We start from the raw sequence: 144,179 nt of genomic DNA on the forward strand, positions 1-144,179 counted from the left end.
AAAACCCTAAGAGGTCTGTATGCTATTCCTCTTCCCATCTTCCCTTCAGATTCTGTCATTAGACAAGCTGAAACCTTTGCTTCCTGAAAACCTCAATGCAAAATGAGAAAGTGCAAAGCCCTCTTTCCATCCTGGTCCAGATACTGCAGTGTAGAAGGTCTGGGAAGTCATTTACAATGAAAAAGGAACAATGATCCCATACAAAGTTAATGACCTTGTACCTAGTCAGAGAAATGGGCTTGGCAAATTCCAGGGAAATATCTGACTGGAACCTTTGCATACCTGGTCAAAGCTAAACGTTATTTACACACTGGAAATGTGCAGATATACATGAACAAATAGGAAATAGTTTGACAATATTCTAAGTGTCCTGCACGTGGTGTATAATCCAGGTAACCTAAAGATCGTTTTTAAAGTGCTGCTCCTGATCTTACCAGGTTAAGAGGAAGTGGACGGGGTTGGAAAGGAGATATGTAGATCCAGGAGGGACGTTTTCAAAACAGTAGCTGAAAGCTTGATTAATCTGCAGTGCAGAAACATTTTGTGGACCAGTGAATGTACAAACTGGGAAGGGGGAGCCATTTGCATGAACAACACCCTTTCTCAGATCTGTCAGCTGGCAGAATCAAATTCTGCTATTGCTATGGATGCTGCAAAAGCTAATATTCTAATACTTAAGGTTGCAAGGAACTCTTAAAAGGATAAAAAACCCATTTGGCGCTCTGATTTTGGTCCAACTGCCTGAGGGGCAGAAGGAGGGAGGAAAGAAATGAAGTCCCTGAAAACCTTTAGGGATGATACTACACCATCTAAACAAGGGATTAGCTATGAAAAGCCATCCTTTCTTCTGGAGAACACATTTTCCTTCTAAGCTGCTGGATACTTCAGTGGCTGGCATGTTTACTTCTGGAATCTTGAAAACCATTTTTGTCTTAAATCTTTTTGTTTCTTAGAATGTGACATGTTAACTGATTAAGTATGACCCTTAATTAACTGTTCCTTGGGTGCAGGGAGTATCATAGAGTGCTTCTGGTATGATGTTGCAACAAGTATTGTAACTCCAGACAAGCAACTCTTGTAATTATTTTGTTTGTCACCACACGTGGATTCTTGCCATGGAATTTCATTTGTGACACAGCAGCTTCCGTGACTACATAAGAGCTTTCTTCTGAAAATACCTCTTTCTCTTTCCAAGGAAGTTATGTAAATAGTTCCTGACACGATTAGGCTTCAAATCTGAAGGCTGCTGGATGCCCTTGTGTTTCTTGTTAGTGTTCCATGTAGTTCTAAACAAGCAACTACAGAGCAACATAGAAACAGTAGGTCAACACATTCAGTTTCTCTGTGCTAGATTGCAAATGAGTTACAGCTCAATGTTTGCTCTTTGAGGAGGGGTGAGATTTTTCAACTGCTTGGCATTGTGCAGGCTGTGGATATGCCCTAGGATAGGCCATAGAAAGCTTTATAGCTCCATATTAACCTAAGCATAACTAACTCAATGTATGACCAAGCAATTAAGAAAATAAAAAGCAGAACTGTGGGAAAGCAAGAGGTATGAAGGGCATCCTCGGTTAAGTCAGTTTGAAGTAGCTTGCAAAATAACATGTATAGGACCTACTATATAAATATTTAAGGTACCTTTATTCAAGAAGTAAGAAAATGAAAGAAGGAATTAAGAATATCTAACTTACAAGAATTAGCATTTCTCTTAAGTTTACGACAGTTCAAATTTTATGTTATGCCTCACAATTTTCTTTGTTACTTGTGCTTAATTATTATTTATCTACTGTGCTATTTGGTTAAGGTTACCACCAAAATGTGTTTTTTATTTAATGTATTACTTCAGAATACATTATTTTACTTGAGGTATATTCCTCAGATGTTTTGATCCCCAACAATTAATCCGACTGGTTCAGTTGAAATGAATGCTAAAACTATCAAAGCATTTTTCTTAAAAGAATTAGGCCAATAAAAATGGAACCCAGCTGTCCCCATGCATTTCTTTCCATATTTTTTGCTATTTTGTAAATAGCAACTCAAGTATGTGCAGGGACTTAAGAATGCAAACCAAAAGTGATGAGGTTACCTTAACACTAGGAAACAAAACATTACAGTTGTGTACATGAAATAATTAAAACTGTAATGAAGCAGATAAAACAGAAACCCTGCAAATTATAGTAGCAACTGGGAAAGAATGATGAAACTTACCTCTAAGACTTCCAAAAGTCCTGTGCTGGCATGGTACAAGCAACTCTTAGCTCAAAGGGGGAATCAAAAACCCCCACCCCCTGAAAAAAAGAGAAAAGAAAACAACCTCTATGTTTGAGGCTTGTTCAGTGACTGGTGCCAAGTTTAAGTCCTTTATTCTACCTTTAAACCTCCTAGTTGTGTTAATTGAAATGTATTTTATGTATCTCAAACAGTAAATATGTTCATGTACATGCCAGTGTGCTTCTGTGATTAGAATCAAGTGCATTTTATGCAGTAGGACTGAAAACATGGATCTTGTCCACTTTCACATTTCCTTACAAACCCAATGTTCCCTCAGGAAGAGGAAAGTACTCACTGAGATCCCACACATCTGGGTTGTAAGATTTTACAATGAAACAGTAATATTTTTCACTCTTTCAATATAAGTTTGTACTGTCACTTCAACAGTGGGTTTTTAATATTCTGGGTTAATTCCAGTTTGCACCACAAGTTAAAAGCTGTGTGTGTTTTCATATTCAGAATCTGCTCCACACTGGATCCTCTTTACAGTCCATTTTCTAGGACTCTGGCTAAAGAGAAAATGGATATTTGAAATCTTGCAGGACCCTATTGAGTATGTCTATTCTTAATTATAGAAGCTAATAACTTTATCTTGTGTATGTATCAAAGCTACTTTCCTCCTATTTTTGGAACAACATCTCCTGCTGTTTAGCCTGGTTGTGGTAAATCAAATCTGTTGAATAATGAGTGTTGTCATTAATCTGGTCTAAGGACTCTCAGATAAGTCATTTGTGTTTTCTCTGGGTGACTGTGGTTTCTGCATGTGATCTTTTGTTCAAGTTGTGTGTACAACTCAGTTTCTCAGACCTTGTTCTAGAGCATGAGTGCCACCCGTCAGTTTGGTTAAGCCACCTAGACAGCATTTTGGCAGTGAAGTTGGCTGTTTCTGTGAGCACAAACATTCCTGGACTGATTGTCACCCTCCCCTCAATTGCACCTGTTTTAGTGCAAGTGCCAAGAAAAGAATACTTGAAAACAGAGCAAAGAAAGTTACCTGAGCAGGTGTTTCTGTTGCTTAGGAGTGGGGAACTTGAAGAAAGCAAGCCAGTAAGTGTGGGGAAGGGTGGTGATTTAACCGTACAGGATAGATACTACCTGCTGAAATACTTAGTGCAAATATACCTTTTGTTTGGCAGTGACATTCTGAGAAGAAATTGATGTGTCAATGTGGGTCATGATACAGAGACTAAAAACCTGTTGATAAGAGTGCTTTTGGAAGGTGCACACCAAGGCATACCATTTCCCAGTCTCTGGGAAAATGGACTGGAAATGGGCTTGCAAAAGTTTTTCTCATACTTCTTTCAACAGAGCCTCTACTAAGAAAGTAGAAAGCTATTCACTTGTTCTATGCTATCTGGTGGCTGCTTGTGTGTGTGGAGGGAGCCCTGGAAGTGCTTCTTTGTGCCTGGGTACTAGGGGTTAATGGTTCACGAGTCTGAGACTTGGTCAGCACTGGGAAGTTCTGTCAGTGTAGATGTGTCACACAGTTGACTTCTTCACACTCCTAAGTTGCTGCCAGCTATGCCAGCAAACCCTGGCTTATCTGCAATGATTGTTAACAGAAGTAGGTATTCACTGGTTCAGTTGTTCACTTTAGAGATGACAGCTATGTCAGCAAGAAAATTCCTTTCACTGGTGTATGCTGCATCCTCAGTAGAAGGCGATGCTGGCATAGGTCTGTTCTGCAATCAATTTTCCTCATGACAAACAGAGGACTACAGGAGGCTATACGCACTTATGCTATGTATATACCAAATACAAACCAGCGTTATGTTGAAACTTACTGGGCTCCACTCTTGCCATTGACTAGTGATCAACATACGTTCAGCATGATGTGATGTCTTTCATCTTTGTTCTGTCCAATTTGATTGATTTGGACCTTTCAGACCTCACTCTCCTTGCAAGTGCAGCTAGGACAAAATAGAACAGAGCTGTAACACACGTGTCTGCTCGAGTAGCAGTTGTCAGCTTTATGCTCAACAAGGCTGACTTTATTCCCCCCAGTGGCCCTTGTATGAACCAGAAAGGACAAATACCAACACTAACAGTGCATGAAGCCCATTTTATAAGACCTTATGGTCAATGGCTGATTAATTTAAATTAAAAAAAAAATATGCTGGTACAGGTGGCAAGGCAGTTGTGAATATCCGATTAATGTCACAACGCCCATTACACTACAAAAGGAGAGACTGGCGTCTGTTTTGTCCAATGCTATAGCATCTTTCCTATTTTGCTTAAACTGAATGAGATACAGGTAACTGCATTTCATGTTGGAATAATAATGGATGAAGTTTATAAATGAAAAAATGTCTTGCATACTTCAAGAGCTTAAAAACAAAACATGTAAATGCATTGCAAGTTATGCTGTACTATTTATTTTATGTGAAGTTAAATGTAATCTTTTAAGGTTCAAGATGAAGCACCCCCAAGTTCTTTTTTTTTTTTAAGAGAAAAATACTGAGACCTTCATAAAGTAGAAAATTATTTTAAAATATTCATAGTGCTTGGAAAAGGTCAGAGACAGGGAAAATGATGCTAACATTTTAATCTGATATGTATTAATACAGATTGGCCTCCATTCAATAAACTATTCTAGTCTACAAAAATATTGAGGATGTTCAATTGTGCATATGGAAGCTTTGGAGCTGGATCTTAATTAAAATAATAGTTAAATTTTGCTCTTACTCTTAACTCAAACAGTTGGCCCAGGCAATTTAATTTCTCTGTTTAATGTATTTGTTTTTGAGGTGTTAGAATTCTTACTTATATAGATCTAGATATTCCATTTTAGTTCTTTTTATTTTTTTTTACTAAATTAACAGTCAGGATCTAGGCTATCAACCTAGGTGTAAAACCTATGTGTCTGTTTTCATTCCCAGAGTCATTCTTCCAACCATGTTGTTGAATTCTCTCTTCCTTGTTTTTCTTGTCAAAGTCAGGGCCTCATCTAATTTACCGGAGCAGTTGTTCATATATTGAATGATATCATGCAGCACTATACACATATTTGTGTATATAAGCATGTGTTGGCAAGAATATACATTACCTTTGTTAAGATCTTTTTTAAAAGCTTTGATATCTACCAATGACTCTCTAGATACTAAACACAAAATGGCATCATTGTGCGCTAGAAAGAGCACTAGAAAGTAGTCAAAGTGAGTCTCATGTACAGCTAGCCCTGTTTTTATTTATTTTTCTCTAGATGTCTGCCTATGGACTGCCTATATGATCCAAAACAATACACACTTTTATGATGATCCATTCACTGTTATGTTGTAACTAAAATTCTGAACATCTTTTCATTCCTTCCAACTGACACAAATACAAATTTTTTTCTAATACTTTGGTGGGAACTAGCAGCTTTTCATACTTCTATTTATACATCTGTTAATGTCTCTGGAAAAATACTAAGAGAAAATGGTTGTTACACTCCAGTGGTCTATCTAATATTTGTAGCTCAATTTAAAAATATGTCTATAATGTCCTTGTCCCTCTGCTTGCCTCACACGTCTTTGTACTTGCTTTTAACTGCATAATCAGATGTAACCAAATCCCTTTTCCAACTACAATGGTCATTACTTCAATTTAGAGAGCAACAATATGTATGATGTGGGCTGAAATCCCAACTGAAATGAATCGGCTTTCTAGAAGAAGTTCTGAATTGGATATTGCGGTTTTATGAAAAAGAAGAGTACTGGTGTGATGTTAGCAACCTGCTAAAGTGTAACTTCTTTCTCCCTGTTCAAACTAGATTGTGTGTGGTATTAGTCAGAATACAATGCCCCTGCTGGGTATGCTGTAAGAATATATAGGATGTTACTCCAGACAAAAACAGTGTTATGTTTGGGTTCCTTTAGGGCTGCTAAATTTCTGACATTCCATCTGAGTTACCCCAAAAACAGTCCCCAAAAGTGAAGGATTATGTGGTTTCAAAAGTGAAACTAAATCTGGATTCACCCCTTCCTGCAATACAAAAATAATGAGGATAAATCTGAGCGATGTCTGAGAAAACATAGTGCTCATGGAAAGTGTTATGTAGCATTGAAGTGTGTTTGGGCATTGTTTTGGGTGAGAATACCCCTGTTCTCTTCAGGCAGCCATATCTGTAAATAGCAGCAGATATCTATTTCAGTGTGTATGTGAGAGGTTCCAGTTCTTAAAAAAACTCTGGATTTTTTGTGACAGGGTAAAGCCTTCTGCCTCCTTTACAAGCAACTCCCTCTCTCAAAGTTGAGTCCTAGCGCTGCCTCCTCGCCTCCCTCCTCTCACACCTGCCTTGAGGCTACACTGCTGCAGAAACCTGAGTGAAAAGCCAACCCGCTGACGAAGGCTGAGTGTCAGAACAGTGCTGGACCACAAGGCCGTGCCTGGCTGATGAAGAGCCATTTGCTCTGGAAGCAAAAGCCAACCTACGGGTGAGGAACGTGCTCTTACGCCTCTTGTGCGTTAGTCCTGCGCCGTGTTAGGAGGCTGCCAGCGCTGTGTCCTGCGCCGGAGCATGTCGTTGGGACCAGGCCTCAGCAGCGGGAGCGTCGGAAACGCAAAGGCCTCGTATTTCCTGTCACGACATTGACACAACGCGATTTAACAAACCCGCACGCAGCGGCCGGGCGCCCCTCGACGGCGCGAAGCCCCCGAGCGCGGGCAGCCGGGCCCTGCCTCGCCCCCGCCGACGGCCGCTGCCCCGCCCCGGCCCGCCGCGGCCCCGCTGCCCGGCCGCGGCGGGGGCCTCGCCGGCCGCCTGGCTCCTCCCCTCTTCCTCAGGAGCCGGGAAAGCCCCGCAACCAGCCCCTCTTCCTGCCCCCTCCCCCGGTCTCCCTCCCTCCCTCCCGGTGGGATGGAAGTCCCCGGTAATCCTCCTCCCCGGTAGCCGGCGGCGGCCCGAGTCGGTGCAAAATGCTGGGCATGTACGTGCCGGATAGGTTTGCCCTGAAGTCGTCAAAAGTGCAGGACGGGATGGGGCTCTACACGGCCCGCAGAGTCAAAAAGGTGGGTGATGGCCGGGCGAGGGGGGTAACGGCCCGGCCCGGCCCGGCCCGGCCCGGCGGGAGGCGGCTGCCACGTATCACAGGAGAGCGGGGCGGCTCCTCCGCCCCTCGCCGCCGCCGGCCGGGCCGCCGCCCTCAAACTTCACCTCAGCCCCGCTTTGTCGGCGCTGCCTCCACTTCCGTCCGCGCGGGCTCCCTCTCCTCAGGGGAGGCACCGCCCGCCCCCCCCCCCCCCCCCCGATAAAAGGGAGCCTCCCGGTGCCCGGGGCGCTGCCGCCGGGGGTGGGGAAGGGGCGCGGGGGCCTGCTGGGCCGGGCCGCCGACTAGCCTGCGGGGTCGGCGGAGGGTTTTCTCTGTGCATTTTTGTTTTCCCCGTTTCTTTTAACTTTGTGTCTCTGGCACTGTTCTGAGGGCAGAGCTCCTCCGGACAGGAGGCTGCCTCCGTGGTGATCGCCTGGCTTCAGAGCGCGGTGCGCCTCTGAGGCAGAGGTACCGCCTGTCGGTCGCAGGCTCCTGTCGCCTCCCGCTCTTAGAGCTCGCTGGGATGGATGATTTGATTCATCTTTTCGGGATGATAAAGCCGGGCCTGTGAAAGATGTGATTCAGCTGTACTGCAGGTCTCATACCCCAACCAGGTCATGTCCCTTGACACCTCGTAATTGAATTGAAAGTCTCTTGATTATCTGAAATCCCAGTTGTAACTGTCCAGGTGGCTCGTTTAAGCAGATAAAGGCATACCTAAAGTTACGAACCCTGCATTAGTATACGCTTCTATGTATCTTGTATGTTTTGCTTTCCATCTTTGTCTTGCTTCTGGCTCTGAGTGGGTTGGCAGCCCTACCTAATTTTTCAGTGGTTTCATCAACAAGGCTTAGACACCATGGGGTAGGGGTCTCTCATTTTTATGGTGTCCCTGACTGTTAATGGGGGATGGAAGGGGAACAGTTTTATAACACTTGGCTTAAATTTTTTCCACTGAGGTTCTGAACTTTCATTTGAAAACTGTGGGAGTTCACACAGCAAGGAAGGTTGTATGCTGCTAGCATATATTAACCCCTGGACTCTGAAATAGAGCGAGCTCTAGAGTGAAGCTCATGGAAATCATCCTCCACATGTCAATATCAATTCTTAATGTCAGTTCAGAGTTCAGGGTCTGAATCCCCTTCCTTTACACCGTTGTCAATTGAACCATTAGAGCTGCATGCTAGGAAAAATAGAGCATTTTCTTGCCTCAATTACTCCATGTTGCTTTTGAACTCTCTCTATACAGGCAAAGTATACTCTGTCAGAGCTCTACTTGCACAGCTCTGCCAGTGTGAGCGCATCATACAGGACATCCTAGCAAAACTGAAATGTTGCAGGTGTGACGTATTGCATGTGGAATGCAAAAGGTAAAGGCAGAGGCAGTTGTAGTAAGATCTATTTGTATTTGGAGTGTCTGACAGGCTTCTCCTTTGTATGGCAGTGAATCCTCTGTGCTGGTAGCACAGACAATTGTGGTATGCAAAGCCCTGATCAGAAGTATGTGTCTGAGAGGCAGACTTTGCTCTTTGATAGGCTGAGCAACCAGCTCTTGAGTTGCTCTGTGGGCAGTGGTTGAAACAGGTATTCCTAAAAAATGGTTGGAGACCTAAGCACTGTGTGTTGCCACAGCTGTTCAGAGAAGGGTGGATGTGTAAATAACACAGGTGATATGTTGGATATAGCCAGACTGTGGGTTACTCTTTTCCACGGAAAGAAAAATCACATCTGAAGGGCTCTCAATATGTTTTCCTGTCCAGTAATGAGGCAGCAGTACTACACTTCATGGCTATGATACAGAGTAGCTAATAGCTGTTAAATTGAATTCCTTTAAGCTTTGGGATTGGGAGGAGATGTTGAGCATGACACTTAATTGTGAAGTAAGATCTTATGTTCCTGAGTAGCAAATACTGCACTGTTTTCTCTCTTATTGCTATCGCACAACTGCAGTTGTCTTAACTGAAAGTAAAACACATTTCAGATGATCTTATAATCAGAAATTGCAGTACCAACTCTCCAAGTGCTAAGTAATCATGAAGCAGGCCTCTGAAAATTCTGCTATTAGCAGAGGTTTGGTAGTAATACATTTTGAACTGCTCTTGTCTGCCATCTGCTTTTGCGCCTTCAGGCTATGCTTTCAAGCTTTTGTCTGTAGTCATAAAAGGTGGAAACGTTTTGTTTTGTTACCTTAACAAAAGCTGTGATTCTCTTGTAATTTCTTTTCTCCAACAGCTGGCCTTTGGTTGCAGCACCAGTATCATAAGGCCCTTGGTATCATCATCAGACAGCCACTACATTTCTCAGTGTTTTGCTGCGATTGGAAGAAGATTGGGCACTTCTGTTTTCTTGAAAGCAACTGTTGAAAATAGGTTTTTTTAACATTTGAATGATGCGCCTTTCATATCTTCAGTCATTTCTGTGGTTGACTTTAGACTGTGTTGTATGCCTCACTTCTGTTGATCAGAGAGGAAGTTGAAGTCTTAGTATGTTTTTGATGAATATATGCTGGCATATGATAGCATGTTTATCAGCTAGGACTAATAAATTTTTTTATATATATATATATATGAAGAAAATGCTCTGAAAGGCTAGATGAATAAGCACACTTATCCCCATGGACCTTTGTGTTCCAAGGCATCAGGTTTTGTTGTCTCTAATTTCTGCTTTCTCTCCAAATTTGAGAAGCTATAAAAAGTGCTTAGAAGTCTGAATCACCTACTGTTCATGTTACGTTTACTTTACATTTAGAGGTGGACATCTTGCCTTTTGCTTTTGCTATTGTTTTGAGCATCAAGAAGGTCTTAAACATTGCAGTAGAGGTTTATTGGTTTGGAGTAGCTGAGGTAGGAATGATGTATGGTGTTTCTTGTTTTGAGTCAGTGTGCAGTATTAAGCTGTAGCTGTGCTTCATCCCAGAGGTGGTGTGCTTCAGTGATGGGCAAAATTAACCCTGTTGGTGCTTTATAAGATATCTAGGGATCCTTTGGATTGCAAGGATGAAAGTATTACTGAGGTGAGGGTTGTGGAAGCCTCCAAAGTAGTTAAGGAAGAAATTAATTTCTTTATGTCCTCTTCAAGAGTGTTATTCTGCCACTGAAGTGAGTATGGGAAACTAGCTTTTTCAGGTTCCTTATTCATTATGTCTTCAAGTAATTTCCGTTTCAAGTTTATGGAAGTTTTTTTTTCTTTTTATAGAACTAATCTAGATTATAGTCCAATAAGCATCTTTTCATCTTGATAATTGCTATGAGTAATGAGGGATTCTGCAGATATAATTATGCGCTCTCTTAGAGCTCAGCGATTGTAGTGAGCTGCTTCCCTTGTTGCACCAAAGCTACTTGTTGCTTTCTAAGTGAATGGGAAAAGCCAGCTCAGCCTGGCAGGGGGTGTCTGCTCCAGAAAGGGCCTACCTTATCTTTACTGAGCTAGGTAGGACCATACATTTCCAGAGCAGATTTCCTCTCCACCATCTTGACTCTTCTTCCTCCTTAATCTAAGCAAACAGCGCAATCTAAGAAAATTGCCTCCCATGTAATACCTGCATGGCCCCTATTAGACAGCAGTATGTTTGCTGGGGTGGCACTCAGCATAAGCTGAGAAACGTTGATGGCTGCACACATATAGCTGTATTGACCTATTTTCACCTTCATTGCTGATGAAGGTAAAAGAAGGAGGAAATTTCAGTTGGAGTATTAAATCCCAGGATTTGTAAAGCTGGCAGGGGAGGAACCCTGACCTCATTTGATTAGCAAAACGATGAAGGGTGGTGTGGAGATCAGTGAGAAGTGAAGGAGATGAAGCCCCATGGTTTTTGTTATCACTTCCCGTATTTGTGTTTCGATTACTGCTCTGGGCTCCAGTTGTTTTCTGCTGTTCTTGTCTTTTTACTTTCTGCTTTGCTGTTCTTTCTAATGAAATCTTAGTTGTGCACATTTTAAAATATTGCTCCTCAATTCTGTTGCCTTGTTACGCAATGCCAATTTTATTTTCCTTTGTTTATTACCTCTTCAGATTTAATTTTAAATACCAGGATTTTTTTTATTTGGTTGGTTATTTCTAAGAGCAATGATCCTGGAAGTTTTCCATTCCACTTCTTCCTCTGCACTCTACCTGTAGACAGTCTGTAAAAACTAAGCAAGAGGGGAAAACATGTAGCAGGCTGTTTCTGGGATCACGGAATGTGCCTGGGGGAAGGGATGTGTGGACAAGATTGATACTTTTATTAGCCAAAATACTGTTATTTTTAAAGAAACACCAAAGTTGCTTTTCATTATATAGTTATAATATCTAATGCATAAAAGTATATAGAGCTTTTTGATCTGAATACTGCCTAAAGGAACATAGCAGTCTGCATTCCGATAGGGCTTGTCACTGCAAATAAGGACAAGGGGGTGGGAGGGAAGTTAGGCCTGTGCAAGAAAAAAGTCCTATTTAAATAATTTACCCCACTGCTAGTGTGACGTCTGTGAAGGAAGAAAACCACTGATACCCAAAACTATTAGAAGAACATATCCGTGGATGCTTTCACAGCATGTGTTATGACTAGCAGGTGGTATAACATTTTAATTTTATTTATGAAGGCTTGAATTAATTCACAGACATGGGCATACTCCCTGTGTTTTAAATGAATCTCTCTGTATGATCAAAACCTCAGTTATTCAGTGTTTTGATTTGTGGCACTTCAAAAAGTAGTGTTGCAAATAATCTTGCAAATAAATCTAATGTAAACTTTGTGCTTGCCAAATACTTTGTCTTAGGTGGATGTCTATTGCAAGGTGCTTCCTGAAAATCTTATAAGAAATGTAAGAAATTTCACCTGTAAATTTCAGCCTTATTTAAAATAAAGAAAAATGGTGTTTCCCAAAGGGGCAATAAGCATGTAGAGGAAAGGTATGTTTTAAGAGATTCTCCAAGCTATGAAAAGAATGGGAATGAGCTTGAAGTTGAACCATCAAGGATGTGCACCTTCTTGGCCTGTAGTAGGATGACAAAGAAAAGCTCTCCTTTTCCATTTGAAGCTAACAATGATACCTCTGCTGGAGTTTGGTAATTCACTTGCTTTTTTTTTTTTTCTTTCTTTCCCCCACTGATTCTTTTTCTTTTATAATTATTCCTTAGGGTGAAAAATTTGGCCCCTTTGCAGGGGAGAAGCGAATGCCGCAGGAACTGGATGAGAACACAGACTGCAGGCTCATGTGGGAAGTGAGTAGTCTACAGTGACATCATCACACCTAGCAAAAAGTGGTCTCAGAATTAAGTTTTGACTGTAACAAATACTTTTTTTTTGTCCCCTGCCCCCCCCCCAAGATGCTGTAGTGAGATGTTGTACTTATTGATGCTTTTAAAATATGCTTTTTGGGCGGAGGGGGATTGATTTCTTTAAAATGATAAAGAAATAGCAAATGATAGTTTCTAATCAATGAGGTGTGAGAAACAGCAAGTCAAGCAAAACATAAAAATATAACAACATTGTGAAAAAATATTGAAAAATGTGAAAATAAAAAAAAAAATAAAATCATTTGAATATTGGAAGATGATTGTAAGTTACTGGGATACTGATTTATGCTGATCAACAGGTGTCAGCTCATAGCTTCCTCCAACTAATATAAAACATTTCCTGCTGTGACACTTGTGCTAGGATTTGGTAATTGTATGATAAGTGAAGTTTTTAAATTTTAGCAACTTCGTAATGCAATGTGTAGTTGTGAGATCTTTAGCAGAATAAAAACCTGGTGCTGTGGGCAGATGAAGGCATAATGAGTTTCAGGGCTCTTTTAAACATTTTTATATGTATTAGGCAGCAACAGTAGTTTATACACTAGATCTTGTAATTAGGTCCTTAACCCATCCAAGTTCCTGTCATAGCTGTGTTTGCCTGTAGCAAAAATCTGTCTGAGTTTATCAGTTGAGGAGATTACACTAACTGAAAAATACTTGCAATAACAAATTTCCAACTTGTTATAAACACCTGCTTTTCAGTGTCTCTGTTCTGTCTTTGTAATCTTTTCTGCTGTAGGTCTTTGAGCAGAATTCCTTTCCTTCTTTTTCTCCTCCCCGCCCCAGCCAAGCAGTTTCTATTGAATGCATATTTAGTCCTGTTTTACACTGAGAAGGGGGCTCATTTCCTACTCTTTCACCTTTCTATGGTTAGAGGTGGAAGGATGACTGTTATGTGGCACTGTACAAAAAAAGCTTATATTTGACATCTGGCTTAAAGCACTATCTGTGTATTTGTTACAAAATAAATGTTTGATTGAAAAAAAGAAGTCTAGCATTAACATCGCTGAGCGACTTAAAAAGAGAGCATAGTGTTGATATGGTCTTAGCAGAGCTATAAATAGTTTCTACACACTGGAAGAATGAGTGGGAGAATGCTAAAAGCCCATCTCATTAAACCCAAACTCAACATAAATACAGTGAGTGGCAAAATATTCCTAGATGAGTGTTAACTCAAGTCTATGAATCCCTGTGCCTTTGTTTGCCCCCTTCCCTTTTCTTTCTTTTTATAATCTAGAGGTGTGCCCAAAATACCCTTTCCCAGAGAGGAGGTGTGGACAATTTGTTCCCCTCTCTACTTTGGTTATGTACTCAGAGCAGCTGGTTTCATCTTCTTTGTTCTCAGCTGAAAACAAAACAATACAATGTGCTTTTATTACAAATGTTTGCTGAATACACTACGTGTTAACGTGCCCTGGCTCACTTGCCTTTTCACAATGTTTCTGCAGGTTATTTTAAATCAATAAAATACTTGAGCTAGAACAAGGTTTTCGGAAGGGATGGTGGGTGGATTATGGCAACGAGAAAGTCTTTAAGTTTGTTGGAAAGCCATATGATTTTCCAGATGCCTCATTGCTGATGATTAAATGAGATTTATCTGTTTCTGTAAGACAGAAAATAAAAGGCAAATACATGTATTTACTGATGACACTAATATGACCCCATCGACAGCAAATCAGAAAATGAGTTTTTTTATGAGCTGTTCTAAAACCATTTCATAGTATCTTATTGTAACCTAGTTTTGAGAGCCTTGAAAAGATTCCTGCATACCAAATTTTATGACTTCCTGAATGTTTGAACCCAAGTTGTTCATGTTTACTGAAGTTGATCTGAATGTGAGCTTTATAATATAATTTAAATCATGCTGAGAGTCATCTTAAGTTGAAAATAGAGACCAGGAATGCAGAAAGTAAAAAGTTGAACAGTCCAAGTAGACGGTTATTCCAGAGACTGTGGGAGGCAGTCACAGTAACTAGCCAAGTTTGTGCGTAGTCAGCTGTACCAAAGATATTAAAAATAATTAATTTGAAGACTATTGGATGAAGGCACACTAAAGCCTGATCTCACAGGCTGACGGCAGTCAAAAAAAAAATGTTTTCAGAGAGGTCACCTTTAGAAAGCAGGCTAAGTAGTAGAGGCTTTTTATATAAGTCAAGTAAAAATGAACATGAGTGGAACATTTCTTTTCTTGGTATGTGATGCCTGGGATCTGAGCTTGAATTTTGTGGAATAGTTTTCTGTGAGGAAGTTTACCACATGCATTTCTAGTCGTGTAGAGAGCTGTGGTCTGTGATGTGGTCTGTTTTGATCAAGCTATTTCTTTTTCTCCGAGACCAACATTGTGAGTTGGCATCTTTAAGATGTCACATTGAGACAGAACTGTACACATTATGTTTTCTTTTGGTCTTTGGGAAAACATGGAACCCAAAAGAATTTACTGGGTCCAGTGATTTTGTTAAATAAAGTTCTGAGGATGTTAGAGTTTGTGTTTAAATTAAATATAGCAGAATGCTATTAGTCTGCCTGTAACTTGCATAGTTTTGAAGAAAGCAAAGGTTTACACTTGCACGTTCAACAGATTCCAGAGGATTGGGGTGGGGAAGCATCCTTGATCTTGCTGTAAGGATCTTTGTAAAGAGCTACATGCTGAAGCGTTTTATTTACAAGTGATGTGAAAGGGAAAAAACCCCAAACCTGTGGTAACCATATGTTAGGAGTAATAAGATGTGCTAGTTAAGTATGCAGCTAGTTGCTGGTGATGAATTGGGAGATTTGTTCTTATTGTTAGCATCCCACTAACACCTTGATTAAATACTGCTTTATTGGTCCGTATTAGTATACTTGGCACAGCAATTTGAAGTTATGTGTATTTGCTGGAAGAGCAAGTGCTTTAGGGCAAGAACAGAATAATCTTTAGTTATTAAAGTTCACAGAAGTTTTTGGCTCTGGAGGCTCAGATGTCCATTTGCAAAGGGAAGATATCCGTTCAGTTTATTATTTTCTTTATTGTCCCTAACCAAGAAAGTAGCATTCATTTCACTACTATTGGATTGTGGCAAGCATATACTTTTGGTGATGACTTTGGCAAATGTTAAAACAGGGAGGGCTGGAAAGACTTAGTCGTTCTTCAAATACTCTGACATACCATGAAGAAATGTTGGTCAGGATTGGATGGCACATAATACGCTGTGTAATGCTGAATGTTACATATTTCAGGTTTGGTTTCTGTCTGTCTGCCAACATTATGTTTTCTTCATTGTTATATTAAAACAGAGAAGAACAGAAACATGCTGGAAATCAGTCTTTCAATGGAAGCTAATGTTCATGTTTATTTGTATGAGAAAATGAAATGAACTTATGTTTCTACTGCTTAACTCTCATTGCTTTTGCAGTGGCAATTGTTTTCAGTTAAATAACCCTGCCTGAAAACTAGTGAAGGCAGTAGAAAATCTGCTGTTGGCTACGACCAGCTTTAGATCAGAACTTTAATGTTTAGGATTGAGGTATTAGAAGTCAAGCACTTTAAGCTAATGGTGGTGGGTTTTTTGTTGGTTGGTTTTTTTTTTTTTTTTATATCTTGCCTATAAAATGTGGTTCTGGCATAGGAAGGCTTTTACATACAAGCATTAAGTTGAATTATGTCCTGAGTTTCATGATAAAATAAATCTTAATTTGAAGAATTCTGTGTTTGCTCTCAAGATGAATGTAATATTAGAAATCTAGTTCTTAGCAATGTAGTCTTTATTTTTTCTGTGTGAAGACTACCTTCCCAGTCATTACTCCTCAGATAGTATTTACATTTAAAATTATTTGCTATTAATGTTTTTGTATGAATCTTTGTTTAATTTTCAGAAACATTTTTGTTTCTCATTTCTTAGACAAATGCATTTGGATGCATTTTTACGCAAGTTGCATTTAAAATAACTTTTGCCACACATAACAGTCAGACATTGATGCCCTATCTCAGTTGCAAGTTTGCATTCTAGATTTTCAGTTTTGTTAAATTAATCCCCACTGGGGTGTCTAAAGTAGTTACTAATATTCTTACCAGTTTGTTTATTTAGCTAAATTTCATTAATCAGCTCTTTTAAAGCTTGATTTAGTCATCTTTATTCATGTTAAGTGTATGACTTTGTTTTAATTTTAGTGACTTTTGGAACAGGCACCTTAATGATCTGGTTTTGGTAATGAGAAGAATCTGCTCCTGAAAGTGACTGAGAATGTTAGCCTCACGTCTTCAGTTACATGATTTATTTAAGATGTTAGAAAGTACACGCTGATAGGTTGAGATGCTAGTATTCTAATCTGAACTTGTTATAGAAGATCACGCACGATTTGGTTAAGGAGATTTGGGTATCCTTCCAGTGAACGTGAAGTTCAGCCCTTCTTGTGAAAGCTCCGCAAAATGTTAGCAGAAGTCTAGGAATGATCTTTCTGAACGATTCTGTCTCTGACAAGGTCAAGTAACGTCATGCGGCAGCAGGAGCTTCATGAACGTGAAAAACTGTTGTTCTATATTTTGGCTGAAGAAAAATGTAGCATGCTGTCTATGTCCCAATACTTCTTAGTGAGTAAGTAAATCAACAATTGCTGGCCTCAGGTTTGCAAGTGTTATTTTAATACTTTCTACAGCAATGTTAAAATGTGAGTTTCTACTGTGCAGCGAACTCTGTGACAGAGGTCTGAAACTGAGGATGCAGAAGTATCGCATCTAGCTGTTTTATACTATTAACAATAAAAATCATGTTTTCAGCTATTCAAAAAAAATGCAATGCAGGAAACAGTACTTTTCTTTACATGATTCTTTGAATGAACATAGATTTTTAGATTTATAAATGTTTAGAAAATGGTTTCCAGAAAGCAGACAGTGTGTTTACTGCCTTCAGCAAAGATAACCATCTGCTTATTTTCAGTGAAGCTTTTTTTTCTTCTTCTCTTACCAGGTGTGCATGGTAGAGTGTTTGCAATTACACTCATGAGCATTTTGAAGTAGCATACATGACAATTTTCGATGTATTTTGAAAATCTGGAGATAATCTCATTGCAGCATAAAAGGCTAGCAGATGGAGTACTGCATGTTGTTGATGGGCATTACAAGCAGCTTAGACATTTATTTAGGCCTGTGTAGGGTTTCATATGGTAGCTTATACAATGACTAGGAGTGCATTTTTTTCCGAATACTTGTATAGTGACATGGTGTTTGTTAATGTGGCATAATTCAAGGATGTCCTGATTGATCTTGAGGTAAAATCCCCTGTGTCATAACAGTGAATGTCAGGTACTTCATCTTACTGTGAAGTCATTTGACTAAATTAGTTCAGCAACACCTTTTGTGTTGATTCTCAGGAAGATAATTCTTAGACACCTCAGTCTGAGGTGCTTTTGTGTCTGGTGCATGCTTTGGATATGTGTATGCATATCACTTGCTGTAGTGAGTGACCAAATATTGAGGATGTTTTAGTAAAATGGAAAGATACCTTGTCATGGGTTATCAGGCATGAATTTGAATCAGCCTTGTTCTAGGCTCATGCCAAAGAGCCTGTACTTAATTAAGTAGCAATTCGTTTCATATTTATTTAGCCTGGGAAATCAAAGGTGACTGCATGTCTGGTCACATCACTTACTGGTAATAGAAACTCCAAGTTATCTCCATTGCTTACAGAAACTACAGGAACATCTTGGTCTCAGTGGCCGAAAGAGCCTCAGCAATAAATGGGTCCTAGACCAAAACGGTTTATTGAACTACAGCAAGCAGCCTCAACTTTTGTGGATTTACCCCTTTATTTAGAGGAAATAGGGATAAGGTCCTGTTTCCTGTTTTTAAACAAAACATTATAGTATGACATCATCTACTGGTGGCTAGGCTTTTGAGGTCTCTTTCTAGCTCTTTCACTGATTCTCCGTGTTAACCATAGGCATATCATACAATCCTTCAAGGTCTCTGTTAATCTATGAAGATGACTGAATCCTTTATTATTTAGCAATGGTCTCATGACTTAAGAGCATTTTTAGTTTGGTGGCCTTAGAAAATCAATCAGAAATACTTTTGTACTTGAGTTCAGGCCCTGTTAAAATAGTTTTTAAGGTCTTTTCTGGATTAACACTGTAACTTGACGATCTTAAGGAACACACCTCAAGCTAACTGGATGATTTTCCTTAATTCAGGTAATACCTGTAAACTGTATAGAAATTGGGAATATAACATTCAAACATGAAATTATTCATGTAGACAGGTGACAGGTTCAAATGTCACAGTTTTTAAGTACAAATATGTTCACTAGCATTGTGAAGTTGATACTACTTCATAAAATTATCAGGGAACCTCAGTCCTGTAAAAATCTTTTGCCTCTATTTTAAGTACCTTATAACTATAAAAGATTGTAACAGATCAGATGTATAGGGGAAATGCAGTAATTTACTTGCAGATACATTAAGAAAATATTCCTTAAAGAATTTTCTACTTTAGTTTGTGATATACAAAAGTATTTTTCATTTCTTCTCCCTGAAAGACATCCTCAGTTTTCCAACAATTTCCTGCCAGCAATAGTTGTGATAGGCAGGTCGTCCTGAAGATTCTTGGAGTGGTTGGGTGGTTGGAAGGGAGTCCCCTGGGAGCAGACTGGAAGCTTTGTTGCAGAATGAATCCTGTTTAGTTCTCCAGGTCTTGTATGGAGTAAGTGGTAAGGATATGTGTGGGAATATTTGTAAAAGAGGGCTCTCGGAGATGAAGAAAGCCAATAAACCTTATTCAATATGGGGAGTTTTTTTTTGTCGTGCTCCAGAAATTGCTGAGTCCTAGTTCTGTGGTGTAGAGAGGTGAATTGCAGTATCTTTAAGTTTCTTGAGGAGCATGTAAGCAGTGATACTGTCATCCCATTTTCTTCCCTTGCTGTTACAGCTGGTGCAGCTGCCAGGGCTGGGGGGAGATACTGAAGCTATACAGTACATTTCTCATGCTTTCCAGTGTCACTGATGGAGGAGTGCAGGAGGGGAAAATTCCTTGTTGCTGTGGCTAGCAGAATTGTGTGGGCCTATGGTGCAACATCTGTCTTAGTGACGTTCATCTCTGATCCTGTCTCCTTGGATATCAGAACAGATTTACAGGCAGACCCACGTGTAAGCATTGTAACTTGTATTTGTTGATGTATCTTCTAATTAAACTGCTTTTCTTGTTTGGTGATCGTGCCACAAAGCAGAAGGATGACTGAGGACTTTAGTGGCCTGTTATTGGAGGGAGTACCCTTTGGGACATATTCCAAACTGCATTTCGATTAATAATTCAATATGGATATTTAGGTGCACTTATTTTAAACTGAAAATGTAGGGTCTGGCTGTTTATTTCATTTAATTACCATGATTATCTTGTACTGGCTTTGAGTTTGAGAAATACATTTGCAAAGCAAGAGCTGGTCTCTTTGATTGTTTTAAATATTGATTAAGTTTGGGATTCACTGCCAAAGATCGGTTGTTCATTTAGGAAACTCACCTATCCATGCAACCAGTGAGAAAAGGAATGGTAAATATCACCAGTCTAGTCTGTGTTAAGTACAGTGTTTTGACTGTTTTTCTTGACTTTTCTTCCTCACATCTGTGTATTTGATGCAGCATTACTTCTTTACGAGGTGAAAAAAGCAATAGAAAATATAGCAAGTCTTTAAGAGGTTTATTGTGTTCTTTTATCAATAGTTTCCTTGTGTGTTAAGTCTTTGCTTTGTGTTTGATATCTCTTTATGGGTTGGCAGAGACTGAGAAAGCACAACTTGACATGATCGTGTATCATTTAAGTGAATATAAATTATTTTTATATAATTTAAGGATCAAGCAAATGAAGAAGAATGGATGAAAAGGTAGATAGTGTAACATATGTTTTTTATAATAGGATCTTGATTGCTTCTCTTTCCAACTCAAGTCAAGATCTGATGGAAACCTTTATAGGACCTACATGGTGGGCTTCTGTAACCCATACTTTGGTAGCTAAATCACAAAGCTATTAGCTTGACTTCAGTTACTCAAAGATGCTAATCTGCAATGTTAACCATTTACACTCAAAGTGAGGTTCTGCTCTGTGGATTTTTCTATTTAGAACTGGAAGATTATTACAGTATAACCAATGCAGCGCTTCTGCTTGGCAGGTGGCTTTTCAGGAGGTGAATACACTGTTAGTATGTATTTTTGTGTAAATTTGGAGCTTGCTTCTATGGTTTGATTGCACTCATTCTGCCCACGTTCCTAATGAAAACAACGGTTCCAATAATGAGCAGGCATAACTTCCCAGGGTGATAGTCACAGAATGGCTGAGCTTGGAAGGGACCTCTGGAGGTCATCTGGTCTGACCCCCCCTGCCACCTAGTAGGGCCAAGTAGGGCCACCTGGTACCAGCTGCCCAGGACAGCTTTTGAGTATCTACCTCTTTGAGGATGGAGACTACACAACCTCTCTGGGAAACCCATTGTAGTGCTTAGCGTTAGATAATGTTGTTTCCAGGTGCATTTAAATATGTAGGTTTGACATTTTTCACTGTGGTTAATCTGTGTGTTTGAAAGTAAAACAACTTTTAAAGTTTGAAATATTAGCACTTTTTCATAATATGTCCTTCCTTTGGAAGAACAACAATAAATTTTGAAGACTTTTATTTGTTTGCAGAACTACAGTAGGTTTTTTTGTTTTAATCTGAGAACAACATGCTGTCACCAGCTATTATTGTAATGGAATACAGTTTTTTCTTTCGAATGATATCCTAAATGTTTAGGTAATTTAAGCAGTCATACTGAAGAAATATGATATTGCATCTATTAGAAACAAATATAGCAAGAATGTGAGCAATTTAAATACAAAGCCGTGAAGACAATCTGATTTTGATCTTGCATAGCTGAAATCCCTAGCTCTTAGGAAATACCTGCTCTGGATACTTCTTGTTGACAGATGAAAAAGAAAATATGTTCATTATATAAATAAATCACATGAAATGATAGTGTGGCTGTATGACCTTTTTGCATGGCTATCTTCTGTATTTGTGGAGATTTGGGTGATCCATTATTTAAAACAAAACAAAAGCCATTTTTTATATGGCAGTGGCAGCTGTATTTTTTCAGCAGTATGTCTTTGTTTTGAGGAGGAAGAATGACTTGGTTAATATTAAGTTTCTATTTCTATTGTTTTTATTTTTTCAATGTAAGCTGGAATTTTGTCACAGTCGTAGAAATTCTATGGATCTGTAATGGTAGCCAAAAGCTCGTGATGTGGAGATGACTTATCTTGTACGTGCAATTCTTTTTTTAAAGTGGCTTCTTCACTTAGTGGATAAAACCTGAACATGTTTGTTTTCTCTACTAAATAATTTACAGCCCTTCACCTACATAGTATACTAATTTGTTTACTGAAATAATCTCCTATTCTGCTAAAATTTCAGCCAAGCATAGTTTAAGCCTGACTGCTATTCATTGAGACTACATATTTAAATTTCCTTTAGAGAGGCGTATATAAAAGATGTTCAAGTGAACTGTTAAATAGGATATGTGGAATGAATAAATGCAATTATATTGGTCCTTGATCTGAAGATAGATCTCCATCCAAGGGCAAGATGGATTTTGCCCCTGCTAAAGGGAAAAAAACAAAAACCCAACAACCAAAACCAAACCCAAACCAAAAACCAAACCCATAGAAGACTTGAAAGGGAAATAGGGAATACGGTTTTCAATAAGTATTTTATAAGTTTCTGGGATGTTTGGGATTGGTGTGGGGCAGTAAGAAGTAACAATAATGAAAGCATATCTACTGAATTTGGGATTTGAATGAAGAAGAAAAGTTATATTTAGTGATAAAGAAGCAAAAAGAGGATTTAGTGATGGAGTAGTGGGGTGGGAGTGGAGACAGAACTGATAATTCAGGTTGGAAGTTGGTTGAGTAACTGGTAAGATTACAGAAGAGGGAAGCGGCAAAGATAGTGGAAAAGTAGAATTCAGATACAGGGGTATTCTGTTTGTAATGGCTGCCACTTAAGGTTGAGATGCTTCTGGAAATGTGAAAGTAGGCAGAAATAGATGGATTTAGGAATTGGCTGTAGAGGGTGAATAGGATCTGCTAGAACATAATGAGCAAAGGACGAGTGAGTCTAGAAGAATATCAAGTATGAAAAAAGAAAGTGAAGGCTGAAGAACTATCAAGGCAAAGATCACTGAATGAACATGGGTGAGTGCAGGAATACAGAAACTCATGAACAAGAGCCTGAACTCAGTGGTGTTGGAACCAAATGGTGGTTGGAATAGCACAAGATTAGGGAATGTCCTATCCCTTTTGTCCAGAAGAAAGTTACTGTTGGCCTTGTCTGTAGTGTCAGCAGAAGAGAAACGCTGCACAGTGAGTTGAGGAGCGGGTTAGAGGACATGTATAGGTCACAGAAGAAAATGGGCCACTCTTGGACAGTGTGTTGGATAAGGAAGGTAGGACAATAATAGTGAGTTGTGAGGAAAGGAAAAGGAGTTGGAGACAGGAGAGCTGACAACCTTAATTTGGAGAAAGTGATGAGAGACAGACTGACAAAAGACAGGAAGATATAAGAAGAATTAGGTAGACTGTAGGAGTAAAATGCTGGTATCAGAACACGTGAAGGAGGAGAACTCAGAAAGGAAAACTGGAAAAGGGTTGATAGGGTTGGAATGGGAAAGGACCTCTAGGGTTGTACCGGTTTCTGGCAAGATCATAAAGAAAAAGAGGACTTGAAGGAACAAAGAAAAAGGAAAGAACATGAGCACCAGTGACCATACTGTCAGATTAGGGAGATCCAGGAGTCAGTCATAATACTTGTTTACTAAAGGAAAGGCTAAGAAGAGAGAGGGGGAGCTCAATAAAGGAAGCTGACACCAGTTGCTAGGTTTGAGTTGCCCCCCTATTCTGAGGTGAATAAATATGCTTATAGAAGAAGGTGAATGTGCACCACAGCTGTGAGTACCCGTTGAATGCAAGAGTCACTTGCTAAGCACAAGCATGCCTTAGTATTTTACATGTTTGTGTGTGTTTGGTAAACAATTTTAATTTTGCTTGGTGTTTTTTTTTAATGTTTCAGGTTCGTGGGAATAAAGGTGAGGTCCTTTATATCCTGGATGCAAGCAATCCACGCCATTCTAATTGGCTGCGTTTTGTCCATGAGGCTCCATCACAGGAACAGAAGAACCTGGCAGCCATTCAGGTAGATTTGGTGTATTCCTACCATTTGCTTCCTGTTATGGATTTACTAATTCGATCTCCTCTTTGGTCTTTATCTCTTGCAGTAAAATTGCAAGACCTGAGAAAAGTAGCAAACTGCTTTCCTTTTCCTACCTTTCTTTTTAGAAGTGAACTTTTGTGCTTAAATACAATACCATAAATAAGACTGACAGGATGAAAGACCAAAGAGGTCCTTAGTTAGAATCTGATATTCTTTGAAAGGTTTATATTAATCCACTGTGATGGAATTGCAGTGAATCACTCACATGAACTATTTCTTCTGGCTTAAAGTGAACAGTTTACATAAAAAAAAAAATATTTCCAAAGTAGTTAACTCACTACTGTAACAACAGTTGAATTTTCTCACTACAGCCTTATTCAGTGAATTTAAGCTTTTGCCTGAATGTAGTTGTTTTCTTGTAATTGTGGAAATTAAAAAGATAACTAGGTACCTATATACTGGGCTGAATCAGGACTAATGATTTAGAGGCCCAGTTGTGTTTCATGCTGAACTTGGGTATGGACTTAGGTGTGTGGAAAGCAGAATCATGTATTTGCTTTATGGTTTAAAATTTAATATAAAAGTGACAAGTTTGAAAGCAAGCATGGTGCTTAAAATATTCTAGTAGAAAACAGAGAATTGAAGGATTTAACTATCTGATAGGATGATCAGGCACTGCTTGAGGATAAGTTAATAAAAAAAGATCATTTTCTTTTTCTAGTCTTGGCCGTGGATCTGAATTTATCCAGCTTATTTTTACATTTTTACATTTGTCATTTGCAGCATTCTGTAGTAATGAGTTCCACTGTTTTAATTACACATTATGTTGAAACATGCTTCTGTTTTTCTTCTAGAAACTTATTAATTTCACTTGATTCCCTAGTCCTTGTATAACAGTGAATCGTTACTTTATGTTCATCTTTCTATGCCATCCTTGATTTTATAGAACCCTATTATATCCTTTCCCTCTTATTTGTCAGCTCTTTTCTCAAGATGAAGAGTCTTAGTCTGTTTAATCTCTCATTTTTGGAAGCATTCTGTGACTTTGCAGAATGTAACAGACAGCAATGTTTTTCTAGTTACAGCTATTGTCCTTTTGGAGATTATGAAAGATATGAACTATCTGCATATTTTTTTTTTTTCAACAACTCAGTTTTAGAGTAAAATAATTTCCAATCCCACATAAGTAAGAATTACATAGCTGTGTTAAATTTTTGCTTGAAATGTATACCTTCCAAAATGTTGTTTCAGGCTAATCCAAGCTATTTGCTGATGTAATCCAAATTTGCAAAATAATAGGAAAAGGAGAATTATTTATCACCATTTCTTAAAATTATTATTCTGCTTTTTCATCATGAGATGACTTTTTTTTCTAGGATTTGCCTGCAGATCCTTGACAAAAGAATTTAACAACATAGTTTATTTTGAGGCCAAACGAAAAAATTTGTATTTTTCCTTGCCAAGAAAACAAAGTTTGTTTCTGATGGAATAAAACAGGAAAAAAATATTTTAAAGCTACTAAGTAGAAAAAGAATACTAGTAAAGCCCTAGCATGTCGTTCTGTGAAAGATGCATTACTGCTGTTCTCCCCTCTGCCCCTTCCCCTCTATTTGTACTCAGTGGCACTTAACACTAGCAATTTCAATTTCTGTGTTGATGACCTGTCCACCTCCTTAAATCTCCTACTCACCAGAGGAACCGTTTGCTTATTTGGATCTTAAGCAAGCACTGCCCAGTGACATTGCTGCTGCCAGTTCCCCTGCAGACCTGGTATCAGCCTCCCTCTTCCTGTCCCAGTTGTGAGCTTTTCTGAGATTTCCATTCTGCTGTTGTATCTTCTACCACGCCTCTTCTGCCTGGCTTTTCTTCCATTATCACTGTAGTTGAATGCTACTATTAGCAGTGTACTGTGCTGGGAAACCTAACTGGTTATCTGCCAGCCTTCACTTGCTTTTGTGCCTCCTACTTTCCAAAGCTCTAGTTTTACTGAATGTCAGTCTGTGACATGCCATCACATATTGCTGGCTGAACGTGACTGCAGTTTTGCTGCTGATACTGTTTCTTTGGACTTGGTTACTATTCCTGTTTTAGGTCACTGTGGACAGCTTCATCATCTGCTTTTCCTCTGAGCCTGTACTCTATGTTGTCGTCTTTGGTTCAGACCTCTTTAGGTTCTAACATCCAGGCTACAATTGAATTTTGAGGAACGGATAAGAAAGAGCGTTCACTATTCATCCATTCAGCAAAAACTCTTGTCAGCACTGACTGAATGACTGCTTTATTATGCTCTTCCTGATGTCTATGACAAGTCAGTGATTAATTTAGTATGACCACTGCCTATGCAGTTATTTCTGTATGTTTTCCTTCTGTCTTTGTTTCTCGGTTACACCAAGATCTATCAAAAGATTTGTTGTCTTGCTTATAGCAGCAAATATGAAAGGTGCTCATACACGAGGAGTCCTAGGCATTAGTCAGTGATTAGCATGTCATCAGTGCATAGGCAGTGTGATAGCAAATTACAGTCAATGTTAGCAAATGCAAAGTAAGGTTCACAAGAGGGAACAGTGTGAGCAATTAATGTTCGGTTTTATATTTTAAATAAAACACTTGGTAAAATTACCTGAAATTCTGAATAGAAGTTTTAATGGAATATCCAGTGTGTACCAGTGGGTTTTTTGATAATGAAAATGATTATTTAAATAAAGAAATGGAAAGAAACTGTTACACTGTATTGCATAATTGCTTAGAGTGTGCTTAGTGCTTTTTGCATGCCTTTTTAGAGGATCATACTGGAGGAAAAGGATGGTTTAAAAAGAAAAAAGAGTGGCAAGAATGTTAGTTCTGTGGAAGCTTCCACAGAAAAACATTTGGAAAAATTACAGGGAAAAATAGAATAAACACCATCAGCATATACAAAATGATGAAAAGTATAGGGAAGGCAAACTTATGAAAACAAACAAAAATGTACTAAATTATCTCATAGTTTTTTTTATAAATGAAAATCAATAATCAGCTGCCAAAGTAACTTGCATATTCTATGTGAGTGACCTTGAAGCTGTGTAGATATGTATATATGTATAAGTATTTAATTGCATATAACATGAATAGATACTACTCATGTTGAAAAAAGCTGAATATTCACGTATTTCTTTGCAGGGTTTGATCTCACTTTAGTAGTTGGAGATGCAAATCCCAAAGCTCTGCTGTTCCTTTAGGGGGGAAAAAAAAACCCCAACACAGCCCACAAATCCTTCAGTATTTTAATTCCACAATCTTTGCCTTTAATGATAAGCAGATTTAAGGCCACTTGGTGCAGTAGCACTTTGGTTTATGAAATCAGTGGGCAAAACACTGGTGGAATGTTTCCACTAACCTTTAATTTGAATTGAGAGTTGCCTGCTTGCCACCAGGATGATAAAATGATGTTTTACAAAGAGGAGGAAGTTATGTATTACATCAGTAAAGTTGTTACTTCAAAACAGTTGTTTTGTTTAAAGTTAAACAGTTTGTTTAAAGTTGTTAGCTTCATTATCATTACTCAAGTTAACATGGCTGCAAAAAAAAGCTGTTGCATTGCTGAACAAGTGCCTAAAATAATTAAAAAAATAGAAGAATTTGTAATAAGATTATGACATAAAAAAAAAATTCCTAATCTTAAACCAACTGAATGATTACATATTATATAATAAAGTAGAATATGTCTGTATAGTTATAGAAAGGGCTAATTCGCTAACTAAGAGGAGAAAATAGAATATTTAGAGGTGGTCAGAGACTTTGTGTTCTAACCAGCATGTTATAATTACCCTTATGAAATGTACATTTTCTCCAGACATTTGTATTTTATGAAGATTTTTGTGGGGTTGGCTGAATTTTTAAACAAGTATTTTATTTTTCTCTCTCAGTTCTACTAATTACTCTTTGAAGTGAATCTTTAGCAGTGAATCTCACAGGCTAAAATTGATTAATTGAGAATATTTGACCAAGATTAATGATACTAGCCTATAAAATGTGAAAATAGAGTAAACCACAGTGGTAGAACAGGGGCTTCTCTTGCTTGTCCTGTCTCTTCTATGAATGCTTACGAACTTAACACTGGTTGTGTGCTTCACAGCTGCCCCTCTGCAATTTTCTAGGAAACTTCGTATGAACTAATGAAAATGTGAACAGAAAATAATAATTTCCTTGTTTATACCCACTAATGCTAATTTCCACTAATTATCTTTCCCACTAGTTTTCTTTCCAGTCTCCAAATACTCCAACAGGAGCTTTTTGGTCTAGCCTGAGAACATTTCCATTCCTGATGGCGTCATTCTAGTAGTGAGAAACGTTATCATCTCAAAGCCGAAATAAAGTGATTGATAATCAGTTTGCTGCCTAGTGCTCAGTATTCAGTTTAAAAGAAGATGAAGTGAATGCGTATGTCCCTGTATACAAATAAAGTAAACCACATCCTGGGTTGACTGCAAAATATGATTAGTTCATCATAGCTTAATTGTACCCAATGATCATGTTTAGACTGTGCAAAATGCTTCCTGCGGTGAAAAAGCAATTTAGAGGGCATGAGATTTTTTTAAGTAAGTTTGGTGAGGTTTTTTTGTTTGTTAGTTTGGATTTTTTTTGGCTTTTTTTTTTTTGGGGGGGGGTATGTTTTGATGTTTTTTTGGTTTTTTTTTTTGTTCTTCTCCCTGTAATGCTATGTATTTTGTAAAACCCTGGTTCTGGTGGGAGCTCTTGGTGGTGTTGTGGGGAGCGTTCTGGGCACTGCGTTCTGCCTCTGCTCCCGGGGGGGGGCAGCTGTGGTGTTCGGGTTGTCTTTGGCTGGGAAGGCACAGGAAGTATTTTTAACAGCTGTGCGGTGAGTAATACCACTGTGTGGCTGCTAGAGAAGGACGGAAAGGTTGGAGGGTACCTGCGTGTGTACCAATTGCTTTTCTGAGCATTTTGCGCAGCTGAATTGCTGGAGGCTTCTCTACCTTATTTCAAGTAGTAATTGAATGAGTTAATCCTCTACTATATTTAAAGTAGCTTTAGAATTACAACTTTCGCATTAACAGAAATGGTATGAATTGTAATCTCTTTTGCCCTGGGCTATTCCTAGCTACTTACTTATAAATATGACTTCTGATATGTAGCAAAAATGCATTGTAATTATCATAAACAAAAGGAAATGGCTTCTATCAAAAATACCACAGTTTTGTTTTTTCAATTTTTAGACTGGTAGAGTATTATATTTTCAGTACTCCTTTATCCAGAATGGATAAGTTTATCTGTTTGTCAGTTGTAATTTTATTAAAGACTCTGCTGGAGATTACTATGCAAAACAGATCCTGTTGTTAACATCGGAACTGTTTTATAAACAGAATTGCAGCCAGCTAGAGCTTTAAATTCAAATATTTTTTCATTAGCAAGCAGACATTGAGATGGTCTGCTGTAGCTTAGGAAACAGCAAGTTAGAATAATGAATAGCAAAAACTAATGTGTAGGAGGATATTTACTGTGAGGTGGTAGAGTGGTTTAAAGTCGTATTTCACAATTGTGTGTTTGTTAGTCTGGCATAATTCAGTGATGTCCTGGTTGATCTTGAGGTAAAAAACCCCCATGCAGTAACAGTAAATGTCTTCAGAGGAAGATTAGTATTTGAGAGACAGCGCTATGAGAAGTGTAGTAAAACTGGACTATCTAAAAAGCAAGACTGAGAGGAGAAGACACAAGGAAAGCAAGCACAAACTGTGTTAGTCTGCTTAAGAAATTTACATATTACAGGACAGTTTTCAGGGCTACCTGAAACTTACTGGTGGCTTGAGTGCTACAAAGGAAAGATTAATTTGTTATGCAATTTAAGAAGTAACGTGAACATAGGTGTTGACTTCCTGCATGCTCAGAGGGGAGAATTAGAAATCTGCTCGATTCTTGAAGAACTTTTTTAATTCCAGGGTCATATGCATTTATCTGTTGTTGAATACATACTAGTGCTGTTCAGGTATTCTGTTATTGAAGAATTCAAAATAAGAAGTTTCTGAAGAGTGAAGTAAGTGTTTTTCTCTGTGAGATCCTTGAACTTATACCTATTATATTTTTGATTTTTGCAATAGGAACCTCAGCAATACCAAGCAACTGTGAGTGTGAAAATCATTTAGACCCTTTTCAGCACTGAGGTTACAGAATCTTTTTTTTCATTTTTTTTTTCATTTAAATGTAACTCATTCCTGATTTTAGACTCTCTTAATACTGAGCTGGTGCATAAAGTGATGATATTAAGGTGCGAAAAGATCTACCATTCTTATCTCTCCGTGGATTTCTAAGGGCCTCTCTTCTCAAGTTTTGCTATCACTAAGTGCTTTTTCTTGCTGAGATACTGTGTTATGAGGTAAAAATTTGGAATATGGCATATTGGAATATGAGCACTACAATTTTTTCTTAAATGTTTGGGAAGGAAAAAATAAGTGTTTTAACATTATATGTTAAATAGTAACTTTTAAAGTAAATGTAGTTGTTGTCATCTACTTGTATTATTTTAGATGGGGATCAGGGTGGGAGAGAGGCACGTGAAGGGAGGAAAGAAATCCCTGCAGGAATCAAATTCCTGTTACTTCAGAGCATTGAACTTGCAGGTGTGTCTGGGAACGTAGGCAATTGTAAGAAAGACAGCAATAAGGAAGATGAACATGTTCGAATATGTGTGGGAAGATGTGTGCTCATGTTATCTGCCAAGTCAAAAGGGTCTTTACTTTTTTTCCAAAGAGGTCAAGACCTTTAAGAGGCTGAGTTATTGGTCACCTAAAGCATCCTGGTGATTAGAGCCTCCTCATGCTTGCTAATTACTCTGGCCCTGCTACTTCCATTTGTAGCTTCAAATATTCCTGTTTGCTGTTGGGAGTGATCTCCTTACATTTGATATCGATGCAAGTCTTTTCATTGCATTTGGAAGGCTTTAAGTCTAAGTTGCTTGGTCAAAAACATGCTGAACAGCTTCTGGAGGTGTTGAGTAGCGTCAGGTGCCTGCATTTTGCAAGTTAACAGAGAATGCTTGACATCTCTTACAGCGTATGGTGCCATGCAGGATGGTTCACTGCTGTTGAAAGCTTGTTCAGTTGCTGAGCTCAGTGGTTACTTGTGGCAGTGAAGGTCACATATGTGAACTTCTGTATATGTTTTACATGGTTTTAAGTTTTACTAAGCCAGCATTTCTTAAAAGAGTGAAATGCCACTTTAGTTAAAGATTGATTTGGAGTGGAACACTAAATTTGAACATCTGTAAACTTTGGGGAAAATTGGGATTTAGATTCAAAGTGGAAGCTAATGCCTATGGCTTTGGCTTCCTCCTCTTTTTGAGTTGAAAAAGGGAAAGAAATTAAAAACTAAGCTTTCTCAATAAGCATAAAAAATGCAGGATCACTTCTGAGATGCTTTGGAAATAAAGAATGGAATGAGAGTCGGTATTACTGCTAGAATGGTTAACATTCTCTGCAACAAATGCATGCTGAAAGCAGTATTCTCTAGTTAGATTTATACAAGGATGAAAGCATTGAAGAGAGCATATATCAAAAGAGAAATGTTCTGGATGATGGGGCAGGGTGTACCCTCAGCAAGTTTGCTGATGACACAAAACTGGGAGGAGTGGCTGATACACCAGAGGGCCGTGCTGCCATCCAGAGGGACCCCAACAAGGAATGGGGAGAAATGGTCTGACAGGAACCTCATGCAGCTCATCAAAGGGAATTGCAAAGTCTTGCACCTGGGGAGGCGTAACGCCATGCACCTTTACATGCTGGAGCCCAAGGAGCTGGAAAGCAGCTTTGCAGAAAGGGATCTGGGGGTTTTGGTGCCCAGTGCCAGGACCAGAGGCAATGGGCACAAACTGAAACTCAGGATGTTCTCTCTGAACATCAAGAAATACTTTTTACTGTGAGGGCAGCTGAGTACTGGCATATGTTCCCCGTAGAGGTTGTGGAGTCGCCCTCCTTAGAGATATTCAAAATACATCCGGACGATGGTCCTGGCCAGTCTGCTCTAGATGACCCTGCTTGAGCAGGGGGTTGGATGAGATAACCTCCAGAGGTGCCTTCATTCTGTGATTCTGAGAGAAGGTGTAACTAAAGTTGGGAAACGTGTAGATTTTCTCTATAAAACCTCTATAATAAGAAGGATGTAAACACATCACTCAAGTCTTAGCAAATGGATTATTTTTTTTGTAGTTGATGGTTTGTATTTTCCACAGAGCCTCTAAAGGAGACTTCCAAGAGTAAGTTGCAGTGTCTCTGTTCAGGAGCTGTAGAGGTTCATTAATACCTGCCAGTGCTGGAAGATATTATGTGCCATACTGGGCAGGTGCAGAGCACATGCCAATAAAATGCTGCTGACATCAACCTTCCCAAGGCAGGGGGGGGAAAAAAAAGTGGTTTACTTTTCACAACAAAAGCTTTCAGTGAGAAGAATAATCAAAAGTTTCAGTGCTTCTCTGAGCCACCAGAATTGTGATGTTGCCGGAATTAGCTTTTTGAACTCCCACTTTAGTTTTTTGTTCTCCCCACAGAGAAACAAGAATATTTTATTTTTAAGTTGGAAGATTGGAAAATGTGTACTGAATTGAAACGTACAGTGAAGGGTGGGAGGAATCCTTTTGGCGGGGGGGTGGGGTGGGGTATTTTCCAGCTCTCATTTGTATTGCTATTGTACACATCATTCAAATTCCTGAGGAGTTTAACTGCAAGATTTGGGTTTGTAGTGTCATTACTGCAGTAAAACATGTTCTTCTGCAGATGGGAAACTAAAAGCAATGGCTTCTAATTTAATGCAAGTTAATAACTGTAAGCAAGGAACAACGAAGAAAACAGTTTATCGTAATACAGAATATTCAGCTGGAAAAATATTCTAACCTTCCCCAGGAGCTATCACTGAAAACTGCAGTATGGTATAAGAATGCAGGGAAAATGAGGGCATTGCCGTACTAGTCTAACCTTGTGCTCTGTTTAATCTCACGTTCATGTCTCAAAGGTTGTCTACCTTATCATGCAATACAGCACAATAGGAATAGATCAGTAGGTAGAGCTGAGGCTTCTGTGTCTCCTTTGCATGTGGTGTGTGGTTCTGGTGCTGTACCTCAGATTAGATACCCTCTTGGTCCCTGGGCTGAATGTCTCCATTACATGTGTGAGATATAGGTGTGGTGTGGTTTGTTTGTTTGGGTTTTGTGGTGTGTTTTTTTTGTTTCCCCCCCCCCCTCCCCCCGAGAAGTCTCTCTGGGATTCATCTGCTTCCTGGCTGTTGAGAGCCACAAACATGCTGAGTGGAACAGGGATACCTGCCTAAAACAGTAAGGCATTTTCCAATGTATGAACTAGTGTGAAAACAAGAAAAGCTTCCCCCACTCTCTTTGTGTCATCCATTTCCCCTTCCTTGCTTGAGCGGGGCAAGGGTCTGTTGGTCCCCAGCAGCACCTCTGGAAGGCTGCCTTGCTTCACCCGCTCTCCCCCACGGGTACGTGATCTGCTCTCCCTCTTGGGAAGGAATCGTTATTCTGATTGTGTCTTTCCTGGCACTGCATGCCCTTTTTGACCTTTCCTGTGCCTGAGATTGTGGCTTTATCTTCTCCTGCCACAGCCCCCGAGAAATCACCTCCACACATTTCTTGGATTGGGGTTTCTGCCCTCACAGGCCTTGCCAAGATTGCTTTTACTCTGGCAAGCATGATACCCTGGAGCTGTAGGCAAAGATCAGGAAAGGGAGTGTGCTTGTTTGGACAGGTAGCAAAGGAGAACTGGCAGAACAGGTAGGCTGAAGAGCTGGGTTGCTGCCAGGAAATTGGGTGTAGAGGGAAGCCAGGCAGTGCTGTAAGAGGAGTGGTTGTGGGCACAGGGGGAAACTTGGTAAGGATTAGGAAGGCTGGGTTGGAGCCAGCTGATCAAGCTCTGGAGGATGGAAAAGCCCTATGCTCCCTCAGGTAACACAAGACTATCTGCTTCCTCTTCCTCTTGTGTTTTCAGCATTCAGGAGTGATGACATATATGTCTTACACTTGTGGATGAATACGTGATGGGCCATCAATGGTTCTTGGCCCGTGTTCCCTGTTAGCTTCCCCTCTTACAAAGCACACACGAAGGTGTGTAGCTGGATGGAAAAGCCAAGAATCTGAATGGGGGAGGTGCCTGTAGTGGGGCAAAAATGGGACAGCAGGAGCTGTTGGAACCAGAAAACTGTATTTGCTGGGCAGGTCAGTGTGGCCCACAGCCTAAAAGATGACAGTTGAGGCAGGGGGTGAGAGAAGCAAAGTGGAATAATAAACCAGGAATAGGGTGAAGGGAGGTTGTGATGCCACCGTGACCAGCACTTGGGTTTTCTCCCAAGGAGTGCTGTGGCCCGCTGCAGGTGAACATTGTTAACAAAACAATCAGCATGGCCTAAGCAGATGGGCAGGTGGAACAACAACTGCAGGTATGTTCTTAGTAAATGGGAGGATTATTAAAATTATTTGAAAGATTTCTTACTATGTTCTCTGTGTCTATGTCTGCATGCATGTAGATAAATGTGCTTCATGCAGGTGCTGCTGGTGGAGGGAGAGACTTAAATTTCTTTGTGGTTCTGGAGAACTTCCATTGGTTTCACTGAAAATGCTGCCTGAGGAGCTACTACAGTGTGGGTGTATCTGGATTAATTAGCGCTCCGAATACCTGACTATTAGCATTTGTGGCTGGAAAAGCCAAACAAATTAGCCTTGGAGGAGGAATGAGTTTGAGCTGTGTTTTAGTTTGGGTTGGCACCGAAGCTAATTTCAATGCAAATGCAACCAAGATCACTCAAGCACTGAGAGTCCTTAGTACTTCTTCCATTAATCTTTTTACTAACTTGCAAAAGTACAGAAATGGGAAAGAATCAGGATGTTTTTAGACACAAAGAGCTATAAAATAAGGCCCAGACACACATGAGGGAAGCGCGGAGATGGTGAGGATAGAGCAGCATTGATAAGACCTTGGTTGCTGGGATTGATGCACTTGGTCTAGGTTAACCTGAATAACTAGTTCTGGTTGCTGTTCTCCCAGATTTACTGTGTGGTGTAAAATGTGTCACGTATGATCTAATTGAAAGGTGTGCTATTTGGTTCTTTAATGAGTAGGTTTGGGACTTTATTTTTGCCTGGGATACATGGCTTTTGTTGTTTTTTTTTTAAGCCAGTAATAGGTATGTGCTTCCATTTATAAGGTTGTCTTGCTTTTAGAATAAGGTTGTCCTAAACAGTGATATATTGGAGGTTTACCCCAGTGGTTTTATCCTGTCTAAGTGGAGACTGAGTGTAGAAAGACCTTTTACTTTTCCTCATGTCAAGAATTTCAGTACATGATTTGTTTGGAGTTTAGACTGTAGTAAATGAAAGGTCTCTGCAACTTGACAGAGGCATATGAAAACCAGCAATTTCTAGATGTATGCAAAAGTTAGGGTGGCATGCTGATAGATATCTGGACTGCAGAATATATCTTGGGAAAAAAATGCATAATTTGTTTTGTTTTCAGATGCTGCTGTTGAGATAAGGACAGAAAAGTGGTGTGTCCTTGAAAGCAGCAGCTGTATCAAGTCTATTGAATTAAATCGGTTTCACTCTTGTGTGACAATATCTTGTGTAATATATAACAGACCTTCTAAAGCTCGAGGAATACTACATCCCTGCTGACAGTTTAAATTAATCTTAGTATATTAAAAAATTTAAAAATTATCATCTTGTCCTTGTGCTGTGAAGCTTGTTACAAAATATATGGTGAGATGTAGTGTAAAGAAGCTTCAGTTAACTTTTCTGGATGTTAATCAGATAAGCTTTAAGATTTATGATAGGACTTAGAAGTCTTCATTGCGTAGAAATGAGTCTCCTTTGGCGCTTTGGGTAGTACCTTAAAGCAGCTGGTTCACAAGTCGCCAAAAAAAAAGCAGCTCTGTATATCAGCTTAGGAGACAGCTGGTTTTGCTATAGCTCCACCCTCCCCAGCCAACCTTGGTGACTTCAAATAAACGTCAAAGACCAAAGTTGTTAGCTTATGTATCTATTTGGAAGCTTGTTTATTCATTGTGGAGAAGGTTTTGGAGCTTATTATTATTAGGTAGTTTGTCCTCTCATGCAGAATCTGGGCTGGATCTTTGCCCTTCAGTGGATCTGTGTATCTACACTGATTTAAACCAGCAGAAGGTTTTGATCTAGTGGTTCAAACTGCATTTTAGAGATGTGCCTGCTAACTTTATAGTGAAGATAACTGACCAGGGTTGAAAGCCTGTTCATGAGGAAGGCTAGGAATCTTAAAGAGAGAGAGAGAAAATAACACTACATAAACATGCTGCTGAAAGCTGGATTATAATTCATGCAGCCAGCAGGGAACAGAGCAAAAGCTGTATTGGTTATTTAAATTTTGTTATTTTTCTAATACTCGAATGTTTCATTTTCAAACTGTGAAGCTCTTGTCAGGCAGAGTGTGGCACAAGAGGAGGACTTGAACACCACCTTCACCTTGGTCTAGGCTACAGTGCAAATTGGAAAAGCCGTACAGGTGAGGCAGAGGTGTGTTTCCAGAATACCAGAATATGAGGGCACTTTATCCATGCAGCCCCACTAGGAAAGAAGTCTCAGAAAGGCTGTTCAAGCATTGTGCTCCCTGAGGAATGGAACCAGCCCTTCCATAGTTGAGGGCTAATATTAGTTCAGGGTCCCATACTTGTCTCTAGATTTTACTTTTTCATAATTAGTCATTGCTTCTACTTACTGTTTGCAACAGGAAGGGGAAAATATTTTCTATCTGGCTGTGGAAGATATTGAAACAGACACAGAACTTCTGATTGGGTACTTGGACAGTGACATGGAAGAAGAGGAGGAGGAGGAAGAAGAAGTAACTGTTATCCAGGAAGATGAAGACAGTGGCAACAATAAAGAAGTGCAACCAGCTAGTGAAAAAATTACAGGTGAGCAATATGTAAAAACTAGGATAACTTGAGAGCTTAAAAGTAGTTACAAAGAAGAAAGAGAACAGTAACTGCAAAGGACTGGGGAACTGGAAGGCTCCCCAGGTTTAGTCTGAGCTCTTGTATGACTTTTGTCTCTTTGTTTTGGTTTGAGTTGAGGTTCTCTTCTTTGCCTAATAAGAAGCAGCCAGTCCTGTGAATTACTGAGTGAATGAGTGAGCCTAGATTTCATGAGAAGATACTGTTAATTTTTGAACTAAAGATGGAGTTCATTTCACCTGACATATAGTCCTATGAAAGCTAAGTTTTTCCTCTAAGAGGGGTAGTTTCCCTCTTACTTGGATGGGAGGGAAATAAACCTTTTCATAAAGCTGTTCAGCCAATCCTAAGGCAAGATGTCTAAGAAAAGGTAGGTGACCTGAGCTGTGTGGTGAATTCTCAGCATCTTTATCAAAGTAGAGACAACCTGGATGACTAATTGAGGCTAACAGCCTAAGTCACACCCAACTTAATACTTTGCATCCATTTTCAATAATGCTGATGGTAGTCCACTCAAGATAGGCTGTCTATAATCCATTGAGAGATCAATGTCTTCTGTGAATTTAGTGATGCCATTTTGCATAATCTGTTTCTGGCAGAGAGTCTCTTCTAATGTAACCAAAATATTCCCTGAAAACTATTCCTTTGCTGTTTTTGCCTCCAATCATGCAGATCCCCTCACCTGTAAAGAGGACCATGCATGCCCACACTGTGAATCCAGTTTTGCCAGCCAGGAGATTCTTGCTGAACATCTTCAGACTTTGCACCAAAAACCCAGTGAGGAAAAGGAATTTAAGTGCCGAAACTGTGGAAAGAAATTCCCTGTTAAACAAGCTCTACAAAGACAGTGAGTAGAAACGGGAGTGTGTTTTCAGGGATCATTTAAATCAATTTCATTCAATCATTTATTTCTCTTGGCTTAATAACAATTTAAGCTTTAATATTTATGCATATGTATTTGTACCCTTACCCTTTACATTAGTCTTTTAATATGTTAATTTCTTGTACTTGTGGGAGATTTCAATTTGAATCGTAAAAAAGTTGCTAATTTTTTATGTTTTAAAATCATACACTAGAGACCAGATCAGAGCTGCTGTTTGGTGCAAAACCCTTGGTCTCCATCAGTGGACTATTTAGTAGTTTAGGAGATGTAATTTGTAAGCTGTGGATGTTGTTACAGAATTAAAGTAAGATTTAGAAGAAAGTAAGTGGTGATCTAGAAGGACAAAAAAAAAGGAAAAACTATGCTTCATATTTGCTTAATTAAATATTTGGGTGATGGGGAAAAAAAAAAATAGAAACATGAAAGATGTGAGATTTAAGAGCACATCTTTACTGTCCTTGATAGTGTAAATATGCAGTTTTGTCACTAAAGTTTACAATTATGCTTTTGTACAGACATAACTGTTTTTGTCTGTTGTTGTTTATATATTTTTTTGCTTGCAATTAAATAGATATATTACTCTTTTAATACATTTCATTATAGATAGTACATTAGATGCGTAAGTGATTATAGACAGTACATTCAACCTAACTCTCTCTATTGGAAAGAAACAGACTCATATTGCATGGAATGCACTTAAGGCTGCTCTTGTAATAAATTGATCTTTCTTACATCTAAATGATGTGAACATTCCTAGAACTGGCAGCTCTATATGAGTTCTGTATTCTTTCATGGAAATAAATATTTGGTGGAGGCAATTAAATATTTTCTCTTAGACTTGTTCCTTCTAGTCTATAGTGGAAGTTGGATTTGTGCTGTATAGCTAGTTAAGTAAATTTTTACATCATGCAAAGTAAGATTAATCTGTGTGAGGATGCAGCAGTATGATGCTGACTCTTGCTGTATATGCATTTGATCAGTCCCACTAAATTCCAGGAGACTTCACATATGAAATAGGTTCCTCACCTACTTAAAGATTTGTAGAGCTGTATATATATTTTTAGCTACTGCAAGCCTGTGTAAGTTGTAGAATGTTCCCCTTATTTTTTTTATTTTTTTATTTTTCTTCAGCGTACTTCAGTGCACAGAGAATATCAGCCCAGGAGACTCTTCAAGAAGTTTTCAGTGCTCTGTTTGCAACACTTCCTTCAGCTCAGAATCGAGGTTTTGTGTCTGAGTTAGTGGACTGCTGTCATACCATTGCTGGCCTCCCTTTGCATGTTAGCTTTCAAGCTTGTTAGTTTGTGTGAATCCTAACAGTGAAAGAAGTCAAATGCTTTCATTCCTATTTGCTGTAAGTAATGCATGAGGTGGCCTTGGAACTCTGCAGTGCAGCATGCGTTAAGCTCAGAGTACTTGCTATGTGTCTGGTTTCTGTAGATACTGCTTTATGTTTGGTGTTTTTTTGTTTGTTTGTTTTTACTGGTTATCCCATATAGTTATGAACAGCACAAGGAGGCGTGTAGAGGGGATGCCAGATTCATATGCAAGGCAGATAGCTGCGGCAAGAGGTTCAAGAGTAAGGATGCCCTGAAAAAACATAAAGAAAACGTTCACAGCGGTAAGAAAGAGTTTAATGTTTCTTTGGGAAAAAAACCTCTAACATGTTCCTAGCCTTAAATTTGCAAATCAGAGTAAACATTGTCTTTGGTTTCTTTTTTAATGGATTCATTTGTATCAAAAAGAAAATCAAGAAGTAACTAATTGCAAGAGTAACTATTCCTCCTCCCCCAGGGAGAAATTACTGTATACCAGATGAATCATTAGTCTACTGCAGAAAATGTAATAGGAATCTGGGGAAGTTTAAACTAGGCAAATAATAGATAAAGCAAAACATTTCAGTAGTGAGGAAAATCAACCACTGGCACAAACTGCTACAGGAAGTGGTGAGTTCTTGATCTTTTGGTATTTTCAGGACACAATGGGATGTCTTTCTGGAAGACATGCTTCACAAACGATTAGGCTTGACGAGGGTATTGCATAAAATTCTATAGCCTCTGTTGTGTAGGAAGCCAGACCAGACAATCCACTAGTCCTGTTAGGCCCTAGTGTTTTTATATCTGTGCACTGTGAATCAATAGTTTTCAATCAAACTTCACTCTGTTTTCATGAAAGGGCAAAATACTGCTCTCAGGTCCACAATGCAGATCTTGGGTCTGGCATTCTGCTCTCTCTGCATGTCCCCTCTCAACGTCAATGGAAGATCAGTATGTGTGGGGAGAGCAGAATACTAGAGTGCAAAGAAAACAGTCTTTAGTTGATGATGACAGCACTGAGATGCTTTGTAAGATTTTCATTACATGAAATCTCTTTCTTCTGCCAAACTCTTACAGCGTACAGAAACCCTTCCATCACCATTCTTATAAAAGATTATCTCATTTTTTCAGTATCAGTAAGAATTTTTTTCATCCAGGAGCATTGTTATGTTTAGGCTTAGCTTTGGTCAGTTATGTAGTGGTATACAAATTCCACAATTCTCTTGAATGATCGTTCCAGACATGACTGAGAGCAGACGCCTGGAGAATATTTTTGCTCTGCCTGCACAATGAGCAGAGCTTTTATTTTACCACTTGGGAGTCATAGAAATCACAACTGGTGTCAGTGCAGGAAGAAAAATATACTACTACTGTTGAGGGATGCTTCTAGAATTCCTTCCTGCCTTGTGTTACCTGGAGGCAAGGGAAAGTAGAAAAGATTGTTATATGTGTTGCCCGTTATGCAAAGCTATGAACAGATATTCACTATCACCTTTCTCTCCTCCGAAAAGGTCTCATTAATGTTCTTGTAAGTTGAAGTACTAAGTGTATTCCTGTGTTTATGTGTACATCAGTGTATATATAAATACTTACCGTAAGTTTTATAACAGCAAATGTGTATGTGAGATTAAGTACTTTTTTTATACTGCAAATTTAAGTATTGAACCAATCGATTGACAGGGTACATTGTAGTAAGAGGAACCAACATATTATGAATTCTTTAGGACAGCAAGAGCAGGAAAGATATAGGATGCTGAGAGTCTGAAAAATTGAGCTGGAACCCATCTAATGAGTTTGTTCATGATCTATACTTCCTCTGTGCTTGACTAAGCAGTACTCACCTCCTCTTTCATTCTGTGACCGTTCTTTTTAGTGTTCAATGTAATATGAACATTTTTTTACATAAGCTAGGAAATATCTTGCATGGGCATGTAATTATAAACAAAGAATTAGGTTTGTGGTGGCTTTGTCTTGTAATAAAATAGCTTTGTAGGTTACTAAAATGAATTTCAAAAGGTAAATAATGGATAAACCAAATTAAATGCTCTGTCACTTTTTAAAGCAACTGTGAAAAGGGAAGGAAAATACATCTGGTAGCTGACCTGTAGCTTGTTTTGTAATTTACATTTTAGATGAGATTTGAATTCATGATCAGGTGCTGATACAATTTCCCTGACTTGTTCAGTTATCAACCATTAAATATAGTATTTTATACAGTAGAATGCTTAATGCTTTCTGAATAAAGAAAAATGGGAAATGGTGGTTTTGACTTCAGTTTGGGATCTTTTTTGTCATTGCTGCGCTAACTCCTGTATTGACTTCTGGAAGAAATCAATTGTTCAGTTATAAAGTGAATTGTTCTTAGTTGTGAATTGTGCTCTTCATATTGGATTGGTGATGAGTGATAACATCTACTTGAAGGGGTTTTTTCTTTATTGTTCTAGTTTTTCTTGATTTACATTCCATCGGTAACTGGTTTGTTGGACACCCACAGAGAACTCCTGATACAGAACACTTTGAAGATGGGATACAAATGTAAAAATCTTATGTCAGTCAAATGACCTGTGAAAAGTCACAGACTCAGTGGAAATATTTAGGTTCTTTCTTAGCACTTCCTTTTCAAGATGTTGGTGGTATTTTGTTTCTGTTTCAGGAAATTCTAGGAAGAAGTTGATGTGTTCAGTGTGCAATAAGAAATGTTCCTCGGCAACAAATCTCCAAGAGCATCGAAAGGTCAGTAAGATGAAGGCTAACCCACAGCAGGCTTTGACTTCACTAAGATGTGAGACTGTGGTGCTTAGGTCACTTGAAAGCTGCTGTAATGCAAACCTTTGGGTAATCTCTTTCATGGTTACAAAACCAATGTATTTTATTTTTGTAATCACAATTGGTTAAACCAAAAAGCTTCCTGAAGTTTTAATGCATCTTTTACCAAATACAAAGATGTTTGTGTTTGTATCGTTCATGCATTCCAACATCAAGTCAAAGTCGCCTGCTGTTCTTCAGCATTCTTAAACACTAAGCTAAATGTAAAAGTATGTTATGTAACGATAGGATACATACAGACCATAAAATAGGTTCATGAGCCTTCAGTTTTTGTACAAAATACAATAAATCTTTCTTATTACTTTGTGACATACCAGTAAGGATGTTATTTGTAATTTAGTTATGCAGTAGTAAAAAAATTTCTTCCTCAAACCCAAATTTTTAATGTCTTTTTGTTTATGCACATAATCTTTTATAACCAGAACAGGAGGGGTTAACAGTTTGAAAAGCATCTATTGGAAATAATGGGGTTCATATAGAAATACAGATGGACTATGAATATGAGATTCTGAATCCATTATACCCAAAGGAAGTCCCTGCAAGATTAATTTGATAAATCACTAAAACCCAGGAGATTCTGTTTTTACAAAAAGCTATGTTGTACTGTTTATCAGATTAACTGTAAGTCTTTAATAATGCCCTGGTTATAGCCTGAATCCATTGAGGATATAGATGATATCAATTAAAATATGTTGTTGCAAAGGAAATGGTGGGACCCCTCCTTTTTAATTTGTTTTTCTCCTTGCTTGTATTACTAAGCCCTGCATTTCTTGTCTAACAGGGCTATACTTTTTTACTTCTCAGACCAAATCGTGGTATGCCTTGCCCCATCTAATTACAATTTTTACACATCAGTGCACCTTATGGTGGCCCTGAAAATGTAAAATATCATGGTTAGTGTGTCTATTTTAATAAAATGTTTGTTTTGTTTCAGTAGTTGTAATTCTGTGCAGACACTGAGGCACAAACTAACAAGTAGCATTCATGGTAGGTCAGCTGAGCACTTATTCATCTTAAGAATCACCATGAAGATTTTGTGCATAAGACTTCTTTATTCCCTCTTCTTGATTGGCTCCTCTTTTAAGACAACCAGAAAATAGATATTTCAGATTCACACACCTACATCAGATAGTGAAGGAGATAGCATGTAGGGCTCGTGCCTTCTGTTTGTTTGAATTACTTTGCTTTTGAATTACTTTGCTTTTGAATTACATTGCCAAAAGTACTTAAGACAGGCAGTAAAAACAGTAAGAAAATAAGAGGTGAAACAGGGAGGAAAAGAAATTTTTTTCACCCATTTCCTGTCAATGTAAAGAAATAAAAGTAGAGAATAGAAAGGTAAAGTATAAGAGATAACAGAAAATAAGCCCAAACAACAGAAAGAAAGAAATCTGACAAACACAGAGAAAGAATGTAAAGAGGGTGGCTATAGGGGAGATCGAGAGATTTATTTACTCTCTGAAGACACGGTCATTCAGATCTGCAGCTTTCATGTCATCTTTGATTTAAACCCATTTTTAGCTTTGTGCTTCTTGCGGATTGCTTGTGCCCGAAATGTCTAAAGATAAGCCCTTTCTTAGCCATGCACAACTAAACTTTGCTGTCATCGTATCATCTTCTGTCCCTTAGTCTTACCCTCGTTTTCCAGACTGTTGCTTGTATCATGCTAATTTTCAGTGGCGTGGCTTTTTTTTTTTTAAGTTTATCTCAATAAATTCAAGGAAATGTAGGGCTGGAAGAGACCTCAGGAGGTTTTCTAGCCTGTTCTATTTTGCAGAGGGGAGTAACTATGTACCTAAATCACCTAGATAGGCACCATCTCATCTCCTGAAAAGTTCCACTGAAGAAAATTCTACCACATCTGTAGATGTCTCTTTGTGAAAGATGACTTTCAGCTTTAGTGCCATCAACTTTTTTGAATGTCTTCATTAGTCCGGTGTTTGTTTTTTCTGATGTCCTACTTAAATCTTCTTCTCTACTGCAAATTGAGTTAAATATCTTTGTCTTATCTGAGAGAATGCGAAGAAAAAATCACGTCCGTTGTCTTTGTAACAATTAGCATATTGCAAAGTTATGAACTCCATTTGCAATTTCTAGGCTGTACAAACACAGTTATCTCAACCTTTCTTCATGCATCTGTTTTTCCAAACTACTTTTTTTTTTTTTTAGTGAGCTCTTTCTCCCTGTGGATTCTCTCTCTTTCACCTATATGCTTCTTGAAGTCAGCTGCCCAAACAAGAAAAGCAGTGATGCTTAGCTGAGCCCTTGGTAGTGCCAAGTATAGTGGAATGATTTTCCCGAGTTTATTAATACAGAGGATATGTCTATTAATACATCTCAGAATGATAGTGCTTTCTAACAGCAGCATCAATCTCGTTATTTATATTTTGTTTGGAATTCATTAATGTTTTCTGTAGTGGTGCTATGTAAACTGTTGGTCATCATGTAGCATTTGTGCTTTCTGTAGCTTTCATGTAGCATTTGTTTGATTTCTCCTTCCTAAATACTGAGTGTTTTGGAGCTTCATTCGGAGTGTGGAAATAATTTTGGATTCTGATCTTGTCTGTCTTAGTGATTACAGTCCTACCCAGAATAGTCTCATGTACATTTTTTAATTTTATATTTGATTTCCAAAACTACTTACCATAATACAACCCTCCTCCTGCATGATGCCTACAAAACTTTAACAACAGTTATGACGTTGATCCACTGATATTATTGCTTGTTGTGATGATCAGTATCTTTTTGTTTTCCATTCTGTCTATATCCACCTGTTCTCTTTTGTCTTATCCTCCAATTGTAAAGTGCCATCCTTCTATCTGATATTTATAGTAGTCCATGATTTGGGCTGCTAAGTGGTATGGTAGTATAAAAAAATAAATTCCCAGCAAACACAACTTAGGAAATGCTGTACAGGAGCTTGCAGAAGACTGGGTAATAGAATGAAAAAGTTTGTTGTAAAATCTCCTTTCTGCAGTCTTGTGGTGTCTACTGCCAGAGCAAATGAAACACCATCTGAATTATATTCTGATACTATGCTCTGAAGTTTAAGTAAAATGCAAAATTTCAATCATTCAACGATGATAATAGTGAGCAAGCAAGCGAGGGGAGTGTTGTCTTCATTGATGCAGATTCTTGCTAAAAGGTTCCTTTTGTACCTTTGAATATAGGTGTTTCATGGTTTGGATTTGAATTGCTCACAGGAACCTAAACTTAAAAGTGAGCACATACATGTGAATAGCACAGGCTGCCAGGCCTCTCCACTGAGGCTCTACTGTTCTGTAAGTGGAAAGGGAAGAAAAATTCGAACAAACCCAGAGTTGCTTGTTTCTTTCCCCAGGATGATGCAGTCAGAATTGATAGGGCTACACTTTCAGTACTTGTAGGTAGGCTGGGGGCGGGTATGTCTCTTTCTGGCTGTACAGCTGTGGGGTGAGTTTCTGACTCTTGTTGTAGGCAGGTGTTTTCAATGGTAAAGTAGCTAATTCTCCTGTTAAGAAAGAAGATTAAGGACACCTTTGAGTGTAAGGCAGTAAAGCTTTTTTGACTTTGGAAAAGGTCATAAAACAAATCTCTGTATGGAAGGCAGGATTGTGGTTCACTGGTAAGACTAGGTTGTGCTGTTGTCCTCCTGCATTTCTTAGCGGATTTCTTATATGAATCTGTAAGATTCCATTAAGAGGCATACTGTAGCACAGTCTGCTGGAGAGAAAGTGACAGAACCAAGAAGGATCCTACTCATCGTTTGCTCAAAGAGATTGAGAGTGTTTTATTTTTTATGAAAAATCCTTGCTTCTTTCTTAACTTTCTTTGTTGTAGAGCTGGACTTCCTGCAAAATTCTGGTGAGGAGAGTCACTCTTAAACATAATCTGTGATTCCCCCGGGCCTTTTTTAACCTGCCAGTTCCAAGTGTCTCTGTGTTGGGTTTTTTTCTTCCCTTTTTATTAAATGCTGGGCAGTGTTTTGTTCTACTGTGCAAACTTTTTTTTCACGATCCCTATGAAAGCCATAGAAAGGCAGAGGAAACCAAATTTTGAACACTACTTTAAAATTGTCAATAACATTTAATAATTTCAATTGGATGCAATATTCTCATATCCTTGATCTCTCAAAGCACTGCCTTCCAACAGAGAGAGTCTCACCCAGTTCTTGGAGTGGTGGATTGAAATTCAAATTAGTCTTTGGAAAAACTGATCACGGATTACTTGTATCTTCAAAGTTTTAGCTCAGTTTCACCCCCAAACTCTTTTGAATGACCTTTTGCTTTTCAATAGACCTCATGAAAAGTTTAAGATCATCAGTCCTGTAAGTTGAAGGAGTGTATTTATTGGAGCATATATTAATCTTGTTCAGATGCTTGCTGTTTTGTATAGCACTTAGCAAGTTGTTATCTGAAGGTGTAGCTCTTCAAATGCCTATGAAGCAATTGTAAGTATGCTCTGACTTTAATGTAACAGAGGTTTATGTTGATAGCTGTTACAGCCCCTTAATAAGACTAATTTTGTTATATGAATAAATCATTGCACGAGCACTTGTCTATGGTATTACAGCCTGTATACTCATAGAGCATGTTACTTGACAAGTTTCCTTAAAATGAAAATCTGTTCGAATATTATTCTTCGTAAAAATATTTGCTATATTTTATTACTGTTGTTTTACCATGTAATTGTGCACTTTTCTAAAGAACTGATTAAAACCTACCAGCTATAGAATATATACTTGATAGCTACAGCTATTTAATGCACATGCACACAAGTCTGTCTGATTCTTTTCTAAAGAATTGATTAAAGAGTATCAGCTATAGAATATATATTTGATAGCTGTAGCTTTTTAATGCACATGCATGGAGGTCTCTGCTTTGACGCAAATGTATTCAATGAGGCTTTTTATTAAACAATGCTCATAAGTTGAAATCAGACATTTGTATAGTGTTAAAGCACAATCTGGGTTGTGATGTATTAAATATTATGTTTAAGAATACCTTACAAGTTATTTCAGGTAATTGTGTCAGGAGGGATTCTGATAGCACTTGATTGCAGAATTATGTAAACTTCAGTCAACAATCTAAGTAAAAATGTATATCTTTTGGGAAAGGGTAGAGTAGTAGATTGTGTGTACATATAAGAGAAATTAATCTGAAATGTAGCTGGGTAAACAGAATATTTAGGATGAATGATCTTAATTTGAGCTTTACCACCTGATTCTGTCTCAGCATTTCATTAAGTATCACTGTCCAAAGTGTGCAAGTTTGCAGAGATTGTAGGAAATGGCATAACCACTTTTTAGTTTATTAAAACATTTAATTTGTGCTAAAGTTAGCTTGTTAGTAGCAGCATAAAAACATGGTGAGGCAGAATACTTCTGGAGAATCTTTTTGTTTGTTTGTTTGTTTTAAGTGGAAGTCTTGGCTGAGCTGCTTTATGGTGCTGTCCGCAAATGTTTTTCGGTAGAGTGTGGTGTTGAACCTTTGATATTTGTTATTTTTAGCTGCTAGATTCTCCTACAGAAAGTCTATAGAGTTCTCCAAAAAAGCTTTATGAAATGTGATCTCTGCCTGGAAGTTTTGCTGTCTAAGGCTGCAGTTCCAAAAAGCTGAATTGTATGTTGAGTTGCACTGTAGCTAGGTTGAGGGGAGGCTGCCGATGGCAAATGTAATACAGAGCGGAAGGTGAATGGTAATCTTGACAGGTGGAGAACTATGTATGTGTTGTGATTTTAGGGAACAATAAATAACACAGGATTTTTTTTTTAATTGAGTATCAAAAGTTGCAGCTCTCAACTGCCTCTTCTATTTTTCCAACATTTAGTCCTTGATGACATTATGTGCTGTGATGTTGAAAATCCTGCCAATGCTTACTGCATTTACAGTTTAAGAGACGCTACTGCCCCTCCACTGTCTTGCCTCTAAAAGCTTTTAGGAGAAACAATCCTGAAAGAGTTTGATAGTACTTGCTTTTTAAAATTCTAACAGCAGTTACGAAGTAGTTACTGTGTTATTTTTACTTCTATCTTACCAACTAGAAGGAAATATTCTGCATCTGGTTTTTTAATGCTTTCATAATAATGGTATTTTAAATGGATCTGATTTTGCAAATTTGCATAACCTGTGTTTCTAAATACAGGTTTAGTGATAATTTTTTGTTTGCAATTATGAATATTTATTTTTGAGAGATACTGTTGTTCACCAAGGGACTAGCAAGGGGGAAACCACAGAATATTCATGAGTATTAGTATAGCTACTGGCTAAGAAATAGTTACGGTCTGTTAGAGAATTTCTGTATATGTAAGATGTGTGATCTTGTTTGAGACACGTATTTAATTATCATTAAACACTCATTTTGCAGGTCCATGAGATCTTTGAGTGTCAGGAATGTGACAAGAAATTTATTTCTGCTAACCAGCTAAAACGCCATATGATAACTCATTCAGGTAACGTACAAAAATAACACAAACCTATATACGTGTGTATATGTATTTAATGTATATTGAATTTTACCTGAATTAGTTTCTTATAGAAGGCTTGATGAATTCTGTGTTGTCCTGAGCTGTTCAAGCAAATTTCAGGTTCCGGGGAAACCATCTAAGCTATCCTTTCTAAGCCTTTCAAAAATCGAAGTGTAATGCTATAGTCTTCTTCCTATTGCTGCTTTGTCAAGCTATTTTTTCATGCTGGCTGGGGTAGATGATGTCAGTTAGCTGGGATGGGGCGAAAGATTGCTACTTGGCTTATAGAGGAGGTGAAGAACTGGTGGTTGAAATTTCATGTTGAAGAGAAGAGGGTGGGAGCTGGGTTATGCTGTCAGACAGAGATCTGTGATAAAAAGGGAAACATTCATTCGTCTATATATACATATATATAGATTAGTGGACTCATGTGGACATAGTTTCGAGTCAGAGGAAAGCAACTCATACTCCATACCGTTTCACAGACCACACAGAAATACTTCGTTGTGCCTGTCCTCTGCCAGAACAGGTCACTGTGAGTGGGGAGTGGCCTGTCTGTAGGTTTGGCAGTATGACACAAATTGGCTCTGCCAGGATTTCTGATCACTGCAATCTAGCGTTTCTGTGTCTTTCACCAGTGATTAGAAACATCAGCCAACACAATGGAAACACACACATTGTTCTGTCAATTAGCATTTTAAAAATGCAGGTTTATACAGCTGCACAAGCTTATAATTGAACTATTTTCTTGGTATCGGTCCGCACCAAAAGCTCATTTCTTGTAACGTAATCTATATCTCAGAGGCTCCTAGCTTTCTTTTGACACTTTTGGATGAGCATTAATGTAGTTAAGTTGCAGTCACCAGTTGAAGCATAAAGGCTTTTTGCATAGGAACTTTTGGTTTTGGAAGCTAATATGTATATTGTTAATTAAGTTTTAAAACATTTAAACTGTCATGCCCTCTTTCACATTTGTAATCTGGAAACAGAGTTTTCCTCTTTGAAGTCATTCTCTTTTGATTTAAGCTAATTAATCAGAATTTAGTTTTAGCAATGATTATTGCAAAGAATGTGCCAATTTCTTGAGACACACCATGGCTCATCTTTTGTGAAGTGACTTAACTGTCTAACATAAAGGGCATTAGATGTCTTTCTAATTGGTTTAATCTTAATTGGGTTGACTTAATTGCAAAAATCTCTCTGAGGAGATGACTGTCTCTGCCTTTCATCTTCTCCCCCTGTATAAACAGGAGATTAAATGTCCCCCACTCATTTTCTGCAGAAAAACGCCCCTACACCTGCGAGGTTTGCAATAAGTCCTTCAAACGACTTGATCAAGTGACTGCACACAAAATAATACACAGTGAAGATAAACCTTATAAATGCAAGCTTTGTGGAAAGGGATTTGCCCACAGAAATGTTTACAAGAATCACAAGAAGGTAAAGCACTCTGCTGTTGTTGTTTACAGGTCTGCCAGCCTCAGATTTGCAGATTTTTTTTTTCTTTTAAGTGATTCATTATTAAGCTCTGGCATGCTTATAAACATGGGATTAAAGTATTGGAGAATGTATTTTTTAGTGTTCTTTGTTATATCCAAAATCTCAAAATACTAAATGAATTTAGTTTTAAAAAAAAAAAGTGAAATAAGCAGAAGGAAATCACAGTTGCTTGGTTAAAAGCATCAAATAGATCCCCATTTTGACTTTTCTGGGTTTTTTGTTGTGGGTTGTTTTTTTTTTAAATATTAGATTATCAAGTTAAAAATGTAACTGATCTAAAATGTCTTCAAATTTTTTGTTTTTTAAAAGATACCATATTTGAATAAAACTAAGTGTAGTCCTGTTGCAGTCATTGTTGGACTTTGCAGCAGATGCTTTCAAACTATTCTGGATTTGCACTTGGGTAGCGTCCACACACTAAAACAACATTAGAAGAAACTTTACCTGAAAAATAGGCTCATGAAGGGATGCTCCACTTCTGTTGATTTAAGCTCAAATCTACTTGGCCTAATTTCTATAATGCTTATCATTGTTTTTAACCTAGGGTTACATTTTTAATGGCAAGGCTATATCCATGACGGCTGTTTCAGAATTACAAGACTGTAAAAAAGAAAGAAAGAAAAAAATTACCTGTCTGGTTTTGTGCCCAGTATTTGGAACCCTTTGCTCTTTTTTCTTTTTTTTTCTTTACATTTTTTAAATACTACCCCTTTCTTTCCCCCTTTTGATGAAACTGATATACCCATACTTGCAAGTCTTTCGCAGTTTGGCTCATGTTATATGCCATCTGGGAATTTGGCACAGGATCTTTGCACCATCTCTTGCACTTTCAGCCATAAATCATGTAAGAGTAATAATAATGCCTCTAGTAGGATGAAATGGTGATGACTGTCTAAAACAGAAAGCATGCAGAAGCCTGCTGAAGGACAAGATTAGCTCCCATATATACTGTGATTGTATCTTATGTTTTAGACTTTATTAAGAAAATGGGGCAGAATCTCACAAATTGGATATAGTCTAAGGAAAACGTATAAAATACTCTCTGGAAAGATACTTCTGTATCGTAAATCAATGCTTTTTTACATGTTTCCTTATGTTAATTTGCAGTTGATAACTGGTAGGGAGTTTGGGCTGAAAACGGACTTCAGGATTAAGTATGAATGAGTAAACACTTTGACCTAATTCTGTGTTTAAAGCAGCAGCACCACTAGCATAAGCAAGGATTAGAGGCTCCACTTAATGGGAAAAATATTAAAATTTAGACAGATTTACCTAATTTTGACAGAATTCCTTAAGGCATGTTGGACTACTTATTTCCCGAACCTGTTTACACATAGTACTGGCTGTAAATCAACCCTGTCCTAGAATGAAAGAAACGTATTCCTGTGTTTACATAAAGTTTACCCAAACAGCTGTGAATATTCACCCATCCACATCTAGGTGTCTAATTTCCCTTGCTAAATGAAGAGATGAGCATGAGAGACAGGAGACTGACATAGATGTCCTGAATTGCTTTTTTAGACACGCCTCTCTCCATTGAGTAAACGATGTAAACAAGGAGAGGTAGTAGATAAGAGAGGGGAGTATGTATGTGTATACACAAAACCAATAGTAAGGTGTAAGTCAAGGATGTGGTAGTTCAGGATGTCAAAATAGTTTTAAGTGCCATGATTTTGGGAGAGCTGCACTACTACTAGGGGAAGGGGACGATAGCTCTTTTGCTTGTTCACAGGAATGTCAATCCAGTAACAGTGGAAATTTAAACCTTTATTGTGTATCATACTTCTATGTATTTCTTCAGCTTGGGTTTTTAATGATTCTTTAGATGTGTATTCCTTTAAGACGTCCTCCTAGGTTTCATTTTCTTTTGGAGAAAGAAAAGTTGGACTCTCAATAATTTCTCAGTGCTTTTTTGAGTTCCAGGATGCAGTTACTGTGCTAGTAGCAGGGATCTTAGAAACCTGCAGTAGGAATGATGGATACAGTAGTTAAAAACACTTAAATGAACAGCATTTAACAGAAAACACGCTTTCAATTTTGATAGCAACACGCTTGAAAAAACTCTTTGGGTTTTACAGCAGAGCTACATGCTTTTTATTTATAATAAGAAACAGGATACATATACATTTTGTGCCTTTGAATTCTTGTTTTGTGTTTTAGATGGAAACTTGTTGTTGCTGTTGTTTCTGTGATTCCTTTATGGGTGTTATTTAATCTGATTTTGTGTTGGAAGTATCAGAATAAAAATGGCTCCCACAACATGTGCTTTTAACCATCTTTCAGATGTGGGTGAATGTTGGGTCATTTCAAAGGTGCAGAAGGAGGTTAGTTCCTCACATTTCACAGGATTTCACTGGGAGATAGACAGTGGAGTTGCTAAGAGTATGTCTGCTCTGTTCAGTGGAGCATTGTGATGTGAACCCTAACTTAGCACTCATTACGCCCTTATAGCTACAGATCTGAGAGGCAGGAGCTGTAGTCTTCCTGTGGTACCTCTCTGATGCGCTGCTTCTGCATACAAGTACTGCACTGCTCTGTGTAGGTGCATGTGCAAGCTTTCTTTGCCACTTGCTTGGAGATGTCAGCACTGGGAAGTGTTATGCGATGTAGAACTAGCTCAGATGTCTTTTGAAAAAGCTCAGGCTATATGACTAAGTGATCATAAGAAGAATACGGTTCCATTTTTGTGGTGAGGGAAGGGAATAGTATCTGAAATTGAGGCAAACGTAGCATTGGATTGTGCTACAGATAAAAGTAGTCACCTTTCATCCACGTTAGATTGGATGAAGGTGCATGTTCTGTGCCGTATAATGCAAATTAATTCCATACAGGAGAAAGCGAAGTTTTTGTTCCATCTGCTCCTTTGTTGCTATATATAGAGGATGAGGTCAGAGAATAAAATATGAGGATATGACAGTGAGCAGAAATAGGTCAGCAGACACAGGATTTTAAAGGGTTTATGGTTAATCCAGGGTTATTTGGTTCTGGGGAGCATAATGAATTGAAACAACTATATTCCCTCAGTTTCTCTATTGGGAATAAGTAGCCTTGGGCTGGGTTTAAGCCTGCACAAGTGCTATTGTAGGAAAGGCTGCTATAAAATATTCCTTAAAAGCCCCATCCTCAGTTGCTTTCATCGTATGGCTGTCCCCTGCTCTGACTGAATGGAAGCCATCGCTGATCTGGAACCTATTAGTAGGACAAAAAAGGACAGTATTAGAACTAATATGCTTGCTTGGGTGGGGGGGGATACCTCTCCTCATTAAGATTTGCATGGCTTTTTGTAATAAACCTAGCTTGTTTCTGGACCATTCAGAAAAGAGGCAGATGATCTGTGTACCCTTGCATGTGGTTATGCCTAGTTAGGTGTTTTTCTTTGTAGTGAAGTTAAGATCTGCAGATGAATACTTGTATTTTGATCAAAACACTAGGAGAACTGTCAAGGAGATGCTAAGAAGGAACTCTGTACAAATCACTGTGCTCTTCAGAGCTATCACTCCAGTGATAAGTGTTCTAAAACAGGGCATTTTTAAAATAAACAACATGAATTTTGCGCTCGTGAAAGGTGCCAGATTGACAGCCCTAGAGACTGAACCCTTCTATTTATCCACAGAACAGGTACAGCACAGACAGCAGCACTGCGAGCTTCCCCACAGTGTCTCGTCAATATGTCTCAACCCTGTTCTGGAGGAACCACCTATTGAGGTGAGAAGGTAGTTCAGTCTCTTCATGTCCTGTCAATCCTTGGCCTGACTGCCGAGATTGTCAAGCAGGGTGCCAACTAATGCAAACTGTGATGTAAACCTGTAGAAGCTGGACTGAAAACATTCAGCAGATTTTATGTAACGTGTGATGTATTCCACACATTTGATGGTGCTCCAGTTGCCTTTTTGCTTTAAGTGACATAGGCTGAGGTCAAGGTATTGACTTTGAATCCAAAGCCTCTGTATACAATTGCAAGTACTCTAATGTTTTGGTACTGTTGTGTATGTACAAGGACACTTGTGTTAAAATCAATCTAGGTTCAAGGCCCTCAGTCTCCATCTAAATAATTATGCTGACACCCCACAGTCCATTTTTTCTCTCTAGTTTGAGGGATAGCTATAAATGTCGTACGGTGTTATGAATAGCAGAAATAGATTATATAATCTATGTACTGTTCTAATATTTATCTTTAGTCTACAAAATTAACTCATTTACCTAATTTTGTGCATATTATAAAACACTTACTGTCCAACCCCTTTTCCTCTTGGCACTGCAGCTTCTACTTAAGGTTCTTGTGAGCTAATACAATGTTTAGACACTGATGCTTTAAAAACTTGCTTTCCTTTGCAAAAATAGTAGAAAATTGGGTAGATAGTAAATTGTACAGATTAATTTACTATCTACGGTGGGACAGCACTTAATAACACTAGGAAACAGGGAAGTGCTTTGAAATTTACAAAAGTAGAATGAAGCTGGATGTTTCCTAAGCTCCAGAAAAGAAACCTGCTTCAGCAACTCTGTGGTTTGAGAGATTTATCCAAGCTTAGCCTTTTATTTTATTTATGGCTTTGAGGCTGTTTCGCAGCTGGAAGGAAATTTTGTACAGCAAACAAAAATCTTGGTACTGATGCTTCTATGTTTGTTTTTTTTGCCCCCCCCCCCCTCCCCTTAATGCAAGAAGCTGAAACAAGGATATGTAAGGCTAGTCTCATGATTTGAGAAATTTTCTTTGCCAAATTTTAGATACTATCTTGAAGTAATCAGATCAGTTTTACCTTCAAAGTTAACTGAGAAAAAGGGTTTTGTGTACATGTGTTTAATTTTAAAGCATTTATTCATATTAGTAAGTGCTTAAGGCCAGTGTTAGTACTGATGAAGCAATGCAACTGAGCTTGTAGGTTTTTTTCCTGGTTATTCTGTATTTTTGTTTTAGTTTACATGCACACCTCATGTAACACTTCTGAGGACTGGGAAGGTACATTTATTAGGTAGCTGCTATGCTGACTTTCAGGATTCTGGATAATGGCAGAATGATTGGTTTAATTCTTCATCCCCTGATGTTTTGAATTGCTATGATATCCCCTCCTGAATCCAGTCTAGAAAATTAGCTATAATTACTGTAATGACAGCTAATTGATTTCCCTGAGCCTTTCCTCTGACATGTTGTCTTTCATCTGCAGACCCATTCTGAAGAGAGACCGTTCCAGTGTGAGGAATGCAAAGCTTTGTTCCGAACCCCATTCTCTCTACAAAGACATCTGTTAATCCATAACAGTAAGTGCTAAGTCAGAGAGGAAAAAGAACTTCCTCAGTTCTCACATTTGACTGAGAAAAACAGACATATGGCACCTTGCTCCAATATGCAACTTGCTATGTTAAATTAGTATTAAGATTCAACTCTAACCCCAGGGAGTTAGAAAATTCAGAGCCAAATTCAAACCTTGTCTTTAAATGCACTTAAATGCAAATCCAAATATGCTGTAGAAAATCTAGCAATTATTTGAGGTCTAATGACAAGAGATTTCTTTCTGCATTGTGTGATAGTGTTACTTCCATTTTAAGAAAGGAGAAATGGAAGCAGAGATAACTTGGTGGCTTACTCAGCTTTTGTAGGTAATCCGGTTTAGAGCTTGACACTGAGATTCTCTCTCCTGTGCCAGTCCAGGCTAATGTTTCCTGCCTCTGGCATAGAACTAGCAGCCCAGAGGAATGCTGTGGCCATTTTCCCTCATGAGTAACTTGTTCTTGGCATTCTGTACTGTTTTTTAACTGACTGTGTAAAGATTTATTTTTGGTGGAATTTTCTCCACCTTTAATATTTACAGAGCCCTAGACTACCATTCAACCATGTGAATGTCAGCAATTTAGACTTCAGAAAATATTCATGGTCTAAAATCCTTGTAGCTTAGAAGACACTGCTTTGATTTGGGGAATATTTACATTGATACAATAAAAAAAAATTGCAAACCTTTCTTTTTTTAATCCAGTATAACAGTGTTTCTGTGAGATGAATTATTAGACTGATGTGTTTAGTTTGTTCTTTTACAATTATCTTTCAAAGCTTCTGCAATTTCACAAAGCATTGAATTTTGCAAAATCTTTTTCCAATGTTAAATGTTAAAAATGATGGGGGGGAGGGAGAAGTTAAAAACCCATGTATTCTAATGAACCAAGCATTTGCAGGATATCCAAAAGCAGTAATTCACAGTACGTGGAATTGTAGGCCTTGGTAAAGGTTTCTCCAAAAACGTATACTTTGACTTTTTTTCAAGAGGATGAGAGCTCAGGAATTTGAGGTCTTTGAGTTAAGCTTGTGATTTGTGGCAGGTTTAGCTGTTCCTGAACCACCACTGTTTATGCAAATATTAAAAATACCAGGCTGTGAACTGCAGTGGCACAGACATTGTCTAGTCAGTCTTCCTTGGTGCAAAAGGAGACGTGTCTTGCTGAGGGACAGAGTAGGTATTTGAAGGTGGTAACTTCTGCCATCTTAGTTAAAACTGTCTCCAAAATGAGTCAAAGCCTTAAACCAATAATATTGGGTGTTTTTACTAATCACAGGGAAGATTTTTAAACTTCTTTTTTCTTACTTTGGAGGAAAAAACCCAATAACTGACCAACTTAACAAGGAGGCCTTAAATACAGCAGAAACTAAGCAAAGCTTTAATAGTCATACTGCATCTCTCTTGTCTGTAGTCCTATAAAAGAAGCGTTGACAGACCAATAGCAAAGTGAAAAGTGAAAGTCATTACTAGGATGAGCTGAAGAATAAACAGTTTTCAGTTCAAGGCTGTGATTAAAACAAGGGGCTCTGCTGTTGTCTGAGAAGAGCTTGTATTCCCAGTGAAGAAATGTAGAACTCTTCCCCTCACGACCTAACTCTGAGACTGACAAGTTGTGCTGCCATCATAATGAGTTTCTCATATTTGAAATAACTCAGAATTATAGGCATTGTCCTGCTACAGCTGGATGATAGTCCCTCTCATAGCACTGAAATATACCTGTTCTATAAAGAAGGGAGAAAAACAAACCAGAATCTCTAGATGTATTGAGCTGGCTTTACTGTTCTGTGCTGTAGGAAAGAAAAAGTTGTTTGTGAAGCTTGAAACTTCTAGGAAAAATTGAAGTTCAGCCTGCTTCAGTTGTTTTAGAAGCAGGCACTCTGCAGAATGATGCAGAATGACTTAAATTTTAGTTTACAAACTTAATTTACTGGGAAAAAATTATATTTCATAGACTTACTTTTCAGGTGTTCCTGTCTGAAAATTGGAAAAGGCGTCATGGATATAACTCAAAATTCAAGATCAAATATGTCTGTCTAACAAATAATAATAATAAAAAAATCCAACACCTCCCCCCCCTCCCCCCCTTAGGTTCTAGCTGTGTAAATGTAAGTTGTCTTCTGAGAGTCAGACAAGCTTTTTCTTAGGCATGCTGCTGATAATACTTTTAGTAACTGTGTTCTCGTTATGTTATTGGCAACGCTGGGGCTTATTCTCAGCTGTAGTGTTTAGGAAAGATATAGGATACGTGCATACTTGGCTAATACTAGCTCATGAGGCTGTAAGAGACCTGGCTAACAAGAATGAGTAACCCTGAGCGTTTTCTCTTGGATCATTCAGTTGTCTAGGATTGTGGAGACATGCATGAACAGGATTGCATTTGTTGAGAAGGACATCATCCTCTCTATATGTTTGCTTTCCAGAGTAAAAATTCTACATGCAGAATGTTAGTAAGAGAAATACTAACTAGCTCCTTCTACAGGGGTCAGCAGAAGTGAGCACTGAAGATTGTTCATTTCAAGTAAAGCACAAGTAGCCCTGATTTTCATTATCTTGTTTTGTCGTAAGGAGAGTGCACCAGTGGAGTAGATAAAGCCAGTCCCAGGAAAGACACTCACATTACGTTGTGTATTTCTGGGGGGAAAGCACCAAGGATATATTACGTCAGTGCTCTGTTTCCATCTTTAGAGGCATTTATGGATATTGATATTGTAGTTTCATGTCAAGTACTCTGAAAAAGTTTCCCTTCTTCAGTGGTTTCGAGAGCTGAAGTCAATGATATACTTTCTTGTTTACTTCCATTCTCTAGAGTGCCTAGGCTTGAAGAGAATCTATGCGTCTCTTTTGCTATTTTGTTTTGTAAGAAACCTCTTGATCTAGCACAGTGCAAACCTGTTGACTGAAAACACATAATGGAAGTTCTTTCTTTATTTCTTATACATTAATATTTGAAATTTTTTTGGTAACTTTAATGTTACTCTTCCCTGCCAAAGGCAGTGGACAGAGTTTGTTTTTTGGCAGTGATAGCTCTTAAGCAACAGACATGTTCTTACATTTACCATATGAAAACTGTTTGTTCTTTATCACAACAATAAGGTATCATGAAATAGGTTGTGTAGCTCTGTTTTTTCCTGCAGTCTTTTACAAGTGGATTTCCAGAGCTGCTCAGGGAGTTTTAGTATTCACATCTTGTTGCAAGTGATTTAGACTTTTGCTTTATGCTGTTGAGGAACCTTCTGAAACTCCTTCCATAGCTGTGTATTAATGGTATTTTAAGTTTTCATGTACCTTTGTCTATGGCTTAAAAAAAAAAAAAGACAAGACATAAAGACTGTTCAGTGAGCCAGCTGTGAGTGGAGACAGTGTTCTGATGGTTCTTCTATAATGAGATATAGGGTTTCTGCTAAATAAGGAAGCTGAGGGGAAACACTGATTATTTGCCTTCATCCAGGATAACATTTGAAAAAATAATCCAACTCTAGGCTTCCCACTACTTTGCATGTTGAAAATTTTGCTAAACTGAAGCCAGGACTTGACTAAATATGTACTTGGCGTTGCAACTACATATAGTTGAAGAGTATTATAATGTGTACACACAGAGGCGATACAGTTGCTGAACAGTATGTTAGTTCTGAAATTCCCTGACTTGGGAGGTTTTTTATTTGAGAACTGGTTGATCTTTTACTACCTTATTATTTTTTGTTGTTGTTTGAGAGTCATTTATCTTCTCAAATCATAATAGAAGTGTGGTACTGAAAATGGTAGGAATGACTGCAAACAAAACTTCAGGATAAAAAGGGCAAATCCTCCTGAAACTCAACAAATGTCGAATCGTGTCTTAAACCATAATTATACCATGTAAATTTATGGAAATCATACAAATATTTCTTACTTCAGAAGACATGGCAATTTGTTCAATTATGTCTGGTATTGCTTCATTTTTTATTTTTTTTTTCCAATTTATTTTCAGACTTGGAGCTAAGTTATTAAGAAACAGAAAGAAAAAAATGACTACCAAAAAAAAAAAAATCCGTGAAGCCTAGAAGTTCTTATAAGACGTAACTTTTAAAAGAAATTACTTGAATATTTTTCTTCTGTTGAAGCAGTAGAAAATTGCATGTTACTTTAGTAAAAGTAGTAACGGCTTCACTTTCTTAGCAGGGTAGTCTCGTGTTCCCAAGATGAGGACTGAAGTGGTTCACTGCGCAGTTAGAAGCAGTATCAGTGTTAAACCTCCACATAACAGCGTATTAAATTACATCCCTGTTGATCTTGAAAATTTTTCTGAATAGCTACACTGAAAGTATTTTAGGATAAGACAACTTATACTCTAATACCTTTTAGCATATTCTTGTTGTGTCATCCAAGACAAAACCACTCTTGTTTCCAAACCAACAGAGAATGAGAGTTTTGGAGGGGGACAGTTATGGTTGATTTATGGGGGAGAGAAACAGGTTATCTAGGCTTTGGAATGTCTGTGGGTACTTGAGGCACCACTGTATCAATAAGCTTCACTTACATGTATTACAAGTATAATATATAATAAAGAAAAAAGTTTTTTGGTGCTTCAACATGTAGCATCAAATGGGCTTTAATATACAGTGTACTGAAATCAATTTCCTTTCGTATTGGCCTTTGCTCTGGGACCAAGGCTGGGATGACTTTATCCTTTAATGAGCTGTAGCAAGGAAATAAGTGGGCTTCTGCATGTGCATCATTGCTACTGGAAAAAGTAGCTTGTGCTTATACAAGTCTGTATCTTATTCGTATGGATCAGGAGGCTGCAGATCAGACCTCTGTCCTGAAAGATAAGTGGAGTATAGTCCTTAGATTATGGTGATCTTTCTTTGTGATGTGACTGCTTGGAAAGTTTTTTGGGATATGGGAACCTGATTTCCAGTTTAGACTGTGGATTTCTGAATGAATGCCATGTTGCAGATGTTTAACTTGTAATTTTAAACAAGAAGTTAACAAATAGAAGAGAATATTCTCTTCTGCATTCACAGTAGTGATAAAGAGGAGGTTCATTGTTATGATTTCTGTGAAGAATCACGTGTGTCTCTTTTTCTCTCAAAAGATGTAAGCAGATTTTCAGTATACAATGTCTCTCCCCCTCTCTTAGGTAATTCACTGAATTTTAAAACTATTAGCAATATTAACCTGGCCTCTGCCATAACCTTCAACCACATCACAACAGTTTGAATAGTAATACTGCTATAACACTTACAAGTTACTTCATCTTTGTCATATGAGTTTGCCTCTATTGATGTGAATGTGATAGGTTACTCAAAGCAAGTATTTCTTGTTTTGAGAGTTCTTTTAAATTCAGGAAGATGCCTCTTACCATTAAAGTTTCAAAAGATGAAGCCTATTTCATCTTTTTGCTTGTTACCATAAAGAGAGCCTGTTACTGGAAGTGCTGATAAAACCTGTGCTCCGTTGCACTGGAAGCCATTTCCACTGGTTGCCATTTCACCTTTGGCTATAGAGTTTAATCTCACATTTCTGGCTATGTTGTTGTGATGACTACTTTCTACTTTCTTAATTTCCCAATTAAATTATTACCTGATGTGATATTTCTTTTCTTTCTGTTCTCAGGACCCAGCTTTTCATTTATCTTTATTGCTTTTATTCATTTTTCTGAAACAGTAAACATCAGTGTATTTCCACAAAAATCTGGTATCTTTAAACCTCTTTTTTTTGTCTTTATAAGGTGAGAGGACCTTCAAGTGTGATCACTGTGATGCTACTTTCAAAAGAAAGGACACATTAAATGTTCATATTCAAGTTGTACACGATGGACATAAGAAATACAAGTGTGATCTCTGTGACAAAGCTTTTGTGACACCCTCAGTCCTGAAGAGTCACAAAAAAGTGAGTAGAATCAGTTCTATCATATTAATTCCTTCTGTGCCCTTAAGGTTGTGACTGAACATAAAATCCCCAGATGCTTCTGCATTTCTGGCTTTTCAGTAGAAAGCTGTGACGGTGCTGAACATTCTAAAATGCTTATTGCAATAGCAGGGTTACTGGTGGCATGCAGAATCTGCAGCGGGTGTATATGTATAAATCCAGTGTAGGTACTCCAGCATCAGGTGTGTAGCAGGATGGGACTTGCTGCACTGCTCTTACCATGCTCCTTTCCGCATATCTCTCCGATGGAATTGGGGTAAACTTTAGGAGAAAGCTTGCTCACTAGTTTGCCTGAGGTAAGACTTATGTTACAGGGAAGAAATAGGAAGAAAATAATTGAATCAAGAACAAATCAGCTCAGGTGTTGCCACCAAATGCAGATTGTGAGAGTTTGTTGAAAAACGTCATGCATCTTATTTGCCATATAATATGCACTTCATATATGCATGTAAAATTGTAATAACAAAACTTGAGTGTCACTGAGTTACTTGGTACAATATTTTCAGCACATGATTATCGTGAGCGCTGTGCATTGCCACACAAATCTGTATTTAAAATTGAGGGAAAAATGTAAGGGAGTCTTTCAACATCTCTCCAACCCTACTGTGTCTTACAGGTGTGGGAACTAGCATGTGTCTTTGGAGCCTAAATCAATAGCAGATAGCAGACTATTGAATTCTCTAATGTAATGGACAGCACTGCGTCCTTAATGTGTGTTTGATTTTTAACGTGTTTACAGATTGCAAAAAGTAATGGAACCAACTAGGAACAAAGTCTCTTTGGTTTCTTTTGTGGCTTTTAAAAGGTCTTGATCTTCCATTAAATGTATGTTAATGCATTTGCTGTCTGTCTTTGTTTTCAGTCTGTTTTAAATGCTGCTTGTCTCATATTTAATATGCATTAAGTTATTTAGTAATTATAGTTGCTGGAAAATAAAGTTTCTTGTGATTGAGTGACATAACTGTATAACCAAGATGTATTTCTCCCAGATACGCTTAGTGGAAGATTTTCACCCGTACTTTAGAAGAACTAGAATGACATGGGGTTGCCTTGTTTGTAGATTTCAGTGCAGGTACTATAAGATGATTGAGATTCAAATGACTTGGTTCATCAGTGGTTGTTCAGCCTGTGAAATCAGTTGAGTTTTGCTGTAATAGAGAGAGAACTTTATATCATTCTCTATCCTATCGTTATAGGATATTCTTCCTCTCTTCTCTTATATTACTTTTAGAATAAGGAGTACTGAAGCATGTTTGTTTTTCAAGCCCCAATATATTGGTCTAAGGAGCTAAAAAATAAAGGGTATACAAAATAAACTTGCGATTTGTTTCTGATTATGTTCTTGGGGAGCAAGACTTTAGGAAGGCGTATTATCTTTCATTAGACAAACTGATTGGTTTGGAAAAAGCAGACTGCTTTTCAGACACACAATCCTTTTCACCCTTATCTACTTGTTTTAATCACTTGAGTAACAGACCTAGCCTAGAATACTGGTACATTGATTTGAGATGAACTTTTTATGAAGGATCTTGCCAAGAGGGATCATAAGATCCCCAAATCAAAAAATATTACCTGGAATCATTGATGAGCTCTGCATAAATTTTTAAACTTCTATTCCTCAGATTCCTTTCTAAAAAATTCGGTATGACTTATTATTTCATGTTAAAAATGGCCATATGCATATATGTATTTGTATTTTAGTGGAAGGCAGCTACTGTTTATCATTTATCCCTATTATTTCTTTGACATTCCTTCTTAATTGTAATTGCTATTGCTTTGTGCTGCTGTCAGCCTAGGACTAGCTGTATGTTTGTGAGCCTTGTAGTTGTAACGCATTGCTCCAGGAAATCCTTTTTTGTTGTTGTTGTTTGGAATTAATTAATAGCTGGCTGTCTGGTATCCTCCCATGTTGCTGTTAGAGATATAAGTGATTTCTAAAGAACTCTATCCTGATCAAGAGGGATTTAACATTCATATGCCTAATGTCAGGGAATGAAAACTATGCAAGTCTGTCCAGTATTGAAATATCTCATTTACTCTTCCTTCAGCTGCAGCATAATATGTACTATGTGAGATAAGGTTTTTATGATGTAATGAAGACTTTTATATCACTTCAACGTCTTTCATAAAAGTAAGAATTAATTTCCCTGTCTGAAGAGTCATGTGCAAAGCTTGAAACCCAAATGGTCAGCTGTACATATAATTTAATGTGTTATCTTTCCTATCCCATTTAAATTAAGTTAACACTTATAAATGAAGTAATCCAAAATTCTTCACTAAAAGAGCAGTCACAGTTATAAGGAAAAGTTATTCAATAGGCCAATAAACCTTCAGTTCAGAATTGGGCGTTGAAAGTACAGTGTGAAAAATTATGAGAACCCATGTGATTAGAAGTCTTGCTGTTGACCACACAGGCAGTCTTGCTGTTGACCACACAGGTTGTATGGAAGAGTTTGTGATTATTTTTTTTCCATTTTGAAATAATTCTTCTTGTATCAGCAGGCATTCTAGCCTTGAAAGCTTGATTTCAAAAGACAAGCTGAGTGTATGATTTAGTGTTAGTGACAATTACAATACACTTCTCGTGATCAATTCTCTAAATGCAATCTTGATTCTAGCATTCATTACAAACTAGATAGGATCCAGTATGCAATTTGTGTTGACTGAAATCACTGAGAACTTCCACTTTGAAGGGTTATTGTCTGTCATACTTCAGATGAACTGGTGGCTGGGTTCCAGTCATATGAGGCAGTCAGAAATCATATGCACAAGTATGTCCATACAGACCTTCTAAAGCTCCAGTTCAAGTTTGCAACTTGATAAGTTATACTAGGTTAGGTAAACTAGTTTCACGACATTTCATAATGTAATAAAATTCTGTGAAATTATAAGCTTTTAAAAATAGACCCATTTATGAAGATTAATTTTATTAGGTAACCAAATTATTGTTTGCTGGTTTAGAAACCGCTATCACAGATATCAAACTGAAAAATAGGTGTCTTATTCTTGCAATCATGAAAATACACAAAGGTGAATTGAGCATTTTTAATAGTAACTATTTAGGAAATAGTAAACTTAGGAACTGAAAAGCCAATTTATTTTGCCATTAATAATGAGGTTTGTTTAGAAATTTTAGAAGAAAATTGGAAGAACACCTGTAGCTAATTCTTTAGAATCTCTGCCTGATGTGATAGTATAAAATACGTAATGGAGACAATAGTGGTCAATGTCAATACAGTTAAAATATTCCATATTTCACTTCTTTTAAAGCTATGCTGAAGCTTTCATTCTTGTTTTTCCCCACCCCATGTAGACTCACACAGGAGAAAAAGAGAAGATTTGCCCATATTGCGGACAGAAGTTTGCAAGCAATGGAACACTGAGAGTTCATATTCGAAGCCACACAGGTACAGTGTTGTTTATTGTAATGAACAGAGAAGACTTTCTAAATATATAACAGGGTGTCTGTAAGTATGTCCACAATTGGTCTATCTACAAACAGAAATGCACATTGACAGGTAGGCCTAACACAGCATCTTTTTCAGACATTTTACCTGCTTAGTGTGTAAAACTAGATTCTATTCTCAGCTGTAATTATGTATGAATGTGTGTATATATATGAATAGTTATATGTATATACAATATGAGTTCATTAATCTCCGTGGCTGCTAAGGTGTTTTGAAACTCTGATTTCATATTAATGTAACTTCTGACCTTACCACGACCTGCATGTTACGCAAATTAGAATGTTCTACCTTGAGTATGCTTTAACTCAAAATTTATTTTCTCTTGCAACATCTGACTCATTCTGCTGATCTCCTAATATTCCTGGGTCTGAGTTATGTAACTTATTTTATATTGCCACCCAGATTGCATTACTGTTTCCCTACCATGTTATATATGTGCCTCTGCAAACACACTGAAAATAAATTAGTTATGTTGTCATGCTGATAGGTTTCATTTTGTGAGCTTACGCTTTCATTCAAATAAGTGGCAGGCAACTGAAAGGGGTTTCTTTGTGATAATTTGTTTCCAACATATAATGGTATAGTTTTGCCTTTGGCAGTCAAAGCATCAGTTAACAAATAGCCTTCCTATGACATTCCATTCGCTTTGCATAAGCAAATTTGGTTTGCAGGGAGATGACAGAATTGGTGTGTTTAATCATTTGGCTTTCTACTATGTTTGGAAAAGTCTTAATCACTTCAGTCTATCAAGACCACCTGTTAAGATTACAGGTTTTACTAGTTTTTGATATATTGTGATTTTTGGATTTGACTGCTATAGGCACTAGCAAATTTTTATCCTGGTTCTGCAGTCAGGATAAAAGGCTGAAATTGACTTTTATGTTTAGCTCTTAGTCTTTACTAAATTCCATGTTTGGAACACTTATCCCTCATAGCAGCTGTATAAAAGCATATACATATAAGCCTGTGTGTATGCATTCTGCTCAGGTGGTTCACATACACTGTATAATCATAGACACAAAAGACGATGAAGGTCAAAGCTGGCAAGTCCCAGAATCGCAGTGCAGCAGTTGTGTCCATTCCTCCTCTTTATTCTTGTTCTTTCTTCCACAACTCCACCTTATCAACTGCTTTCAAAGTCCTTCCTACACAGTCTCACCTGTTCTGTCTTTCTCTTCAGTCTTCTGTCCTGTAAACTGTGGCTTTCTCTTCTTTTTCTGACTTCCTGAAGATGCAGGGAAGAGGAAGGAAAAAACCCCCAACACTCGTGCAACATGGTGGTATGAGGATTTAGAGAACCCTTGGGGACTGTGCCTTTTGGAAGGACCAACCACTTACCCACCTGGGCTGTACTTTAACAAATCAGGCAGACAGGAGTAAAGGGAAGCAATTCAATAGTATTGTTAGTTAGTCACTGAGCACATCAGGAATCCAGGCTTCTAGGAATATGACTGCCTCAATTTCTAATCTGTGTTAACTTTTTTCATGAAATTATTTTGCTGTTTTAATTATGGATATTTCTTTACCTTCACCTTGCCATCCCATGAGGAACTGCATTACCCTTTAATTTTCTGACATTTTGTCATACTAGACTTTCATGAAAATTAGGACCTTCATAGATTTCCCCCCCCCACCCTCCCAATGCTTAAAGGAATGTCAAAATGTTACTCTAATTCTTCATTAAAATCTCTGGGTTCACATTCCAATGTTTTTTGCAGGCAAGTCTGCTTTACTGCCTTTACTAGTGCGGTGCTTTTGTGTTTTCTTATTTCACAGGCCCTTTCCTTAAAATTTAGGTATGTCTTCTGTGTACTATCGATGTTACACATCAGTTTGCTCAGATTAGAAGGGCCCTAGTTTTTCAAGTTGATAGTGCAGATGGCTCTTCGGAAAATGCTTTATAGCTGTCTGAGTGAAAATGCTTTTCATTGCTACCAGTTACATTTAATGTTTCAGCTCTCTCAAGCAGGCTTTCCTAAACTTAGGAGTTTAGGCTAAGGTGAGTTTGAAACCACATACCAGAGACCTCTAACCTTGACTATGGAGCCTTGCGAAATTTGTAGCCACTATTATACAACAAACAGTGAACTATGACATTTTGAACTTATTTGAAGTAGAAAGGCACTGAAGATTTCCAGTACATTTGTAAATTAAATAAGGTGGGAGAAACTACCTTGCCAGGAGATGATACAGGTTGGAATTATGGGAATATGCAGTATGAAAACAAGTTATGAAAGAATAACACTGCAGAAGGAGGGAAACTTTCAAGGCTTCTTTCTTTACCTAAAAAGCCAGAAACACTCATTTTAAAGAGAGTTACTAATTCAGGAAAAATGCCTTGCTAAATTCATCTATAATGACCTGTGATAAATAAACTCTGATGCTTTCCTCTTCCAGTCTAGCTGCTATTGTGATGTCAATCACTTTATGATTTATGATTCACATCTTTCACTGTGAGAATCAACTGAAATACATTTTCGTGGTTGTTTTTGATGTCATTCTATTATGATTCCTGACCATTTCTTGATTTATCTGGATGAAATGTGAAGGAAAAAAAAAAAGGCAGGGGGAGGAGCTGCTGCTAGGTTGTGACTTGTGGTTTAAAAAACAAATCTGTAAGTTATATGGCAAAATGCCTTATGTGAGGTTTAGTGAGCAAATGTCATAGTTAGGTTCATGTTGTGCTTCTGGAGAGGTGGTTTTGACTTGTGCTGTACCTGAAGACTTCATCTGAGTTGTTCACGATCATAATACATGCAGACTAATCACAAGAGGAGATTGTTGTCCGATGTTCAGTGGGCCTGAGGAAGCATAGCTTTCTGAGGAATAGCTTGCATCATTTCCAGAGAAAGTAAGGGTAGTTGGTGAAGGAGTCCGTGTCATCTGCAAACAGTACAAAAAATGCTGAGTACTCATTTGATGGCTTTTAGTAATAAAGTTCACTGCATCGTGAAAATCCTTGACAACTTTTCAGGGATTTTCTGAGCAGTAAGAAATTTTCAGTTCATCAAACAGTGGAGCCACAAACTTATTTTATTCAGTGATGGATGTTTGGTTTCTAAATGTTGCAGTGTTGAATACTTCATGCTCTAGGTATCTATTAAATTCTGTGGTTTTGAATTAATCAGTTCAAAACTGTGCCCTCCTTTTTTTTTTGGTCAGACTTCAAAGTATCACTTTTCATTCTGAGCTAGAAGTGAAACAAGCAGCCACTGTCCGTTTTCAAGAGATGATTCATCTTTGTGAATAAGCCTTCAGCTGGGGCTAAGCTTTTGGTGCAACTAAGCAGTACACCGTAAGTGTAAATATTGTGAAGACCTTGATGTCTTAGTGATTACAGCTGATTGGGTTTGAGATCCTGTTGCAGACACTTGTGTTATCCCATTTTCTGTGCACGTGGTCAGCTAGACTTTGTTTTATTAGCTACTTTGTATAAGAGGCTTTGTTCTGTATTTACAAAATAAAGCCAGGCAGAGCTCTTTAAAAGAGAGTTGTGTATCAGTTTTTATCCTTTTTTTATTTATAAAGCTGTTCTTTATAAAAGTCGAGGTTCTTGGGTACCCTCCTGGTTCTGCTTTGGAATTGTGTTTTTGATAGGCTTAATAATCCGTATACAAAAAGAGAAGCTCAGTGGGTTTTTGGCTTTTATTTAATACGCAGCATGTGTTCTTAAACATTGTTACTCACAGATGTATGCATGCTTCCTCGATAAGCAATTTTCTTCCCTCTTTTTCTTAGAGTAAGACTCTGTAAATGAGCCCTAACAGTACTTGGCCTTTTGCAGAAACTGAGCTGGTTTGGGGTGAGTGAATATGTCTGCATGTGCATGTATAGAGGGAAGGGGTTGATGTTTGCATCTGAACCTAGCATATTGCTCTGTAATTCATCATCTGGGTTTCCAGCCTTGGCATGACAGAGACAGCGCTCTGTAGGTCAGCTGAAACACTATAGCACATTCTCCCTCTGCTGTATCCTGTTGGTTTATGACTTCTTAGGGTCAGAGGGAGCTGGGGTTAATTCAGCAAAAGAATCCTCTGACTGTGATATAAATTCCTTGGCTTGTTCATAAATTGTAAAAGAAATTCTATGGTCTGCTCCTTGGGGTTGAAAACTGCAGGCCGGCCAGGAGGTTAATTACTTTCCTAAAGTTTCAAGCAACTTTCAGTGTTAAGAGTTACTGGCTGCGGTTTGTGCAACTTCACAGTTGCCTAATACAAAGGTATTTAAAGATGTTAATTGCTGTCTCTTGTGTGCGTGTGTCTGTATTTGTGTGTGCCTATGTAATATATATACACACACATGCATTTTATCTGTCTGATGTTTATACTGTTGTTTTCCTAATTACTTGTATCCTAATCCCTTCCATCTTTGGGATGTAGCACATCAAGTTGTGGAACAATGAAAGTTGTTGTGAGGTAGTTTATATTTGCAGGTTAATTTATTTTTGAGTTAGGAGAATCGAGTGTTTTAACTGTAATTCTGTCCTTTCTATGCTGTCTTTTACCTACTCTGTTACATAGGGACCGGTGAGGGACAACTGATGACCATACATGTCTTCCAGAAAATGCTTACACATGCAAATATAGTTTAAAATGTAACCTTATTTTGCTTCTCCATCACATTTAGTCAAAGTCCTGATAAAAAGCCAGTAAGATATCTATGACTTTACATCTGCCCTAAATGTTTTCTGAAAAGATTAATGTTTCTATTCTATACCATTTAAAAGCCATGACTTAATGTGGCATTCTTACATGTTACATTCTCTGGTATGTGGAAAAACACGAGTTGAGAAGTTTCTTTGTAAATTTGCTTCCATATATGTGAATAAAAGATAATACCAAGAGATTATATTAAAACAGCAAAAAGGATTCAGACCGTGGACTTCCATATCCTTTATGTCAACACAGTTAAGCTTACCTTTTCAATTTCCATTTCCATAATTAAAGGCTGTTTTATAAGCTTATGAAAACATTTCATCATACTTGTCCCCTATAACTTTAGGTGCTGACTGCCTTCTTGAGTTGTGTCTCATCCTCTGCATTGAGAGCCTGATGTTATGGTCCTAACTTGGCCGTAGTAGTCGCATTTCTACAATTTGATTAACTAGGCATTTAAGCATATTTAAAATCATATTTAAGGTCCAACTGTGTAAAAAATCTAGGTCCAAATTTTGCACTTTTGTGTAAAAATTCCTGATTAACCAAACAAAAAATATTAGTTGTGGAGTTATAATAAAAATCTTTGGTTATTAACAGTAGTTTAATCATCTATGAACATAAGAGACTTCATAGTAGTTGCAGGAAGTAATGAATTGAATTACAGTATAACTCTTGTTTATTACTGTGTAAAATATGTCTCCAAAGCTTTTATAGCTAAACAGGCAACTGTTTCTTCATGTACATAAGAAATAATGTACAGCCAGGATCCTCATTCTAGCAAATCTTCTGGCAAATTACCTTATAAGTAATTAATATTTTCTTACATTAAAAAAAAAAGATAAAAGGGAAGCTTGCAGGAACTTCCCCTCATATCACAATGAAGTATGTGAAAAAATGTATCTGTATCTAGTCAGTGAACAGCTTGCAAATGTCTACAGATAGGTGGTTTCTATTCAATAACTTATAAATGATCTCTCTTTTATCTACCGAATTTAAAAAGGAGCTTGCAGAAGGCCTCAAAGGTAAGGATTCTGCATTTCTAAACCTTTCAGTTTATACATCATTGTCCTATTTATCTCCAGACAACAGTTAAATCTTTAAAAGTACCTGTATAGTTTCATGCAGCTGTCAGCTTCTTGTTGTCTGCTTCCATGAATGAAGAAATGTTCTTATAAGAGATGGATTATTTGAATGCTAGTGACATCTTTAGATCAAATGAATTACTGATTGATTAATGCATATACTTTAAAAGATTTGGTTGACCATGGGGTTCACTGAAGTCACAGTTGTTAATGCTCCATTCATAGGGAAACCAAATTGCTTAATTCCACTGATAGATGCAAAGAATGAAACTGTTTTATTCTTTAAGTGTGTCGGGGTGTTTTTGGTGACTAAAATCTTAATATCACTGTAGAACTGATGAGAGTCTGTAAGTATGTAATAATGGTAGTTATTTCATGCTTTACTGTACAGATTTAGATAGCCTTCTTATTTTGTAGGGTCCTTTACTATTCTTTATAATTAATTTAGTTACAAATAGCTAAAATCTCAATTATATCATGACAGTTTGTATAGACCAGATAAGACAAACATTTGACTATTGGTCTCTAACTACAGGTAATCTGAATTCTCTGAATAAACCCAAAACTTTGCAGAAAACAAACCTTCTCAGCTGTGAAAATACTGCTTCCATGCTTCAAAGAATAAGACATGGCTAAGTACTTACAAGAAAGAGTATTAATAGAAAAAAAAATGGTTAAAGCAATCTGGTTTTCTCTTGGAAAAGAATAGCATTTGAGGTTTTTTTCTTATTAAATATGTGACTATATTTAGTGAATGGGAAATGCATTTGGTTGACTTACATAAAAGCAATTCTAGTTCTCCCTTGTGCCTGGAAAATACACAAGTATTGGAGCTTGGTTAGAAAGCATTCACAAATACACAGGCTTAGTGTTGTTAATCATCAGTGAAGGAAAAAAAAGGCAGAAATACTTAAGCTCGTCTTCAGAGTCTGCCAAGTTTGAATGTTGGTTAAAATGAAAAATGCATAAGAAATGTCTCTAACTGACCCATACCCGAGTACTGTTTTGCCGTTTCTCTCAGGCAACAGGACTGTTCTCTTCAGAGCAGTGAAATAGCTATCCCTTTCTATATCTGGCTGACAATGAGTGTAGAATTGCATGTATATTTGGTGTTTCTGGGTCTTGTCTCAGCTGACATCCACAAGTATTTCATCTTTCAAATCATGAAGTTGTGTGGTTCTTGGCATGAGAAAGCTACTCCTGTGTGGGTACTTCTGTACCTGCTAAAGTGCTAAATTTTGAGTGTTTAATGGTTGAAAATCAGGCAGACCAGAATTTTGTATAGGCCAGATCACTGTTTTTATTGTCTAGTCCAGATTAAGACTAGTCCAGGTGTTGTAAAGAGAGCAGCTAGCTGTTGCAGTCGGCCAAGATTCTTGATTACCCTCCTGTTATTTTCCCTTCCTAGAATCCCTGGTCAAAATTATAAAAATGCTTAAGAGACCTAGGGTGTGAAACACTTTTCAAAATGCTACTTGGTATCTAGAAAACTGCCACCTCTACACAAGAGGAAATTTATTATTTTGAAGAAGTGTTTGTCTTCTCGAGGACCATTTGACATGCTGTGCAACACCAAGGTGGTGAAATTTACTGAATGTTTTCTTAAAGTGTGACTATTTAATCGTCATTCAGTGATTGGTTTTCTGGCATTTTCTAATTTAAGTTCTGTTGAAATCACTTGGTTCCTTGAGTTCCTATTTAACTTAATTTTAATTCCTAATGAAGTGCCTTTCATGTGGGAGAAATTCAGTTCTGTATATCTTAGGTTTCTTTGTCTGTGTGTATAATTGTATATTTGTATATTATAATATTTATATAATACATTAACTGATTTCCGTACGTTAAGGACACAAACTTCCTCTTTAATTTGATGGGAACACCATATACAGAGGAACAGCAGCTGAGGATAAATGTGTAAAGCTGTCAAGTGCTCTATATGAACAGATAATGTTCTAAAGCATATGTCACAAATTATAATTTTGTTATATCCGTTAACCTTTTGCCCATCCTTACTTGCTGTTGAATGCTGTCATCACCCCAGATTATCTCTGACTAAAAAAGCCCTCTTGCAATTCCCATTCTGGGCTGCTCTGTTGATCACCTGGTATGGAGTGTTGCATGTGTGATCCAGATGGCCCCCTTGCCTCCAAATTCCTCCCCAGGTGAACTGCCTTCTTTCCACCACAGTTGGGCGATCGTGGAGTCTCCCTTCTTCCCCTCTCCCCTATCCCAATCTTAAGTCAGGCCTTTAAAAAGGATTATACTTTACCATAACTGTTCTGAAAATTGACATTTTGAAATAATACACTCATATATATATTTTTATATATATATATATATATTTAAGAAATAATCTTCTAATCCTTATAATATGTGGTTCAACATCTGAAAAGGAGCTATGTTTAGAAGATGGTAAATGGTCTATGGAAGATTCTGAGGGACCACATTGCCGTAATTAGTTGTTAATTTTTTAAAGACCATTGAAGAAAACAATTCCTTTTAAGTAACATACACTGTACATGATCTGATGTTCAGTGCAATCTGTCATAAGTCTTTCTGATGTTAGTGAGTGTTGATCTAGACCAGTGGTGGTGAATACCCTGACTGACCAAGCATAGACATATTAAAAAGTATAAAAAACCCCCTTGATAATTTAACGGTATAATTCCAATTCTTCATTCCTTAATAGAGCAGTTTAGTTCCCATTAAGACAGAAAGCCAGGAAATTCATACATGAAGGCTGACATACACACCTGAGAATTGCGTACAAGCAAGCCGCATGGGAATGGGGATGGTAAATATGACTAAATTTAACAGAATTAAATAAAGTAATGCCCCTGTCTGGTTTGAAAGAGCTCTGTGAGGCTGCTTCCAAAACTGAATGTAACAGTTCATCAAATGCATACTTTTTCATGCTGTTGACCATCTTCTCTGTGCCTCTGTTTCTCTTTTTTGTTTTGCTGGTCTCTTCAGCCACTTTCGTTACGGTCTCTTCACATTAGGACTGTTTCCTTGTTGCATGTTTCATTTGTCTCATTTGATGGGAATATATTTGTCACCTGTAAAGTACATATTTGTTTGATCTTACTTGAGGTCATTGTTTCAAAGTAATCACTAACATTGGTTTTATGTCAGGTTTCTGCCCAATTTTGCAATTAGCTTTTTTGTGGCTAAATTGACTACAGGGAATGCGAAATACAGTGTGAAAATAGAAACACATATGACTAATTTGAATTATTGTGTCTCAAAGTCTTTATTAAGTGTCTAGCTGTAGCCACTGAAATCTTGAACTAGTGTGTATTTGGTTTTGTTTCTTAATTGTTTTGCTCCCAGGGGTATCTGAGTTTGGGAAATCTGGGTGCTAAACTCACTGTAAATACTGCCTTACGGTACCTTTGATTGCAAATGTCTCATAGGAAACTGTCCACCCTGAGTTGAACTGGAACCGAAGAATCTGGTGTTTAACTTTTTATGCTACATAAGGTCCAGTAGGTATCACAATCTCAAGCTAGAGATGTACACACTTGAGAAAAAAAGATATCAATTCTATCATGACATGTTTTCAGATCAAAATCCCATATGGTTTTCAATCATGGAATTGTTTTTCATAATCCTTGTATTAGGGTTAAATTTATTTTTATTATGTTAAAAGCTTTGTTTTTATTCATACAAAATCTGGAAGTAGAATGTCTAGACTTTGAATTATATTAAATCCACTGCAATTTATCCAAGGATTATTTATTTGGGGTTATTTGTACAGAAGTGCCATTAACATGTTGAGCAGTTTGTTCTTGAACAGCAGGGACATGACAGTCAGCTGTAACTCGAGGGTAAACATAGCATTTATTACGTCTGTCTTACTTGAATGTTTTGCTGTTTTAATGATAGCTATTGTTCTTACTTATTGTTGCATTCACAACATTACTTCTGGGCACGTTGACTGGACAAGCTGTCAAATTAAGATGTATTTAATATGCCTACTGGATTTTGATACTGTACTAAAGTAGAAAGCCTGGTGAAATGTTTTAGTGAAAAGTGCAGATCATAGTCTCAGTTGTGGTTTAATGGCAGAGTTGCAAACAGTAACATAGAAGGTCAGGCCTTTTTTCAGATATTTTCCAAATGTGAAGTGTTAGGATTAAGGCTTGGTAGTGTAGTAGTGTATTTGGAAGTTAAAAGATCCCCCCCCCGCATTATCCATCTTTTTAAATATAAATCAAATTTAAAAAAACTCTAACCAACTACCCTCACTTTGTGAAATAATACCTTTGAAAACTTACTCTACTATTGACTGCAATGAAAAGGCATTATAGTAAAAAAGGGTGCACTGATTTACTTCAGTATGATATCCCTGGTAAGAGTTTATCATTACCTCCAAACATAAAGATATTTCTATATTTTATATATAAGTATATATAAAAATATATTTATATAAAAATGCAGAGTGCAAACGGCATAATTGTTAATCAGCATCAACAACTTTACCTAAGGTGCACCCTCTCTTAGTATGATGTTATCACACATTGACACCATATCTCGTAAGCATGCTTCTAGCAGTAAATCCAAGAAGAAATTGTAGTTTGTCATAGGGGAAATAAATTTCTTTCATTTTGATGCTTAGTAACTCCTTTTTGTGAGGACAAGAGAAATAGAGATACATGACTTGCAACACCATTTCATTTGCTTGTTTTAGTCATTCTTACTTTTAATCTCCTTGTAACAGATCCATTCCTTTTCTCATCAGAGAAGTTTTACGTCGGGAAACCTCCAAGTATTTATGGGGCGTGAGTTGATCTGAAGCTTGGTTTAATATTCCAATGCTTATAGTTGATTTTTGGTGGTCTTTACTTGATTGCAGACAAATGTGAAAGCATTGATGGATAGTGTCACCTTCCCAGGAGCTTTTATCACATTGCACCTGCTCTCCAGTTTTTCCTAGTGACAATTCTAAACTTTGTCGAAGCACAAAACCCTGTCATTTGTGGACACTTGCAATAGTTCTGTATGAAACATTGCACTTCAGCAAACGTTCATGTGTGGGAGGAATATATTTAGCATTCATTATTTCAAATCTGTTTTTGCTCTGTTGTCATCTTACGCCATTTGCATCTCACAGTATCAGAGAAAGGATCCACTGCTCCTGTTTATCTTACAGGACTTAAAGTGGGATAGGCTATGTAAGACTTCTCTTGGGGAACACCTGCTTCCCCATTAGTCTCATTGATGAATCTGTTATTGGGACCATTCTTACGAGCAGCTGACTGGTAGCATGAATAATGTTTGCCTAGTCTAGTTCTGAGGCAAGGAGGGAAGTTAATTTTTACCAGAGATAGAGAAGTTAGTAAGTAGGATTGTAATAATCTTGCAAAAATCTGCTGTCCATAAATTCAGACATCTAATCTGAATTAGTTGCCTAGGCTCCTGATACAGTAAATAAAGAAAAAGATGCATTGACTGAGGGCAGTTCATTCAGTTCTCAGACAGGCAACAAAGTTAGGCCCTTTCCAGAGAGCAATTCATCCTTTCTTTTATCCTTAATTTCACTGGGATTCAGAACAACTAGTTAAAATTAGACATTACATTTTCACATGGCTGATGTCAAATGAGGGGAATCTTACTGTTGTTCACAGATCAAATAATTTTAAAATACAAGTTATTTTTTTATTAAAACCTTTTAATAAATATCCTTATACATTAGAATATAAACATCCTAATTTAAAATAATAATTATATAAATATCCTTATTAATAATTATTTATTAATAATATATATTTAATAAAACTATTTATAAATATCCATATATTTCTTACACAGTGGCACAACATCGTCTTTGGACGGGTTACAGAGAGACTAAGAAATTTATTCTAAGAAACTTGGCTGTTGCAAGCACAGATTTGTTTTAAGTTGCCCACAGTTACGTTTGTAAAATCCTAAAACTCTTTGAGGTAGAAGATAAGTTACACATTTAAAAGATGTGTATGCACAGGGGAAACAGTTGCTTATGTAAGTGCAAGGGCACTTGTATACATTTTGGGCATACAGGCTACAAAGATTAGGCGAAAGACAGTAACATAAAAAATAAAAGCAACATTAAAATTACTTGATGTCATCTTTTAAGTTGTTTTACCGACACTTATTAATGACACAAGTGCGTGAGAAGTTGTTTATATAATTTCTAAAAATAGGATGTCACCAAGCATCAATGTCAAGTCAGAGCTTGCAGTCTGTTTTACATAGTAAACTCGATTTTTGGAACAGTGGAGATTTTTGAAAACCTACAGTACGTAACAGCTGCTCGAAGCCAGTCCTTTTCAGGTGTAACGTGTTGATATGAAGTCATACTGTTGCCCTCTACTGGCATCTGCTGAAAGCTCTTAAGGCCTTACTCATCAAGTACTGTGGTCTTCATGGTTAATTTCTGAAGGACGCTGTTAATCCATTTCAGACAAACTCAAACCCATCCTTTGAAAGCAAAAGTCTTTCTCTTTAAAGAGACTGAGGGATGGGGGAGAGAGGGAGGAGGGGTACAACTCCTACCTGTCAACACTCATCTGCTTACAAACTGCTGAAAGCTTTAACTTCTACATTCAAAAGCCCTAAAACATAAAAATGTCGGCTGAATTAATTAAATACTTGAGTACTGACAACTGTTGGAGTGTTTGAATTTCGGAGGCATGGATTAAAGACATCAAGGGTCATGAGAGAGAGTATCATATTTCAAACTGTTCAATAAAAACACAGCTATAACACAGCAATTGTTGTCATCATCCTCAAAAAAAAAAAAAAGCCTAATTCACACAATTGTGCTTTCTGAGAGGTGGCAGAATACAAGAGAAGAAAATATTTCTATTTCACAAGTACTTTGCTACACAGTTTTTTGCTGCTGTCATTAACAGTTATCTAAACAGCAATAAAAGACAGAAAAGAACAGAATAGTCTATCTACTAAATAGGCTGGGTTTTTATCCCCTTACTTAAATAATCATCTAATCTCAGCTGCCCTCAAATCTCTACACAACCTGTGACTATATGGAGATTTTATGTACAACAGCGACTATCAGTTGGTCAGCTGTACTGTCTTCACAATCGGTCCTTCTGAAGAGCTGTTTCTGTAAGCTGTCTGCATTACATACTTTTTGTGATCTTTTGACATCTTGTTCCCAAGAAAGAAAACATCCAGTATCTTCCCTCTGAGTAATCATGGAAGAGCACCTCATGTGGAGAAAAGAGAAGAGGGATGAGGCTTCCTTTCTCCAAGTCAAGATGAATATCCCTGTTATTAGGGACTGTGGAGCTTTAAATGCTTATCTCTGTTACTGCCACTCTCTTACACTCTGATCTTTGGCATATCAGTGAAATAAGTCTGATTTTTTTTTTTTTAACTGTAAAATGTAGTTAATCTTACTTACCTATTTTCCAGGTTCGAGTATGAGTGTTAATAAGTGTTTGATATTTGGACTATGTTAAATCTCTCTATACATGCAAAGATTCTTTCATGAGCAGAAAGCTGTGCATTGACTTAGAATAGGCTTTGCTTAACTTTTATTTTCAAATAAAGGCTTGTTACACCTTCAGCATTATGATTGTGTAGAAACAATTCCATTTTGTTAATACAAAAATAGTTATTGTATCTTAAGTTGTTGAACTGTGTTTTTGCACTAGGAACAACCTGACATTTGCTCTTAAAGTGTTGTGTATAGAAAGAGGAGGCAATTGACTCAGATTCCAGTGCATTGCCTAAAGAATTAAAAATTAAAATGCCCTTGGGGAATTATAAAGCTTTATCACTTCTTCCAAATTATGGAGCTAGCTTAGAAACTCTTCACTCTTTGATTCTGAATAGCTCAGTATCCACATTACGCTAATGTGACTTTGGGAAAATTGTTGCTAAATGATACCAGTTTAATGGAGCATTAAACGAAATACCTTTAAGATAAGGGATGCTGCAAGGGAGATGCTAAGATGCTTCTGCTTTCATTTCAATCATAAATTGCAACAGAAAAATTGCAGAAACTTTTGATTAACTAGCTTCTAACAGTTAGTTCAGATACAGCATTAAAAAAGAGTAGATTTTATATTTCATTGGGATTCTGACACCCAGGGGGCTTTAAAAACAACCAGATGTGAAACAGAAGAAATACTTGGGAGCAGTTAATGCCTAACCATAAAAGTGACCATGTGTAAGTCACCGTAGAATGTGGTTTGGGCAAGGGCAGTAGGTGTTTTCTTTCTTTTTGTCTCTTTTTTTTTTTTCCTTTCTTTTTTTTCCCCCAAGGCTCTCTATGTGATATATTGCTAGGACAAAACCAGGCAGCAATGAGTAATATTTTGATCTAGCCCTGCATCCTGCTCAGGTGGACCTTTATTTGTAATTTTTCTAATGCTTAGATCTCTTCTTGTTTGAACTGAGTGAAGAAAAGGCCGGAAAAAAAAAAGTACTTCTGTTTGACACATAACTGTGCTGCAAGGCCTTCATATACTGAGGCCGTATTTATGGATTCTGATGCTTTTCTTGTTTTCAGGTGAGCGTCCTTACCAGTGTCCTTACTGTGACAAAGCTTTCAGCAAGAATGATGGATTAAAGATGCATATTCGCACCCACACAAGGGTAAGTCCCACACAAAGGTAAGTGTAGTTTAGTTTTTATGGCTACTTGAGGATCATCTATGAATCGTGTGGTGAAAAGTAAATAATTACTGTTTGTGTAGAGATTAGGCTATACCAACCAGGATCTTTTATACTTATCAAAATAAGAGGCAAAGATTTAAGTCATTAACTGTTAAATTCTAATTATGACTTCCTTACTGACCTTCTATTTTTTTCTGTGTTCGATTTCTTATATGTTGAAATAATAGCAGTACTAACTTCTTCCTTTAACCTGTGGTTATTTATAGATATAAATGAATGTTTGTGATTGTTTACTAAGTAAACCATTCTGTAAAAGCTTCACTATTCTTGAAACTTCAATATCCAGTGCTTTGATTCATACTGTCTCCTTAAAGTTCAGTCATTGTGAGCTTTTGTAGAGCCTGTACTTTACTGATGACAAATATTAAGCTGCAAAATGACTTTATTTAACTTTTATTTAACTGAAGGCAAAATAAAAGGCAAATTGCAGATGTCTCCGAGATTATTTTTGAACCTTGAGTCTCAGTTAGCAGAAAGGTTCCCTGTTTTGGGGAAAAGTCTTGTCATGTATGTATATTTACTAGAGGACAAAGGTGAGATCTTGGCCCCACTCAGCCAGCAAAGAGATGGAGAGCTGTCTTCAAACAGCCAGATGTGAATTCCCTTAGTAAAGGGAGATCTCTAGGTGAAGTTAAGCTGGTCTAGCATTCCATAAACTACCTGCCTCTGGCCTCCCCATCCGCCATAAGAAAACAAACAAAAGGTTAGAAGTAAACTGTAGCTTTTAGTGGTAATCCCTTGGGAGCTGTTACTGTTTACAGAAGTCAAGGCAGCCTTGAGGCCAAACTGAGAAAGTTCTTTATCTATTAGGAAATAGGGAGGGTGATAGTTAAGTTAGTAGTCTCCATATGCAAATCTGTGCACAGAATAGCTTTCTAAATAAGTAAAGATGAGATCAAAACTGTTTGCTTAATTTTCTACTATTCTACCGAGGTCTTGAGGGTATTAACTGGAGGTCCTGGATAAAGTTTTAGCTCATGTACCCCAAATTCTAGTTTAGAAGTTAGCAGTAGTTTCTACAATGCTTCTTGGTGGCTCACTGGGAGCAGGCTAGTCCCATGTTGTTAGTTGTTTCTCCTTCTTTCCAGCTGTTAAATCACTTTAAGAAGTGCTATAAAATCTTTTCTGTTGTTACTGTCCCATATTACTGTTTTTGCACCAGGAGAAATTTCATTACCATATATGTTCTCTATGGCTGTGAGTGGAGGAGTGGTAAACAAGACCAGCTCTGAAATAGTGCCAATTTTAATTTTTTCCTGATTTGTCATACAGTTTCAGTAAAAACAACAAACCCTCTAGCCTCTGTAGGAAAAAAAAAAGGGAGAAAAAAAGAATAAGCCTTTAGAGCCTGTAATGATGTATCTCAGTTGACTATAGTGATTTATTCCAAGTGATGATTTCTTCCAAAATGCATGCTCAAGAGTGAGGTTAGAGAACTTTACAAACATTGTTTGCATTGCTTAAAAGCTGTAAATTAACTGATAGTAGTTATTTAGTTATTTACAATAGGACTGCATATCCTACAGTCTTAGAAAATGCAGTACTTCAGTGGAGAAAACCTGTGCATTTTTTCTTGATAGTTGTGTATTTTTCTTGATAGTTGTATACATCAGTCCTAATTACCCACACAGTGCAGATAATAAAGCAGTCGGCTGTATTATGTTAACAATTTAAAAAACAAAAGTCATTTTGAAGTATTTTCTTTTTCATTTTTAATTGCACTGAATGGAAAACTTATAGTTGCTCTTTACCTGAGCGTAGTTTCTTGGGATGTTTCTTGCTCCTAGCTATGCTCTGGAACATAGTTAAGCACCTTAGTAGAGCTATTTTATTGTTGTTTGGCTGCTTGCTCCTACTTCTTCTATGTAGCTTGGTGCTTACATATATTCCCATACATCGTCATATTTTTCCTCTGTTATATGTAAGCAAAAAAAAAAAAATCTTTGAAATTTGCAGGCTGGCTCCAAAATGCTTCTATAAAATTGGACTGAAAGACAGACTGAGTACTTTACATTAATGTTGAAACAGGAGGAAAAAGAAAATACAATAATTTAAACACTGTTTATGAATGACAGAAGAACAATTCAACCAATGTTTGTTATTTAGCTAATAGGAAAGGGAAGAGTTAGGAAAAAAGATTTTACAGAGTGGAGATTTCTTTTTAATATACGTAGATGTCGTAATTAGACAGACTTTGTATTGCACTAAGAACATAATAAGATTTGATTTAAAAATGTATCAGAAAATGTTCTGCTATATCATGTGGTCAAAATATCGTCCTTGCAGAAAGAAAGAACTCTGTTCACACCAAATGCGATACAAGTGTTTCCATATACTTAAGATGTCACGATCATCTAGATCTGAACAGGTCATATTTCAGTTTTTCTTTTCTGTATGTGTGTGCTAAGCAGACTACTGGAAATCTTTACAGTTATACTAGAGAGTTAAAATATTCAGGCACAACATGATTTTTTTAGACCTTGGTTTGGGGTTTTGATTCTTTTTGCTGTCATGTTGTTTATATGCTACTCCTATTCCAAAGCTTCATAGTGAAGCTCATTTGTATATGAATGGCATTATATATTCATTTATCCCCCCAAAATATTTTTTTGCTTTGAGGTAATAAGAATCAGTATTGATAACGTTAACATTACTAGCTCATTTTGAAAACTGAAGTTTGTTATTATAACCTTGCTTCTCCCAAGTTTCCCTCTTCCTTGCGCTTCAACACCTTACTCGATGCCTAAATGGAACTAGATAGCTAAAAATTTTAAAGTCTTAGGAGGAGGAAAAAGTTGACTAGTAGTATTAATAAAAACAATGGAACAGAAAGCAAAGTTTATTATGAACTTTCACAGATTTTCGAGTCAGAAGGAGTGGTTATGCTGAGTCTGTTCTTCTGCAGAACGTTATCCATGCAGTACTGTAGGATAATAAGCTGTAGTTTAATTGTTCAGATGAGTACATATTAGCACAGGTATAGGGGAGTGAATATGTATTTTAGGTGGTGTGATTCAGACGTAAGTGAAAGAGAACAGAGTGGTGAAGGGAGTTTGGGTATTTGGAAGGAGTAAGACGGAAGAGGGAGAGAGAAAATACTGAGAGGTAAATTGAAAAGAGGTCATTATTTACAAGAGCACTCGTGTGCTTGGCAAGAATATGACGATTTATTTAATGTTTGTAGTAGGTTGATGCTTGTCAGGAATGTAGTGGTTGACATTCAGGATCTCATTAAGAGACATTGAAAAACTTAATTGAGCTTTGTGTCTTTGGTGGTGTTTATGCATGATTTTTAACTTAGTAGTGTATTGAGAGAAAAAAAAAAATCTAGAAAAATATTATCCAGGAAACAAACAAACAAAACCCCTTTTAGTAGAGAAAACAGCTGTTTAGTATGTAGGTGTTATAATAGTTTTATAATATCAAGATCACCTGCCTTGAGGTTTCTCTGAACAAAGGGGTGCTAGTAAAGGTGAAATCTGTGCACTGTCTGAGATGCAGAACTCTTGACGGTTTCTGCCATGTACTTGAAAACCAGGCAGGTCTGTCATTACTGCCTGAGGTGTTCTCTCTTTTCCTCTTTCCTACCATTTCATTCTCAAGCAGGTACATGCTACTTGCTGGACCAAAGGTGGGAATTCTCCAGTACTCTTGCTCATTGAGTCAGATTCTCTTCACTCTGTTTTGTAGAGGTGATTAAGAGTTATGGATATTAAGATGGTTTACTTTACAAGGCTGATAGCATAACATATTTGTATGGAGTACTGATAGTTGAATTTCCAGCTTTGAGCATTTCACATCTTTAACTGAGAGCAATATAAGCTGAACTAAAAATTCTGAGCTATTCATGTCTAAGTCTTTTTTGAAGTGAATGCGTGCAGTCACATTGTAGCACCTCTCTGGTGCTCGGGGTAGTTGTGGTCTAATTCTTCATTCTAGAAATCAGAGAATATGTGTACATTAACAAGTAGTACAATGCAGTAGTAGGTATGTAAAGTGAAACAGTGGTGATGAGGACCTGATGTTTATCTTGTATGTGTTTCAAGGATTTTACTGCAGATTATGTGTAGTCTGGTCCTATGGACTGAATGCACAATAGCACTCCCTGGGATGCATTAAACCTTCAGGTTTAATTTTTTCCAAAAGGAATCCAGGTCATGCAGTCCAAAACACTTTGGAAGTGTTCAGCAAAGCACAGTAACAGGGGACATTTGGGAAGTGTGCTTCAAAAGCACACACCTGATCTGAATATAAACACTACACGAGATGTATTCTAACTGTACTACGTAAGAACTCTTCCAGTGAAGAAAGATTATACCTGTGCAGAAGTAGCTTGAAACTCCTCAGCATGATACTAATTCACTATAACTTGTTCTGTGATCCTAGGACATTTAAACAAAGACAAAACTAAAGATTGGGAAATAAAAAATACAGTGTGTTTGCCAAAGTTTATTTTTGTCAGTTCTAAGAACAAGAAAAGCCAGTAAGTCACACTTGAAATGTCTCTTTTCAGGCATCCAATGTGTTGACTTTTCAAAAGATTGTAAAGATGTTGGCTATTCCCTTTCTTACCCTTTCCTACGCATACATTTTATTTTGAAATTTATTATTACATGCAAAATAATTATTCAAAGAATGAATAACAAGATGTATAAATCCAGAATGTATTTTTCTATCAGTTAAGCCTAGCAGTGTGGAAATAAACATAATCATAGCACCTTTCCTCACGGGCTATTCTTGTAAATATCTTGAAAAAAGAGTCTGGTCTTTTGGCCAGAAAAATTGTCAAGTAGCTTAAAAGTAGTAATATGACATTCAACAAGGAAAATGTCATTGTAGAAATTAAATCTAGATATATTTTACCAGTGGGATTAAATGCCAAACCTGATCTTGTGGATTAGGGACTGCTGGAAAAATCATTGTAGAAAGTTGATTAAAGTCTGGCAGCTGCTAAACTGAGTACAACCTGGGTGGCCACAGGTGTCAGCTCAAACTCTGGAGTAAACAGAGAAGGTAAGCCAAAACACCTACTGACAATGTAAGGAGAAGAAAATACCAACCACCTAATATTAAAATGTCACCTGAGTACTGATTTGTTTCTATGAAAGTAGGTACGTTTGGTTTATGGTTTGGTTTTTTGGTTTGTTTGGGTTTTTTTTGTGTTGGTGTTTTTGGTTTTTGGTTTTTTTTTTTTTTTCTTTTTTTTTTGTTTGTTTGTTTTGTTTTTTGGTTTTTTTTTGTTTTTTTTGTAATAAGAAGAAAAATAACAGCCTAAGAAAACATAAATGATAACCTCCTTGAAGTTCTTGATGAAATGAACTTACAGACCATATCAGCTTTGAGGAAATACATGCATACTTCCAGCCTTCGCAGTACAGTAAACTTCAGCTCTTTCCTAAGGCTTTATTCAGTGCCTGATATAATGTTACATAGTTTGAGCTTAAACCCGTAGAGAAATTCTTGTATGTTACTGCTATATAATTGTTAATGTTTGGAAATATGATCATTGATAGGTGACCAATGTTATTGTCATGTCAAATTGATGTTTTCATTACTTCTGAAAATGGTAGTTTTATGACAGTTTGTTTCAGTTAAATACATGGCAGTGATGGAAAACAGAAAGAGTAGAAGCCTTTTGCAAATGCTTTTTCATCACTTGGTTTGAATGTTTCATATTTATACTTTGAAGGTATAACAGATACATGTAATTTTTATAGCTTGTTTAAAAATCTGATTTCTGGTGGTTGGAAGGCTGCTGGCTGTAATGCTCAAATCGTACGTTTCTGAGGTAATATTTAAAAATTAGAGAAATTACAATGTATTAGTAGGTATATTTCTTTGTTTCATGCAAAAGTGCCTACAATTTAAAAATGCATCAATCTTTAAGTATGTTTAAAAAAGCCTCTCATGTTCAGAGATTATATTGTAAGAAATAGAGCAAATTAAGTGATAAGCATATTTTTGTAACTCTGCAACTGACTTTACTTGTCCACACTTGAAATGCTTGGCCAGCATGGGTTTTATTTTTTTTTATATATGTATACACACACACACACACACATACATATATTTATATATGTTGCATGGAACTGGTCAATAGCTTAAGCGTCCAGAAACTACATAACATCAACTGCAATCTATCAGTACTGACAATACTGCTTAGGAAGCTTTGTCTCCTATTCTTTCTTGTTAATTTGAAGCTGGGCAGCTTGGATGCTGTCAGCAGTGTAGCCTCAAAATTGCAAGGATTGGTGTGATCTAGTGGCCTGAGTATCGGATATGTTTTGAAGTCAACTCTTGAACTCCTTAATCTCCCAGTTAGTTTGTTAGTGGTGGCTGAGAGTATTAGTCTGAAGCTTTTATGAATATATCTGCATGGGCTGCAGTCATGTAAGTAACTTCAGGGCAAAGATATCCTTAGAAGCTAAGGCCTAAAGGCCTGACACAGTATGTGTGTGAGTTAGCCAACCTTGAGTTAATTTTGAGTTTTATTTATGAATTTCATGGGAATAGGTACAAGTCATAATAAGTATGGAAGCTAGGCAGTCTCCCGTCGAGGTTTTCTCTTCAAGTCAGTGTTTCAGCTTGCTGCTGGGATAGTACAAGAAGAAAACTGTCCTCATCCAGGTCCCGAGTTGAACAGTCTTTCCAAGGCACTCATTTGCAACTTTACACAGCCCCCTCTATTCTTTTTTTAACCCAGAAGATTATTAAAATAAAATAATAATAAAAAAATTAAAATGGAAGAACAATATTGACAATTGTGACGTAATTTCACTTGTTCTGTATTTCCCAGAAAATATTTGGGCTTCAGAAAGTTTTAAAAAAGGTCACGTGTTCTAGAAACAGCATACCATGCTATTGTCAAAAAAAAAAAAAAAAATTACATTGGGTACTAAATATAGTCTTCTATGCACATGGCAGTATGTAATGAAATAATATGAGGTGTTGATTGAATTTTGATTTTTTTTCACTATTAGATTTTCTGTATATTTCCCTATTGGTGAGACATGAGTGAGTTCCCAAACATCTGTCTGAGGATGATGACTTTGCCAGTGCTGTGGTTTCCTGGCCTGTGGAATCTGTGTTTGTACACAGAATATAGAAGGTTTGAATCCCACTGCACCTATATTTTCACGCTCTCTTTTTATGTAATGTTGACTGATCATCATCTTTTCCTCATAGAGTGAAAATGTATTTTTTTATATTGATACTGTTGTTTTTCCAAGAGCAGATCAACATCTATTGAATTTTCATAATGGCTGATAAAATAAACCCTCCTTCACTAAATCTTAGGGGCAGAAATTACTTCAGTGGTTTAAAACAGACAAAAACTTTACAGATTGTAGGTAGCAAAAAGGTGGAACTACTGTGGAAAATGAGAAGTTAATGGTAAAGTCCAGCTAACTGCATATACCAGAGCTTTTGAAGAAATATGCCTTTTTTCTTCTGGCAGGCATTTCAGTGAAGATGCATGTTTTTATTTTCATTACAAATGTCATTGCAAGAATTTCAGATTTTTTTTCAAAACTCCCCAAACTGAATTGAGAACTTTTCTAACAAAAACACCAGTCACTTCTAACAAAAGTGACTGTTTAAATTTGTGAAAATCCTTTCACAATTGTTTCAACAGGAAAGTTTCTGTGCCTGTTCCAGTTATTGGAAATATTTTTTAAAGGATTTTACTTCTCAGGTGAGGAAATGTTTACTTGTAAAGTGATTGTTTATTGAGTTTTAATCATTATAAGATTCAAATCCCTACTACTTCTGTAGAGTTGTAAATTCTCATCAGCCTTTGTCTTTCTGTGTCAACATTACTTCAGGAATTTAATGCAAGTCTGATATTTTAAGTAGGCCTCTGTCTGTGGGTGAGCCACTTGCTATCACTTCCAAAAACCTTCCAGTTACTGAGAGCATCTTGTTCGTTCTTGCACATTTTTCACACTTAAATACAAAACTGGACTCCATTAACTCGCACCATCTGTGATCTTAAGTGACTTAGCCTCTCTTCTCAACGGGGGATGTGTTGCTAGTGGTGATGACCTAGCAGAAAGTATCACTGGTGGTTTTTTCCTGACATTAATCAACTTAGTCTCTTTTTTAGGGCTGAAATATAACTAAACATCAGCTACATAAGCCACCCTTGTTTCAGTAGGCACTTTACTGTCTTTCTTACTGCACTATACCTCAATTCCCAGCCCTTCAATTAAGATGAAATCTGGTCTTTTAAAAAGAATTGAGCAATACATTGCATGTCACCACTTCATTGGTAGTGAAACTACCCATCGCTCTTCTTAAATGTAGAAAAAACCTGTGCATTGACACTGGAATTTGCTGAGGCTTAAAGGTCTGTTGCCGCAGCTGCTGTCTAACAGGTTTTCGTGTAAAGAACGACTCGCTTGGCCCTCAGCATGGTCTGACACTATCTGTGGGGGGTTTCTAGACCAAGCAGAAAGATCTCTCTGATTCCCTAGGACTTCTGTTACTCGTTCATCGCTGTTCTGCTTACCTTTTGATAGAAGTGTGCTGTTAGCAAGGCTGCAAGGTAGGTTGTGGGTTGCTTATGGGTATACATCATGAACCTGTGTTTGGCTGCCTGTGATTGGACTCTTTTCCGGGCCCCTGAGATCATGCTTTTCAGGCTGTTGTAGCCCTGAACCTTCAGTTCACATTCAGATGGGGTTTTTGACAAGGTTTTTGACCTGTTCTGGTCACCGTCTTTTGATACATGCTGTGTACAGCTGGCTGAAGAGCTCCTGAGCGTTGGTTTGAGGAACACATCAACATTAATAATTAGTGATAATTGAAGCAAAGTGTTACTGGTATGAGGAAAAGGTTTAAAACACACAAAGCAAAGGGTTTATGTGAAATATGCAAGTGTCTTAAACTTAACTTTGTTCCCTCAGTGCCTAAGGTACCCTTTAGATAATGCTTCCTGAAGTCTGTATTTGTCACTGTCACTGTCCTCCTGGTTTGTAAGAAGATAACACCACTGTCTTTTCTGCATTTTCAGATTAGCAAAGCTATAGGATTTCCAGGATTCTGTTTGAGAGGTCAGCTCTTGGTAGCTGCAAGCCTGACTAGTGTATTTTAGTGTTGTCTGGCTGGTCATGTTTGTTCATTCTAGGCCACATTTTTCCATTCTTGCTGATTCTTTTTTTAAAGCAATTTTTTTACTAACCCTGTGTTCAGGTGATAATGCAAATACATGTAGCAGCAAATGATATCTATTGAGTAATAGAAATATTTTCAAATTCTTCACGTAAGGTTTGAAAGCAGAGTTACTGTATCTACATCTCATGTGTAGGCATTATAAGACTTTCTCTTTGGGAGCAAAGGAAAGCTCTTTGTTTTAGAATAATGAAAGCAATTAAAAACAAGAATAAAAAAAATTAGGTGAACTAAAGGATGATCTACGTATTTTAAAATATTTTGCTATCGAAAATACAAGCTGATATTTTTCTTTAGCTCTGTGTTCCCTGTTGTAAGAATAAATATCACCCAAAAAAGTTCCATACCCACTGTTTCCCAAGGAGTTTAGGTTGAGACCTTTTCAGGCTTATTCAGGTTTTACCGAGAATCTTCATGTACGTACTGGGCCTTACTGCTCATATTTCCAAAATATGTCATGTTTGTCTCCAGATTTGTCTGTTATACAGATCTCAATTTGGTATGTCTTCAGAGAAGAAACAGATTGATTTTTGTTTTGTTTTGTGGTTGGTTTTTTTTTTTTTTGTCCTGTATCATTGCCATTATTAATGTCTGGCAATTTTCACACTCATGTCACAAGTGTAAATGTTTACATGTAATACAAGATTATGTTTAAATGTTTACAAGTAATATAAGATCTGATATGCTTTTCCTTGTTTCTCTGAACTTCTCTGAATGTTCAGTTTTCAGCATGTAGAAAATGTAGATCCAGCAAGTTGATAGTCATGTGAAACTTAACATGGTCAGTATGTCTTACCCCAAGATGCTAGTAATTTGAATGTATGCTTAGACGTATGAACATGATCTACGAGAAGAAACGTGCAATATGTGAAACTGAAGTAAATCAGAAGTAAATCTGCTGATTTCAGTAGGATATTAAAAAAAAAGGGCATAAGAGAGATTAGATCCTAGATAGCTCTGGGATTTTAAATATACTCTGTATGTCAATTAAAACCTAAGTGTTAAAAAGGATTACTGAGTAACGTTTCTGTAGTCAACAAGTTCACTTTCTGAGTAGTATAAATCTGCAATCACTGTAGTAAATGAATTCAACCGAAAAAGTAAAGAATAAGGTCTCCTGAGTGTGGGTTCAGCACAGTTTTAGCTTGCTCCTGCCACCTTGGAAAGAGTTACTAGAGCTGTTCTTAACTCTCATTTATTTGAATCTTGAGCTATGATTTATTTGGGTATAGTAGTGTCTAGATTATGTTTTTCTTCCTGTTGCTGTTAAGCTCATGTAATAGTTCTAAATTCAGATTTAAAAAGTAATTTCGAGATACTCCTACCGAAGTCATTCATGTTTTACCTGTGTAATCAATTTTACCAGGTTTACTGAAACAACCACATGCACCAGCGCTAAGCTAATGTACATAATATATTTATATTTCTTAAGGGAGATACAGTCAACTACAGCAGCAGTTAGCAGTTCAAATATTCGGCATTTAAGTATTTCCATCTGCCGTGGTTGCAGGACACTCTGTACACATGTTCTATCAATCTGTTAAAGGTGGCGTCAAATGGCCTCGAGAATTTGTCGTGTTCTGATGTCTTTCTAATACAAACCACAATTTGCATAGAATCCAAGGTAGTCATTTATTATTCAGCTATCCACAGACAGATGAAGTGTGTATCGCAGACACTGTTGTATTTGCCATAGTTGTCAAAATGTTGAATTCCTCTCAGTTTTAATGTAGTGAAGTGAAAATCATCAGAGATGGGAGCTTCTAAGTTAGCATAGCAGTCTTAGAGCGAAGCATCTTCCAGAATACCACGTCCCATTTGGGGTCTCCTTGGCCTTTCTTTGTTTAGAGGCAGGAAGGTTATAAATCCTGATTTACATATGTCTATTTATACCTGGTATACTTAAAAATGTAATATTAAATCACTGCAGTATCAGCTACATCCTGTCTCGCTCTCCCTGCTCCCTTCCTCATTTCTATCATCAATAAAACAAAACACATGTAATCCTTTGGCTTTGCTGCCACCGTAGTCATGGCCTGGCAGATGCTTTTTGAACAGAGGGTAGATTTATAGTACTAGCAGTTGCTAACTCCTCTGAAGTCAGACTTATATGATCTTCCCAATGACCTCCTGTTTTGTTGACAGTTAGCAGGTTTTTTCCTTTGCTTGATGTTTTGAATTTGTCCAACTTTCTTCTAATCTCATCATTGGTCCCTATTGTCCATTAACTTTCTTTCAGACTTATTGCTGTGGTTTTTATCTTTTTTTTTTTTTTTCCCTATTCACGTTCAGAGCAGTGGTGGTTATGCCAAGCCAACATCATCTTTTCTATGTTACAAATGTTGCCTTCTCCAAGTATTGTGCAATGGAAATTTGATATGAGGGGAAGAAGGGGGAGAGAGAAAAGGAAAGGCACAGAATGTTTTGCTTTGAAGAAATTAGTCTCTGAGAATGATGTCTTCTTCGAAACCGACAAAAAAAGTCTTTTTCTCTGGAGAGAAACTTAGGGCTGAGTTTTGCTCTGGACAACACTACCGATTTTACTGAAACGGACACAAATGTGAATGAAGGGCAGCTTAGCTTAGTGGAGAGAGAGGAGAAAGGGGCTGGGGTGAATCAGAATTTTGTCTGCTGAAGTCACTGGAATATACAGATGTAAGGAATCTAAAATTAGATCAAAGACAGCTTTAGATGCGTTTCATGCACTACATATGTGAATTTGAATACAAATGCCAAGGGGATGGTTAGATACACTCTTTTTTGCCACAGAGAATAATACAAATAGCCAAACAGATATTGGAAGATATTACAGCCCAGGTTTGTGACTTCAGCTTCCCAGAGTTTATAATGGCTCTTTCTCCAAAATGGAATCCTGAAGTCCATTTAACTCTGAAATGAGTATGATAATCCTAATGGAGTTAACTCTTCAGATATCTGAAGAGCAAGATGATAAAAAGGGAGCAAGTACACCTGGTACAGTTTGCAGTAATGAATGTTTTCATAGGTGTTTAAGATGTACACATCATCTACTTTACTTTGCACTTTCTGTGGAACAACCTACACAGAGAAAGGCTGTTTTCAGAGAACTCACAGAAAATGTGGTTTATGTTAACCACAATGCAAAACCAATTAAGGGGGTGTTGCAGAAACCTGCTTTTCATATGGCTTATTCGTACATTTCCTTAAAAATTACAGACCTGCTCCATGAAGTCTTTAGTCAGTCTAGCAAAATTCCCCATGACATGAAGTTTTTGGTCTAGATGATGATTTTTTTTTTTTTAAGATCAGCTCAGATCTTTTTTAGGTAATTTGTTATGTTTTACTTTTTACTGAAGAATAATGGAAATTACAAAATTAAGATAATGATGAAAAAACACAAAGATGATAAACATGTGTAAGGAGGATCTTGCACAGAAAGGCTCATTAGTGGCTTCCCTTTAGGCCAGTTTGATTCTATGCAGCTGGGCACCGTGTACACAGTCTGTGTCAGCAGAAGGATTTGTCTTGCATCATACTGAAATGTACATTTATTTACCTCATGATTTACTCAGACCTGAAATTGAAATTGCTGGAGAAATGCTTTTCCCTATGTACACAGCTTATGACCTGGTTTTGGTGAGCTAGAGGATTCCTGCCACTAAAAGTTGAGATGTTTCTGTCTATGACGCTGCCTCTTCTAGGAAACCTTATGGGAGGGTAGTCCATCGCAACTGGAGCAAAATGAAGAACCCAGTCTTCACCCCCGATGAGATCTCTGTACTTGCAAAGAGCTGCCCTAAAGAGAGAGCTTGGGACTTACCCACAGCAACACTGATTTATAGTTCATTGTGTTACTTGTACAGTTTATGCTGAGTACCTGGCAGGATTCAGCAATATATGGAGACCTGATTGTCCCCTACGTACTCAGAATAGGAATTCAATAACCAGAGAATTTCTTCACTTTGTAGCTTCAACACCTAACCTGAGTTGTTCCTTCTCACTTATCCTTGGATCCCACGTTATTTCCCAAAAGACCATTAAGACCAAAAGACTGCCTATTACTTGTTAATTCATGGTCTTAGCATTTTTATTGCCTATTGATTTTCACTCTTTGTTTTCAATCTAATTTAGTAAAAAATGTTTACTTTATTGCCTAAAATACTTATCTTAGAACTTAAGCATACAGAATTAGGGACCACAGAAAAAAGTAGGATGAGACTGAAATAAGTATAATTGTTTGATTCAAAATAAAGATGCCTCTAGAGCATCAAAATTTTAGTGAGGCAATGTGCAGTGCCAGAATAGTAACTTTTATATTTAATTAATTTATTTAAATGCTGTTTTACATACAGTTCTTTTGTAACTTCAGCAGAATAAAGGAGGAATTACACCTTATATAAAAGTTTCTATATTAAAGAAGAACTTCAAAGAGGAAAATCATTATAAAAAGTGGTTTTCTATACATATCTCTAATTATTTGATGTCAGTGAGCTTGCAACTTTTATAATATCATGTGTTACAGTAGCTGCTAACCAATAGTTCTAATAAAAATACAGATGGCTTGGTTGCCATCTGCACTTCTTTTGAGATTCTGCAATGAATATGTGATTAACCTTCTGTCACCACTTTTCACAATAAGTTTTTTCTCTACCACAAGCTTTCCTTGTACCTCCACTTTGTCCCTTCACCTCTTCCCCTGCCTGGAAACATGCTAACAAACCTGAGGTTTTTATAGACATCTTACTTGTCTTTATGCTTTAAGCTTTTGTGGAGGATAAAGGAAAGTACATTGGAATTTTACGTTTCTGTACCTTTCACATTACGAAAAACAGACTCCCAAAATGGCTGGGTTTGAAAGACTGGAACAGATAATTAATTCATAAGTGGGTGTTGAAGTGGAAACTGTCAGGCCACAGCTTTCCCAGCTTTCACTTAATAATTTGAAAGTCATTTTCTGTTGTTTTCACTGACTGTAATCCCTTAGAGAGAATATAAAACTTGCACCATCCAGCATGGAATTCCACTCCTTTAATGACTTGGGCTCTGTCTTGACTCACTTTCACTCACTTTCACTCACTGTTGTCATTTCATACAGGAAAAGCCGTACCAATGTTCAGAGTGTAACAAGGCTTTCAGTCAAAAGCGAGGCCTAGATGAGCACATGAGAACCCACACCGGAGAGAAGCCGTTTCAGTGTGATGTGAGTTGGTCTATCCCTTTGTCTTCTTGACTTCAGTGCAGCAGCAGGACTTAATTGCAGCGAGACTACGGCCTTGCACCTATTGGCTGTGGCATAAAGTTACACTTCATATGGTCTTTGATTGCCTAACTAGTGAAAGACCATTCAGGGAACTTTATGTACCCTCTTCAGTTGCCAAGAGCGTTGCACACCCTTTTATTTTATGGTTTTGGATCCCTTAAGAGTTATTTTCACCATTATTAATGCAATTTGGATGTTGCAAGTTACAAATTCATGCTGGTTGGGTTCCCGTATAAATTGTATGACAGTTTAATAGTTGGAGATTAGCTTATACAGGAAAAGGCATTTAATTCATTACACGGAATCTGAATGCTTCTGATCTTGTTGAATGACACAAATATGAATTCAGAATTTCCAGTTTCTGTTTAGTGAAATCTGGTCTGATATTTTCAACATCTGTTCATAGTTATGTTTTTTTAATTGTTCAATGAAGAAATCGTGGATGCTGTGTATGCTTGCAGCACTGAAATGCAGCATATCATATTACGGTTCATAGATCACTGTCAAATACCTTTCATTCAGCATACCCCATCCTGTGTACAACGCATCTCAGCTTTTGGAAGGTAGGTGGGGAGGCTGAATGTGCAGAAACTGTTGGAAAAGAATGTTTTTCAGAATTATCAAATGCGAGAATTTAACTTGGTGTTCGAAGATTTAGAGAAGGGCATCAGAACAGGGTATAGAATTAGTACAGGTGCTTTGTTTTGTGATACTAGCTCTTAATGAACTAGTCACAAGGGAACCGCCAGCTTTCAGTTATATCCTGGATGGCTCAGTCTGAACAGTTGTAAATTTTTTCACAAATTTCTAAAATTACATGCAAAAGTAGAATAACCACTTGGCGTGAAAGTCACAAGGGTCTGTTAATTGATCTGGCTTTTAATAAATAATGTGGTGACATTTCATTGGGAATAAAATTTATTAATTTAATGAAAAATTTCAGCTACAATATTTTGCTGATGTCTACAAGTCAGGAGATTTGCTGTATTCTTTTGGGTTAATCCCAGCCTGGCTCTAGTACCTTGAGGATTTCTCTAATTCGAAATCATTGTCAATAACTTTTTCAGGTTTCAGATTGCTATACTGTTTATCAGCTGTTGGCTAGCTTGCAGTGTAAATGCAATTTTCCCACACTGTGGATCCAAGATTTGCTGGTCTTGGTTTCACAGTGTGCTTTTTCAGACCAGTTTGGGGTGATGGTTATATTTTATTCTTTTTTCTTTAATTGAAAATAGGAGCTGTATGAAAACACACTTTCCTGCTTCAGCTATTCCTTCAGTTTTCCTCATTAATTAGATAGAACTGTATTTTCCCAAATCATAATATTGCTAGAAACAGCTGTAATCTGTGTCTAGTCCTAGTCCTTCTCTGAGAATTTTTATGTACCTTCATTTACTGGAGATTTTTTTAATACTTTAAATTACTGCCACGTTTCACCAAGATTATTCTTCAGCACTAGTCTTTTGCTAGCTGCATGTTGCAGAGATTGCTGACTTTTCGGGGTTTGGTCATAAACAGCAGTTGCCTCTACTATTCATTCATACACTCTTCAGTTGCCCAGCTCCCTACCATGGTCTGCTGCTTAATGCACACTTGGAGAGTGTTGAAAGTTTTGTTTTCGATAGTTACGCCTTATTCCATCAGGACTCCGCTTCGGCAGACACTGGGGACACAGTAAATGTCACCCAGAGCAGACCATTCCTCCAGAGCTGTCTCGCACATTGCATGTTACCAGATGTTTCAGCAGAAGTTACAGGAAAACCAGTAGTGGACAGTTACAGAAAAATGTACCTATGGGAGACATTTATTGTTGGCTTCCCAGTAAAGATTGCTTTTTACACTCAAATATTCTCACTTACAGTTTTTTATCCTGCTAAAGATAGCTGTAGATGTTCTCATTATTTTCCTTGTAATGACTTGAGTGGTAATTTATGGCAACAACTTCCACAAATTCTTAACTGTGGAAAGAGATTTTTGGGGAGGGGAGAGTGTGTCAGGCTACTGCAATGGAATTTCAATAACTGTCCTTTAGTTCTTTCCGTAACAGAAGGGGTTAATAGCTAGTCCATTCATTGCTGTACATGTGCCACGTTCCTTCTTAGTCAACTTCTCTGAAGTTGTTTCTCTTTCCAGCACTTTGCATGACAACTTCCCATGTTCATAGTCGTTTTTGTTACTATTTTCTGAATTTTTTTCCCCCATTTCCATTGCATGTTTTAAGGGGTGAAGGCATACTATTGGCATGCCCTTACTCATTAAAGTAATTGGAAAAGTCCGTAAGTCCAATGTCCAGACCTACTAAGAATCCTTTAAAGGTGAAAAACAGGCTATTTTTTCAATGATTAGCATACTCATAGATGTAATCATACATGAAGCCACAATGAAAGATGAAAGTCTTAAGAGGATTGAGGGTTTTGGTCTTGTTTCCTACCTGGCATTAGAAACAGTCATAGAAAACTATTCAGCTCTTTCTTCCAAATAACATATTAACATTTGCTGACAGAATTTTCTTTGTTTCTTAGTATCATTAGCATTTATGAACAGGAATTGCCTTCAGTGCCAAAGAACTGAAGAAAGAAAACTTTTGGCTATTGAAAAAAACCCGTGTATTTTATGGGCTCAAGAATAGGCTTCACTTGACAACACACCTCTCCCCACCCAATATAAACTATTACTTACCAATTTTTTTGGACTGCATTTTTGCTTTAAATAGAATTTTTTTTTTCCAGAATCAGAAATAAAAGCCATGTTTTCTCTTCCTTGCTCACTCTCCTCTGTCTCAGGCATATGGAACAGACATTGTGCTACATGTACAGGATTGTGCTACATGTAAACATAATCCTTGTACCCCGTTTGGTGAAGGTGCTACAGTTTATTTATGTGGCTATTTCTGTGTCTTATCAGTCAAAAAAAGATTTTCAGAACTGACTGTTAATGACTCAAAGCTCTCACATCCCACTGATAGTAGTGGAAATTGAATGTTCCCATTTTGGGGTGAAAATTCTAGTATATATTACATAGGAAAGTGAAAATAACTGAAATACGGAAATACAAAATGTGGGGTTTTTTCCTAGTATATTAGATTTCTGTCCTCTGAAGACCAGCCTGTATTTTCCTGGAAGGCCAATTGAACTGCAGTTGCCTCAGAGACAAAAGATTATTCTTTGGGGGCAGAAAGGTCAGGTACTGCCTGTCCTGGTTTCTTTCTAGTACAGTATTTCCCTCCACTCTGCCTTTAGTTGACCCTACACTTACTTTCAAATGTCAGTCTTTTCCATCCTCCCTACTCGATCAAAACTTTGATCATTTTGAAGAGATTGATTAGGGTTCAAGTGCACATTAGCAAGCATGGTTGTAAATCTATAAAATGTCAGTCTGGCTTATAAAATTGAAATATGAAGCAAACTCTTAAAAAAACCCCAAAACTTTTATGCATAAGCACAGCACAAGATGTATCATATCTTTATGTAATGATCCTGTGCATTCCATGTTCTTTTTGAAGAAGTTAGGTAGCAGAACATGCTAGAGCCTTGAAGGAACTGCAGGACACATTATACTAGCTGTTACAGGAGCATTATAAATGAAAAAAAAGTACTTTAAGACTGTTATAAGCTGTTTACTTTAAAAATGAAGAGGTGTGTGTAAGATACACAGAACACATACGTGTCTTGTATGTGTGTATATCCTTGATTGGCTTCCTGACTTCCAAGAAACATGTTGTGTTTACAAGTATATGATACTTTTAACACGTTGAGACTTGCGAGCAAGCATAATGGTTATGATTAGATAAATGTTATGAGTTCACTTTGTGTCTTCTGTGGAAGAGGAATAGAAAATGGTACTTGGTAAAAGCAATATTAAGACCGGACCAGTGGATGCTGTAAATGATGTGCACTGTTGTGTAACAAAAGGGTGACTGTTGCTTGGGTCTGAAAGAGGTAATTATACATTTGGGGAAAAAAGTTGGAGAGTTACAGTTGCTGTATAAAAGTCCTTGGTATTACGTCATGTCATAAATTCAAAAATGTTCCATTGCAACAGCACATACAGTGTTCTTGTCTGGGAAAAATTATTTTGGGTACAAAACTGGCCTGTGGCAGTTGCCCTTTTTATGGTCATTGTATGGTTTTGCCTTAATTGGCATAAAATACATCTATTGCGGGTCAAGATTATCTGCTTGGATAGTCAGATCTCTTTGTCTGTCTTGGTTTCAAAAGGAGTCAGTAATCATTCAGCATTTTCATTACTACTTTGATACCAATATAAATTTAAAACTTCATTTTCCTAAAGAGGGATTGTGCTGGGTTCCCTGAGTTTCTTCTGCCTATGGATGTTCATTCTTACTTAATTATATGACTCTTGCTTATTTCATTTGTTGAATCAGGAGCATGCTTTCTATTTTTTTTTTTTTTTTTAATTCATGCATACAATATGTACGTGGATGGAAGGTGAATGTGACAAAATAACTGCATGATTTCAATTGACCTGATGTCTTGCCTACAGGTTCTTAACTTTTCATTCTAACCTCTTGGCTGAACTTGTTCTTAACCTTTCATTTTGACTTCAGTACAGGAATTTTTATAAGAAGTGATGGTTTTAGCATGGCAGACTCCCTCATCCATCTATCCATTTATGCAAATGACAGAATGAACTGGACTGCTTGGAGTACAGTGGAGGAAGGGAAGCAGCACACCAGATAATATAGCAAAGGAATTGCTCCTTCATTTGCTAGATGTCTTCTGTTTTCTTGGCCAGGCAGAGGAGACTGGAACAATGAGGTTTCCTCTATAATAATTATTAACCTTTCTTGCAGTCTTCAGAGCCTCTTTTTTCTCACTCCTTCCTCCTTGTAACTGAGCAATTTGAACTGATTTTTTAGGAACCTGCAGATGTAATTCTGGAGGTCAGGAAGGAAATATTTCATTTGCAGTCAAATTGACAGAAGCTCGTGATGTTTTGTCATAATTTTTGCTGCATCCCAGATAGAATAATAGCTTTTTAAAAAACAAAACCAAAACCACAATGTAACTGGGACATCTCAGCGTGTTGATATTTTGAAGACTGGGTCTTTTTTCCTCCTCCACCACACCCCATGTCTGTGGTACCACTCTTAATGTACGACATGGAAAGACACCAGACAGATTAATAATCTTTAAGGTGCTCTCTGAAGGAGTTATTCTTCCAAAGACCAGCTCATTTATTAAGTATTGCAGGTATGTGTGGCTGTGGCCTCGGTGATGTAACATAAGGAGCATTACACATGCTTGAAGTTTTAAGACTTCTTTTGTCTTTGTCTTGTCTTCACTGCCTTAGGTTTGTGATCTGTCCTTCAGCCTGAAGAAAATGCTGATCCGACACAAGCTGACTCACAACCCCAATCGACCGATGGCAGAATGCCAGCTTTGCCACAAGAAGTTTACAAGAAATGACTACCTCAAAGTGCACATGGAAAATGTCCACGGTGAAACTGACAGCTAATTATGGTGTGTGTGAGAAGAATGGATCTCCCATTCCAAAGTGCTCCATTTGTACGTGTACAAACTCCAGACTTCTCACCTGACTAGTAAGCGTAGTCAGGAGAAACAACTGTAATGTGTTCACATGTTATTTTTCCCACTTTTTTTTTTAATATACTAGTAGGATAAAAACCAAAGAAAGACATTCACCTGAAGTAAAACATAACTTGAAAATAAAAAGTTGAAGATAAAAGAACTTTGGGAAAATTTTATCCTCATTTAAAAAAAAAAAAAGAAAACAAACAAAAAAAGCTTTAAACAAACTTCACCTTCTCAATTACAGCCTTAGAAACTTAGATATTGGTAGCATTACCTGGAAATCCTGGACATTTGGAACTGAACCCTTGGCTGTCTGCAACTGTATTTCTGTATCTAAGCTTCAAGACTCCATTAAAATTCTTTAATTTGAAACCATGTGGAATTTGTGATTCTAATTAACTGCTGGTTGCATCCAGGCATATTTTATTCAGATCTTAATTCTGCATTTTGTTGTAACATGATTTTGTCTCATTTTATTTACAGCTTTCTCATTACTAGATGAAACTCACTAACTTGAATTGGTTCTTGAGATGCCAAAATGTACGGGTACAGAAACTGTGCAAATCTGTCACATTAAGTATTTCTGTATGAGCGTTGAGGAGGATGTATTTCTTCTGGTTACATGAAACAAGACTGAAGTGAAAACTTTGAGCAATTTAGTTGAAGTACTATATTCATACTCACCATTGTGACGGGCAAGGTGAGTGAAAAGGCATCTTAGAGTGGTTTGAGCAGCTACAGTTGTCTAGTTAACATGTATTTGATTTCCTGGTGAACAGCTGGTTCCCAGAGTGTTTCTACCTGCTGAATCAGATGCCCTGGCTTTCTTCATCCCACTTAACTACCTTTGTTTTCTTAATTCTGTTAATGAGCACTGGGAAAAATACTGCTTTACAACTAAATAACAATCAAATTATTCACATTATCAGATTGAGTTGTTTACTGCAGTAAAACTCTAGAAAAGAGTTCCCACAAGCCCTCTTGTACTACAGCTAGATAACCAAGAAATTTTTGTCTACAAGGACAGTAAAACTGTAACTTCAGAGGGTGGTGCATGTGAAATTCCTGAGTTACCAGCAGTTAATATTAAGGCTCTGTCATTAGTAAACTGTTCATATTAATTTTGGACCTGTCAGTGTTTTGTAAAATGAACTTGCGTTGGGACATCTTGCTTCTAGTTTTCATGGGAAAAGAATTCAGCTTCTTTCTGAACTGCAGCGGGGACAATTATGCTGAAATGAACAGCATAATTCTTTATCTCGTGGTAGAATCTACTCAAATCTGTTTATCACGTGGTAGACTTTCTATTCAGAATAACAAAAAAGAAATAGCAAGAGTAGTATTGCTATCAATGGAAATAGCTAGCAATAGAAGATGTCGATATATTTAGTGATTAACACTTCCTTCCTTCTCTACTAATAGTTTGGATCCCATTCTTCTGCATGGATATCTGTACATTACATGTTCAGTTTTGAGACCCAGCACTGGATCCCAACAGTAATCTTTTCCAAAGCCATTATTTTTCTCCAGAAAATAAGCAGAAGACACTTTGTGTTTTTCTCAGGAGCTGAAGAAGGCATGCCACTAATAGGGGTAATTATAATTACAGGTTCTATATCAGAGTGTCTTAGTTTTTTCTAGGAAGCCTCCTGTTTTGTTATGAGACTGTTTGTCTTCAACCTCCTTTCTTTTCTTTTGGAAGCCTATAACGCTCTGTGATGACAAACTAACAAGTTTACAGGTGTCCTTCCCATTTACAAGGAAGTCGTACACTCAAGTTTACAGGTTCTCTTTCTTAACGAAACCAGATCACTTACTACTCGCAATTCTAACAAAGTTGATCAGGGACAAGCAGGAACTGTCACTGTTTTCAGCATTATAGAAAACTTCAAAGTGATGTCTTCCTGTTTATTTCAAAAGTCCTTGACTCAAGTTACATATGACTAGTTAGGCTTGAATGAGCCACCTGCAAGGTTTCTGCAGGCAAAGGGGTAACCTTCAGCTGTATCTGCAGATTTGAAATTGGAATCCAGTGTCCCCTAGGCTGATCTGAATTGAAAAAAGAATAAAGCATAGTAAAGCAACAGACATATGGTCCAGACCATAATGTAATTGTATAAAATAGGCCACAGTAGTTTTGCTGATGTAAATTTGTATGAAGAGGATCCTGGAGAAGACCTGCATGTGGAGAACCCAGTTTCATTTAATGTTGTTCTGTAATGTATCGATTCAGCGTGGAACAAGTACTTAGGTGTTACACTGGTGTGTGACAGAAAAGCGTATCACTACATGTACGCGTTATGTAATTTTGTGTTATGTTGTAACCTCTATGGTGTTATGTAATCACCGTTATGCTCTTTTCAATTTTAATTAAATACAGAACTTATTTTCCTATAATTTTAGTAGTTTTTTGCAGTATTAGTTTTGAAGGCAAACTTGCATGGTTGATGTTTCATGAATTACAATTATTCTGTGACATTTGAATATTTTATTGCATTCAGTTTCCTGTTGCAATGCATATACTTAATTGTTTCTAAATTGTTTAGGATTCCTGCAGATTTTGAAGGAAAAGTGTAATTATGAATATTTCACTTGTTTGTGACAACCACCTATGTGTTAAAGCATAGTAAGTCTTCTTCATGCCCTTTTTGTTTCCCGAGAGGTATGTGAAACCTGGAGTCTTTGCCAGTTCCATACAAATCATTTGTTCACATAAATCAAATATATTGTATGTGTGTAAGACAAATATAGTAGAAACAGGCATTATAAAGTTGAGGAAAGAATACTTCCTCTCCTTATTTGGAGAGCTTTTGTTAGAAAGTTTATCAGACTAGTATATTTCTAGGTCCAGAGAACTTTAACTTATTGCTACAGTTATAAAAATTAATATAATTTAACTGTTCAGGTAGCAAAATCAATCAGTACCATATACTGAGATGTCTGATGGTGTTTTGACGATATGTTCTTAATTATCTGCAAGGAGAATTAGGTTGGTGACTTTTTTTGACATGTCTCGGGTGGGTGCAAAGGTGACTTTATTTTTTTGTTTGTTTGCCTTTTTGACACCAATAAAGTCAAGAATTTAGTCATAGAAAAATTGAGATTACAATTTTTTATATTTTTCTTCCATTATATTTTTCCCTCTTCCATTTGGTCAATGCAAACTAAGGCACAGAGAACAGCAGAAGAAAAAAACCAAACAAAAAAAAAGAAAAAAGTTAAAAAGTGAAGATTTTTCTAAGCAGTTTTTGAGGGACAATGCTATTAAAACACAAAGAAGAAAATCCTTTTTGGGGAAAAAAAAAAGGATAATTTAATCTATTTTACATATTTTGCATAGGGTTTTTGCCAGAGATCTTTGCTGCAAAGTTGTGTTACATGTTTAGGATTAATAACTGTATTTGAAGAAAATTAGCTAGTTGCTGAAAGTCAGTACATGAAGAGGAGAATGTACTTCTTTTGGTTTTAATTATTGCTGGATAAATTACAATATACATACTAGGATTAATCATGCTGTATGTAATCAATAGCAGCAGTTAACTAACTGAAGCTTTGATCTTGTTAATGGCTTCAACAGAACAAGGGATGGACAGGATCAATGTGCGAGTGAAAGACCTTCATGGGAAACACAAGAAGTAGGTGCAGGAGGTTGAAGCCCAGCTCCAGGTGATGACTCTTCGATTGTGTCCTCCAGGAACTTTTCTTGTGGGCTAACGTGGCTGCAGATCTGCCTGAGCTCCTACAGAGCCAGTGCCTGGCTTGGCAGCTGCAGGTGTTTCCACAGCAAGAACTGCCCTATTCTTTCCATGAGGTGCTTGAATTTCTTGCAGTTGGAGGTAATATGATTCAGATTACTGAATTCATGGTGGTGAACTGTATAATTGAGTTTATATGCAATGCAGACTTACCATTATGCAATATATTTCTATTTGGTCATAGCTTTCTTAAAAAAACCCAAAACCAAACAAACACAAAAACAAAGAAAAAAACAAACCAGCAAACCCTTCTCCTTTGAGTAAAAATTTCTATTGACAGTATCCCACTTGGTATTACCTTTCGAAAAGATAGAGAACACTCCCTTCAGCTGATTTTGAGAAATGAGAAATTGAAACCTGTTGGTTTAAAGGTAAATATAAATTTTTTAGTGTGTGTGGTTGGATGTTTGTTTTGCTTTACTGTCTAGTATGACAAACTGACAAAATTCATCATTAAATACTGACTTTTCCATGGTAAGTTGTGCCATGCAGAATAACATGAAAAGCTAGAGATGCTGCTGAAATAATGTGTAGTCACTGAAATTTTAAAGGCTGTGATTCCCCCCCCCCCCCCCCTACATTGTATAATTTTCTGCAGATCATAACATTCAATTTGTTCTCTTTATTTTTCCATTACAGTTAACCCCTCTTGGAGAGAACTCCATCTCTGATGTTAGGAACAGCAGCAAACTCGCTTGTTCCTCTTGCTTTCCATTCTGATCAGATGTATGGCCAAAAGCTGATACAAACCATTAATATGATAACATTAGCAAGTGCAACGGATATTTATAATTCTGTTTTGTCATATATGATTGTGAAGGACTTGATGCATCCTTTAGTTTATACTAGCAAGTTCTAATTAGAAATCAGACAAAGGAGGAAATAGTGTAAGTTAATGTGTGCTGGGCATTTTATGTCGTTATATTTGAATGTACAAACATAGTGTAGTCAAAGCAATTTTTATGTTCTGTGAGTTAATTTGTGATGTTGTTATAAGAATATGTTTCTGGTCTGTGTTTTAAATTGTGACTTTTAATGTTCTGTATTTGTGTCAATATGTACCAATACCATTATTCTTCAAAGACCTCTGACTATAGTTTATTTTAATTTTTCAGTTTAAACGACATAGCATAATAGTCCCTCTTAAAGCATCACTTTTAGAGGTGGAGGAGCTCAGTGTGCTGTTGTCAGTGTATGATCAGGTTATAATAAAATGTTTTAAGTTCAGTTACATATTTGTTGCACAAAAATATAGGGATTCCCTTCACAATGAGATTTGAAATCTGCCTATTTGGTTTTTTAGGCTAGTGTTAGCTCAGAATATGATAGCAGTTACCGCTGTAAAGCTGTATTTTTGAACATGTTTGAATTCTGACAGCTAATTTTTGTCTCTTGTACATACTGTGGCACATCAAGAAGATAGAGTAATTTAAGGATGTGCGGTAACAGCTGAAAAGTTGTCACTGATAAACAGTTTCCTTGACCTGGAAAATTATTCATTGAATGTTTCAACGTGGGACTGCCAGTCTTAATTTTATTTAATAGTTGTCTATATTTTGGTCTATTTTATCTCCTATCCCCATTCCCTTGTAAGCTGGTAGTGAATCAGTAATGTCCTGTGAACGAGGGCAGACAGTACACTGGCAAACTCAAGTGTTTGCAAAGCATTTGCTGTTATGCTGTGTCACTTTCACCGAGCCCTATTTGTTATGTTCAAGTAGCATGCCTCTTTGAGTTTGCTAACCTCAGCTACCTCTCATGTTACAACAGGAGTGTGATCAGAGGCTGTGCATGACATATAAACTGTCATCGCCCTCCAGTGACGAAAGAAACCAGGGGGAAACAACCGCCCATGTCACAAGTGGAGGGGAGGCTTGATGGTCCATTTGTCTCTGTGGACTCCAGCTGAGGTAGGCAAGAAAATATTCTTGGATCTCCGTCACTGCCCATGTCCTGGGCCTGATCACCTCAGAAAAATCTAGATAGTAAGAAAGATGGAGGAACAAAACCAAAGCTACTTAGTGTTTCACTTACCAGTAGAAATGTATGCAGTAATATGTTTTGACGCCTGCCTTGAAAGTGGTGGTAGGTGCTTTCTAGCTTTAACAAAAACAAACCCCCTTTGATTTGAGTGCGTGGCAGGAGAGGGCAAGAAGTGTTTTATTGAGAAGTCTGTTTGTTTTAAATTGGAACTTTCACCATTTTTATTGGAGTTTCGGTTAACGCAGTGATTCTGCACTGACTATGCAATGATCGGTTGTAACTGGAGTCAGCTGAGTCCTGAGAGGGTTCTCGCTGCTCTCAGTCTTTGTGTGACCTGAGTGGAATAGGATTTTGAGAAATTACTCAAGCAGTGTATCTTAGAAGTGTACATGAGATGCATTGTACATACAAACTGAAACTGTTTAATTCAAGTAAATAATTTAGATGCCTTCCACCTTTTTACTGCATACAACTGAAATCTCAGATGGGAAGTTTTCGAAGGAAGAAAACGAAACCTCCTGGTGTTAAGTCTGTAAGACCATGAGGTCCTTCCGACAACTAACCCAAAGAAAACCTGGAGTTAGGCATTATTCTTCAATTTAATAACGAGAAAAGTAGTAAGAGTTGCCACCTAGGTTTTTGAAACAGTGTCATCTCACAAGTGTTTCACAGACATATGCATATGCATGAACTGTTATATAGGTCAGATATATAAAATACAGTCTAGCCTGAAACAGTGAGATCACAGTTTTGTAGAGCTCTGAAGCCTGATTCTGTGTGTCCTCCTGGAAATCAGTGGAATTTAAATAAATTTTGGAATTTGATTGCATTTTTAAGGATTTTCTTGACAGGATGTCCTGGTAAGCAGGAACTTGGTTCTGTACAAATACAAGCATAGATGGAAAACAGCTACTCTTTGAGTCAATGGAGTCATTTGAGTGCAAATGAGAAGAGCACTGAAATCTTAATCAAATAAAATAAAAGAAATTGCACTTAGCTGAGAAGACATTTTAATAGAGCCATGGTTTCCGAGACTTTTCACTTTCTGGAACAAGCATGAGGCCCAGGATAGAAGGTGTCTGAGCAACTCTGAAGCATGCGAGTATTCTGTTCCAGGATCTGCTTGTTGACTGTCTGCCACTTGGACACGCTGCTATATCTCTCTGTTTTCCTCTTTCTCTCTCATCACTGCTTTTTTCCTGATTAGCCTCTGAGCTCTTAAGGACAAAATATCTCTGTTTTGCTTATATAGCCACTTGCACTTGCCTTTGTTTAGTTACTGTACTGAATGTAGTAGTAATAATAGGAGCATTGCTTGATAGTTACTGACAGGGTAGTAGGACCTGATGGGGAAACCAGTATTTGAGGACTGTGAATTTAATGTGGCTACAAATAATCAGAAAATATTCCAGTTTTAACTCAATATTTATTTTGTTTTTTTAAAAAAATTAGAACAACAATCAGACAAAACCGTAGCTTTTTATTAATACGTCATGTCAGTTCTATGTAAGATTAATTTCCCATGAGACACATCTTGCATCACAAGCAAGTACATGGTTAGCTGTTGAGGAATACAGTTAACTTAAACAGCAATACTTCAAATATCATTGATCATGTGTTCGTACCCTTTAGCTATAAAATCCCTGAAGTAATGAAAGTGTCTCTCACCATATTTGTACAGCAGCTAGCATCAGGTAGATCTAGCAAGTAGTTAACTGTGAATAACTGGTTCACAATTTTTTTGTTCCATTTGTTGTATGGTGAAGCAACCATGTTGTTTGCTGAACAATAATTGAAGAGAGGTTGTTTTCAGTTCTGTTTTTCTTTTGAGAAGGGCATTCAGCAAAAAGGAACCCTTAATAAAAGTTGTTTTGGGTTTGTGGGGTTTTTTTGGTTATCCTTGTACAAGGAAAGACTGTAAGCCCTTAAATCCACAAGTTCATTTCCAGTTTAACAGCTGTTCAAACAAAACTGGGAGGAAGTGCTACAACAGGTAATGTTGCTGCTGGATTAGAGACCTTCACTGCAGCATTATCCAGGTTAACTCTTTAGTACTAATATTGTGGTTATTTTCTGTGTTATGCCGCAGACTTTAAAATATTCTTTAACAAACTTTATCTGCCAAATTCAAGGTGGATCATAAATCTACTTCACAATTCAAGAAGCACCAAAGTTATTTCACAAAATGTCATCTTTTTTCTGAATGTTTTAAAACATGGAAGTCCATTTGTCTGCTATATGCTGACTTTTTAACATAGGTCACTTATACTGTGATAAAACTCAGAAGTATTCTTCTCTACACTGTCTTCTACATCTGTATGCAGTTTGTTCAGTTTCATGGTAGGTACACTGTGGATTGAATCTGCTGAGATTAAATAATAAAAGCCCTCTGGGCACAGAAGAAGAAATCTGTGATTACAGATCTCACTGTTGTTTTCTTCCTTTATAACTTAAAACTAAATTATTAAAAACTTTGAATAATAAAACTAAGGTTGAAAATATCCATTTAATCAAATTCAATCTAGAAAATGCAAGGGGGGGATGAATTATTAAATTAAAACTACACTAATCTTTACAAAAAGCCAAGATGCATGTTTTTTGTGTTTGTTTATTGGAGCTTGCTGTTTCTAACCAGGGCTACTTGCTGCCTTTCCTTCTGGTTTTAAGCGCAGAGTTTAGTTTATGATAACTAAATCTTGTCAGATGACACTGACAGCTTATGTAGAGGACATTTTCTACTGTTTTGCTTTTACAGAAAGAAAAGGTGGTTGAATTACTGCAGTTATTCTGGGCAGAGGGTGCCAAGGCCTGAGCTTTCATATCCTTTCTTGTGATTTGAGCAGCCTTGAGTCACGTAAGAACATCTTCTCTTAAATTTCTTCCTATACTTTTGTTTTCGCTCCGTGTGTCTGAGAGAAAATCCTGCAGTTGTTTTTAGTGACCTGGCCTAGGAGTCTTTCTCAAATGAGTGCAATGTTAAGTTTCTTCTGCCTTGAGGGTAGTTGTCAGTAAGCCAAGCAGGTGAGGTTATCCCTTTCTAAACTATCTCCTCACCCAGGTCCAAAATATTTGTGTGGGATAACAGGGCTAGACTTAGCTCTTCAATATAGAAAAAGACCGTAAGATCAACAAGCCCTCTGTTAGAGCTACAAATGAGGCCAGCTGTATTGACCTGCAAACCAAAGCTTCTGTAAATTCTTCTGCCCACTCCTTTACCGTGCAGTAAGGATGACTGGAAGCAGTGGTTTCTTCTCCTTGCTTTGATACTTTTCATCACCTTAGCAATTGTAGCAAGATAAGTAAGGTTTGAATATGGCCTCAGAATTCAAATGAGGATTGGAGTGGAAAAAAGCTATAAAGTTAATGATTTGGACTTTGTTTTTGTTTTCCTGAGTCTAAAAATCAGTCTGTAGAAAACAGACCTGTGCCACCACAAAACTGAACATCATTCAGCTAGTCGCTGGAGAGATGGCAAAGAGGCTGCCTTGGTTAAGAGTTAGCTGTCCTCAGTCAGATGGAAAAACTACTATGATTGTTATGCAAGTTTAATGGCTTATTTTTAAACTTAAAGAATTAATGGCCCATCAGAAGGAAAATTTTAAAAGTCAGTTTTCGCTGGTATAAATTAGTGCATTTGCTTTGTACCAGAATGGTACCTTTCTGCTGTATATTTGTGATCTACTCTTCAGCTGAGGTTGTCTGTCTTTTTTTTTTAAATCGATAAGTATTACAAAGAATCATCCTACTTAAATTTCAGTCTACTAGCTACCAGCCATGTGATTGCTTGCTATGTACGGTGAACAGGGTTCTATTTTCTGAGTCATATTAGTATAAGGACTTTATTATATATATTAATATATCTTTATCTTTTAGGATTAGCTCATGATTTGATTTCTTTATAAAAGACTAACAGTAGAAGACGGTATTTTCCCATTCAGCCATGTCCCATTCATTGATATTAAAATGCCATCAGTAAGCAGAAATACAGCTCTTAGCCAGTTAAACACCTAGTTTCCAGTTAAATGTTACAAGGCAAGATTTTTCTAGAAATAGAAAATTAATAGTCAGGTTGTGGAGTCCTTAGTCATGATTGTAAATTGCTACTCCTGAGCATAATACTGATCATTGTATCAAGTTATTAGTAAGGTGAATACGTTTATTAAACCTAAGAAAGCTTCACATGTATGTGTTTCCTAGCAGACTTCTTTCATAATTGCTGGTAACTTCCCTTGTGAATATAAAAGCCCAGTCAGTAGTCAATTCTGTAATTGCAAGTTTCCTATGATTAATTTTGCTGTTTCCTAAATTAGAGTCCAGCAAGGTCTGCTCAGGATATGGGCTACTGTCATGTCCACAAGGATTTTAGCCATAGTTCATCTCTCTATCAACAGAGGATAAATACTTAAATGTTTTGCTTCAAAAGATATTTTCAGAAAGATAAAAACAACTTATGAAGGCACTTACTCTAATAGAATTTAGAGCTACGTATTTGCTGTGCACTCAAAATGGCTGTGGCATTTGCCTTTGCTTTTTCTAAAAGCAGATCCTGGCTGGATAAAGTGACTGTTTTTACCATCTCTTTTTCTGCTCGGTATCCCTCGTGACGTATTTTGAGAAGACCCAGACATAAAGAACAACATTTGCTAGAAACCAAGCAAAGTAGATCACAGATGAATCCTTCAGTCTATATTCCATTTCAGACTTAGGTGAATCCACAGCTGCTGTAGATTTTAGCAATATATAGTCTGAGAAAACTGAAAATGTTTTCTTGTTCTCATCTCATACTTCCTTAATTTTGCTTTGGGAAGTTGATTTATGCTGGTGTAAGAAAAATAAATTACCATAGTCAATGCATATGCAAGTGTATGGTTACGGAGTTCACTGTTTACAATAGGCACAAGCAATATATTTAAGTTTAAAAGTTTACATATGTATGCATGCATGTACATACACAGATCAAAATGTGTAGACAGTAGACAGTAGGAAAGGGATGTTACGAATATGACTTAAGTCTTACATAATGACCGAACAAGACAAATCAGGTCCACCTTATATTGGAAAGGATGAAAACCTGCTCTGTGTGTTAGGCTGAGAACAGTCTGTCTCTGCCTTGCATCTGTGAGGAAAAACTGACAGTAGTAAGAAGGCCTTTCATTGATGAGGTTCATTGAGCAACCTGTTAATGAAACACAGGATATGGCTTCCACGTCCGTAGACTAACAGAGGCATCCCTGTGTATGAATAGACTTCTCCAAAGTGTGAGTTACACATCTCATTTATATTGACCCTGTGGCTTGGATTCCCAAAATAGCTATGCTGGAGTCTTTACTCTAATAGAGAAGAGTGAAAACTGAAAACAAATTTTTCATCATCTTGATAATGATAACATTAGTAGAGAGGCAGCAGTGGGCAGGTCTTTCTCATGTCTAATTGTGTCCTTACTGGGCCACCACAGAGAACAGGATTTAGACTAGAGAATCCCTAATCAGATAGGTGCTTACCTGCTTTGAAATGAAGTGCCTAATCATTCTTCTGACTTTATACTGATTACACGAGCCAACTTCCCTCTTGCACTTTGTTTTCGTATACTTTCCATGTGTCTTACAAGGTGGATCTTGGCATCTAATTTGGGACTGTAGGTTCAGCGGGGAGTAAGTCTATTTATGGCTGTAGCCCTGAATACTTGAATGTCTTTTGAAGATTGGTTTTACGTTTCCAAGTCAGTTAGGACAATTTTATCCTGTCCTATCAGCAAACAGCATGAGATACCATATGTGAGAAACCAAACTCTCCAGTTGCAGCTCTATTTGAGTTGGGCTAGCTGTTGTACAAACTGATCATATCGCTGCCAAGCTGAGGATGCAGGCTTCCTCTGTGTGTTTTTAAAAGTCATTATATCATTGGCAGCGATTAATGACTTTCCAGCTGAAATCAGTGAACAAATATGAATGACTAAATTGTGGTCATTTTGATTATCTGTGGAACCAAAGCAGGCCAGTTTCAGAACAAATGAAGAATTGTCTCCACCTGGTTAATAGGATTCATATTTTCACCATATGACAAGGTTATATGTTTAAGTAAATGCAATCAGGAATCTAAATGCAATTATGAATCTAATTTCCCCTAGTAAATGGTCAAATTCTCCTATTAAAGAAAAAAAACAACAAAACCAAACCCACATGTATTTCAGAACACCAGAGTCTTGAGCTTCTTTTTATCTGGTGTCTTATGTGTGTGTCTTTTTTACATTCATCAGTTTACCTATGCTTCTGCCCTCTTGTGGATTTTAAATGTATTAAATACTGTAGATTTATATTATCCAGGTTTTAAGACTACAGGTCTTTGTAATGATCTTAGGACTAATTTGCATTATCTAGAAAAAAACCAGGAGTGCATGTTCTAGCATCTGCTGCATTTCTTCTGAGTGCATTGTTTGACTAAAAGAATTGCTCTACCTACCCTCTGGTTTGGGAAGTTCTTTTGTTCTATTTTTAAACCATATTTGTCAAACTGGCATAGCTGCCAGATCTTTTACATGTTGTTCTCATTTCTTATCCCCTTACTGTCACATGATTGCTCTTCAAATCTGACTGTCTCAGGAATCCATGAATTGAAAGATAATGACAAAGCGTATGAAATACCACTGAAATTCAAAGCTTTGGGAACAACTTCTAAGGTCATAAGGTGAACAGATCAGAGCCTTCTACAGCATAACACTTTGCCAATGCTACTTATAATTTCTGTCTAAAATATTGCTGTGTGTGCAGAAGTATTAAATTGTTTCAAAGCTGGAGGCCAGGGATCACTCCCTGTGCTGAATGCGTCCAGGAGGATTAGTGTGTGTAAACCTGCAAGGTAGAATATAGTAAATAATGCATACAAATGGAAATCCAGGCCCAGATATTCAAAACATTACGTATACATTCTGTGGTTTTCAGAGTCCTTCAAATTATCTGCAATTTTTATTGTGTTTCTGGTTTTTTAAGCCAATGCAGTTTTGAATTTTGCTACAGATCTAAGAGAAAGTTGACTGTTCATAGTGTGCAGCTGGGAACAGGAAAAGCTCAGCTAATGTGAAATGACATGTCAGACAGTATCGTCTTGGCACTATAACGGTCAACACAAAATAATTTAGATAGCCCCTTGGCTCCTATCTTGTAGAATATAACAGTCAAAGGACAAGAAAGGAGAAATAAATAGCATGGGGTCAAAGTCGGGAATTAAAAAGTAAGTGTGAAAAGTGAATTCTTGGAGAGAAATTTGAAATAGGTTGCTGGTTTCCTAGAAGGAGGAGGTGTTCTAGGACCAGGGAGCATTCTGGAGGAGCAGTTTGAAGGGCCTTATAACAAAATGGAGGTAAAGACAAAAGCCCAGTCTAATCTTGCTTTTTTCCTCTTCATATTTCTACCACTGCTGTTGCCAGCAGCTGAACTGGCACAGCAGCCAGTGATACTAGAAAACTGCCTCTGGCAAGAGCTTGCATTGATTGCACTATTTTATTGGAATCCTGTTCTCTTCCGGATGCACACAAACTGGCCTGCTGGAAAAAATCAACGTATTTCTGGTAGAAGCCATGAAAATTTGGGCAAAAAGCCATAGCAGAGATACCCCTAAGCCGTTGTGGGGTGTGAGTGGGTGACCACGGGGGTGGTTTTGTCTGCATTTTGGGTGTGGGTAGCGGCATGTGCCCCTTGTTCGGCCCAGGCTCACACTGTCCAAGGTGCTGATGGCACCTGAGCGACGCGGGCTACCTCTGCACCACAAAAGCGGGGACCTGCCTTCTGGGACCAGTAGACCCCCAGATAAAGGACAGGTCTCTCAGGGCCAGGCTTTGTTTTGTTCTGCACAACAGCATGGGATGAGTAGCTGTCAGAGCCTGTCTTACCACCAGTGTTGATATTGTGATAACCTCTATGCAGGCATGGTATATAGCCATCACAAAAGCATGGCTATCTGCATTTTGGCCTGAATGTCCCATTATCTTAACCTTATTCCTCTGTGCTTACATTTGCATCATTTGGATGATGTTGCAGAATAATTTTTCTGTTTATTTTTGAGAAAGTAGCAAAAATATTCAAAGCATGAAATTTCATTTCTTGTTGGTAACTGAGCTTTTATCGTGCAGCGTTGCTGCCTCAGGTAGACCTGGTTCCTAGCCTCTGTAATTTCTCAGGCCAAAAGTTGCTTTTGTTGTTTTTTCTTTGCTTTTTTTTTTTTATGGTGTCTGTGGTCATTTTCACGCCTGCTGTATGACAGCAGAGACTAGAGGTCACTTTGGTGAAGGTGGAGGTAGTAGCTTGCTGTTATGAGTAGTGAAACAGCAGATAGAAAATGAGAGAGACAGAGGCATTGGAGTAAACCTTATGCTATTTATTTGTCAGAGATCACACAGACCACAACTCCTGGACCCAGGAAGATGCTGTTATCATGCTGCGACATGTATGGAAATGGAAGTAAAATTTCATTAGTTGTATTTGACATTATTTGTATTTGACATTACAGACCATTTACATCTCTTGAAACTGTAAAGTTCTGACTGTAAGGCTGGTGGTTGTCTTTTCTGTGCTTTTGTTTCTTCTCTGTTTAGCACCAGAATTCTGAGGTGAAGGAGCACAAAGCTGATCAGAAAGCTCTGTATCTATAAAAGCACTTGCAGGTTGAGGGGGGAGTTGCTATTGGGAGGATTTTATTTATCACAGCTGATAATGGAGCAGTGATTCTCCCAGTGGGAAACTTTAAATGCCTGACAATGTTGTTAGGGGGAATGCATGATGTGGAATATTCCGTTTCCTCATCTCATTTTCCCTTCTCCCCTGCTTTATTTCATTGACACAGGAGTAGAAAATAAGACTTCTCAGGAGAAGAAGAGTAATTGAACATCTAGCTCACTCAAAAGGACTCTGATTCAAGTTTGGAGAGAATGTTTCAGAGCTGTGGGGAAACTGAGGTAGGATATACAGGTGTTTTAATGTTTGGCCTGGATCATTAATCACTTCTGCTAACTAAGGGGTAAGCAAAGAAAGTGTATTAAAATGTAGTTCCTTTGAAAGAAAAAATCATGCTTTTGAATTGAGGTTGTATATATTGACAGTAAAAATATGCAAATTTAGGGGCACTTACCAGCTTCCTTTTCCCCTTGTACTACAGACAAGTGCCACCTTTTTAGAATTACTAATGGCTGACCCAGTAATTATGAGAGTCTTCTAATTATCCACTGTGCTATTTTCATGATTCTGAACCTGGAAGCCAATGCAACCAAAAAGCCAGAAGATGATTGTAGTGTAGATATTTGCTGAGTGCTTCAGATGATCAGAAAGGCAGGAAGTGTAGAAGGGCGAGCATAATTCCCACGTAAGTGCAATAGTGTCCTTCACAGCATCTTCTGAAATGGATCTTGTGGCTCTAAGGAGATGGATTCTAAAAATGGATGGATTCTGGAGTCTGAACGTGAAGATTTCAGATATTTTACCTTTTCTCCAGCTAGGAGAGAGAGAAGTGTATTTTAAAAGACCAAAAGTTGGATTCTCAAAATGGCACATTTTCTGAGTAGAAGCTCTCAGAAAGATGACAGGTATCACAAGACGTATAAAAAGTCCTGATGGCTGTCAAGGCTAGAATGGAAATAACATTTGTTTTAATTACTTTTTTTAAAAGCACATTAATCTCTACACATGCAGATGACCACATAGATGTTGAATGGTGTTTTGACTATTAAGCCTTTATTGTAGTTATAACCCTAAGCTTGTGTGTTATCATATGCTGTCCTGCTGTCCTGGTCTTTAGTATATGTATGGGGTTTTTTACTAGCTACCTAGCACATACATGTGTGCATGTGTTCACTAAGACTCCTAGGAGACATTTAAATGCATGTTGGACTTCTGTGAGAGTCCAGAGGACTCAGATGTTTTTTAGAAAATAAGGAAGAGTCATTCAAACACCATCCTAAATAGGAAAGTAAGGGTGTGAGGAACTGAAACGTAAGGCTGTTTTTGACGTACTTGTTCTTGCTAAGTAACAATTGACATGGTAAATGTCTTGGGGGCTTTTGTAAAGTGCTAGTTATTCTGAATTAGTGATAAAAAATTTTCCACATATTTTAGTACTGACAACAAATTCCCTTATTCTGCCAACACAACATTCTCATTTTGCTGAAGAAAGCTTAAAGTCCCTTGCTCTTTTTTTTGCATCTCAACTTTCAATTCTACTAAATCTTTCAGTCACTTCTCTTTACATCTTTATTTTCAGCACATTTAGGTAATCTGTAGGGTTTTAAGTTGTTTTAGCTTGGGTCCATTGTGAGACATTAATACAGCTTTGACAAGGTACATGGTGTGGAACGTTTTGGTCTATAACACCAATAAAAACAGATGGGGGAGCAGAGCTGTGTATGACGTAAGGCACGCAAAAATGTGGATCTCGCCAATTAATCATGGCATACTGCTGACAAATAAGTGACAGTAATTGATGCAGCCCTTTGAGAGACAATCTGGAACTACTGCAACCTGGGAAAGCTCATTCATTTCTTTTCCTTTGCGAAGTTAGTGGTGAATAACAGCCCTACTTAATTGCTGCTCAGTGTTGCTTTATAAGGTAACAGTGTCAGTGACAAGCCAGGAAGTAAAAGAGTCTAGCAGTTAGAGCACTATCTGGCTAAGTCTTGTCTGCATTCTCTTTCTGCAAACTATTGATGTTTTCTTTTCCGTATATTGGCCACCAAAGGGCTGATGCACATGCACCTAAAGTGCATTTGAATATCTAAACGTGTTCTGTTAGGTTTTCTTCTTGACAGTCTAATTATCAAAATATTTCATTATTTATATTAATCTTATACTCTTAGGCTGTAGTATCAAGATTTCTAAGATGCCCAGCAGATTCCAGCAATAAAATGTGTGCACCCTGACTAGATCTAACTTGCACTCTGTGCTTTGTTTTAGGTGAACTTGTCTGACTCAGAGTAAAGCCAGAAGGTCTTAGGGCTGTAAGAAAATGTCTAACTGTTTTAACAGGCAGTATGCCAGACCAAGGCAGCATATATTCAAACCACTGTCTGCTGCTAGGGTCCCGTTTGTAGAGCATTCCTTTTTTTGACAGCAGGGAGAGAAATCAAGGCTCAGTCTGGAATACTAGAACAAAGAGAGATTTCTGCTGAATTTTCTCTCCAGTAGGCAGTGGCTGCTTCCATCACATTGAGCAAAAGTTCCTTCCAGAGCAACAATAGCCTGCCTTGGTTATTACTGGAGTGAGGCCAAAATATTTCATTTCAGTGCAATAATATTTTTACAGCAAAAGAGCTGCTGAACGGGGCCTGCTAGGACTATCATATTTGCTGGCAGGGCCACCTCCTACCCAATCATGATTTAGATCTGCTGCCATTTCCTTGTAATTGTCAGGGTGGGGAAGATAGTATTCAAACCCCTGTTACTCCTGTATAAGCTCTCTGATGGTTTCTTTTTTTGCTTTTTTACCTCTTTTCTGCTGCAGCAGAACAGGTGTCCCCAGCTCTGAGAAAAGGAGGAGGTAGCCAGACAGGGGTGGCATAAATAGCCGTGTGGTAAGATGGGCGGGTAGGAAGAAAGAGTGCTGAGGACTTCCAGCTCATTGCTCTGGTTGTTTCATTAAACAGAAGGGCAGCGAGTCAGGCGGTAACACTGGATAAAGGAACTGGCATAATGACAGACCACCGTGGTTGTCTATAGGAAAGAGGAAGTTTTCAGCAGTTTTCATGTAAGATTCTGCTGGCACTTTAGAAAGAAGGAATAATTGCTCCCATTTTATGGATGTGGGAACTGAAGCACAAGGCAGTTAATTGCCCTATTTGCTGATAATCCAAACACTTGCCTGTTCCATTGACTGGAACAAGAGGTGCAGAAACTTATGACCTCTGTGAACCAAGTTGGTTACATCTGATTTGCCCAACCTCTGTAGTGATTCAGCAACAGAACAGAATGGAGGTCTAAGTATAGATGTAGGGAGGGGAAAAGAGGAAAGCTGCTAATGAATTGGGTGTTTCCTTACACTAAAATCCCTTGCAGTGGCACTGGCAATTTGGATCTTCCTAACTATGCACTGCAGTTCCTCTGTGGCCACAGAAGACTGGTGTGAAGAGCTGGAGAGAACTGGAAATGCTGCACAGAGTTGAGAAATGTGGATGTAGTCACCTGCATGTGAAGTGACCTGGGAAGAGAGGCAGCTCCCACGTTGTCAGAGGGGCTGCGCCTACCTCCAGTCTAATTCTCCAAAGCCCTGCAACACGTCAGTGGGTAATGTATATTTCACACAGGTATAAATGAGCATGCACTTGAAAGCTGGCCTGTACCAACCTGGCCATTTGCATCCTTGTCACCAGGTTTGTGGCCAGGCCTCAGAGCTGCTGAAATGACAGCACAGCAGTATTTCTGGACGCTTCACAAGTTGGCAACATCAGTGAAAATATCCTAGAGATTCATCCCCTCCCACAAGTTCTTTCCAGGTGAGGTACCAATCTCCTTTTGTGGAACAAGGACTTCAGTAATAAATGTCCATTACTTAAAATACTTCATGATTTTTGTGCTGACACCACCGTCAATCCATAAGCACTATCATCTGTGTCCAGTCTGAAGGGTTTTGAAGCATGGGTATGCCAAGAAAGGAGCAGTCACAGGGGCCTTTTTCAGTCTTGAAAATCTTAAATCATTCTGCTGAATAGTGGGCTTATAGTATTGGCATACCCACAAATAAACCTGTAGTTAAAGCAGCAATGTACAGAATTGCACATCTGGGAGTGCCTATGGAGATGGTTTGTTTCAATGCAGCATTGTGGGGGTTGGTCAGTGGTAATTCCCATCTTGCTGATGGTGTATGAAAAGTAGATGATCTTGTTTGGACACACTACAAACTTTTCTGGATTTAACTTCAGGTTGGCAGAGAGCATTGGAAAGACGTCAGGTCTTTTAGCATGCATCATATCATCTAAGCACAAAACTGAATGAACCATGCTTTATTTTTCCATGCAACTCATCATCCGGCCTTTTCTTCTGGAAACACGCTAAATGATGCTTTACTTCCTTTTGTGAAATCTCCAGCTTCTGATTTTTGCTTTTTTTTTTTTCCCCAGCTTGTGAGGTTTTTTCCTTTTTCTTTTTTTAAGCTTCTCTCCTGAGTTTCAAAGCGCTGTAGGCACTGGTGACTGAGCAGCAGATTTTTTTCTTACTTCCATTTGGCCATATTTGCTTTTTGAACACAAATTTACTTCTTTAGAGCTTGATTTTTTCCTCACATAATTCTTGTTGCTCTGATATTGCAGTGCTGTTGCTAGAATAACTAGCAAGAATGTGCTAGCAGCAGACTGCAAGGATGTTATTCTTCTCTAGCAGAAATAGTCAAAATATGGGGCTTTGCAGGGAATTTCCAGTAAGAGAGGAAACTGATGGCAATGTAAAGAAAATCTTCAGTGAAATCTTACTTGTTTACAAGGAAGGTACAAAACTGTTTTTCTGAATACAGAAAAATTAAAAAAGAAAAAAAAAACTAAGGAGATGTCTAACAAGTCTTTGAGTGCAATTCCAAGAATTTCTTGGTAGTGGAAAGTATAAAACGCTCTCTTTCTATCAAAGCTTTTTTTTTTAGGTGTATGCACGTGATTCTTGCTCTGACTTCCTGACTGGCTTTGGTTTTCTTTTCTCTTGTCTGTACTGTTTTGCCTTCTCACTTCAGATGTAGAGATACACAGTTCTGCCAAAAAAATATCTAGTGAAACACCTCCACCTACGTAGCTCAGGTTTTGAGGTGGCTTTGTGTGCAGTTTTGCTTCGCATGAAAGCATATGCGATGTTTCATCTATTTGACTCTCTAAAGCAGCTTTGGCTTTATAAAACTACCTTAAGTGAAAGGCCAGTGTTATTCCAACCCATCTTAATGAAGTTTAATCCAGTCTGCCACCTAATGACAAGATCCTTTTGACCCCACATTTTACATTGGAGTTAGTAGAAGTAAAGATGTACGATAACAGAATGGCTTTTCTTCTCCTTGCAGCTCAGGTTATTTGCACCATCTTCTATTGTTACTGCATTACCTGCCAAAAATTGCTGATTTTATTGAAACAGCTTTCACTGTCTGGTACTGAAGAGACCTCAAGTGTTTATGTGGTTGTGCCTGGAGGGAGAGCAGCAGCAATTCACAATTTCTGTGGGACATTTTGGATTTGGTATGCTTACTCTTAGTAAAAGTACATCCTTGTGTGTACATGGTGAAGGACTCTGAGGTAAGCGTAGGCTACAAGCAGAAAGACTACAGAAGAGACACATTTGTGGAGCCTTAGGTAGATTTCCATAGCTTTTGTATGTAAACTTACGAGCGAATATCTCGGAGACTAGGAATAGGGTAAATCAGATGCGGAAGGACCTCATCATTTCGTCTAAGTTGAGGTGGTTTTGCATATGAAATAGAGGGAACTGGAATTTTAGCTGTTGCAAAAGTCCTGGCAAATGCCAGGAGTGTTTCCCTGGAAGATTTTACTGTTGTGTTCTCAATTCCACTGAACATTTTCTCTTATTTTAGTAGAGATCTTGGAATAAATTAGATATGATACAAAATCTGTTTCCCTCTAAGTTTTTTCCCCTCTTTGCCTTTTCCCTTCAGGTTATTGTTGCTGTTACACATGTCAACTTCTCAACCCTTCCTTTCCTGCCTGTCTTTCTCTGTGTTTAGATCTTTCTCCAAGAAATCTGGAAAGATGCACTCATCTATTTTCCTTCCAAGCAGAAGAACAAAAGCGCAAAATGAGTGGTGTATTCCCTGCTGATTTCACAACTTGAACCAATATTTTTCACAGTGTTTTCGCAGCCTTCCTCCAGAGGCACCTGCCAGATCTTGATCCCTGCTCAAACTCTCACTGCTGTGGCTATGCACTGCTGTGGATTACTAGGATAAGATGTGACCTAGGAAAATGTGACTGCAAGTGGTAAAAGCAGGAATGTTTTTCTGTAGAGAAAAGTTAACGCTTCCTTTGCATCTGAGTTTGTTATAACATAAGTAATTATGCAGAGTTCAAGGTCTCTAGAAAACTGTGTTCTGGTATCTTTGACACACCTCATACTGTATTTTTAACTTTGATGCAATGTAGCTGTCACTATTTCCTGCATGCTATAGCTATTTTACTGAACTGCTAAAGTACTGTTCTTTTTAAAGCATGTTTTTCTAACATTTCCAGAGCTGCATGAATAGAGGCAGTCAGCATTGTTAGGTTCATTCAGAAGAGCACTTGAGACTGGCTGCTTGCGATTATGTGTCCAAGCAGTGACTTGGATACATAGGTATCTATAATATAGATACCGAGATACTTAATTCCTTACTACATTTGTAGTTATCTAACATTTCAGTGTTTCCAGAAGCAGCCGAATGAGTCGCACAAGTATTCATGAGAGAAGGAGGCGTTGTGTCGGATGATTAGGTGTCATGTCCCTCTGGGAGTGCTTCTCTGCTGCCTACCTTACACAACGATGAGGAGCCCATTGCGTTGCAGTCCCTGTGTAGGCTGCAGCTAGTGACAGCGTTTTCTTAACATGACTTGTTGCCTCAGGAAACTAGGAAAGGCAATTACAAGATTAAAGGTGGCCTATTTATTGAAAGCATTTGTTAGTAATGTCATGGTTTATTTTCAGGGCTTTTTTTTTAAAAAAAGATCTTATTTGTTTATTGCAGATATTTTATTCATTATATCTTGTGGTGGTTTTTCCCTAAAGCATCTCCAGTTTGCATAAATGCTGCTTTTCTAAGTGTTGGTCAGAGTCTGCATGCAAGGAGGGCATTGGGTGGATTTTTGTGCATGTTTTTCTGTTCAGTAAAGTTAGCACTAACACTGTAAAAGAACACTTGTTCTGAAAACCTTGTTTCCAGCTTGGAATAGTGTTTGGATGTTACATGAATGGTCAGCATTTTCCTGCCAGTTTGTACCTGAGACTAGGTGTGACTCTACATAGTGTGATTTTTTTATTTTTTTTTTTCTTAATATGATAATAGTTCATTACTATGCTAAAAGATTTTGATTGGGGAAAAGGCGTTTGAGTGATTTGTGAACTGAAACCTCACTGTCAATTGAAAATGTTACTCTAAGCATTACAGTTTTATTTGATGTGTGCACTGTGGTCTTCTGCTTCTTCTCATTTACAGCCTGGGATGCTATTTTACTTTGTACTGTTTTGCGCCTACCTAGTGAGTTATTCCTAATTAGTGAGCTTACAGTTTAGATTAATAGTTAAGAAAAAGGAAGAAAAATACTGTTTCTAGTTTGTGGTTGATAAATGAGGAATGAAATAATGAATTGGCCCGGCCATGCTCTGAAGTCTGTGGCAAAGCTAGAATTTGAAACTGTACTCTGAGTCAGCTATTAGATCAGACTCCTTGACTGGGAAGAGTTTCAGCTGTAAAAAACCTTTTTTTATACCGAGTAGTTTGAATGTCACCTAACAAACCAAGTTCTCTTCTTGTTTTGACATGAACAACCAAGATTTCCTCTTTTGCTGGCAGACTTCATTCACAATGTGGCTTTTTTAATCACCAGGCACTCACCCAAAATAGCCTCCACATTGTTGGAGTGTCCTTACTGGTAGGAAGCATGACCTTCTCTCTGATACTGGGCCACCAAAAAGAATGTAGTAAATTTTAATGTGATTGTAACTTAGCCAGCATTTACATAAAAGAAAACAATGATCTTCTTGTTATGGAGATCATTAATGAAACATCAGCACTGGTCTGCAAAAGCTACCATGTTGTGATCCAGCTGAAAAAACAGCCTTGTGTAACTTGAGTACATTGCATAACACAGGAAGTGGGAAAACAAACTAAATTTTCAAGGGTTGTTTACATTTTAACTAGATCCGAATGAAAAGTCTACAGTGAATAGCTTTTGGAGTAATTTAACTTATGTATCCTCTGAAGGAATATCTATGAGGCTGAATATATTCTTCCCTGTTCAGTGCTGGTATTTGTGGTTGCGTTCTTCAGCGTGTTAATCTAATGTTTGAAATTCAAATAGCATTGAATTTCAGATAGGTCATGTGGCGCTGTTTCTGTTTCTGATTGGAGAAGGGTATGAGTGTTCTGCGGTTGGGATTTGTAGGTGATTCAAAATTCATCTTCCTTATGCAGTCAGGCATGTAACTTTGAAATTTGCTTACCAGTTAGTCTCTTGAAAGATAAAAGCAGTAAGTCACACATTGTGATAGGTGAACTCATGTTCCAGTAAACTCATGGAAATATAAATTGCAGAACTTGCTTGATATTTTTTATCTAGCTATAGTTCAATGTGTTTCATTGCCAGTACCTTCAAGACAAACTCATTTCCCTCAAATAGTATTCTTCAGTGTTATCTCACTGTAGAAAGGCAAAGTTGCAAAACTCCGCAAGATTTCAGGAGGAGGCAGTCAATCAAGAAACTCTGCAACTATTTCTTATAAGGTCTGCCATTTTCAAAAGTGTCAAATTCCCATGAGGATCAATTGTGTAAACAGTGGTCTGAACCTAGGTTTTGACATTCAAGTCCGAAATGTTTGTTAACAGCTTTAAAAGTCCTCCCCTGATATTTTTAAACTTCGCAGATCAGAGATTTCTTTAGGATGAGTTACAGCCTGTGGAAGTTTATCTTGTTATAAAGTTTTTGAAGGAAATTGCATACAGGCAAAAAAGGGTAAGAATTGAATTTAAAGACTGAAAAATCAGAAAACTGAACTGCAAAATGAAACTGTCAGCTCTTGTTATGAGTGGTGTGTAAAGTAACACATGCACAGAGTTCAAGAGACTTATGTTGACTTTTCATTAGCTGAAGATCTGTTTCTGTGACCCAGCTGAAGGGACACAGACATTGCTGACCAAAAAAAGATTGCTCAGCATCGACCAGCAGATTGATACTGGCCCACATGTGAATTATTAATGGATAGGACAGCCACACTGTGAATTGTATTTTGCCTTTTATTAGCAGGAGAGGAGGGGAGGGTGCTGTGCCGGCTTATTTTAGTAAATAGCGTGGAGTTGTAAACTTTTAATTTATTTTATGTACTGGACTGAACAGAGTTGCAAAACATACTCTCATTATAGTTTATTTTCTTATCATTAAAATTAATAGCTGTCTGGTGAGCATCAAGTTCAGTATAGAAAGAGGTGTTCTTTAGTTTGGTCAGCCTTCAGTGGATAAGCAAGAGGCACAGAAGATCTGGGTCTTCTCAGGCATTACTTGGCATTGCGTATTTTCTGCCAGCAGGACCTAAGGGTAGGTGATGAGAAAGCACTTGACAATGGATATAATTGCTGTATACCATAGGGCTAAAGTAACATTCTCAACTTATGTTATCTGCTCAAATGAATTGTGTAATATTATGTATCCATTAAGTATTGTGCTTATTTGATCAACAGAACTCTTCCATCTCTCCCGTCCCTGCCCCCAAGCCACAGATGCAGCAGTGGCTTTGCAATTGAGTGAGGATACCATGTAATTTACGGTTGCCTGGGGATTATTCTTTGGATTTGGGTTAACGTAAAATTTGGCTATGTTTTTATAATTACTTTTTCCTTTATTTTATTTTCCCCATGTGAAATTTTTTTTTTTTAATATATATTATTACCCATGTATTTAAAATATGTGACAATATGCAAACTGTATTTCAAATTGCACAGCACTGGCCAGTTTCCAACCTGGGTTAGATTCATAGAATCACAGTATATTGTATTGTTTTGTGTCAAATTCTTGAACTGATGTGACACTTAGTTAATTTTGACACACAACACCTCCTCCACCCTGCCATCTTTCTATATATAAAACAAATTTTATGAAACACAGCAAATAGGTGAAAGACGCATGCTTCTTTAAAGGGCTGATTGTTTCAGTGAAAATATTCTATCTAGAGATTTGTTGAGATTAAACTATGTGTGTTCCATTATCTTATTTGTCCTCTGTATTTCAGTAAAGTCTAGAGGTCCTTGACAGTTGTGCTAAGTGCTGTACGGACAGAATAAGAAAAGCGGTCTTCCCTGCAGCTGGAGAAGAAGGGAGAAACAAGAGCTGGATGTGAAGAACAATTGTAGAAGGCATAGCATGTGCTTTGTAAATGTACGTTTTCTGTTTTTTTACCTTTATAACATATGTGTGAAAACAAACTTTCCTGTTCTTGTTGCTTCATTTGTAATTTCTGTCTTGAGTTACTGTTCTCTCTTCCTGACGTTAATGCTTCTGTCTGTATCAAGTAAACATGATGTAATGAATTAAAGATTTTGTAAACTCAAGTGGGAAACCAGACATGACAACTGAGATACGTGATTTCACCTTTGTGAAAATCTGACCCTGTTCAGGGCAAAGGCTTTTTTTTTTTTTCCTGCCATTGCTTCTGCAGCGATGTAGCTGGGAAGATCTCTAAATCAAATATTTTTCAAGTATGCCAAGAAATAAAAATGTGTTTTTAAATTTTGTTCCTTCTGCACCTGTATCCTGATATAAAGTACTTATGAGTCTGAGCAAGATGTAATTGCATGTGTGTGTGGCAAAAATTATTGGGGTAGTAAGTATCTTAAAGATTATTTGATTGTACATGTGTTCAGAATGTATATCCTACATACATGGATACATCCACCTATCCATGGGTGGATCCAAAAATTATTAAAAATCTGAGTCCAGCTCCATGAAATAAAAGTTGTAAATAGAAGAGAAAGTAAAAAAAGGTGAATAAAGACAGAAATGTGGATATGTTTTAATTCCATGTATTCTTTTTAAAAAAAACTGTATTAGATTTACTGTAGTTTTCTAGAAAATATGTACAAATGAAAGGGCTTTTGTAATGCTTAAATCTAGGCCCAAAACGTGTTGTTTACTGAAGCCCTGTTTAATTGCTTCCTAAACCTGGAATGATGTTAGTTATTAGTAATACCGTTCCAGAAATGAGTAAAGTCTTACAACTCTTTTGTTGCTGAAGGTGCCTTACTCTTGACAAGATTGATCTTTTGTCTCATGCTTGCAGCCTGTAGGGTGCATGCACCTATATCTCTTGAAGGCTCATATCAGGAGGAGTCCTGGCAATGTAAGTAATAGAAAAATGTTCTACATTAAGCACAACAGTAGTTGCCATTTTCACTTAGAAACAGGTACAAGGAGTTGACATCTGTTCCTTTTATCCAGTATTTCAGCGACCGGAGCGCACACACTGACCTTGGGAAACTTGGATTGAGTTTTGCCCTCTGGTTTTCCTATTTTGCAGAGCCTGGAATAGAAGAGTTTGTTACAGTTTGGGATGCGCCACTCTGAGGAGAGAGGGAGGGAGGCAGGTGCATCACTGTCCTTAAAAGATTATTTTTGTGGCTGTCTTTATCCCTGGAAAAGCTGTTTTTTTATAACCCAAGGCTCTGAATCCCGTAGTGGCAAAGGAATGACCCCTGAGTTTCTTTATGAACCTTTGCTTCTGACACTACAACAAAGATGGTGTCTTAACAGCCAGATGGGACAGAGACAATTTTCAGGTAAAAAACCATACATTGTTTTTGCACTGCACTCTGTTTTATTTATTTTTTGTCTGCTCCTCAGTTCATTCTCCTCATGTTTCTCCATTTACAAATGTGAACAAGAAAACAAAAGCCTAAATATTTCCCAGTGTGCAAACAACACATTAGAAATCTAAATGAAAAATGGCTGCATTATTTATTTCTCCTCTTAATTAAAGGTGGATTTTTCTCTAAAGTACAAATAATACCTTTTCTTTTTTTTTTTAAGAAAGAAAGGAAAACGTATTTTCAGTGCAAAATGTTTGAGAACTGTAAACTGCTGAATGCCTTATATCCTCAAGTTCAGTAGGAATACTTTGGAAACAGCTATAATCTAGAACTCTGAATAATTTCCTGTGGCTACTTTATTCTGTGATCTGTCAGAGCCAAGCTGCAGTAATTGAAGCTGAAGTAGCTTAGCCACTGGAACTGCATAAGACAATAGGGGTGGATGTATTTCAACAGAGTATAAGGGTCTGATCAAAGTTCTGTGCATTATCAAAAGTAATTCCCTGTTGTAACAGGAGATTGCCTGCTGATACACATGTTTTTAACAGATACCAAAGCCTATTTTCTATTATTTTTGCAGGGGGATGAACTTCTGTTCAACAGACCATCCCTTAGCAGAAGTAAGTTCAAAGAAATGTCGAGCAAATGTTGCTAATCCTTTTGAATTAGTGAGTGCAAGCTCATGAGGTCACTTGTAAAAGTGTTGTAATATTCAGAAAACCTCTAATAACTGAACATATGTTGTATGTAAAGCAAGAAGCAAAGTAAACTGGAACACTGACGTGAAACTGAGCAGCATGTATTCTGTATCCACATCAAAGGTCTGGACGGAAGGCATTTGAGACAAGGACATGGAGCTGGTAATGTCTCTATTTTTCTGGCTGTAGCATAAACCATGAATGCATTGTATTCCAACAGTCTGAACTTTCAACTCTTAAAACGCGTTCAGACTTGAGGAGATTTAGCATTAATGGCACATTTGCAAATAATTGGGGGTGTTTTGCTTGCTTGTTTGTTTGTTTACCTCCATGATCAATTTATTATATTTGTTGATCTGGTGATATGCATTTAATGAAATCTCATGTACTAAATACCATTCAACATTTTTCTTTTTTTTTCTTTTTTTTTTCCTCCTGAATGGGCTAAGAGATTGCATGCAAGAATTCTGATGCTTGTTGCAGTTGTATTAAAATGCACAAATTCATTCTGCGTTAGTTAACGCTACTATAGAATAGCATGCTATGAATTTATCATCTATCTTCTTGAACTAAGCAGAATGCATACCCATTGAGCTTGGTGCTTCAATGACATTCAACCCTTTACATTTACTGCTTAGGTTTCTCTATAAACCTGCGCTCATAATTAGGACGAAAGTAACTGGAAAAGGAGTGCGAAGACCTCTGAGTTACCTCTGATTTGGAGAAGCTATAAGGTGCAACTCAATACTGTGTAGATAAACTAGCATTGGTGCTTGAAGCAGCAGAGCCTAGCTCTTGGCCTGAGTTAGCAAAACCCACTTTTGAGGTTGTCTTAATTTGGGAAAGGGCTGTTCAATCTCAACTACATGGTTTCCAGGTTTGAAGGTAGATCAGTGCATCGTAGCTTTGGGTGTTTGCTTTGCAGTCCATTCTGCAATGTAAATTCCTCTGTGATTTCCTTGGAGGAGGGACAAAACATTGTCCGCTCCTAGGAAAAAAAAAAAAAAAAGAGATTACATTGACTGTAAGATAGGTCCTGTTGCTTGAGTGCATATGCAGCACGGAACCACTGATTCATTGCTTGCCTGTGCTGGATGTAACCAAAATGGGTGTAAAACCCGTGGCTTACAGTGGGAGGTTTTAAGTGCACTTCACTTTTGTATTTATGGCTCTGTCTACGTTTCTGAGTTTAGTGGAGCTTCCAATGCAAAGCAGGTCTGGCAGGCAGACCAGAGAGGCTGCCCAGCCTAGGTAACGGGTGGACTGGGATTCTTACTGCCTTGCACTGTACCCCAGTATCTAGTCATGATGCACGCTGTACATGTATGGACAGAAATGGTGAATGAAGACTGTAATATTCTGCCTTTGCTTAAAATTGAATACTTTTGTGAACTTATGGCATATATACGTGTAGTACCGGTCTTCTCAGATGTAATTGGCAGTTTAACTGAGGACAGTATAGTTTGTAATTTGATTTCTTTTGACTATCAGCTGTGGTGATCTCTTAGAAAATCACTCTGAAGCAACTCAGAAAATATTTCTCAGGAAATAAGTCTTTTTGGTATCTTCAAGGCATCAGTGTTATTCTCCATGCTCAGGATGAACAAAGAAATAAATTCTTTAGATTCACTGGGGTCACTTTCTTTTTTTGAAGTGCAGGAAGAGCACAGTGCCTCCAAAACGGCTAAGCATTACTGTGTGCAGAATATGCATTTGAAGAGCAGAGCTTTTCGCCCATCAGCTGTCCCTAAATCATCAGCTGGCATTGGGTGGCTATGGACTAACATTAAAATGCAGAGGGAGATGCCGACGTTGGCATCGGATGATTTCTGGCCCTGGAGCCTTCATGCAAAGCGTACAATATTCCTCCCCTCTAATCAGAAGCAGATCCTCCCCTCCCAGCTGTCCCCTGTACTCTTGCTCACATTCTTACATTAGTAGCGTGGGCTAGGCAGTGAAAACTTCATTTCCCATAATATCTTCAAGGAAATCTGTGGGATTATCACCACCTGTTTCCACTGTGCAGCACTCACATGCTGTTCCACTCTGCAAGGTGAGATAGAAACTAAATGCAAATGTGAATGACAATTGCAGGAGCGGATGGCTGCAAAAGAGATCCTTGCAAGTAGGATTTCCTGCCTCAGGATCCCTGTCTGGATATCTCAGGAGTCTACACTTCAGTCCATGTTCTTCCTCTGTTTATTTTCCCCCTTCATCTTTGTATACCTTTTATATACATGTATACCTTTTATATACCTTTGTATATCTCTCCATGCCTCACTAATGCTTTTTGCTCTTCTTGTTTTCAGATTCTTTTCATAACAAAAAACCAAAACCCAGCGAACAAACAAAAAGTTGAATTTCTTGTAACAGATCAGAACGTGCAGACTCCGATACTGGTGAGGCATACACTGTGGGTGGGATTCTGTTGCCTAAGCATTAAGCCCTATTGTGGTCTGGAAGATGCCGTAGGGCAACTCACTTGGGCCTGCATTTGCCCAGAAGGGCACAAGGTCCTGTCTCATTTGTCAGCCTCATGGAGACATTTTCACATGCCCCGAGGCAGCTGAAATGCCCCTGGACACCTATGTTCACACAACTGAACTCACCCGCAGGGAGGCATTGCACTCCATGCAAAGGTTGAGAGAAGGTTTCCTGATGAGGTTTGTTTGTTATTTTTTTGACAGAAAATTGGGATTTTATTTATTCTTTTGTATGGTATGTACCTTTCCTGTGGGCAGAATTCCCAAGGAAAGCTTGGTTGTTATCTCATGGCATGCATGCACCCTGCCAGAGGGGAAAGAAACATTTTCCACCCAGTTTCACAGCAGCAGCAGCTTACACCGGTGACTCCCATGCTCTGTTGTACATTATCGCCACTTACGAAGCCCTGCATTTATAATGGAATAATGTGCTGTTTTGAGGATGGTTTCTACTGTTTCTGAATCCTACTTTTTGCCAGAAAAAAACAAAATAGGAACAATTAGTAGAATAACAAGCAATAGCAGGAATGTTTGTCTTCCTATCATGACTCTAAATTGTTATAATACGAGTTCATCTGGAAATCGAATAATTGTGTCTTGTTTTCTTAGTAATCTTAGATCAAGTAATGAGAAAGTAAAGAAGACTTGAATGTTTTAAAACAAAAGAGAATACATTTCTCAAAGAATATGGAACAAATTGCCATTCTGGCCCCTTCTTTTTGTTCTCTGCCTTGCCTTGTGTAGTCTTTGTGGGGAGTGCATAAGGATTTATTTAGAAATGCAGCCCTCACTCCTGTGATCATCTCTACATGGGGGCAGAGGTCTGTCTGTCTATCATTTTTGCTGGGTGGGGGTATTAATTTTGAAAAGATCTGGGTAACAGACAGCTTATATGTTTCTGATATTTCTTAATGTGGTTATGGTGGCTTGTGCTTCCCTCCTCCCGCTGAGGAGGGGATTTTCAAAAGTGCTCTGTTGACCGGAGTCTGTTCCTATTAAAGACATCAGGGAGACTCTCCTGGGTGTAATGCAAGTTGAGATTGGACAATAGTAATCAGGTTTTTTAAAAATCTCATCATTCTTAATTTTGTAGTCAGCAGGTAGAATAGTTGAAATGAAATACTTGGTATACAGACAGCCTGTCAGGAGCTGCTAGGAAAACATGTATGCCTGAATTCTGCACTGAGAAATGTAGGTACTGGTGTGTGCTGACCAAACGTCTTGCTTGACAATTTTTATTGCTGGCCAAGAATGGAGGGAAAAGGGAAACTGAGGGTAGAATATATGCTGAGAACATAGATTCTTATCTCTAAAAAAACCAGACGAAAATTACTCTTTGTTTTGTTACTTATCTACAGGTATTCTTGATTTCGGTATTCTCTTGTCATTATCCATTATCCTATCCCATCTTTTGCTATGATTTATTCCACAGTGTGCTTAAGCAGCATCATGCATGGTTGAAAAATATTGGTATAATTTATACAATATATGAATGAAGGATGTTGGTGGGGGAAGTCCACCTAAGCCAACTAGAACAGGTGAAGTACAGAAAAGATCGGAAAGTGTATTTTGTGTTTCCTCCCAGTCACATCATATTAGCTATGACATTGATTGTAGCTATTCTGATTGCCTGAAGACCACACTAGCAATATTTTGCCTGTAACATAAAACATAATATGGACATAATATGCATAAGTAGTGCCTGTCCCCAAGGAGAAGTTAAAAGGAGAGGAAGTAGACATCCTTGAAGCACTCGTGGTTTTTGCTGAAAGGGACAGGATTTATATCCATCTGTTATATTAGTGCACTTTATATAGTTATTTCAAGCCTTTTGGATGTTGTTAGTCCCAAGCAGAATTTTTTTGAGAACTGCTACAAGATGTTATAAGGGCTGTTCAATACTATCGAATGCTTTTCCAGCAACCTGCGATAGGACAGTTGAAGGATATTCAGATGATCAGGCCTCAGGCATTAACTGTATTGTATTACTCGTTGAACATAGCTTTTAATACCTGATTTATGAAACCTATTTGACCTTTCTGTACATTTATGGAAATCTGGTAGTGCAGTCTGACAGCCACGAGTTTTTGCTACCTTTTCAAAATTTGGTTAGGAAAGCTATTAGCTGGAAATCCCTGATATGGTTTCCTGTTTTATCTATTTTGGGATTAGTGTAATCAGATGACTTTTCAAATTGGCTTGGACAGTGCCAATATTGAAGTATTTCTCCTACAGCTATTCTAGTATCATCAGTATTTGTCAGTCATAGTTCCTCTTTAACACCATATTACATTTCTAGCTTATCTGTTGGTTTTTTTTCCTAGCCTCTCTACATACATAACAATATATATTTCAGCTGTTTCATTCATGTTATTTTGTTAGGAAAATGGGATATTTATCAGTCTATACTGGTAGGTTTCCTAGTAAAAGGATAAGGGGAGGAGTCTTGCTTTTTTCAGCATTGGGCCTACAGATGTTTTTATTAATCAAGTTACTCTTCCAGGAACATTTTTGTCTTTATCCTGCTGCCTTGAAAGGGAGGGAGAAGTGATGCTGAATTTCAGATTTGCTCAGTCACATTTATCTTGTAAAAAGTTTCTGCACTTGATTGGAAGTTGCTGTGACAAATGCGAATAAAAGAGAGAGAGATAATTACTACTTTGCAGTAATGAAAAATGTAATTGCAGAGTCAGTGCTACTGGCTAAATAAGCCAAAAGAGAGCCAAAAAATGTGCTAATGCTGCACAGTTTGGTTCGGGATGCCAAAATGGAATTTGATCTTCTCCATTGGTATTCTAGTATAGTATTCTAATCCCATCTCATTTCAGAGAGAACTGTGGCATTTTGATTTATTTTTGATACACAATCTACATTTCCCTAAGCTAAGCAGAGTTTGTGGGGAAGGATGCAAAGTCCTTGTTGGAGGCCATTGTTCCCAAGTCCCAAACTGGTCCTCTGCTTACAAAAGCAAACAAGGCATGCTCTGGCACCTAGGTCTTTTTTTCATTAGGCTTTATGGCAGTAAAATATTACCTTGCTCGGGGAAAAAAAAAAATCCAAAATCTACATCTGACCACCTCTAGCCCCAGCTATAGGTCCTTGCTTAGGTTTCCTAAGCCTGTTGTATCTGACTGAAGCCTGGAGCTGTCTAATTCAAAAGCTGTCAGGATTATCTTCACCATAGCGTGGCTAAGCTGGGAAGTGGAGAACTAGTTCATCATCTGTCTCCTGGATGGCTTGCTCTGGGGTGTCCCTGGAGTCCCAGCTGGGATTTAAATCTTACTTGCTTTGGTGACAGCTCCGTCTGTTAGCAGTGGTGGCAGTCTCTGGGAATCATTCTTTCACGCTTACAAGGGCTGTTTCTTCCCTGTGGTTAATTGCATTGAAGTGAATTAAGTATTAAAGCAGAGTTCAGCAAGGAAACACACACCTTTTAAAAATGAACAGAACATTCACTCATTATTTATACTGATCCACTGTGAGAAGTCTTATGAAAAATTTTTAAAAAATTATATCTTAGAACCATGCAACTCATGGCTCTTGTGATGAGTTGTGGGCATAGAGCATATTTGGGATGGGATTGTTGTGACAGGTGTGACTTGCAAGGCAACCTAGTGACCAACATTTGGGAAAAGAGATTTTTGTATTCTTTGACCCGGAACTAATTTACACACTTACAGGGACTGCAGACCTACTGGTGCTGACAACAGATGGCTCAGAATATTCTCACAGGAGAGCATGAAGTAAAAAGGGAGATGGATAATTGCGTTCATGCTATTGGCCCTGAAGTCCAGAGTTGTTACAGGCTGCGAAGCGATGCAAAGAAAATAGTTGGCCACAATGGATGTGTAGCAGTAACGAGGTGAAACTGCATTGCCCTTTTCACAGAATTGATAGAGTATTTTAAATATTCCACTCTAAATCATTTGCTTAGGAGTAAATGAAAAGTCAGAGAGTCCTTAGATGTCCAGTAAAAATGTTGTTAATTCAACTACTTAGCTGGGGTTGAACAAGCTGTGCAAATCTGAGAAGGACTGTCTTGTGCTTCATTTGTTTATATTTAAAAGTTTATGCTTCCTCCCATTTGGTTTGGGCATTTTGTTGAATATATTCAACAAAGAAATAGGAACTGTGTGCAATTGGAAGCATTTCCAGATGGGTTCAGTGTTACAAGTGGGAATATACTCTGTGGGATATTTCTGAGAAGGGATATATGCCAATATACAGAAATAAAGAGTATACCTATGGCTTGAAAGTCCATTTAGCATAGACACTCATAGTAAATCCCCAGAATACACCTGAAGGAGTGGAATGCACTGTGAAAGTGATGCTTCATCATCGTCACATTTCATTACTGCTAGTGCCTCCCTCCAACTAAAATTTTCAAGGAGGCAGGAAATGTGGAGTGACAGTACACTAAGGAATGCCTTGCCACCTCTCAAGCCACATGGCAGAATTTCTGCTGGAGAATTGATCTGTTTTGCTTCTAATCTTATATAGGTGGAGCTGGGAAACACATACAAAGAGTATTACAGACCACAGCATCAAAAGAAAACCCTGATGTGTTGGCTCTACAAGCTTCCTTTAGGGGATTTTACAGAAACCATAGCTTTATATCTCATTGCACATGTCTAAATAAATATTAAAGACAAGCATTTTGCGTAAGATATGCTACGGTACAACAGCAAGATTATTAATTTATTTGCCCCTGGCAAAAGCATTTCATGGCTGTAGTCATCATCTCCAATTATTTGTTATAGTGTCTTGACTTTTTTGAGTATTGTTTATCTAACAGTATTTACACAGAAGCTCATTTGTGAGAGGTTTTAACATTTTTAGAGGTTGAAGTTGGTATGTGTTTAACATACATGCAAGTTATTTTGGAAAATGAGAGCAAGACACACAGATCAAAACTGGCTGTAAACTGCTGCTGAATTCACAACAGGGAGTTGGAGTTACATGGGTTTTAATACTTCAGATTCCTCCCCAATCCTTTTCTTTCCCTTGTAGCAATTTCCAGCAAAAACACATCTTATTTCCCCTTGTTGAGACAGACCTAAGCATTCCCTTTCTTTGCGAACATCCAAATTCCCTTAGGCAGACACCCAGGAATGTGTAATTAAAAAAAAAAGTAGGGGAGAAAAAGAAAAATAAGATAGCTGTGAGGGTAATCTTGCATTTTTAGCCAATTCCAGAAAATAGAGGCAAATATAAAATGTACTCTGAGTGTAAAAACTTAGGCAGTAAGTAGGTATTTGCACTCGATATATATTTGCACATGTACCTATTTGATAGGTAAACATTTGATTTGCACCTCATATATGCATACTACTAAAAGACAGGTATTTTTCTGTCTTGTCTTGCAACAGATACTGCTCTATGGAGATGGCAAACAGATAAATCTTGGATTCTCTCATCAGAAGGAGAATTCTTGGATATTTTTCTACTCTGTCAAGAAAAAATGAAGCATTCTCGTTCCTGCCTTGAACATCCTGTGAAAGGAAAAGGTAATGTTTCTAGGGTGTGTAAGTTCTCATTTTGTTATGGAAAATGCTGAGGGCCTTGTTCTATTCTGTAGCTACCTCCATTCTGCCAGCAAATCCCAGAACGTCCCTTAAATGTTTTGCAGAAATTAACCTCATGGCCTATCCTCCCATGTTTCCTTCTGGAGGTCAAATGACTGCAGGATGGGTCTTTAGGTAGGGAAGAAGAAGGGCTGCCAGATGCACAGCTGTGCAGATATCCTGTGCCCATGTGTGCAGAACACTTCAAACAGTGCACCCAGGGTGTGCCAGGGTTGGTTCAAGATGGACTGAAAATAGTTCGCACCATTCCCATGAGGATTGCCAGCCTGGGCAAACATCTGATGTTATCCTGATGGGGATGCAGCTGCTCATTGATCATAATGTGGCCCAATTTTCAAGATCAGTCACTCAAATCCAAAAATCTTGTATGATGAACATCAGCTAGAATTGGTTTTGTTGGTGGTTTTTCATCCTGTTATTTGTGCTTTCTACTTCTGGTCAAAGCAGCAGATAAAGGGCTTAACAAGCCGTGGAGAAACCTGCCATTAAGAGTTATGGTATTGATCTGATGTAAATGAATCTTTTAATGTAGCTAATTTATTTATAAACAAGGGAGTATCCACAGAGGCAAAAAGTAACAGAACTTTTAAAACTTTTAAGAACTTTTAAGAACTTTAAAACAGCAAGATTGCCAAAGGACTAATGAGGCTCTTCCTCAGTCTTGTTTCCCTGCTCAGGTTTTGAGGGAGGGTTGCTTTTTTCATGAATTCGTCTGTGACCTGGAAGAGCCATGGTGACAAAGATTCTAAGAAGATTGTCCACAGAGTCATTCAAACCCCAGGGCAATGTTTGTTCTGTCTCTAACAAAGGCCAAGATATTGGATTATAACATAGTCCCTGCCATAAATTTAGTGTTTCCTCTCTTTAAAACCATCAATTTAGGTCATACGGCCATTGTGTTCCTTCAAAAGTCTTTACAACTGAAACCCTTCCAGAAGGCGAAAAATTAAATTTCCTGCCTGAGAAGTACTGAGAGATAAAATCTGCCTTGTTTCCTGTTTCTCTTGAAAAATCCTACCGTTGGATAAAATATGCCAATTGCACTCTAGCTGGTAATATTTGCATCATGAACTGTTAAATGAAAGTTTTAATTCATCAGCCTCTGAATTCTTTTGGTGCTGTGTACAGTATTTTAGAAACGGCTTTGTATATCAGATTAAAAAGAAAAGTTGCTGTGACGATGAGAAATGCATGTGCAATACCTCTGTAAGCAGTTCAGATTTATGATAACTCCTGGCATACTCCTGTTGCATGGTTATTCCTTGTGTTATGTTGTTCCTTGTCTGATGTGAAGAGCAAACTTTCTGAGAATGGAAGATGTCTCCCCTGTATTAAAGCCCTGTCCAAACTGGAAGCACTGCAATGACTTTGTAATTAGCGGCAAACCTTAGAGTTTTTGACTGTCGCTTGGTGCTGGAATTGTAATTCTTGGATGTGTACCTAATTGCTCCATTGTGCAAGACACGTGTCATGAAGGTGATGTTCTCCTTCCAGCAAGTTTTCAGCTTGAAATGATAGGGCAGAAGTGGAGGTGTGAGGTAGCATCACAAAATGAGTCAGAGAGGGATAAAAAGATTCAGTTACTGGATCTGATGTAGACTTGCACACAAAGTGAAAAGTTTTTTTTCCCAAAGCTGAAAAATTTGCAAGATTTTCTAAAAATATTCCTTTAGTTGTGATTTTATGAAGCAGATGTGTAAAGCAGGTATATTAATACTCAATTAGCGAACATAATGCTTCAGCAGGCACAACAGTGGGAGAAAGACTATTTTTCTATGGCAGCAATATTCCTGAAATATGGTAGGTGCAGTTATTTTCATATTTGGTAGTTATTAACATTTCTGAAGTGGCTGAAGCAACTGGCTTGGCTTTAATGTAATGTACTCTGAAATTATAGTGTTTTGTAATCTTGTTGTTTGGTGATGAATATTTGCACATTTTCTTGGACTCGTTCCAGTAATTTACAAGGAGATGCTTTGTAGACTGTGGAAAACCCCAGAAAATTTCTTGGCTGGGTTTACTCAGACAAACTGAAATAAACCTTCAATTCAAAGATATGATACATGCTATTCCTATTTTGAACACTGTACCTTCATCACATGGGACCTTGCTGTTTGATGATTTGGCACAATGCCACAGCATAATTTGACGATCCACTGAAAATCATGATTCTTTCATGTGGAAAACAATAAAAAGCGTATGGTATCAATTATACTTCAGTGTTTCTCTGAGAATTCAAGCACCAGAAATAAAAAACACTGTCTGAAGACTTTGAATTTCCATTAACCGGAAACAGTTGGTATAAATTATTTTTACTGAAACTGCTCTACCAGTCCTGGGTAATAAAAGAAAAAACAACATTGGCATTTGATTGACTTCATAGGTGCAAAATATGTCATGCTCAGAGGGAGCATAAAATTCCGGGTCAGGCAGTGGAATAATTTTATTGAATACCGTATTTGTAATGGAGAAGCTTGGAAGAATGGGTTTCCTGTTACCTTAATTTCTGCTGCGTCTGTACTGAGCATGGTGATTTGCGTGATCAAATATACTGGATAATGAATATGATGAGTAGCTACAGTAAAAGTAGGAGGTAAGAAGGGAAGCTTTTAGAATAATAAGACTTTTGGTGGAAATCAAAGCTGAGTTATTCAAAGAAACAGTTTTACTAGCAATGTATTTCTAAAGCATGGCTTGGATCTGGGTTTTAGAAATTTCAGGGCTGTATGTATTTTTGGGGCCTTAGTCTCCCAGTGAGCACTTTGATTATAACTGACCTTATGGAAGTTGGTTACTACGCAAAGAGGGCCTTTTGTTTCTTTGTTCATTAGTTTAAGGTAGAATTACTGTGCAGAATCTAGAGTAGTTCTGATGTGGGAACATCTCCAGTCAATTGCAATCAAACTTATATTACACTGTGTTTGTCTTAGCACCCAAGATTTATCTTTATTGCTTACTACTGCATTTGGTAAACAGCATTTTTTCTGTAGTTTCTGTAATAGGAACAACTCTATAAAAGTAGTGGCATGTACTCAAATAGAAACTTAAACTCAGCTGATAGTAGCTCTCAGAAACTTAAACACAATGCATCTGGAATTAGTATGGTAAAGCAACAAGCAAGTCAATAAAATGCTTGTTAACCAGAAACTAAAATAGGAAAGCAAGTTAACTTCCAGACTTCTAAATTTTGTACATGAGGAAAAGACTCTTATCCATGTTAAATACGACTTAAATCAGTAGGGTTGCTTGTGTAATTAGATACCACCTAGCATTAGGAATTTATGTGCCTATAGATTTACAGTGTAGGTTTATTAGGCAATACTTATTCCTTACTATTTTTATTCTAGATCTGGCATTGCATGAAACAGAGAACAGAAATTGGCCTTCAAACTTGGTATAAGTCTCACTGAATGGGTTAACAGAGGACGTGAATAAGTCAGTGCGCAAGAATGGCTGAAGTTCAGAAACAGGAATAGAATTGCAAAATTGGGAAACTGCAATGGAGAGAAAGGAAACAACATTACACTGAAGCCTTTCGTCTGTGGGTAAAGTCTGCCTGGTGACTGATACGTGTAAAAGTGAGAAATTTGCTGTAGATTAAAAATAAACAAATAAAAAAATAAAAAAGCAGGTGGGGGCGATGAAAAGAAGCCAATAAATCCCTGAAAACTCCAGATGGGCCTCTGTGGGCTTCTGTTAGCGTTTGTTGACAAGCAAGACTCCGTTTGCATGTCTTTTGTACTGCAGTGTTAGGATCATTGCTGTGTTAAAATATGCTATATTCTAAAGCTGTGGTGAGAGTCGCAGTAGCACTGAGAAATATAAGTGGACAAAAGAACTGTGTCCAATGCATTTGTGATAAAATATTATATTAAATATGCCTTCTTTTTTGCAGAGGGTCTTGTAGGAGGCTTGGGCACACGAGAAGAAAGAGATCCTATCTAGGAGTTCGATAAAGACTCATTGAGTGGCATGCTACCAAATTCCTTTAAAAACAGCTGATTTTCAAGCTCCTGCTCATATCGGTTTAATGGAGTAGCCGTTATCCTCTGTGCTGGTAAAATACTGTGCTGGTGATGGGGGGGTGGCACTAATATAGCCTGGGGTTTTTTTTAGTTCAGGCAGAGCTACAAAGGTCCTTTGGTTTAGGGTCTCTGTGCACATCCCTTTCCTGATAAATGACCTCATGAGCCCAACTGTATAATCCTGGAAGCTAGTATTGGTGGTAGGAGCCTAGATCTCTTCCTCAAAGCTCAAGGTCTGTCAGCCCATGTTCTGTTGTTGACCCTTGACGCTGGCTGAAAGTCTGGTCCATTATCTGGAGTGTGTTATCGCTGAGGAACAGCCCTTGGCTGCCCAAACGCACCAGTTTTGCCTGATGTCACTTAGAGTAGCCTGTGATTTGAATGGTGACAAACAAAGCACCTTCCCGCTGATTCCTTCTGCAGCTTATTCCCTTTTAGACTATGAAGAAGATCTTGGACCTTGGCAAAATGGGACTTCTAGGACTGTTCCCATAGCATGACTTGCTTCCTTTAGTTCTGGTTATTTGAAGGTGGGTGTATAGTTGTCTCTGATGCTTACACCTGAAGCAAATTCAGGCAACACCTGTCTGAATTGTGATTCTGAGGTCCTTATACTTGCCTCCTTGTCCAACCAGTTATTTCTGGACATCCCCAAGAACAGAAGGGGCATGGGTAACTGGCCTTAGAGCAGTCCTGCTTGGTACTGTCCCTTGTTTGTGTCAGTTAACCCCCACGCCCACCTGGGTCACCAGGCAGGGGTATTGCCCTAAAGTGCTTTCACTTAACCAGGCAATCATCAAGGTCTGAAGACCTTCCATCTTCCCTCTTCTGAGAGAGGAGTGACAGTGGTCTGATGGGAAATAGTGAGTTTTCTCTTTGAGGTATTTGGTGATAGAGAAATTTCATAAAATTAACTGTAAATTACACCTATTTTCTGCAAATAGTTTTAGCTTCAGTACTGATGGCCCACTATACAAATGCTTTCACCAACATAGCTAAATTTAGTGATATTAAGAAAATCATATGTATTTGGAAAACATTAGAATTTATTTTTATGAGATAGCATCTGATAGTTAAACTGCCATATTTTTTCCAGGCTTCTTTCATTAGAGAGACTGATGACTATTACTACAAATATCCCACAGAGTATTCAATTATGCTGGAAGGAGGGTGAAAATGACATGCCAGAAGCTACGCAAGAGAGATGATGCACATTATTCTAATTTTACGAGGTTGTAGATCTTGGGAAAAGGAGAGATTTATAATGCCACTCCCTACAATAATTAAGAAAGTGTGTGTCTGATTTATGTATATGTAGTGAGAAGATGGGGTAATTTACTGAAAATGTCACAGAAAACAGAATCTCTGAATAAAAGTGATCTGCGCAATCTGTGTTTTCTCAAGATACTTCGCAAAACTCCACATCTTCTACACTTCTACACTAATGAGATAAAATTTATTCTTCAAATTGAAAAATTATCTTTCTTTGCTTCAGTAGTCAGCCATTGTTTCCTTTTTTTTTTTTACAGGGATTTGAAGCTAGCTGAAAATACATGTTGTATTCAGTGAAAAGCACCCCTGGTAAGCCATCAACATGATGTTTTGTAAATCTTGCCTTCTGAACGAGAACAGAAATTAGGTATGTTTCTTTACTTCAGACTAAGCATTGGCATCATTCAGGAGGTCAGTTAAGTGTATGCTTGCTGGTAGTTCATAAATGCCATAGAAATATCTTTTTTTTTTTTTTTAAGGAAAAATATCTTCTTTGTCTTTGGAGGAATTACTATTTTGATGACTTGGGAGCAGAGGACAGTGGCAGGCTTATATACTGTGTTGACTTGAGGTCAGGGACAACTGTATGTATGCAGATCTTGAGATAGAATTTGTTAAGGCAAGTTATTTTTCAAAATATTTGAGACCAGATCTTGTAATTTTTTTTTCCCTTCAATTACAACTCAAGATTCAGTCTTCAGTTAACTATGTGGACAGTGAAATAGTTGGAGGTATTTGAATGAAGTATATTTTTTGTATTCTTGAGGTTGTTTTCCTTGACAATTTGATTTGCTCTTGTTCCAAGAGCACATAGGGAAAGCAAGCCCTCATTAAGAATAAAATGCAGTTTCTAGGGGAAATTGCAGATAAAATTTGGCTGGTTTCAAGAGAAAGTGCAGGGACAGTAAATTAATACTTCTTATTCTCATAACTGTTAATTAACATGTCAAGCTGTGTTGTAGGATTGATGAGACTGTCTCATCTGGCAACGTTTTCAAGGCAAAAACAGGTCTTAAGGTTTTGTTCCCTCCCCGCCCCCCCCAAGTCTTCTCCATTTTCTCCAGCAAATTCTGGATTTGACTCTGATCTCACTTCCAGTTGTTTTAGACTAGGGAAACTCCACTGATGTTAAATAATATTGTTTTGTTTTAATACAGGATTCAATCAGAAAATTAAAAATGGCACCATTGTGCGTCTCATATTTCCCCTTGTTTGTATTCAGAGTAAATATTGGGAGTGCAGGTCTGGTTTTGGCTTCTTTCTATGCCACATTAATGGACTGTTTATTAATTCAGACTTTCTAACAAATGTGAAAACTGGCTTCATTGCCTGATTCATGGTTCATTGATATCAGTGGTGGGATTCCCACTAATGGCAGTGACCTTTTGCCCCTCGTAATTACTGCTAATCTAATAGCCTGGGCTTAAAGTGTGGAAGTAACTAACAATCTGGGTTCATGCAAGGGTTTTGGGTGTTTTTGTTGGTGTGTCATGTCCCCCCTCCCCCCCCAACAAGACAAAAGAAAATAAACATCAAAAAGTTTTTGTTTGTTAGCTAGCAACAAGAGAGCAGAGGAATTAAAACTGTGTGTATGAGTATCTGTATATAAATAGGAAAACACAGCACCTGAAGAGTCAGTGCTTTCTAAAAGTAATTTAGTTTGTATGCTAATAACTTTTCAATGTACTCTTTATCTTCTAAAGCAAAAATCTGTAGCTGGCAGATAGCGATTATAATAGTGTAGCTAAGTCTTTTAAACCCAAGTAGGGTAATCTAATTACAGTTAAACAAGAAAAGGTAAATGTGGCTTTGCAAGTTCATTTTCTTACATGCTTCTCTAAAGAAAGAAAGCATCAGTAAATATCTCTTGAGTATGTGATGTGACACTGTCAAGTTTTAAAGGATATTTTTTTATGGTTCTCTAGTGGTGTTAATTTTTGTTCCTACAAACTGGATAAAATCTTATGCCTGCTGTTACCTACATCTGTATTATTTTTTTTCAACTAAGTGTTCTAGTCCTAATATTTTTAACAGAGAAGGAAATATACTACATGAAAAACTAGCTCCCTTGAAATACATTTAAATCATACAGACATACTGTTTTATCCATATGTGTGTGCCAGTCTGGCCACTGGCATAAGTGACCTCATGTATATAGTGCATTTATTTGATGATCATAGCAAATTTCCTTCTTTACTGTGAGTAGCTATGAGCTTGTCTCTTTCTCTCTCACTAGATGTGGTCATCCACCAGGGAAAGAAAAAATTAAACTAAGTGGACTCTAAAGGTAATATTTTTATGATGATGTACTTGTGTAAGTATAGTTCTGCATTGTTTCTTGAGGCTTTTCTTCTCTTCCCCTAATCTCAACTTTTTACTTCAAATTTGTGCTCTTATAAAGATATTGCTGGCCTGTGCCAGAAGGAGAAACAGATTTGTGTTTCTCAGGCTCTCAGAAAGAGCTTGTCTTCTCCAAGCCTTAGCAGTCCAGTTCTTCTCACAATCATGTGAGTAAGGAAAGCCAACAGTTAGAAATGCTTTGCAGAAAGCAAACAAGTAGTTATCAGTAAGAAGTTTTTGTTACAGGATCCCAGGACAGCCATGCACACAGGAGTGTGTGGAACTGCGATAAATGCACACCTGCATGCAGCTCTGGGTGTGAAACAAGGACACCAAGAACTGGTAAGTACCCATTTTGCTGCATGTACCAAATTACGTACAAGCTTTTTGCTGCCTGGTGGTATTTTTTTCCCTCTTTCTGAGTAAGTTTCTTCTAATGGTCGCAGGTGGCAGACCCCTTTACTAAGCCTGTATTCTTGTGTATCCTGAGACATCAAAAGGAAATATTTGAAGCAGGGGAGTGAACTGAAGACAGACAGGAATGCTGTGCAAGTAGGGTGAGGTTATTCCGTGGGACTTCCTTGAGAAAGAGAATATACCGAGAAGGGTGGGACTTTGGGGGTTGTCAGTGCTGTACGAATGTGTGCTTGTGGGAAAGAAGGAAAAGGCATCTCTCATTGTCTAGTCTCATCAAAACAAGTTTGTCTCATTTCTTTTTCTTTATGAGTCAAAAGTATATTTGGACAGCTTGAGTTAAATTCTGATTTTTAGCTGGAACAGTACAGCTAAATCCTTGTGTACTATGAATTGGCACCACTGCACTGAAATCAAGAAAGCTTCATTGATTTACATCAGCTGTTGCATATTCTTAACCAGAAAAAAGTATAATGTAATGCATGTTGTAGATGTCCACATCCAAAATTTTTCAAGTCAGTTTTTTAGCTTGTTTGGGTGACTGCAATATCCTGAAAAGTATATTAGAAAAAAAAATCTCATGAATTAAAATGAATATAGCACTCCAGGTGTTTCTGATTGGGCTATATGCTGTACCACAGCAATCCTAAGGAATGCTTGCTTCATATATATGCTCTAAACATTATAATATTTAGTATAGCTCCTGTTTTGAGGAAGGATTATTTATGCCTAATCTTGTGTAGAGTAGAAAAACCGTAGGATATGTATAAACAAGTGGTGTTTAAACTGAGGATATATACTGAATCTAACTATGGTACTAATGATACAAGAAGATGCAAACCACTAGATTTACAAACAAGGTTCACAGTTTACTCAACAGGACAAAAGCATCACACCAAATCAATTGATGGATGCATGCCAAAGCTCACACAGGGGCAGACCTTGAATTACCTGCCACAGTGCTGTTTTGGCCAGAACCTCGGAGGAGCAGACTTTGAGGAAAGCATCTGAGGATAAAAAGAGGCAGTGACCCCACACCCCCCCAGACCAGAACTTGGGGGAAACCAGAAGCTGTTGGTCTTAAACAAAATGAATGTAATTGGTCTCATCTTGGGAGGAAGAACTATTTTCACTGGCATATTTCCTCCTCAACTTGGCAAAGAGCAGTATGTTATGGTAAAAACTTGGAAGATCGTAGACCGTAGGCTGTCTGTGGGCTGTTGCCCATCTTTCATATGATCCATCTTCAATACCACAACATTTTTTCTTCACAAGATAGCAGGGTTACAAATAGGATTTTTTTGTGACATTAAAATGGTTCCACATTCTCTTCCCAGGATGAGTTACCTCTTCAGCCAAGAAAGCTTCAGTTTGGGTGCATGGAGCCAGGCACACACTGCTTTTGGCTGCATTTGCCAGGATTGGGCATTTATATTTCTGTCTGCCTCTTTGCCTCCAGTTGTAGCTTTTCCTATTCTTACATTTGCATGTGAAAGGTACTCTGGGTCTTTTGCCGGTATCCTGCACCTTAGGCAGTTCTATAATGGCCTAAAAAGGTATAAAAGAGGCTTCTTGGCATAACAGATCATCCAAACTATGCTGCCAGAGCTGACCCGCCAGTGACAGCTATGCTGGAGGTCTTTGTGTCTTTACATGTTTAGCCATAACTTCAGAGCATCTTTGCTTCTCTGCTCCTGAGAGAAAGGGATGTGGGTTACAATGTCTTGTCACTGATTCCCTCTTCTGAAAGATTCCCAGGAGTAAGTGAAGTCAAGAGAAGGATGGGCTTGTGTGGAAAAGAATGGTGTGAAAAGTCTTGTGAAAGGATGGAAGCAGTGTTGGAGAAGGCTTTGGTTTAACACGCCAGTGAGTTAAGAATTTGCAGTTTCAACCTCTTTTTATTCCCCAGAGTGAAAGACTGAAAAGGAGAGGTTTAACTTTCCATTAGAAAAAAAAAAAAAGGCTTTAAGCATAATGATCTACATCTGAGAGCAGGCATTGGGTTGGAGAACAGGATTCTCAGCCTTTCAGGCCAGTAAGAGCCTGCTGTGCCCACAGAGGTAGTGAAGGATGCGCAACCACATCCCTTATTGATAAGCGTGGGTCATCTGCTCCTCAGACTACAAAAAGAGGAGAATATTGAAGAGGTGGCATTGAAAAAAGCAATCCAAAAGATTGCTTCTGGGGACCTTGTAAAATGAAGGTTAATCCTACTGTTGAACAGAAGTCCTTCTGGCAGGTTGCTTAAACTGCACTCCTTTATCTGACAGTAGAACTGGCAGAGGAGGACAGCTTAGGGGAGAACAAGAGTTTGGGGATGCTCCACCATGACAAGACTGTGCAGAGCTTCATCCAGCTGATTCACAGCTGTGTGCTTG

General features: G+C 37.7%; 1 protein-coding gene and 1 long non-coding RNA gene across 5 annotated transcripts; one reads left to right on the forward strand and one right to left on the reverse strand.

The window, feature by feature from the left end:
• Positions 1 to 2,235: 2,235 nt before the first annotated feature.
• On the reverse strand, positions 2,236 to 7,422 carry LOC140651736 (uncharacterized). The gene is made up of 4 exons (XR_012042496.1): positions 7,187 to 7,422; positions 6,685 to 6,829; positions 4,056 to 4,181; positions 2,236 to 2,288 (listed from the first exon to the last, which is right to left on the reverse strand). It is a non-coding gene; the product is annotated as an uncharacterized lncRNA (long non-coding RNA).
• On the forward strand, positions 6,979 to 104,406 carry PRDM5 (PR/SET domain 5). Of its 4 annotated transcripts, none has more exons than XR_012042484.1 (20): positions 6,979 to 7,260; positions 12,399 to 12,482; positions 23,620 to 23,742; positions 36,510 to 36,693; positions 37,405 to 37,579; positions 38,747 to 38,839; positions 39,115 to 39,236; positions 41,585 to 41,664; positions 48,103 to 48,187; positions 49,485 to 49,642; positions 54,868 to 54,961; positions 60,683 to 60,843; positions 64,196 to 64,289; positions 78,611 to 78,696; positions 93,022 to 93,126; positions 98,500 to 98,669; positions 99,225 to 100,334; positions 102,319 to 102,577; positions 103,136 to 103,383; positions 104,267 to 104,406. XR_012042484.1 is itself a non-coding variant. In XM_072861565.1 (16 exons), the coding sequence occupies exons 1-16, from the start codon at positions 7,168 to 7,170 to the stop codon at positions 98,662 to 98,664; spliced, it is 1,902 nt and encodes a 633-aa protein (XP_072717666.1). In that variant the 5' UTR covers positions 6,979 to 7,167; the 3' UTR covers positions 98,665 to 99,175. The 4 variants fall into 4 exon arrangements, 2 of the variants coding, with proteins under 2 accessions (XP_072717666.1, XP_072717667.1); XR_012042485.1 differs by having other exon boundaries at positions 99,225 to 99,441; XM_072861565.1 differs by lacking the exons at positions 99,225 to 100,334; positions 102,319 to 102,577; positions 103,136 to 103,383; positions 104,267 to 104,406 and having other exon boundaries at positions 98,500 to 99,175.
• The last annotated feature ends 39,773 nt before the right edge of the window (positions 104,407 to 144,179 follow it).

This window comes from Ciconia boyciana, chromosome 5 (genome assembly GCF_034638445.1).
Source record: "Ciconia boyciana chromosome 5, ASM3463844v1, whole genome shotgun sequence".
Classification (NCBI taxonomy): domain Eukaryota; kingdom Metazoa; phylum Chordata; class Aves; order Ciconiiformes; family Ciconiidae; genus Ciconia; species Ciconia boyciana.

What these genes read in the sequence shown, in the direction of transcription:
- PRDM5 (XM_072861565.1), top strand. Translation starts at nt 7,168, where the DNA reads ATGCTGGGCATGTACGTGCCGGATAGGTTTGCCCTGAAGTCGTCAAAA. An exon ending in AAACAAGCTCTACAAAGACA is followed by an intron (nt 37,580 to 38,746) that starts GTGAGTAGAAAC and finishes ATTTTTCTTCAG; the next exon opens with CGTACTTCAGTGCACAGAGA. An exon ending in TCCTGAAGAGTCACAAAAAA is followed by an intron (nt 60,844 to 64,195) that starts GTGAGTAGAATC and finishes CACCCCATGTAG; the next exon opens with ACTCACACAGGAGAAAAAGA.